General features: G+C 39.8%; 3 protein-coding genes across 9 annotated transcripts; all 3 read right to left on the reverse strand.

The window, feature by feature from the left end:
* Nucleotides 1–11,803: 11,803 nt before the first annotated feature.
* Nucleotides 11,804–29,813, reverse strand: HADH (hydroxyacyl-CoA dehydrogenase). Its single transcript, XM_065690471.1, has 8 exons — nt 29,634–29,813; nt 25,747–25,875; nt 24,062–24,219; nt 21,265–21,391; nt 18,297–18,386; nt 16,906–16,978; nt 13,272–13,388; nt 11,804–12,282 (listed from the first exon to the last, which is right to left on the reverse strand). Exons 1-8 carry the CDS (start codon nt 29,760–29,762, stop codon nt 12,164–12,166), a joined length of 942 nt encoding a protein of 313 aa, XP_065546543.1. The 5' UTR covers nt 29,763–29,813; the 3' UTR covers nt 11,804–12,163.
* Nucleotides 29,814–31,116: 1,303 nt separating this feature from the next.
* Nucleotides 31,117–46,992, reverse strand: LOC136019882 (cytochrome P450 2U1). Of its 2 annotated transcripts, XM_065690484.1 has the most exons (5): nt 46,538–46,992; nt 39,946–40,578; nt 35,662–35,823; nt 34,503–34,670; nt 31,117–34,091 (listed from the first exon to the last, which is right to left on the reverse strand). In XM_065690484.1, exons 1-5 carry the CDS (start codon nt 46,974–46,976, stop codon nt 33,913–33,915), a joined length of 1,581 nt encoding a protein of 526 aa, XP_065546556.1. In that variant the 5' UTR covers nt 46,977–46,992; the 3' UTR covers nt 31,117–33,912. The 2 variants fall into 2 exon arrangements, with proteins under 2 accessions (XP_065546556.1, XP_065546566.1); XM_065690494.1 differs by lacking the exon at nt 35,662–35,823.
* Nucleotides 46,993–57,255: 10,263 nt separating this feature from the next.
* Nucleotides 57,256–91,796, reverse strand: SGMS2 (sphingomyelin synthase 2). 6 transcript variants are annotated; one of them, XM_065690524.1, is made up of 6 exons: nt 91,727–91,796; nt 66,022–66,676; nt 64,636–64,753; nt 63,186–63,339; nt 60,044–60,210; nt 57,256–59,221 (listed from the first exon to the last, which is right to left on the reverse strand). In XM_065690524.1, the coding sequence occupies exons 2-6, from the start codon at nt 66,474–66,476 to the stop codon at nt 59,018–59,020; spliced, it is 1,098 nt and encodes a 365-aa protein (XP_065546596.1). In that variant the 5' UTR covers nt 66,477–66,676; nt 91,727–91,796; the 3' UTR covers nt 57,256–59,017. The 6 variants fall into 6 exon arrangements, with proteins under 6 accessions (XP_065546596.1, XP_065546619.1, XP_065546587.1 ...); XM_065690547.1 differs by lacking the exon at nt 91,727–91,796 and adding an exon at nt 91,626–91,646; XM_065690515.1 differs by lacking the exon at nt 91,727–91,796 and adding an exon at nt 87,950–88,102.
* Nucleotides 91,797–120,764: the final 28,968 nt, after the last annotated feature.

Consider the following 120,764-nt stretch of genomic DNA (forward strand, 5'->3'; position numbering starts at 1 on the left):
CTGGCTGCAGTCCATTCCCACACAAGGGGTAGGAGCCTACAGTTGGTTGCAGAGGGCCTGGTTTCACAGTGTCAGATCCAGAGCTTGCATGGTCTGCCCCACTGCCGGCGGTGCCTGTGAGACATTCCTGCAATAGCAAGCAGCTCCTCTGCACGCTTCAAAACTGAAAACGCAGGCTTTTGAGTCTTTCAAGCCCCAAATGCTACCAGCAACCTTTCTGACATCTTTCCTGTTTTGTTCAGGGACTGGAATTCCACAGCTCTGAAACCAGACACAGGTGCCTGATCCCTACTAAAAAGAGTTAAAAAAAAACAGTGCAGCCATAGATAAGTTCCTCCAATGGTTTGTGAGCACCACTGCAAAATAAACACTGTGAACTGCACACTGAATCAGCATACTTTGTATTCTAGCTCCTGAATCTTGTTAGGTGTGAGAGTGGAGTCAAGCTTGAGCTACAAGAAATGACATAGGTGAGTTACAGCACAGGGAAGCTGTGTGATTAGATTGTTTATACCTGACCCTTAAATTCTTGTTGCATAAGAAACATCATAATTAAAAATGTTATAAAACAGCTTCCTCTCAAAACAGCGTGCACTGCACACAACCCCAGCTGTAAGAATGTAACCAGCATATTAGTTCTTGCAGTATTTATTTCTAGCAACTAGTGATTATGTTAAAAAAAAAAGCAAAACAAGTGACCAGGCAAGGGAATGCACTCAGATGGCAGGAGAAAAGGCCTCTGAGAGAACAGCAATTGCATACTGAAGTTTTGCAAGACTTGGCTACATTTCCATTCCAGTCATTTACCCCAGCCTTTGCTGGAAACCTGTTTGGTTTTTGGTTTGGGGTTTGGTTTTGTTTTTAAAAGGAAAAACAGCAAGTACTTGAGCGCAGTAATTGTTCTAAATCAAGGATTACTGCAGTGTGTTCTCTAAATTATATGTTCCAAAGATACCAGTTCTTTTTAAAACTTAAACACGACTACTTCATTTAGGCTTTTTAATGGCAATTTAAAAAGTCACCCATTTTGCAAAAAAAATACTGTTCCTAATAGAGGTGTCAGCATTATGTAGCACATCGTCCCAAACACACTATGTAGTGAACAGCTGCCTGTCTTAAGGACGAAAGGTCTTTCAGCTCTAATAGTCAAGGAGAAAAAGAGTTCAGGAGCCAAAAATAACATCTCTGCTGTTAACATACAGTGAGCAAGCACCATGTGTTGGGCTCATTCATAGATCAAAGACCTTTCACATACAGCAACTGTGGGAAAGGGTAATATGCAAGGCTTAGGATGCTCCCATGAGAGCACCTGAAAGAGTGACCATGCTATCCTGGAATACCCTCTGTGACTTGGGCTGGTGTCCGCTTCTGCCCCCCACTGTTAACTGGCATTTGTTCCTGCAGGACCAAAAGAGCAAATTGACCTGGGCCCTCAATTGTAGCACACCAGCTTGTCAGTGGAGACGGATGAGCTGGTAAAAATGGCCTAGTGATGATGGTGTTACCCTGGCAGGAAGACTGGGTTTAAATCCTTGTGATACGGAATAAATTATTCCAGGTCAGACTCAAAAATGACACCTCAATTCCTGATGTGCAATTCAGGTAGAAGTCAGCATCAAACCACGTCTCTCTTGCGTGCCTGTATTTCCCACAGAAAATGTCTTTAAGGATTTAAATGCTCCTACCTAATAGCTGAGTTAATTATCCAGACGCTTCTGTACAAGCATTCATAAACCCACTCTCCATGCTTCATTCCGTGCATGCACCAGAACCAGTTCACAATACAGGTAGTCCCATTCATAAACACAGGATCTCCTATCCTTGTAGCTAGAAAACCTACCCCTTCCCCTCACTGAACCACCAGCAAAGGGCAAAGACACAGAGCAGGGCAGTTGAGCCTGGATTATTTACAGCTAATCAGGCCAACATCACAGGATGGTCTGGCTCCTCAGGCTTCTGGATCACCTGGACCAGAGCCATTTCCCCTCTGTTACATAAAAGAACAATGCTTCAGGATAACTTTGGCTTCTTTACACAGCAAGTGATGACAGATTCACAAGTTGTGCTTATAGGGACTCACCAGCTCTAGAGAATTATCTTCTGTTGTAGTTTCCACTTTGGCTTATCCAGTAGAAAAGGCAGTAAGTTAGTTGTACAAGTCATAGCTCAGTGGTTAGGTCAATTTGCAGCAAATGTGGGACCTTAAAGACCCAATCCTTGCTCCAGGCTGTAGGACAGCAAGAATCTGGAGCATCAGTTGTCTGCACTCCTTTGAAACTGCTACAGTGCACAAGGCTTTGAAGAAACCATTCCATTTCCTGATGGCTTCCTGCTCCAACTGATCTACATGGTGGCTAATTAGGCTAAAGAAAGACAGCAGAAAATTAAGGACACTGCAGAGACTAAGAAATGCCCACTAACCTCTCCAGTAACGCAACTGCAGTTTGTTCCCTTGCATTCACAAGGGGGCTAAAAGCCAGGAAGCCTCTTCTCCAGCATAAGGACCTAATACAAAGTAGGAAAGAAGGGGGGAAAGAAGTGACACCACAAATAGCCATAAGCCTGTCAGCTATAAACACGTTTCTCTTAAGTCAGGTCAGTAACAAAACTACTGGGCTAAGAAGTTAGCCAAAAGGAGAGCAGCACTAGCAGGGAAATGGCCTGCTGCAAACACAGAAGTTTGAGATAAAGCCAAAATGATGCTTCCAGGACGAAGCTAGACAGTGTGCCCCAGCACATTCGTTTTTTCTGCATAACAGGCTAGGGAGAGAACCTCTGGATTAATGCATTAAATTTACCCTGTGAAACTCCTCACAGATACACAGATCAGCTTTAGAAAGCAAGCAAGCAAGCAAACAAGCATCTGCTGCCCCAGGAAAAGGGACATGTCCGCCAGAAATATGCAAAGTGAACCTCTTAACCACCAGCTTTCAGCCAGGTCAAAGCAAGGACTAAAAGTCTGGTCCCCATCCTTCCAGATACTCCCACCTTCAGGCCATGTGCTTTTAATGATGTGTTCTCTCTGGGTGGCACACTCCTCCTGCAACGACTTCACTGAGCCACAGAAGCAACATGTGCTTGGCTGGGGTAACAGTCACTTGCTTACCTGGTCTGGGATACACATGAACCAGCAGAGCTAGGAGTAAAACTTCCATCTGCCTCAAACCACAAGAGCAATTCACCCAAGAACTGGTCTGTCCTGTTCACTGCTGAGAAAGGTAGCTGCAACAAAATAAAATCTTCAGCAGAACAGAATAAGATACTCCACAATTTAATGGTGGTCAAGACATTTGGAGAGGCAACTCTATGAATTTCCTACAGCTAAGATAAGTGGCTCAAAAATCCTGCAGGATATTGATTAGGCCGAGGCAGGACCATCTCCGTGTCTTCTTTTAAGACCACAAAAAAATGGGCTCGGATCTCAACAAAGTAAATGCTATGTAAGAGTTAGTTCTTCTCAGCACCTGCCTGTGACAGTGTAGTGCTGGGTAACAGAAGAGACAACACACACTAGAAATGGCAGTGGCTACACCCCTTGACTGAGATGAAGTTTCAAAGCCTAAGATGGACAAGATTCTTAATATCTAGCTGCTGTTTATGCTACCCTGAAACACGTTTCCATCTTACTCTTATGTGAAATGTTTTGTCATGACTAACATCACCAGCAACAATTTCTTCCTCTCCACTCAATCCTAAATTAGATAGGCACTAATCATACTTGCAAACATAATGCCACTGTTTTTTTCCCGTTGAAACCTGCTAGCTCAAACTCTTCTCTTCATACAATGTCCTGAAACAGCTCAGAAGCAGAACACCTTAATCTAAAGTCCCTCAACAAATTTAACAGAGTGGTTTTAATCACTGTTTGAAAATTGAGATTTTATAAGGAAGATTTTGGCTATGGTCTAAAGCCTGCAAAGGTCTTCAGAGTATACACTAACCGGGGTTGAAGGATTCTTGCTAACTCCTATCTTGAAATCAGTTCTATTCAAAGGTATCTAACATATGCTGGATTTCCAGCTGCCATGTACAATACCAAATTTTATTACTTCTCTCTCTAGTCCTCAGCAGATGCAGCAGCTTCTCCAAAGGGTTCTCCATGCAGAAGGCAGAGAAAGCGGCTCTCTTTCCCTACCAGTAGCCAAAAACATACATGGAACATTAGTTAAAAGAAAGCAAGCTTTGTGGGCAAGCAAGCATTAGCAAACTGCTATACTTAAATCTGAATAACCTGCTGTAAGGGCACTGCTTTTGTTTAGACTGATTAATCCATTTAGATTGCTTTTTAGATTTTAATTCCCAATTTCAATATAAATAAGTTGTAACTTGAGCTAGGTGCCTGTGGGTTTGCACTACTCTCATAACAGGAATTAAAATGACATTCTAAGTCAAACTGATACGAGCCATAGCTAAGCCCAGTCTTATCTGACACTCAAACTGTTCATTCCCTAAAAGCATAATAAAAGCCATTTTTCAAGAATCACAGCCTTTATTGGAAACTTTCCTCTTTGTAACGTTAGCTGCTATCGTAGAAAAGCTCTGCCTTTTGCCAAAAAACAGCCTTTGGGTGAAGACAGTGCCTACTGTACGATCATTTGACACATTCATCACCATTTGCTATTATTCTTCCATCAACTTGCTACTTTAAATGTCACGTGTCAATAACCTAAGCAACATTTTCAGCTCTAAGCCTATGCAAATAATCTTTAGAGGATAACTCTGCCCTTGAGGTAAACTTATATGCTCATCTTTTATTCTAAAACAACCAAATGTCCTTACAAATTTAGATCCACGTAACAATACTGGCTTCAGTTCATAGATTTGCCAGTTTAGCATCAAGTTAGGCAACAATAGCTTTCAGTCCTAGCCAAAAATAAAATGCCAAGTCTTTAAGAAAGGCTTCTTCCTTAGTTCCAATTGATGCTTTTGTTTAAAGAAATAAAAAAGATTGTATCAGGAAAACCACTTATGTGAAATTAACAGCATCTTTCCCTCCCCCTCCCATATTCTCTCTCCTTTTTAAAATAAAAATTTACCACTTTAAAAAACCTCATACTCTAATACTGAAGAAATTAATTTCACCAAGTATCTTCTGTCTCCTACTCTAATAAAGCAAGCTATTAAAATGCTTATCATAGATCTCGCTCTTCACAGACACTGCCGTTTCCTAAAAGCGCCCTGAATGGGTTTAGAATCCACAGCCTCATTCAAATCAGCTCTTTCAATGAAGTATTTCCCTGTAGCCTACTTCACCCACACTCCTTCCTTAGAGGACTCAAGTTTTTCAGGCACATAAGACATTATTTGGGTGCTTAACTTTCACTGCTGGTTCTTTGACACTAATGTCATCATAGCACCCAGAAATCAATCTACAAACGGTTGTGATAACCCTTTGGCTCAAACGGAAGTGAAGCAGGAGTGTGAAGAATCAGGCGGCAGTATTTTTTCCTGACAGAAGCATAGTCTGAGTGCTACTGTCTGAAATTACTAATTAGCAGCATGAGCAAAGTTTTGTCTTGCAACTGATTCTGTTCAAGTAGATAAACAGCAAACATAAGAGGGAAAGGCTGAAAACTGCTGCTTGCTTTCACATTCTCTCAGGAACTGAAGGGGGGTGGGAGAATTTGTCACTAAAATCCACACCAGTTCTCTTCTAATATTCCCCATTCTTTTGCAAATTAAGTTCAAGATTTAATAAAACTAGGACCTTCAAAATCAGACTCTTCCATTAAGATTTCTTAAGTTGAAAGGCATTTTGGTGCCGAAAAGAAATCATTGGAAGATGAGATACCTCACCTGGTTAAGACATCCTGCAAAACATCAGCAGGCTTCCAACTGAAACAAAGGCTTTTAGAAATCTCAGCCTAAATTGCAAAGAAGAATTGCTACATCAGCTGTAAGGAACCCACTAGCCCTCTTGTAGTCTTCAGAGAAATAAGGACTTCAAGCAGTTGTCAGAAACATTTTACCTTTTACAACCTCTTTATAGAGAAAATCTACAGCTAAAAAGGCCTGTGAAATACAAATGCAGTATATCTCATACCTACTTATGCTTGCCAGCTTTGCAGGATTCAAACCAGCAGGTCTCAAAGCTAACGTGAAGTAGTTAAGATTCAGAATTGAAGTGAGGGCTTCCAGTGGCTGCAGTACTCCAATACAGCTCACGGCATCATGGCATGCTGAGGAGTCAGTGATTAGAGTGGTTCCTTCATCAGATCATAGACCATTATGTTAAGTACGTAGGCCCTGCCACCACCAGCGCAGAGCAATCTCGGTCTGTGCACAATCAAAAACCACGTGTTGTAAAAGTGTGGTTTTACCAATTCCTATTGCACAAACGATTAATAGATCTACTTGAGTATGCAAGGATAATTAAGAGAAAAAAAAAAAGACAGAAAAAAAAAGACGACTTTTATTTGGTGCTAATTCACCACATGTAAATTCCAGCTGTTTACTGCAGACCTACCACCAAGCATACGCTTCTTCCCACAGCTCATCAGAAAGCCTCTTGCTGGTGAAAGTGGTTAATCCACAAGATTTTTGTTGCTGAAGCCAAGACTCCAAATGGGGGCTTTAGGTTACTAATGACAAAAATTTTGCATTCTTTAACTAGCGAATACTGTAAGGGTTTGTCCATTTACAGAAAACCACCCTAGAAGTGGTTGCTGGCAGAAAAACAGGACCAGAATAGAAGAAGTAGTTACCAGGCAGGACTGAGATGCACCAAGCAAAGCAGCAGCGAACAGGCTAGGAAAAAATCCTGTTATCTGGCAGCATGAAACAGCCAAAGTAAGCGACAAGTTCCTTAGTGCCCGCCAAGAAAAAGCCTTGTGCTAAAATATCCTCCTATGCCCTGGCCAACTTACAGCATCTGACCCAAGGCTGGGAACAAAACTTGGCCTTATGCCTCATTTTGATGCCTCATGACACCACATGACAAAAGAAACAGCTCCTTTAATAACTAGGTTTAGTGCTTTGTATTATTCCCACCCCAGAAGCAACCAAAACATCCAGGCAGCATTCGAGCTTTATGGTGCTAGTTTCTCTGCAAAGAATGCATTGCTGCAAGTTATTTGCAATTTACAGAAAATCAAATAGAAAACCTCTAAGGGAATAGAAGAGTGAACAAGTGCAAAGCTGCTCCATGGGCATACAAACCTAAATCTGATTAATACATTATCAGTAACAACCCCAGACCTCATTACATGCAGTTCTGTGATCATATACATTTAACTTAGGACTCTGCATAGCACTGCATTTATAAATGGAAAAGTATATTGGATAGCAAATGGTACATAAAAAGGGATTCCAGTTTTCATGTGAACTTTTGAGAAGATCATAAAATTCAAGACAGGTCATTCTACAAATCATCTTTACAATTACCAGATTGCGCCTCTGCTTAACCCCTCTCTAACAGAATTCAGCAGAAGCACTTCCCTTTGGCTGTGAACAATAGGAAAAGCTGCTGAAGGAAGATATAACATGAAAAGATCTAGCTCTGAAAATAATCACAGCATCTGCTATTGCTCCTGGTCTCAGCTCTTCCAGAAAGCACAGGGAAATAGGCATCATTCAGGTCAGTTTTATAATTGCTTATGAGGTTGCATAACTGTAGTGAATAAAAAACCTGAGATATGGGTCACTGCTGTGGTGCTAGTCAGAAAAATAAGAACATAGCACTGTAGCTACAGGCGCAAGAAGACTCTTGCCTCTCTTGAAAAAATTAACTTCAAAACTGTCAGCAGTAAATCTTCAGGGAAAGTTGGGAACTACAAACTACAAAAGCAGCCACTTGGTACTGTAAAATGGCTTTCTCTAGATATAAGAATAAAAAACACGTGTCAATCTGCAGCAATTACGTGTTGACAACTTAAAAATTATTAGTCTGAACATTTGCAATAACCATCAGATATATATATATTAAAATGGACACAGGCTTGAAGAGCAATACTCTGAGATATGGAAAACATTTTGTGTCTTGTGATGCTACACACTGGATGCTTACAAAAAGAATTCACTAGAGAACAGCAAGCATCTGTACTTTCACAGAAGTTCTCCTATCTCTTGGCAAGGAAAAGAATTTTTCATGAAGTAAAAAAAGTCAGTATCAGCAGAAACAGCACGTTTCCTCATGTCCTCATGGCTGATATTCTTCCGCTTTTGGGGAGGCAATCTGGAAACACATCTTTTTCAGATGCCTTTCATTTTACCAATCACATTTCGCTACACTTGGAAAGTTTCTTGGTTTTTTCTTGTTTTCTTCTCCAGCCTGATAAACCTACACTAATTTACAGTAAGAGGATCTACAAAAGAGATCGACTGACAAGCCTCAAAAGTTTCAGAACTATCTGAAAGTGTGATAAAAGCCTTAACCACAGGACAAACATTAGGAGAAGAACCACCAAATATGGCATTAACAAAACAAAACCAAAAGTCTGAACCTCATTTTGAAGCCACTATGATGATTTTCAGAAGCCTCATTCACTGCTGGAGCACTGGGCTTGTAGCACTGGATCTTAGGGCTCTGAAGAGCCCATGCTAGATGTTGTCTTGTCAATAGCCTGCCATTTATATAACAATTGGGTTTAGAAGGACGTTTACATTGTCACTTCAAAACCCTTTGGTCAGAAGGCTTAGGGGGAAAATAAAACTTGTGTAGGACAGAAGAAACAAGTTGGTTTATGCAGTTGCTCACTCAACCCTTCCTTCCTGCTGTGTAAAACAAAGCATAGGTTCACAAAACTCCCATCTGGACAGAGCTGGATCATTCACCCCAAGGCAGCTACTCATTTACAGGGGCTAAATTTCATCAACGGACAATTGAAATACATTAAAATTCTTTGGCAATGCTGTTTTCCCAACAAATTCCTACCAAGGAGATATTCTGCAAGTCTCCACGAAGAAGGAAGGAGGAAGCAATAAACTGCATTTTCCATTCCAGATTCAAATCCATATTGCAAGTTGGTATCTATCTTCTAAAATTAATCTACAATAATATACTGAAAAAATTCAATGATTTGCAAACACAGATGCAGATTCAGAACTTCAGGACATCTGCACTCAATAAACAGGCAACTGTTACTAGTGACCCACATACAAGTATTCTTGTGCTCAGTGCCATTAATAGGAAATATTTCATTTGTTAGAGCAAAGCTGACTTTCAACTTCTACACAGTTCCTCTTCGGATCAAACTTTATTGCCACCTCTTACACTTCATACTCCATACGCCACTCATGCAGAGCATCCTCCTCCAGTCCAGTTAAGATTCTGCTTTCATCTCCCTCTAGTAGAGTTTGCCGTGCTCCCATCTTCTCCCCAGCCACATCAGCAGCAAGGAAGACCATAAATGGAGCACGTTTGGCAGATGAAATGACCCAGATGCTGAATCTGGAGCCATCTTCCCAGCTGCAGTAGCTGGGCTCACATCCGATGCCTCAGCTGCTGGCTGTCAAGCTCCCCTCAAGCTGTGCCAAGCATACAGCTCAAAGCTTTGACTGAAGTGGGGCAAATGCTCTAAATCTGTGAGGCCTGCTGACAAAAAGGAAAACAAAGGCTGAGGGTTTTAAAAGTAGGTAGTGAGGGAAATCAAACACCGTTCTTCCTTTCTCTTCTATTCCTTTTTTTTTTTCTTTTACCTCCACAATCTTTTCCCGTTAACAACAATTCAGGAGGAGCTGACTGGTGACAGCAGGTCTAACATACCATGTCACAGTCTCAGGTACTAACTAGCAGAAGATTCCCCTTCACTCATCAACACTACATGAAGTGGAAGGTGGCTCATGTACCTCCACATCAAGTCACAGGCATAGCAAGGGCTGGGAAATACTGTTTACTGAGGGAAAGGTGGAGACCGACAATTCTGTTATTTCATTACTTAAAGTCTCCTCGAAATCTTTAAACTATCAGAGCTGCAGAAGTTCTTACACAAATCAGGAGCAACTATTTAATACCCTGCTTCTGACCAATTGCATCATGATCTTGAACCCAAGAAAGGACTTCTACATCCTCCATGCTTCCTCACTGAGGAGCAAAAGAAAAGGCTTACCTTGATTCAACGACCTTAGTCATTCAACTGCCATTGTGTGTTCTCATCTAGATTTAAGGGAGTATCTGAAGTTTTGGCCCTTTGCCTCACCTGCGCTTATCCTCATACAGCACCACATATGGGAATAAAATAAACCATCCCCACCCACCAGTAAAGTACCTCCACATGGCCTATTTGCTACTGAGGAAAGTAAGCCTCTTCTAAACCAGCAAGCCAAACTTACAAATGCCTCTTTCAGGTTTCCTGTATGTATTACGTATATACATACTGTACCTGTTAGAGAACCTGAAAGGAAAACACTGCTTCAGAGAAAGTTTCTTTTTCTAAAATACCACATTCAGGAGTGAAAAATATTTTGCACATTTAATATTACATAGCCTATGCCTGGCTATAAACCTAAGTGTTTCCACATTAAAAATAAAGATGATCTTCTGAGTAAATGGAGCAGCATCGATTTAATTCTGCCTAAATGTTTTTGTAAAAAATAAGGGTTTTTTAAGTCACAGGAGCAAAAAATGTTCCCATTTTTAATTACTACTTAAAACAGGCGTTTTGAAGGTAACTTCACCCTACAGCACTTAAAAGTCACTAATCTGAATTACAGGCACCAAGAACCTTCAAGTGAAACAGACCTCCGATGCAGGAAGTGGACTGTATTTTAGGAAACCAACTCATTTTAACAATATCTTAGTAAAGGAAAGAGAATGTCTACAGGACCATTTAGTTCCTTTAATCTTCTTCTTTCAAGACAAGCAATTCGATCAGAAAATCTGTAATTAGGAACCAGGATCCAATAAACCAATAGTTTTTATTCTCTACTTAGGTATTTTTGTGTTGTTGTGTGCAAGGAAATTAACATCTGTCAGCCTCAGTTTTCTTATATGCAATCTGAATGAGATGTTGGGGAGGGAAGAAGAAGCAACTTAAGAGTTTAATATTCATAATTTCTTTACTTAAAAAATTATCTAAGCACTCAGTTTGCAGATCCAAAACACACAACGTAAAAGGCTACTCCTCAGCTGAACTGGAACCCCAACCCTCACACTTGCTCTGCAGTACTTGGAAAAAGGGCAGGATTTGCAGCACTCCTGCCATGAGCAAATCCAGGCTCTGCTAAACCCCAAGGAAATAAAGCTGCAAAACAGAAAGTGCCCCCACAGAGCCAGACACACCTATTTGTTTACACAGCACAGACTCCAGTTTCAATCCCCATAAGTACTGTACTATAGTAGTAGCGCAGTGAGTAAAAATGACACTTAAGATGAAGACCCAGTAAATAAAGCCAATTTACAGGACTCAAGAAAGCATACAGAAGCTTTCACCAGCTTCTTAGCTTAGTCAATAAAAAGCAAACCTATGTATTAGGCCCTTCAGAATAGAAACCTCTTCAGTATGTTTCTGTAGCACCAAGCAAAAAGGGGGCCCTCAATCGGTAATTGAATATTGCCAAAAATTCCAACACAAACGGTGAATTCTGCTTTAAAATGCCTTATGGGGAACCTTCTGACCAGGTGACAGCCTGGAGGATCCTTAAAAATCCATTGGAGGATATTTTTCTTTTTCTTTAAACAATATGACCTTCAAAAAAATTATTGTTCAAGGCACGGTGATGTATACCTGCAGATTAGCACTGCACTTAAGAAGAAGCCTAAGAGAACAACTTACTGTCTTTCCCTGGCTACATTTGCCAGAGTGAAAAGAGACTGCCACCCAGTGGACTGCAACCGAGTACATCAACTGCAAGCCATGACATTCAATACAGAACTCTTGAAAATTTTATTTTTAAGAAAGTGCGGTTATTTTCAGGATTTTCCCATCAACATAATAATGTTTCAAATACATAAACTTGCTTTGCATTCTGTCCTGCACCTGGAAAATCAGCATTTGCATGAAGGCACTGTACATATAAGGCTTTTCAGAATTACAAGAAAAAAATGATCTACCAAATTATGCTTTTACCATAGAAATAGCTAGTGCAATCACTCAGTTCAGAGGTGGGTTATATGCTCTAAATGCAGCTTGTGCCATCCTTGGGAAGGTTTAAACACAATTCACCTGTGATATAGCAATGCTGAATAGCATACACAGATCGTTTAACACCTCTCAAGGTTTGAAGTTCATTTATATTTGTAAAATCCTTCTCCAGTCTTCTTACCCAGCTTCTTTTCTTGTACCAGTTTATTCAGGAGCGGGCTGGGTGCAAAAAGAGGGTTGTTGGGTTCTAATGAATGCCATCCTGGTGGAAGAGAAGTGGATGAATTAGTAACAGTTCTGTTTACATGAAAAGATAATAGAGATCTGCATCTCTCTAGAAAAGTATCACGAGGACAGCAAACTGAAGGCCTGGAACTTATTCTAGACAATCTGAGATCTTTCAACACAGCTTCATAAAGCACAGATCAGTATTGATGATAATGAGCAAATCTGAACACATTATAATCTCCAAGACTTAGGATTTTTAATACTTGGAAAAAAATGGAGAATTTTTAAAATATAGTTCAGTACAGGAAATAAAACAAAGACTATGCTGAAAAGAAATTCAAGTGCAAAGAAATTCCAAGTCGAATTTCTAACCATGAAAGACATGGTCCGCCAGAATAACATAACACTACTCCACAGTGCTGGATAAAAGCAGAGGTTTCACTGAAGATGCCATTTTTAAAGTCTCATTCTGCCTTGGAGAATATTTAAACTGCACATTCAAAATAATACAACCATCAAGTTATCCCCAATTATGTTGGGGTTTTTCTGTTATTGTGCTAACATTCATCCACTTAACTGAAGTGAAAGGGAGATGGCATACTTGCATCTTTTAAGGCATTTACCAGGTTTCATATTAATTGAGAATGAAAACCTGGCTGGCAGAAAAAGGAGGAGTCTAAATATTTATTCTTTTTCATCAAATTTCTTACCTCCAGTATGTGTCTCTCTTCCCACTGGTTCTTTTCAGTTATATAAAGTTCCACTACTATTATTATTTCCCACTGGAACTTGACAAAACTAGCAAAAACACCTCTGTTCTGTCCCCACGTACATAGGGTGCAGGCGTACAGTACAAATGCTATACTCCTACAACATTCTGAGCTAAATTCTCATTCCTTTCTCCCCAAGAGTTAATGGGCTATGGCATACACATTCAGTTTAAACTACTTCAGATTTTCATTAGAACATTAGTTCTAATTTAGCTAAAAAGGAGAAAAACAGAAGAAAACAAGCATGCAGTACCATCTATAATGTATTTACTGGTATCCAACCCAACATAGTCCAGCAGTTCAAATGGACCCATGGGATAGCCAGCCCCAAGCTTCATAGCAACATCAATATCTTCCTTTGATGCATCTCCTAGAGAAAAGATTGACAGTTTGATGAACAGAGAAGACTCCGCATCTACTTGGCACCACTTATAAATAATGAAGAGGGTGTTATTTCACCCTGGTGCAGCTCTTCACAGAAATCTCTGCACGTTTCAGAACCACAAAAACTGGAGTCAGCATACACTTGCTGCAGTATAAAGCTGAATCTCTCACAAAAAAGTAAAAGCCCTGCAGGCCCACTTTCTATTTTTCAAGCTTCCTCTTGCCTTTCAATACGGATCACTATGCTGTTGATGGAGTCACAGTTACTGCACTCAACTTATCAGAAAGACCAAAGGAAGAATTGGTCCACTATGAAGATTCAAAAGTTTCTTTTAGAGGCAGCTGAACAGTGTAAATAAGATCTAAATTTCAGCTTCATAGCAGCTTTTGAATGATGCACAGGACAGCACTTCCCTTTCTCTAAACCAACCAGAAGGCAAGTGATACCCAGCTGATGGACAAAGCAAGCATGGGGAGGGGAGCAGTAGCAGCTGAGTAACATGCTTAGCAGCTTTCCCCTGAGGATATTCATCCGCATCTGAGATGGCAGATAAGAGTGATGTATGAAGATAAGCTGAGAAAGTTGGGGGTGGTCAGCCTGGAGAAGAGAAGGCTGTGTGGAGACCTCATAGGAGCCTTTCAGTATCTGAAGGGGGCCTGTAAGGATGCTGGGGAGGGACTCTTCATCAGGGACTGTAGTGATAGGACAATGGGTTAAAACTTAAAGGGGGGAAGTTTAGGCTGGATATAAGGGAGGAGCTCTTTACTGTGAGGGTGGTGAGGCACTGGAATGGGTTGCCCAAAGAAGCCGTGAATGCTCCATCCCTGGCGGTGTTCAAGGCCAGGTTGGACAAAGCCTTGGGTGGCATGGTTTAGCATGAGATGTTCCTGCCCATGGCAGGGGGGTTGAAACTAGGTGATCTTAAGGTCCTTTCCAACCCTAACTATTCTATGATTCTATGACCTGAAGAGATTGTGCAAGTGCAGTTAAATTTGTGAAATCCAAAATTATATATATGTGTATATATATATATACATAAATCAAAATATATATAAATCAAAATTATCAGAAATTCGTTACTTATACTTCAGTCTATGCCTACAAAAATACAAATCTTGCATTGCCACATTATCACAGTTAATATTCACCTCATCCGTTTGCTGGAAATGCATATTTTATACTGTCAGGAAAGCAGATGCACCTCTACTGCTTATTTTTAATACCCATTTTGATAAAAGCACTGTACTTCCTTGTAGATTCTACAAGAAGGATGAAGTTAAACAAACCCCATAGGTACTTGTTAAGTAACTTCCATGCTTGATGCGTACAGGCATTCAGGGTGTCCAAAAGCTTGGCTGACATAGCTTATGAAATTTATACACCTAAGATCAGAGAATCTCAGAAACTAATTTTCAAAATTTCTTGAAAGGCAACAGCTTCAGTGACAGTTCTGTACGAAGCAGCAATTTTTATGTATCTCCTTTTACTCTTTAGAGCTGACATTTTTCCCTTTTTTTAACCACATTTTATTTCTGAAAAAAAAATGGGAAAATGAGCCTTACTTAATTCTAACCATTTAAAATCTCCAAATTCAGACACACGTACATTGTCAACTCATCTGAAGGTGATGCAGAAGTACATACTTCTTATATCAACAGATTTGTCCCATTTTGTTTGTCAAACTTGGGACTCGGCCACTTGACAGTATACAGCTGTGTTACAATACAATTAAAAACAGTAAAAGGGCAAACCAGGGTAGTACCCCTAGGTCATACTAGTATCCCAGTATAAAAGAGACTTCCATAGGAACTTGACTGTCTGCTTAGTTTTCCACTCTTAAAAGGGCAGTACATTACACCATACATTAATATTTATAGTATGTCACCTGTTTAAATCACTGTTAATATATTAAAGGTATTTTGCCTATGCAAAGTGCACATTTAACTCTCTTAAGGAGAGTCTGTAGAAATAAAGACTCAAGGACTGACCCAATAAAACTGTATTTCAGTGCTTGGTGTTGCCAGGAAAGAGATCCTATATCATACTAATGTGGATGACAATCTGGCTCATGTGTCTACTCTGAGAATTAACACAAAGGATGTGATAAAAATTTAACCTGATTCAATGGAAAGTAAGAATTAGAAGACAGACATCAGGCTTATGAAAACATTATCCAGCTTTTTAAATAGATTCCATTTGAGTTAAAAATTCATAAATGAACTTTTAACAAGTCTGGAAATATCATACCAGTGAACAAAATACAAACAGAATAAAGATTAAATCAAAATATTGTTTTGCTACTGCAGAAAAGTCAATTTTAAACATACAGTCCCAGTGACTTTTTTCTTCTACATTTAATTAAAAGTTCTACTGTCTCCTGAAATATGCACAATGATACATGTCACTTAGCAAAAGCACCTCTTCTACACACACTGGAACACCTATACAATTTACTTAAAATTGTGACTTTTTCTAAGAGAATAACGGCTCCTCAAATCCATGCCTTTCAAGTCACTAAATTTGCTCTTTTCTCCTTTTGACATGTAATTAGGTATATCTGTTGATGGATAAACAAGTAGTGTTGATTTATACTTTTTTCCCTGGAGATCAAACCATCCCTTCCATGTGCTATAAGAGATTTTTAATACTTAATATTTAAAGCGTATTTTGGGGAATCCTCATAATGGAGTGCTTTCATCTGTAAAAAAAAGCAGACTTCAAAACCAAAATGTTTCAAATGCCATTCTTAGTAGCATACAACTACGAACAGAGCACTTTAAATAAAAGTAATTATACTCTGTAATTTTCTCTTTATCCACTAAATTACTGGCTTGATTCTTTTTCAAAACAACTATAAATGCTTTAAAAAATTTAGTAGTTATTTGAGGATTTTTGATTATTTCTACCTACCCTCAGTATCAAAGTAAAAGAGACCAAGAGTGAGATAGGAGTTCCTAAAGAACCTACGTCTAAACAAAGACACAGAAGAGAAACAGGAAGTTTTATGTGGCAATAGATTAACCCAAACATTTGCATACCAGTACCAGTGTGACACTACTTACCTCACCTACAAATAGGTGTTTTATTTCACAAGCCAATGTAAGTGAATTCAGGAAAACTTTTCTAATTGTCCAATGGGATTTTCAATCATTTTCATTAACATCTTTAAGGACGGCGAGACGGAGGTTCTGATTAGTTGGCAAAGGATATTTTTGCAATGGTACTACACTCACCTTGTTATCTCCAAACCAGAAACATTTTCCACCACCAGAAATTTCCCACACAAGTAACTAGGACCTTCTGACTCCGCACACATTGATATTTCAAAGTGCAGAGAAGGTCTTTCTAGTGACACATATGGGCTCGTATTTGATGTTCACTGTTCACTTCCAGCCTTTAAGGTCTGAGAGGTTTGAGGGAATCCCAAGGCTTTTCTGAAGGGATGTAACATTTCACAGTGCTGTATATCAACATTCCCTGAAGTCAATATCCCAGCAAGTACCTCTCTCAAAAAGTCGAACAGCTTCCATCATATATGGCACCAACAGACGGTTCACAATAAACCCTGGAGTATCCTACGGAAAGAAAAAGAAAGGATTCTAAATAAACATTCTTTACCAGTACTACACTCAAAAGCTACATAACAAGTCAAAAAAGTAGATGAAGAGACTTACTGAATCATCAACTTGTGGTACTCTCTAAATTGTATTTTTCATCCAATTTATCTGCTCAGTATTATAGACAAAAGATGAACTTTAAAAACAAGGAATGGCACATAAACATTCATCATGACTGAGCACAATAAGACTACTACAAGCCCAACTCAATTAATCTTAATTTATGTGGCCATTTGGCAAATGCCTTTTCTTTAGCAAAATTCTGCTGATACAATTTCCTGAAGGATACAAGAAGAGCCATTCTCCTTTAACACTTGTGTGTTCATTACCAGAAACACTTCTGGCTAAAAAGTCTACTTCTCCCCCACTGCTCACTTGCAAACAATGCTTTTGGATCATTTTGGATCAAAAACAACGCTTTTTTATGATCATTTCAATAGCAAACACCAGTGGTATCAATGAAAAGATAAGATACATGCTGTCAGAAGATAACAAACTGATACAGAACTTTTACACAAACTTTAATAAAAATCAAAAATACAAAGAAGAGAGAAAGTGTTTTGCAAATTCATAACAATAATTCACCATATATCCTGCACATCACATACTGCAAAGGTGTGACAGAAACAGGAAAAAAAGTCAACTAAGGCCACAGAGCAATTCAGCAGTAGAGCCTGAATTAGAATCCAGCATCCAGATGCTGAATCTGGTAACTACCAGATTGCAGGCCCTTCTTTTTATGGCCAAATGTCTCCTGGGGGCTGTAAAATGCAAGGCATTAGCTTGCATAAAGCTACCCAGACCACACTTAATGGATCTGGAAGAAGAAAGCTGCAAAACAGTGAAGATTAATATGGGTCTAGTTACTGCAGTCTTAAGAAAAACTTGCAGTGAGCAGCACACACCATGGAAGATTCATCCAGCTGCTTTATAGTACAAGAGGTAGCAGTTTTATCTCTAGCACGGCTAAAGATGAACTCATCCGTAAGCTCCCCAGCCCAGGCTTCTGCAGGACTGGAAAAGAAAAAAACAAAAACCGTAGCCCTGATACTTGTGAGTTTTGCTACTCAAGACAGGATGTCAAGAGTCACTCTGCTTTGAGAAATATGTAGTAAATGTGGCTGCTTGGCCATAATCCTTTTAATAATGAAGAGAAACTGGACAAAAAGCAGCCTGGAAAATCTTACCAAATGCTCTTATATTTAACTAAGACCTACCACTTTAGCGGTTTTTAAGAACAGACCTTCTGAACATTATACAATTAAAATGTACTCACCTTACAACTGACAGGACTCTTTCCTACTGCTTTACTGAAATCCACAAGCGACTCAAAAGTTTTTTGGCTGGTCATTGGAGTCTTAATGACCTGGGCAGAGGGAAGGTAAGGAGGGCATAAGCACATCTATGAGCAGAATCTCTCCCATTTCCCAGTACAGCAATGATAAACTGTAATTCAGAATACTATTCCAGAAATTCAAAAAACATTTGTTTTGCCAAAAAAAAAACAATTTCAGTGGACATATATGTGTGATAGACACAGAAATCTATCCTAAAGACAGAGACAACATTTTGCACATTTTGAAATTATGTATTTATTTAAGACACTTTCCTACAACGGATGGTAAAAGGAACAATCCTTACATACAACAAGTATGATAAAATAACTTTAAAAGCTACATAGTCTGCTGTCTTGGGAAACACAATGGCACCACTCTAGAGAACCACATTAACAGACATAGCTCCTGATATAAAGGGTTGTAACATCTACGCTGTGCCCAATGTAAACATGATGCAGATATTTAATTCTAGAGAAAATTTTAAATCTATTTTCAAATTTATGACAGCCTCTTAGCTTCGAGTAATATGTTTCCACGTTGATCTTCTTCACAACTGAGTCTGCCGTCACATGCAAGTATTTTCTAAACTTCACTGGAGTTGGGATGCCTTAAATAATTTATTAGAGACCTACCCTCCACTCCCCTCACCCTTCACCCCAAAAAAAGAAAAAGACTTGCACACGCTGAAATGGTTGTGGTATTTCTGTTGAAACTGAACTCCATGTGCAGCAACTGAGAACTGCTACACACGAGCAGTTAAGGCTGACCTCCATGTTCATACCCTTAAGTCACACAGAGATTTTGTCCCTCTTGCTGAAGCAAGGCCAAGACAAAAACAGGCCGTTTGAACTGAGGAAAAGGCTTGTTTCTCATCAGAAAAAAAACCAACAGTGTTCTTTTACTTTGATATTAGATTAAAATATCTGAGATTCTTACATGAGACTGCAACAGTTTCAAGAGTGATTTTTTAATATGCACTTTAGAATTTTGAATCCTTAGTGTTAGCTTTTTGGATTATTAGAAAAAGAAATCCTCTCAAAGCTGTGTGCTTCTAAGCAGGAGACCAATAATCTGTGAAAAGAGCAGATAAGACTCAAACACACTGCACATTTGTCACCCATGAAGGATGGATTCCATGACAGATGACTGGCAATTTCAGTAATGTCTTTTGTAGTTTTGGTGATTCTCTTGATTTCCCCCTAGTTATTTCAAACCAAAACATCTGTTTTACATAGCAAATGTTGTTCTGCAGTGTCTGTCAGTGTCAATCGTGATGTACAGCAGCAGATAGGAAACAAAAGCAAAGCTTTAAAAAATGTATTTACCTACTAATACTGAAACCTTTCAAGATCAATAGAAGCAGAGCTTCTGTGTTTTAAAGCTCTTAAATACTACTCATTAACTGGAGTCATACTGCGGTAGAATGTTCACAAGTCAGGTGAAAAAAAATACAAATTATAAAGACTGACCACAGCCGTCTCTGTTTCGGTATTTTACAAACAATGATAGATAGCTTCAGTATTTTTCAAACATCACAGAGACTTAGTTTATATTTCTAAAGACTATGATTTGGTTTAGGCTTGGTACAGGGCACAGAACATTTTCTCCACAGAAATAAATTACTAACAAGTAGATCTTAGCACAGAAATCAATAAAGCCTATGTTAGCCTAAGGAATTTCTGGTAAAGACTTCTGTTATCTCTGACACACCTATATAATACTCTTCTCTTTCCTTCTTACACCATTTCCCCAGAGCATTTAGTCACAATATACAGGATGCAATATTAAATTTAAAAAAGTATCCACATGGGTACAGAGTCAGTGAGAGAGAATTTGCAAAAGTGTCTGAGCCTTCACTGGAGGGCAATACTCTGAATCAAATTTGTTCACTTCAGCCGAAAGATTCAGACATTTCAAAAGGGGAAAGAAGAGAATTAGACATTCAAAGACACAGAGCAAGCAGCTGTGTAATATGTATTTTGATGGGAAACAAGCAAAAAATATAATAAAGTGCATCTCAGGAGTTCAAAAAGCAGGCACAACATATTTGAAGCTCTTGTCACCAAAGCAATACTAGAACTAACCACTCATGAGACAGAGGAAAAAGTTCTACAGCATTTAATAGTATGAAATAAGTGAAACTTTGGGGCAGAGTAGCCAAAATGAGAAGTTTATTTTCACTTACTCAAGAGCTTAAGTTCTAGCTGATCAAAGTCAGGGGTCACAGGGGAAGGTAAGAAAAAGGAGATGAGAGACCTGTCATTTTTTTTGCATTGCGAACTTTACTTTGAAGATTCAGATAAACTCTTCTATCAGATTATTTCTTCTTCTGCTCAGCACTGCTATATTATTAGAAATTGCATAATGTAGCCAAAGAGAGTATGCTTAGAAAAGACATCTGGAGAATTACATAAAAACTTCTTTTTACACTTCCTTAAAGGTTGGGAAATACCGTAATACTTTCGGACTAATCATCTGGAGCATTGAAACAAACATGACTGACTGTTTCATAAGCCACAAGGCAGTAAGATTTCATCTTATTTTGTATCAATGTCTACACTGGTAGCAATCAAATTCCTGTGTCAGTCATCGGACGATTTTGTTTAAGCTTTCAGTAGTTCTTATTAATCAGCTTGCCTGCATGCTTGAAATGATCACTATAAATAGCACCTGTCTTGGCAGGTCAGTGGAGAACTTTAGAGCCTCAAGACCAAAAGAGTTTCCTCTGTCTCTTTAACCCGCCCCTCAACAGAGAATGCACCATCCCCTTATCAATAACAGCAGCTCGTTCCATTTTCAGAAGAGCTGCAAACTGATATCTGCTCTTTCATCCAACTGAATTCTCAGTGGTGACAATTGCATTGCTGTGCTACAGTGATTGTTACGATTACGTTACAAGATGGCTACCTCCACGAGCTTCATCATAGGCACAGGATTGAAGAAATGGAGACCACCAAATCGGTCCTGCCTCGTGGTTGAGTTAGCCAACTGTGTGATTTGCAAAGATGAAGTGTTGCTTGCAAATATTGTATGCCTGGAAAAAAAGAAACATATGGATTGTGTGAAAGACGACTATTTTCCTGTCAGCAGGAGACCGGTGCACTAAACATAAGTAGACATCCATTGGCCAACCATCCACAGTATTCTCAGAAATATCCCTGCAGATTATCACCATTCTATTTCTGAGATATAAATAACAGCCATGATGAAATAACCACTGGAAGGGGTGAGTAAGTTTCTGACTTCTGAGTAAGCATGTTGAATATTGATATTAGGTGACGGGGAAAAAAAAAAAAAAGACTCCGGGTAGAAAATTTTTAGCTTCCCAGATCTATTCCACTTAATTCCTAAGCAAACTTGGAAACCTAATGGTATTTTTTTATTGTGGATCATTTACACGTCTATGGAAGCCCAATGATTTGCCATGTCAAAAATGCACTTGGAGCTTTAAGAAAAATTTTGATTCTTTTTTTTTCTATAATGATCACTGGCAGATGCGATAAGCAAACCCACCACCAGAGCAAAGAGCTGATGGAAAACAAAAAAGAGAAAAGGTAAAACCTGCCATGCATAGGTCACTGCAAAGGATACACTAAATCACAAGAATTTTAAGACATATGAGGTCCTTTTACAGATTAAAAGAATCCAAACAGATTTCCATTTCTTATTACATTTTCTCAGTTTCTGAGCATGTATTACAGAGAAGGAAATAAAAAAAAGTCCTGAAAATTCCTGTTTACACTTCTTACAGATATTCTTTTGTTATTGTTCCACCACAAATTGAGCCTTACATTGTTCTGACTTGGGGTACTAAAAAGAGTATTATACACCTCATAGTTTCGGCCTCTGAAGATCAGTGCATCCAAAAGACACTTATCTTCACTAAAAACCTGTGACTTGTACATGAAGAATTGAAATATTCATGTAAAAATTCAGCACGTTGATTTGTTTATATCTGGGTTCACTTAAAATAATTGTCTCAGCATCACTTCTGCGGGTGAATACTGTAGCCTCACATAACAAAAAGCAGTGGGGAAAAAAAAGCACTAGATTTGTACTGTGTCCAAGGACGTTTTATTTACACTTTCTGCTTTGACCAACCAATTGATTCAAATTGAGTTTAAAATAGAATTTACATGCCTCTGTGACTTAGAATCACACAATCCATGCTTCAGGTCACAGCAGAGCTGGAATGCATTTGAAAGCAATGGCACTACTGAAGCCCCAGTGATGCTTTCCCAGGCACCAGTATGCTTTCTCTTGGTGACATCTAGTGGGTCAGGGGATAGCATTAAAAACAGAATCACACACAAGAGAAATGCACCATTTCAATAAAACCTACCCTTACAGCCCAGCTGTTACACAGTTGTAGCGGGAACACTGAACACTTCTTTTGCAACACTTACAGAACACTGATTTTTAACACAATGAACAGTTGAAAACCACTGTCAGTACCTAGCTGAGTTTCTATGTCTACAAATAAATCCTAGACTGAGAGATGTTGATGGGTATTCCCACCACTCAGAAAGCAGGTAGAGAAGAGCTCTTAAAGTGGATACCCCAAAAGTCTTTTGCCATGTTCATTATGATCCTGTTTGGAAAAGGGCTGTAGTATTTAAATGCCTAAAGGCATTAGACACTCTGATTCGCTCGTTAGCTTTCGCTGCTGAATATGAAGAGACTGTGGTCGGTTTTCTCAAAATAAGCACAATCTATCTTGACAAGGTACCAAGATAACTGCTGAAGGCAGCTACTTACGTCTGTCCGCCAGACCAAGGGTAATGGCAAGTTACCCTGTGCTCAGAAGTAGCAGGTCATTTAGATAACTAACAATATAAGACAGCCTAAAAATCTCCCCAGGCTGATGTCAACTTAATGGTAACATATTTAAGGTGCGACCTGCCTAGTTCTTTAGTTAGACAGTCTAAAATACCTCTAGCCTATACCCCCAGATTTAGCTGTACTGGTTAAAACCTCCATCTGTGAGCAGTCAAGGTCTTGTGACCCTGGGTCATCCGTTACAAGGATCAGCTTTTGCATGCTCAGCTTAACAGCATTTTGGGTTTGGAAACAATTCAACAGTAACTTCCAGCAGTTATCAAATACAGTTCAAAGAAAGTTCCAGAGACTGTAAGTAACGGAACAAGTGCATGCTAAGAAGTTATTCACACTTTTACCTCAAACACAAGAGCAATGAGCTATTTCCAAACTCTTGTAATACAGAATAAACTTAAGCCACTGCTGAGCTGACTGTATGGGTAAGAGGCTGAGATTTCTTGAAACTTGCTCATGCCAGGCATACTGAAAGCAAGTACCTTATCATCCCAACTTCCTATTTAAATATGGGATTTAACCTTACCCCATATGTACCAGAACAAGCTTATTCTACTGTTGTGTACTTGTGTTTGGATTTAGATTTGAACTTGTGAGTTAGATGGACAAGCTTTATGACTAAACATACCTGAAACCACATCAAAGGAAGAAATGCAACAAGTAAATGAACTGAAAGCAGCTGAAAGCATTTGTAACATATGCACCTGGCACAACTGTTCCATATCACATGACAGTCTGAAGTTAGTCTATGGGAGAAAAACTCCTGTTATAAAAAAAAGCATCTAAGAAAATGAAGAACTAACAGTGTAAGATTAAAAATAGGAGATACAAAGGTCTAAGTTTCAAAATGTAACAGGAAAAATACACATACTCTGGAGCAAACTTATCCAGCTGCTTGAAGAGTTCATTTTTAATTTCCTGGTTCTCGACAATAGCTTCTATCACCAAATCCGTGCTGTGGACCACTGCTACTGCATCTGTGCTTGTTGTGAGGTTCTTTAAGGTCTTCTCAATGAACTCAGCACCAGCCTGAAACATTTCCAAGAAGTTGGAACGTTTGGTTACAATTATTTCACTTATTTTCACATGAAAACCCCCTTATATGCTCTGAAGGTTTTTTGAGCCCTGAAAAATTGAGGCAGTCTGCCACATTTCCAAGTCAGTGACAAAGTTCTGTACAGATTCGATGCTTTCACTGACAAAATTTTCCTAGCCAATCAAATTTCCTAGCAAATCAAATTGCTTTGAAGCAAATAAGAGACCTCTGAATTCACTCTTCTAGGAAGACTATTTGCTGCAGTCCAGCCTTCAGCATAAGAGTCTGAATTAACAACTGGTTGGTCAATCAGTAGTTTCTAAGACAACCTGGACTTACCCTCCATAAAGAGGAGTTCTTCCAGTTTCAAACTTTTGCACTGTTTTCATTCAGTGATTATCTGGTTTCACTCCTATGAACAGATTATGCGCTAGTTCATGAACACTCCAGGAAAAGACCTACATTCACTACAGTTTCAGTGCAAATGTGGGGAAAAATAATCTGTTTTCTGACTAGTAAATATGCCGATCATTGATATGCTTGTGAGGACAGAAATAAAAAAACCCTGCAATTTATGCAGTTAAGCATATACCATTACAAGGAGTTTCAAGACTTTGAGCAAAGAGTAAATGGAGACACAGTGCAATTAAAAAACACACCTGCACTCTAGAATATAATGTCATATATAAAATGCAAGAATTATGTGGACAATTTTATTTTGGATTAGAAGACTCCTCATAATTATGTATGTATGCTCTGGTTGTCCTGATATTACTGTAATTTTTCTTCTGTAGTTCCTCTTGCAAACAAGCCCTTTTAAAGTTTCTTTATCTGCTGCATCATTCATGCTGGTAATCATCAATGCCAGTATATAATACATATGTTAATATGTATCAAAGGAAAAATTGAATATGTTGTGGAATTTAGAGAAGCAAGCACAGCAACAAATAACCTTTACGATATAGACGCACCAACTGCTCCACAGTAACTTACAGTATGTAAATCTTACTCAGTAATGTGCATGCAACGTATCTAATTCATGTTACTCCAGAGCAGTTAAACTTGCACTATCATTTACTTTGTAGTAATTCTCTATCCAAGTCTTGGGGCACAGGAGAAAGTCTCCTTACTAACATAATGAAACACTTTTGTTACTATTCACTGTTGGACAAATTGCTACATCCCCTAGGTAAATACTCAAAGGTATCTTGCTGTTAAATTAGGATTAATAATTTGGCACCATTTCCCATTTGGCATCTGTTACAAAAGTCACCAAGTTGTTTTAAGTCTTGATCTCAAGGCTGAAGTCTACAAGGGAAAGAAAGTAAGGTAAGACATCTTTCCATCTCCTTGAATCAGAAAGAAAACCCAAGTTCTTCAGCACACTGGAAACAGCTTTCTTTTTAAGCCAGTATGTTAACATGCTCTATAATGCGTAACTGCAAAAAATCTCAGAACTTCAGTATGGTAGCTTTTATTCTTCTAAGTCTTCCCAGAGGAATAAAGAAGATAATGTCAACCTCAGGCTTATCCGCAAACTTCTTCTTTGTCACTCTCTTCAAACTCTCTTCAATTCCTTTTGTAGACTTCTTAAGGATTTCCTCTGACTGGTCTACTAACACGACAGTGTGACCACTGGCTGCCGCAACCTGAAAGACAAAAGTATCAGTATCATAAAACCGCCAACCATACTGATTTGTGTTTGGGCAGGCAACACGTTAGGCAATTATTTAGGTAAAACAGAGCTAAAGAACATTGAATTAAGACTTAACGCAATTTACAAAAAAAAAATAAATAATATCACAAAACCCCACACACAGTTGGAGCAGAAGGGAAGAGAGAAAGGTCTCAGCTTAGGAAAAAAGCAATCCAAAAGGAAAAAGAAATTCATTTTTCCCCTGCACTGTCTACAGAACAGTACCTGTACCTGGAGGCAGATGAATTCTGCCACTATGGATAGCAGACAAACAGCTGTCTTGAAAAGAGCAAGTAGCTTAGCTGTGATCCTTGGATTTTGGAAGGAAAAAGGGCTGAGAAGAGTAGAACCTGAAGGCTGGCAGAGTGAGCAAGAGGCATAAGGGATGGCTAACGCTTTGTTCCTGGGTCGGAGTGTAACAACTCTGCTGAATGGCCATGAGCGTGTCTCAACAACAGGAAGGCGACAGTGGAGCTGTGAGTAGCAGTGAAACGTTTGCTACTCCAGGACTCAGCACAGATCCAAGTGGCCTGCAAACACTCCTTACTATGTATTTGGCACAAACACTGGCTCAGCTACAGCACTACTGCATTGCATTTTGGGTTGTTATTCAATTAATTTCAAACACACAATGTCACTTTCTCAGAGTGCTACAGCCTATTAAAAATCAGCTGTTCATTAGCTGCTACTTCACTGTTCATTAATTTCTGTTTCTCTTGTTAGTTAGCAGCAGCCTATTTTTGTCTTCAGAATCCTTGAACTAACAAGTTGTAATACAGCAATTGCAAAAAATAGATTAAAACGTGGTTTCACTGGCTGTTTCTAAAATCACATAACTTAGGTGCTTCCCTCCCGCGACCATTTACTTTACAGCTAACCCTACACCTGGAGGCTAAAGATTCTGCTGTGCCCACAAGACCTATTCTAACAAGCCTAGCTGAATGAAAAATACAGAGATATCTCCTGAAGAAAAGCATGGTGCTTTTCTCATCCAAGTTGCCTCAGTAATCCATCAAATAAAGAAATGCCAGACTGCTTCTGGACAGCAGCATTATAGCTTTAACAACGTATCAGCCTGCAGCTGGACATGTCTTTATCCATCTGTATTTTACTTTTTTTTTTTTTTTTTGTTATTTTCACTATAGGCATTTCATCGAAACAACTGAATCGTAAAAAAACCCAACATTTAAACCAAGCTTGCGCTTGCACTCCTAACACTTCATCTGCTGCTGATTATTTGCAATGGTAAAGCAAGACCCTCCACCCTTCAGGAAAAAAATCAATACCAAGCACATTTATAACAGATCCTGCACTGATTATCCACCTACAACTACACCACCACTGACCAGCTAAAGAAAAATCCTAGAAAAATTAACATCTCCCTTTTCCCATCTCATTCTTACCATATTTACATGGATAAGAAGAAGAAAAATGGCAAAGGGTCATATCATCTCCTTGTAATTCACACATGCTCACTCCCTCTACTATGAAATGATCTGAAGAATACTAAAGTAACAAAAGAGTGCTGGGGAGTCAATTAATGCTTTTCTCATACAGAAGTGCTTCCGTATCAGAACTTGTAAGCCCCTGGCTTTCAGCCATACATTTTAGCAGAGGTTAGCTTTTCCTGACATTATGAGAAAGAAAGTAAAGAGGAGGGACAATTCCTTACATGTTCTAAAAAGGAGGAAAAGCTTTATTAACAGCATACGGAGGAGACCCCACTCAGTGTTTTAATCATCTCTGCTTTGAGATAATTTCAGATTGATAAATCAGAGGCAGATGGTCAGCAAAATCATGCCTGGTCCTTAACAGTGGTAGAAGATTGTGAGCTCTGTTAGAGGCAAATAGCAGACATGCTTCCCTGGACAAGCCACTCTCTGAAAATGTGCAGATTATGCCCATGAGTTTACTTTTCCTGCAGAATTATAACCTTTGCATAGCATGCATCTGCCTCAAATCTTTAATCTTTTTCCACAAAATCTTTCTCCAAAGTTGTTCTTTGATTCTTCCTTCAGTGGAAACCTCATGTTCCAGTATCAAGATACAGAGCAGAGGTTTCACCAGACAAGTTAATAAACAACTAGCTAATTCCTTAGCAAAAAAAAGAAATAGCCCCTGCATTCCTACTGCCAGGAATGTGAGCAATCTTCAGTCCTGAGAAGGAAAACCATTTATTCATTAAAATGGAGAACTACTATCTATGAACTCCAGCCTCACTATCTGATTCCACTTGTGGATGCCTTCATCCTGCAGTCATTCTTTGCGAAGTTTGTGAGCTACCCTGGTATCTTGGGCAGCAACGTCTTTCTGTGAAGTAGACAAATATCTAAATCTTAAATCACTGACAGGACCATTCAGTCTTCTGCCCCAAGCTATCAAGTTAAAGATGAGCTTGAAAGCCAAAGGCCTGAGATTAAACACTGGGAAAGCAAGTCCTATGTAAATATTAACCACTTCATAACTCTGCGGATGACTGACAGCCAGATGTCCATTTTAGTTGCTGTATCCTACTTTAGTAACTTGTAAAATGTCACTTGATCTGTTCCCTTGGCAAGTCAGAAGCTTCCCGGACCAGTATTTTCCAAATGTTATTACACACTGCCTGGTTCATAAGTACTCTTGAGAAATATAAATTGTCTTAAGAACCACCTTAAACAATTTATAGCATTGACCTTGGTTCTTCTTGCCCACCTGTTTGACCTGAAGACATGCGGATTAGCAAGAGGACAGACAGCTTGAAGGTTGAGCAACCGGCCAGCAGGGGGGCAGCAGTACTTTCCACTCCCCCGCAGCAGCAGTAAACCCCGAACTCACACAGGTCTGCCAGCAGGGCAGCCTGGGCACGTCCCTCCACACACACCCTCAGCAGCCCTCATGCCCGTGGTGTGATGAGCACACGCTGCCCACGCTGGCTCCCCAATATGCCTTGCAAAAGGCAGGCTGATGGGGCGAGACCCACCGCACACTTCAGCTGGTTCGTGGGCCAAGGTCACGGTCAGGTCTTGCTGCTCACACGTACAGCTCTCTAGTGCAAGAGCAGCCACCACTTCTCACACAAACACAGCACAGCATCACAGAATGGGCTGGGTTGGAAGAGACCTCGAGAGCACCGAGTTCCACCCCCCTGCCACGGGCAGGGACACCTTCCCCTAGAGCAGGCTGCTCAAAGCCCCTTCCAGCCTGGCCTTGAGCACTGCCAGGGCCGGAAGCAGGAACTGTAACAAACGCGGGGACGCGCTGTTTTGGTGTCGGTGGTTCATTCTGAACACCGCTCCCTCCTCACAACCCGGCTCGGCCCGTGTAGGTCGCCGGCAAGGCCGGGCCTGCAGCTGGCCCCGGCACGTGACGCCCCGCGGCCTCGAGCTGCCGCTCTGCCGGGCACCCCGCTCCCGCCCCGGGCCGGCTACAGCCATACAGCCCGCTCCGCTCGGCTCGGCTCGCTCGCCCGCCAGACACCCAGAAGCGAAGCGGACGCGCGAGCAGGAGCGCCGGGAGCTGGAGCCGGAGCTCCCCCTGCCCGGGAGGAGGTGCCCGCCGAGCGCGTCCTTCGGGTGAGCGCAGCGCCAGCGCCGTCCCCGCCTCACGCGGCCACCCCCCGGCGAAGCGCGAGGGTCCCCCCCGCTGCACGCGCCGAGTAACGGCCGCCCTGCCGCCGCCATGGCGCCGCCGCCTCACCCCTGTCCCGCCGCCGGGCCGGGCCGCACTCACCTGGGCGATGCCGGCGCCCATGAGGCCGCCGCCGATGACCGTCACATGCTTGACGATCAGCTTCTTGGCGGCCGCCGTGGCGGCGGCGGAGGAAGCGGCGCGCACGAAGTGGCGGGTGGCGAAGGCCATGGCGACGGCGAGCAGCGGCGATCACTGGGCGAGAGGCGGCCGCGGGGCCGCGGCGGGCGGGGCGAGCGGGGCGCTCCGCCCCGGGCCCGGGGTGAGCCCTTCGCCTCCGCGGCTCGTGGCTGCGGAAGAGGAGCCGAGGAGCAGCGCGGAGGGGAGCACCGCAGTGAAGTCCCTGCGAGTCCCGAGCTGGCGCTTGGGCAGCGGCACGGCTGGGGGAGCCTGCTCCAATGTCTGTCCTTGCAGCAGAGGTCACCGCCCGGCCTGCAGACGGTAACGTTCTGTCGTACTGCTCGTTTTCTCAGAAGTGCTCCATAAAATGAGTGTTGCCAGACTAGGAGGAGATTTTATTTTCAGGCTAGCACAAACTATGCAGTAAAATGAAAAATTACAATCCTTCCTTTATAAACACCAACGGCTGAAGCACACTAGGTGCAGACCACCACCGTCATTTTCCATCTGATTACCAGGACCAGCACTTCCAGTCAGCAGCAGGGGCACTTGATAATCCAGCAATCGCAGCATATTCTACTTGAGTCAGCATCGGGGTAAACATTAAGCAACTTGCTTTCTTCAGACAAACGAAGTGAAGTCTCCTTGAATCTCTACACTTTGTACCAAGAGTGCGATGCAAAAAATCTCCCCTTTCCTTGCTCGCTCTCATTTGAGAGCACATTACTCGGGAGCAGCAATTGGCCTCTGGAACCACTTTTACCCAAGGACTCAGAGTTACCTTTCCCTGTGTATAAATGACAGCTAAGTGGCTAATTAACATAATTACCTAAAAGAAATATATAGTACTGTGCCAAGTTACCTGCAACCTACTCCAGGGTGTAAGACAGGATTTCCACACACAGCTGTGGCTCCAAGCACTCAGTTCTTGCTACACACCAGCACTTCAGTCACCTCCAGCTCTCTGCCCTCCCTCCCTCTCTGGGCTCCCTCGAGGCCAGAGGCAATCTGCTCCCCACCCCAAGCTCTCCCTGAGCATCCCCTTCCTCCTCTGACCCGCTCTACACCAGGAATCCAACAAAATCACACTTAAACTCCTTCCCACATCGTTCCTCAGACGGTGCATCTCCTCCTGGTGACAGCCCATTTGCCCTTCTATCTTCCTCACCTCTACTCTTCCCTCTCCTTTTATTCTGAGTAGCAGTGGTTTTGAAACATACTCTTTCTAGCACTTGAACATAACATGCCTGGCATTGTATTATCCCATTTCCACTTTATTCTCCCACTCTTTCCACTCCTCATCCAAAACATTTCATAACATCCTCTTACTCAAAAGCTTTCTTTGTAAGACGCAAAACACCAAACATCACAAGCTCAAACAACAAGCGGAATTCATAAAAACAGCTTACTTGGAAATTACTTTATTAAAAATAAAATTACACTGAAGTAAAGTCTGAAGTCACTTTTAAAAATAAAGACATTTTCAGCATTCAGAAATAGCCATTCGCTTATATAAACATACATTTTTTTCAACAAGGCATTTGAGATGCTTCCTCCGCCAAAAAAAGGGAGGGGAAGGATACATTTACAAACACAACCCAAATCTGCTACCACTTTTACTTACAGCTTACCAAAGATGGTATCACACTTTCACAACAACAAACATTTCACTGCTTTTATGCTGTTGTTTAGCTACTCTCATGACATCCTGTGAAAGTTTCAGTGCATCTGGAAGGCATGAAAGGCTGGTCTTTATTGTCACTCCCAACAGCATCCTGCATTCTGGCAGAGATCGACATGGTTGCTCCTTCACATCAGTAGTTTCAGCTCGTCGCACTGTGCAGCATTTTGATGATAGGTATCACCAAAATCCACATTCTCAAAGTAGTACTTGTAGAAGGGTAATTTTGAAAGGATAGTTTTCAAAGATGACATTTTAAACTAAATCCAGCAGGCAGAACAAGCACAATCATATACAGTTCCACAACTAGGGGGTTATGGGCATTGTGCCTTCTTTGGAATCTGTAAAAATAAAGTGCTTTTCAAATGCGTCCTCATTGATTAAAAGGACACGTATTTTACATAAGCGATCAGTTGCACACATCATCTTGTTGCTGCAAGAGGCATTTCAACAGAAAGATTATTAGCACTTACTTTTAGCTTCGCAATTAAGCATACACCATTTCAAGGAGTTCCAGACAAAAATCCCAACTGTACAAAATCTATTTATTCATTGAAAAATAGAAAGGTAAAGAAATAAGTGCTTATTACTCCAATACTGTCAGTGCTTAGTGCAAGTTTACTAGCATTGGCACAAACCTCAACTTTTACCATGCTACGTATGACATTTTTGAAAACCCCAAAGGAAAAGTTTTAACATGAGCAAGGGCTAACCTCTAAAGTCAAAAGTTAGCCTATATATGAACTGGAAGTAGTCAAACAAACAGTGGGGTACCCAACCAACCAAACACATCATCCAGAAATTAAGACAATGTTATTCAAAACACATAACGGAAAACCTTAATTTAAATCCAAAATAACTACGTTACAGTTTTTGCTAGGCACTACCTGGCTTTTAAAACTTCCAAGTTAAAAAGTGACAAAACCAGAGGTTAATTTAAAGCTGAAGAGTCGATTCTTCCTTTACAATTTAGGCTTAATTTCTGCTATGCAATTCCCAATTCCACTTTACATTCCAGTCTTGTAAACTTGACATTAGGAGGCCTGCAGATTTTTTCTAGATCTTCAATGAGGGGTGGAAAAAATATGTATCTCCTTAAAAGAATACTTACACACTCACTTCATGTCATATGAAGTACCGCTAAATCAAAAGGTATATATAAAGTGATTTAAAGATAATTAAGAACAATTATTTAAAGGTTATTTGTCATATGTCCCCCAAAAGATCGCTTTCAATGTTTGAAAGATCTTTCGAATAAAAGACTGAGTGCCCCCTTGTGAAACACCTAACAATAGGTTTCCTTGGTAATTGGTTTGACAGTGGTGAACAGAACTAGAATTTTGCATGTGAAAAGAGTAAGGTGCTGATACAGTAATACTGTATGAACTACAGATCTTTCTACTCCATACGAAAGATAAAGTCTTTATGCTCAAATGTCAAGTTTGTCAGATTCCTCCTGTTCCATGCCTAAAAGTGCAAGAACCACATGTGCAGTGCCATACTAATGCCACATTTGAAGTAAAACTCCAGTTCCCAAAGCCAAACAGGTTGTGACAGTACTGTCCACACTGCCTATAAGTGAAAAAACCAAGTGCAAGCCCCAGCCTCAGGATTATGCATGTAGAGTTTTCCCCAATGAGCGGGCTGTTGGTCTCATCCACACTGCAACCACTGCTGACGTGGGGAAAACCACAAATGTGAAGTGGCAGCACAGATGTCTGGAATACCTGCTTGGCACCAGAGAATACAGACTTCTGCTGTTTCGTGTTAGAGAAATCTGCTCTCATTTATATTCTGAGAGAGAACGACTGCATCCAGATGCTGCACACTGCTTTCATGTTAAGAACACAGTATATTCAAGGATTTGTTAGTCCTCCAAGCCTGAGTTTTCAGAGTTGGTACCTGCTTGTTTATAGTAAGCACTGATAGCCAAGAATGTTTGGATCCAGGAATCCACACTGATTAGATCCAATCTAAACCTGTGACTTACTTGCAAGAAGTGACCTCCAAAGTTAAATGAAGTGTCATTTAGTAATTTCCAAAAACAATTTGCTATTAGTTAAGCTCAGTTACAATGTTTCTTTACACAGAAAATGCTAATACCCACTCACTTGTTAATCCTTTTGGTATCAGATCATGTCCTTCACTCATTTGGTAAAATAAATGTTTACGTACTGTTTTTACCAAAATAAAAATTCTATTTGCTAAAACATCAACATGTGTTTTGGACCATTCTCCCATAATTAACATTTGACAAACTGTCAGGAAGAGCTTATAGAGAGAGGGGTTAAGCCCAGCTAGTTTTAATATCAAATTGCAAATGATGCCGTTGTTTGTTTGTGGAATGCAAAAGCAGCCAAAAAAAAAAATTCTCTTTCCAGAAGTGCAAATGGATCATTCTCACCGACTATGAAAGCCTATGCAGTTGGTGGTTTCCTGGGAAGAAAGTAACAAAACAAGCTGGAAACAAAGCTGGATTTTAAAAGTGCAGTATTTCTTTGTGTCATCTTTTTTGATGTATCATTTCTTCAAAGCTATTATGTTGAATGGGCATGGAGCTAAAGTTAGACCAAACCTTCCATCCATAGATGGCTTTGCAGCATTTTCAGGGTACAAAAATGTAAAGCTTTGCATTAGACTTGCAAAAATTAAGAACAGCTCCATTTTTGCCAACTGCTCTCCCATGCACACACGTTTACCTAAAGAACAGTTAGAAGAGACATATTACTGGTCTTATACTGTTGATCCATTTGTTAACATGCATGCAATTCCTATGCTAGCATAGTCCAAACACAAAAAAGCTCAAGCAACTATCAAGCTATGAACTCTGAAGCTTTGGTCTCCCGTATTTGAATATAAGCCTTGCTCAGCTGTACTGCTTCATATTAGCAGCAAAAGTATTATCAAGGGAGAACTCATCATTTCTCATTTCTGCCTGGCAACTGGAGACTAGAGGAACCCAACCCATCCTGCAAGCCACTAACTGTAATAGTAAAACAAGTTCTGCAACTGGTCCTATGCACAACTTTTACATCTCACGCCTCCAAGGCCCTACACTTGAAACACCACCACCTCCCCAAACAGCTACTGACTGGATGTGGATATCTTACCCATTCCAAAAGGAATGAAAGCCTCTTTCTTAATTAGTTGGCCATTTTCATCCAGAAATCTTGACGGTTGAAATTCATCTGGTTTCTCCCAAATGTTAGGATCTCTGTGTACTGACCACAAGTTGGGCACGATCACACTGCCCTTAGGAATAGTATATCCCTGCAGCACTTTAAACAAAAGCACAGAGACAGAGGATCTGACAAGATGCTAGAAGTAAACATGGGAGACTTATACTGGCAAAAAGATGACTTAAAGGTGTCACAAAACCCAATACTGATCCCCAGCTGTGGGCTGCAGATGTAGCAGGAGCTTAAAGCAAAGTTGACCTATGCTAGCCCGCTTGAGTCAAAATCATGCAGGCCAGAGCAGCTGGAAAGATATTTTGTTACAGGAGCACCTCCCTGTGGGGAAAAGGGGGAAAAGGCGAAACTAGCTGCTGCATCAAAGTACTGTGAAGCAGTTTCCTCCTACTCCTGTGCTGTCACAGAACCCTACCACAGCACAGGTAAGAAGTAAAGAAGAAGAACGGGTTTTGAACTCTTATTGCAAAAGGGTTTTGAAGTGACTCATCTCATTTCAGCTTGTTGCACCTCACTGTCCTGCAAGACAAAACATTTTAAAAGCAGATCAATGCAGTAGTGGGTTTGAAAGCCAAGTGTTGCTACCTCTCACTTGCTTAAGCCTGTGAGTTATTTAATGAAAACATATTGCCAACAAGATGACCTGGAAAAGGATATTTATTATTGTTTCCTGTAGATGTGGAGCTCAATGGTATAATCCTTTCAAGCTTTAGCAAATCAACTGCTCCGAATTGATGTTTTCAGACCTTGACGCATCAGATGGCCAAAACCAACTCTGCTGTTTCAGGTACAGATGTGAAGTCTCGGCTGTCAACGACCACTAAGCACAACAGTCAACACAAACTGACCCCCAGAAAAGAAACTGCTCTGAATTAGAATGCTTCTGGACGTTAGATCAGACATGCTGCTTAAATAGAGGAGTATCTCAAGCCCCCCTGCTCTCTATAAATGGCATTTTACATACATGGGTTACACGTCTAATACATAAATGAGGTCTTTGTAAATTCTCACTAGAGGTCCCATCAGACCAAAGACCACCAAGGAAACACAGCATTAGTAAGTCTCTAGAAACGCTTACCAGCGGTTTCTGAGGCCATTCGAGGAATAGAAAGGGGAACAACAGCAGTCATCCTCTGCACCTCCATAATGGTTGCCTCTGTGAAGGGCATTTGAGCCTTGTGGGTAAGAGAGGGAACTTTGTCACGTCCTAGAACTGCTTCAATTTCTGCATGAACCTTCTCTATTCAAAGGGAGCGAGAAAATAAAAAAAAAGCGTAAAAAATACAACATGTGAGAAGACATCATCTCAATTTCATTTGCCTATGACTATAAGACACGTAATCCCTGGCTGAAATAACTACACCTACATAAGCCTTAAGAACAGAGTCAGCTAAAAACAAAACAACCAAGCGCAATCTTGACAACTGTCAAGAGTAAAGCCACTGAGATGACAGACACTGCTAGCACCTCTGTATTGGATAAGTACAGGAGAAGTTCTGTTCTAGTTCCAAATGTATTAATAATCTTAGTTCAACTACACAGTAGTTTGAATGGTGAAAACATCAAGCTTCTGGCCTGCATTGAAAAAATGAACAAAACCAGACTGCGTGCAGTGCATGCGTGGGCTGCCCATGGGGAGATCCAGTTCTTAGAACCTGGAAAGGTGGAAGAGATGGGAAAGCTTTCCTTGCAGCTGCTTTGGATACTTCATTCTGAAGCAGGAATTCTGACGCTGTTATTGCAAGCATTGAAGCTTACACTAACATTTGACTTGTTCTTGCTGTTTCCTACTTTCTATTCACAGAACCTAAACTCTAAACTCACAGAACAGCCATTTCCTAGTTCCCCCCAAATGATGCTCTTTTCCCCACACAGCCCTTCTGCAGAGGAAAAACAGAAGTTAACGAGCTTATCTCCCCTCTCATTCATGTGAGGCACAAAGTGTCAGAAGATGTGTTTGTCCCTTTCATCTCACCTAAGGCTCAGCATACAAGCAATTTTCTTCACAGAAGCTTCCAAGATGCAACATTTGCTTCACCCATGATGCGCCTTTTCTTCCAGGTAACTTGGAATCTGGCTACACAGCAAGACAATTTTGAAAGAGGAGACCTCAAAATTGACCTTTTGTCAAAAGTTTTCATTTTTGACCCTTGATATTGTGAGTATTTTGTGGTTGTCCTGTTTGCCTTTTCCAAGATCCAGGCTGCTGATACTCTGGGTTTGTTGCTATTTTCTCTCCTTAGCACCGATTCAAGACTAAATAAGAGCTCAACGCAAAGAAAGAAGTGTCTGTTTCAGAGAAACATTCAGAAATACTCTCAAGTCCAGGCTGCATGTGGTTTTGGGCAACCTGATCTAGTTGAAGATGTCCCTGCTCATTGCAGGGGGGCTGGACTAGATGACCTTTGAAGGTCCCTTCCAACAACTATTCTGTGATTCTGTATTGTACAAACTGTGTTCAATGAGCAGTTGCTGCCACCTGCTGGGTTTGCTAAGAAAACAGGTCTTCACACGAGGAACAGAGAGTAAAAAAAGTACTTTGCCAGTGGGGTGGCTCTTGAGGACCTTCTCTGTGGGATTTCGATACTTTTTAAAAGGACACATTATGGCCCTGTTTTCAAGTACGCATGTCCACAGTAAATTAAATGAGTAAAGCTTTCAGTGTTAAAAAAAAAAAAATAAAAATAAAGGAGACTGTCTCACGCCAAATGTCACACCAGCACTTTATCCTGAACAACATTTCTTTGGAGTTTCTAAAGATAGGTGGAACTATACAGAAAGCAGTCAAACCGCTGCTCACATTACCAACTGCAGAAACGCAGACTTCAAGAGTTCTCTGCTAACAGTGTGCTAATTGAACTGCTCCACTGCCTTTCGTGTATTTAAGAATCACACTGATCTTCAGAAGTCACAGACCAAAATGAAGTCAGAGAACAGACCAAACCAAATACTCCCCGCTGCCTCCCTATATGCATGTGCACATACACCCCTTCTCTTTTTCCATGTAAAATGCAAAACTGGCTTCCACAGACAAATACATCCTTTCCATTTTTCCCCCTCATAGCCCTTCATTTGCACTTCCATGTCCGCAACATTTGCTATGCTAAGAGCTATGCAATTCAGGCATTTCCTTTACAGGATAAAAGAAACATGCTACCAGGGGGGGAAAATAAAAAATAGAAAAAGAGGCCCATACATGACTCCCAGGCAATCAGGATACATACAGAATGGGATACGAGATGTAAGAGAATCACACTACGTAGCTAAGTGATATACTCTGGACTACTGAGCCTATTTTTATGTTGCTCAACAATAGCCACAGCATAAGGAAAAGTGAAATCAGAGAGAAGCAATAAAACCTAGAGATCAGCACAAGAGCAAAAACTGATGAACACATACATGTACAGTACCAGGCAGCAGAGAAAAGGGTTAAACCCTCCCAGGCCAAAAATCTTCTAATCTCATTTGCGTCATTCAGAATGTATCTAATTCATGTATCTCCATATCAAGTCAAGCAGTGATAACACGCAACCATTAAAAATAGAATAAGCCTATGCAATAAAACTTCATTTTACATTTGTCCCCAGTGGACACTCTCTCCCACGTACTGAACTGATGCCCTATTTTGCAACCTTTGCTCAACAATTTGGTTGGCTTTGTGCAATAAACTATGATCTTGACCTATTTAAAGAGATTATTCCAGACAGATAGGTAAACAAGTATTTATTTGCTTATTTGCAAAGCAGCCACAGCACATGAAAACCTCAAAATGTGAAATACTTGATAGAAGTATTCCAGGTTTATAGTGTTCTTGGGTAACTTGAGGATTACCCTTCTCCACTCCAGGTTAGCAACAAGCCTGGGCAAAGCGGTGGTCTCTTGGGGAAATGTTTCCCTACTGTGAACTGAGGTAGAATTGCCTAAGTAGAATCTGCTCAAGGCTTATAGTCAGCATATACCCAACACTCTTTCTAGTGGAAATCAGTTGCTATGTAGCACTTCAGGAAAAGCTAATAATAAATGAATAAATCAAATTGCTTTATTTTTCTTAAATGCAACTATCTAAATTTGCTAAACAGTACTAAAAAAAACCCACAAACACACAACAGTGGCTTTGCAACCACAGGTACTGTAACAAGACTCAATATAGAAAAATATTTAACCAAAATGAATTTTAAGTCTTTGGCAATGGAAATTTATCCTAAGAAGTCTCGAACACAACGCTAGCAGCTACTATTTTAATATTGCAACATCTCCAACACTACTGGTATTTATTTTTTTTATCCACAAAAATCTAAAATTAATTTTCTAGAACTCTGTTACGAACAGTAACCAGATCATAGCACCATCAAATATCTGTTTTTTCAAGGAACCTCTGGAGGTCATCTGATCTAAACTACTACTCAAAACACAGTCATCTTCCAAATTAGATTCAACTCTGAGGGTAGCTCAAGACTACTTGGGGTCATACCCCACTGAGTTTTGAACACTTCCAAAGCTGGGGATTCTGTTAAGAATCAGGGCAACTTGTTGTACTCCTGGCCCTCTTCACAGGGCAGAGTTGGTTTTTTTTTCCTAGTACCTGGTCAGAATTTGCTTATTCTAGACTGTCTCTGCTGCTTCTCTTCCCTCCACTTCACACCTCAGAGGAGATTGACACCATCTTCCTAGCATCTTCCGATCGGGTAGTTGTAGGCAGCATAAGGTCTCCCCTCAGTCATCTTGCCCTCACACTGAACAAGCCCAGATCCCTCTGCTTCTCCTCTGGGGCCACGTGCTCCATGTGTCTTCCCCTGCTGTCATGCGCATCCTACCCAAATACCAAGACTGTGCAAGACTGATGGGGAGAGACCTTGCAATGACATGGACCAGCTGTCACCATGGACTTGTGTTAGTCCAATTTACTTAAGCTGTCTCTAATTTGATCTTCCTTTACAGTGGGTCGTGTTTCACTTCTCCAGACTCTGTCACTAAGCTCAAGAACCTCCCTGATCACAGAGGCATAAAAGCAGACCTTAACAACTATATATCTCTCATATATCACTATTATAGGCCTGGAATGCTGCAACTGACAAAGCTTTTGAAATATGCTAAGGCTCCCTGGAATTGCTTGGGAAAAATTGTCCCAAACCAGAAGAAATGAATAGACTAAAGTGACATCTGGATAGTTAATATATAGCACTACACTAATCACAGCAGAGCAGGACAGAAGATGTCTTACTACATACCAACCTTTCACATTACACATATACTATTTGCACTCCAAATGACTTCTCTGCTGCTGCTGTTTGCTTCTGTTTCTGAACATGCATCTAGAGCTTTACAGTCTGGAATAAAACACCCAGAATACAAATAGTCTTACCTTGTACTTCTGGGTAGAGAGACATGTAGAGCAGGCACCACAATAATGTGTTGGAAGTAGTGTCTGTGCCTGCGATGAAGAGGTCACCAATGATAAAAAACAGGTAGTCTTCATTAAAACTGCTCTCCTTGTTGTTCTTTTCTTCTTCTGCGTGGATGAAGTACATATCAATGAAGTCCCTGGGATTTGCTGCATCCAGTGTATCCCTGTGCTGTGCAATTATTTTCTTTAGGAAAGCAGTAATATCTAATTCTGTTTTCCTAAGTTCCCAGAAAGGCCCAAAGGGAAGGTAGTACAGCCAAGGGCAGATATTGACCAGGATCATATAGCGGTTCACACTTAGCTCTAGGGCACGGGCCATGTTCTTTAGCATTGTCTTGAACTCGGTATCTTCATAGTTAAAACGCCTGCCAAAGGCCATGGAACAGATAACATTGGATACTGCATTACGAATTATTGGAAAGGGATTAAATGAATCCTTTCCATGCTTCAGCATTTCCTCCTTTATAAACTTCAGCTCCTCAATGATTTTTGGCTCTAAGCTGAGTCTTCCTACTCCAAAATGACGGAGTGTTGAAAGAGAGAATTTCCTCTGTTGCTTCCAGACAGGGCCATAAGGTGCAAAAATAACACCTGGAAGACAAAGGGAGAGTCTGAAACCAAAATGTTCTATTTTCAAGAATTAGTTAGACAAGCATGCAGCCCAATCACCAGAGCAGAGGGAAACAATACACAGCAAATCTATCCCAAGCTAGGAGCTAAAGGAAGACCACAAGGTTCTTTATAATAGCTTTGGGAAATCCTGCCTCTCTTTTTCCCAACAAATGAAACTAATGTAACACATCAATATTTTTACTCGTCTTTGCAAGACACTAATAGACAGAGAAAAGCCACTGTAGATGCTTTATTACAAATTTATCACAATTTACTAATTATTGCAAATGATGGCAATTTTGTACGAACTGGCACTCTGGGACATATGCTAGCTACAGCCTTTTCCCCCTCAATGTCCTGAAACACAAATTCGTTCAGCAAGGCAGAACAGATGATACTAAAACAGAAACTGGTTTTCATTTAATTTCCCCTTCATGTTATGCAAAATTCTCAATACTTTCTGCCTATGTAGCTATTTCTATTACAAGCAAGGTTTTTCTTTAGCTTACGATGTGTTCAAATGTTCAAGAGCAGGTTGGATGGGGCTTTGAGCAACCCGATCTAGTGGAAGGTGTCCCTGCCCATGGCAGGGAGGTTGGAACTGAATAATCTTTAAGGCCCCTTCCAATCCAAACCATTCTGTGATCTTGTGATAAACAAAATATAGGATATGCATGCTGCAGACAAACTAGGAAGATGAAGACAGATTTAGAGCCGCTCGGCAAAAACCTGCTTGATTTGCATCTTGACATTTTTGATGCCTCTAGGCACCTGTTCTGCATGACTGTGTTATTATGAAACACCATTAAAATTAAATCCCTTAGCTTCAAGTATAAACATTGCTCTTTTGTTGAATTAACAGACAACACCAAAGATACCACAGCATAACAAAATACACAACTTGTTAGAAATAACTGGCTGGAAATAGTTGTGGTTTAAGTTGGTTTAAGCCCAGCCGGTAACTCAGAACCACACAGCCGCTCTCTCACTCCCCGCCCTTCCCCTTCCTCCCCCCACTCCCGGGGGGATGGGGAGGAGAGTCGAAAGAACGTAACTCCCACGGGTTGAGCTAAGAACAGTCCAGTAACTACGGTAAAACACAAAACCACTACTGCTACCACCAATAATAACAATGATAAGGGAAATAACAAGGGAAGAGAATACAACCGCTAACCACCCGCAGGCCGATACCCAGCCCGACCTAAGCAGTGATCTAGCCCTTCCGGGTAACCGCCCCCAGTTTTACATCCTGGGCACGATGTGCTGTATGGAATACCTCTTTGGCTAGCTTGGGTCAGGTGTCCTGTCTCTGCTTCCTCCCAGATTCCCCTCCTCCCTGGCAGAGCGTGAGACTCAGAAAGTCCTTGCTCAGAGTAAACATTACTGAGCAACAATTAAAAACATCAGTGCTATGAGCGCTGTTCCCAGGCTTCATGATTAACCTGAGGAAGTTTAGTCATCAGACTACAGGGTAGTTCTGATCTTACTTCTTCTGGTAAAGCGATGCCATGTATGGGTTTTTTTGGAAATAAGAAGTTACTTTATAAAAGCAGCATCAATTCTTCTGTCAACTGCAAATCTTACTGTTAAATTCAAAAGAAAGAAATTAGCAACAGAAAGATTAACCATGTTTCGATACTTAACATCATCTACATTTCTATTACAACTTAATGTTCATAGCCCCCAATGCAAAAAACAGAATAAACAAATAAGATATCTATGGCTAGCAACACAAATCTACAGATATGTAAATGAGATAACTATACTCACAAAGGTCTGCAATCCCCAAAGTATAAACAGTTCATCATAACATAAATCTGGTAAACTTTCCAGCTAGATTTCCCGATTACATTAACTACTCATAGTAGCAACAACAGACCGAAGAATACAAACACATGACCTAGGTTCAAAAGTCCTAAACAAAATAAGCAGAACAGTATGAGTCAGAACAAGCTGAGAATCAGCTGAACTTCATCTTCCCTGCTGAAGACAATCTTTGGGAAACCTACTGAAATGCCTACTCCCTGGCACTTTAAAAAACAGAACTAAAATCTTTTCAGATTCTCTTTCTCAAGTGATGCTTCCTGATAGCACTGGCGTCCTCAAGTAGGGTAAGTGAAAAAACAGGGTCATTTAGGGCTGAATTTGGCCAAGAACCAAATTTGGGTTTTCAGGGTTTGCGGCTGGGGTAGAGAAGTTGAGGATTTATTGAAACAACGTTATCACCATTTCTATCCCACAACAAGTATCTACAGAACAGACTATACATCCACAATCTCTTCCCCTTTTTCTAATATGGAAAACTAATTTTAGGATCCAAACAGAGCATCCTGTTGTCTTGACTGTAAAGAAGACACTTGCAGCCACCCAGGAAGGCTGACAACAACAAACCTCCCCGCAAACAGTCTCTCCAGCAGTCCTGCATGGGGCACGGCTGAATGGCATGATGCCTTTTGAAGCCCAGAACCCCCAGACTGCAGAATACTAATAACCGATTTGCAAACTAGGAAAGAATAAACAGGAGACACATTAAGGAGGAAGAAGAGCATAAAGTTAGATTAACAAGAGATGAGATAAGAGAGAAAACTGCTAACTGGATCACTGCAGGCAGTAGTAACGAAATAGTAGTTCACTGTTTTTGAAGAAAATCTCTGAAAAGTCAACATGCTCAACAAAGGCAACTGTATTCTTAAAAAAACCCAACATCAACAAACAACAAGGAAAAACTCCAAAACAACAATAACAAAAACCCAACCTGAAAATAATACAATAATAAATTCTGAAGCACCATGAACTCAGAACAACCAGGATTTCATGCCTATTACACAGGGCTAATTCTATGAACTGGTAATGAAAACCTGTCAGTACAACCAACAGAGCAACACACAGAGAGAAAAATAGAAAACTTGTTTTATTCCCCCTCTTTTCCTCCCCCCAAATTTCTTTCTGCTAGCTTTAGTGTTGCTGCAATACTGGAAACATGTACAAACACAGAATTCATGACATTTAATAACATTTAACTTCTGTATTGTCTGATGTCCACATCTGGATGTACACAGGGCAGGACCATAAAGGCAGACAACCACTCAAGCACCATCCACTCTACCATTGAGTCTTTGCCACCTCTCACAGACATAAAATATAAAAATGCTTTACTAAAACAAAAATACAAAAACCTACTTCCCCCCATGTAGTATTTCTCTTTCTGCAGGCATATATGCAGAATCCTTCAATCAATAATTGACTTCTACCTTCTCCTTAAAGCTTTCACCACACTTTCTATTCAGCTAAGTCAGCTATTCAGTTGTTGAAATGCAGTATTTGCCATTCCTGATACTCCTACTTGCTCTCCCCTGGGCACAATATTTTATCTGCATCTTGCACACAACACAGCCACACACAGCTGAGATAAGCCCTTCTTTCTTCTGCAACATACCTAGCATGTCAGCTCAGGGTAAAGACAAAACTACAACAGAAAATGTAGCTTAGAAGAAAACAGCCCCCTAAGTTTACACCAGGCAGTTTGTTTACAGAATGAAGATGCGGGAATCCAAAATGGACACTTACTGAATCCCAGCATTGTAGTAGCCAAGTCGTGAGGGGCAGATCTAAAGTTATACAATTATTTCTTTTCTCTGTTGTTTTTTCTTCCTAGTACAAACACAACTGTCACTGCCCTGATCTATAGCAAAGTCTCACCCATGAACTCCTGAAACTAAGCACAGGAGGTTCACAGACCAAACATAAGAGGCCTCCAGTTTCAGTGCTGTAACCCATCCACCTCCTCCACAATGAACCACACACAAGAAAGACTCGTTAGCACATAGCTCTTATGGCCAACATGTGAAAACTGAAGTATATTGTACCTCTACCACAGAAAAAGGAAGAAAATACAAAGCTTTCAGAAAACTATTGCTCACCCCACTGGTTCTGCAGCAACTGTCTTCCCAGTAGTACAAATGCAGCACTGCAGAGGTTCAGTCCTCTCCTACACACTACCACTAAATCCAAGCCAGGCTACTGAGAACAGCTGTGACTTCCAGTGGCTTTTAGAGAACCTCAATGCGCAGAGGCCAGGCAGGCCCACACTGCCCATATTCACTGACCTGTCCCTTTGTGTAGTCAGAATATGCAAATGGAATTTGTGGTTAATTCTACAATAGCCTCACACCCGCAGCAATTCATCTGGATGCACCAGCTAACATAAGCAATACATAACAGCTCAGCAGGTTTTATAGACAACTGGGCAATGTAACAGTCCTCATTCCTATGGTGACCCCCCAGATAAAACTAAATGTAAGGCAATATAATGTCCCTGCCACCACACAGTGCAATGCAGACAGGTATAGCCCCAGCACTTGGCTGTAGAACGCTCCAGACAACAGGCTCCTGACACTTTCAACTCTCCTGGAGCATCCACCAACTGCAGAAGCTGCTAAATGCCCTGTCGCCTCTTGTGTCACTGTGCTCAGAAAAGCCTGAGACCTGTCTGCACAAAACAAGAAACATACAAAATTCACAGCTTTCCAGGAGAAAGAAATACACCACAAGCCTTAACATGTGGTTTTACAGCACTGCTAAAAGTGATCTAACATGAAACTGCTCACAGAATCAAAGACTGGTTTGGGTTGAAGGGGACCTTAAGCTCATCCAGTTCCAACCACCATGCCACAGGCAGAGACACCTTCCACTAGATCATGTTGCTCCAAGCCCTGTCCAGCCTGGCTTTGAACACTGCCAGGGATGGGACAGCCACAGATTCCCTGGGCAACCTGTGCCAGTGTCTCATCACCTTCACAGTAAAGAATTTCTTCCTTACATCTAACCTAAATCTACCCCTTTTAAGTCTGAACTCCAAATTTAAGTTTCCTCCCAGTCCTTGCTGAGTGTACTGCAACCTAAAAATATTCACACACTATTACAACATACCAGTAAGATGTCCCCGACCGATATAATTAAACCAATACCATTAATAATTTATTTTTTATCCTTTAAACCAATTACAGCAATGGTTCGTGACTGCTGTTTAATAAACACAGCCTAGGTCCCTCCCTTTCCTTTTATCCTTACGGGGGTAACCCTGGTACAGTAAAAACTTGAAGATAAAAGTTTCAGGCACTTAACCAGTAGATTCGCCAGTTTCACAACACAGTGCAGCACATTAACACGCCTCCTGGGCTGTATCTCCTAAACGGACAGTGGAAGGCACTTTTCCACAAACACTGAAACCCTGCAATGACCCTAAAGGCCAAACACGCGGAAGTGCTAACCGTGCATTTGCCATCATGTGTCTGAACTCCTCATGCCCTTTATTTGCGAAACCTGGTGAACTCTCCTTCGACCTATTAAAAACCCCAACAAAACAAATATGCTCAGTAAGATCTGGCAAGCAGAATAACACACCTGTAAACATCTCGGCAGCCTGCACGCAGGCAGTGCAGACTGCACAGCTACAGGACTCCGAGAAGCCCAGTCTTAGCCACCGTTACCTTGGCGAGCACTGGGGAACCGCACAGTTTCATACAGCTGCCAAAGCATTCGAAATGCCTCCTCCTGACACAGCGACAATCGGAAAGCCCCAAGGTGACAGACTAGCTCTCCCCTGAGTGCCCGCACAAACGCCATCCCCTCCCCAGCAACCAGAGGCAAAGGGGTCAGGCGTTTGTGCCGCGCTGCCGCCTGCGGTGCGCACCACAGCGCAGCGCGGCGAAGCTCGCTCGGATGCTGCACGTTCACCTAAAGGCAGGGAGGGCGCGTTCCTCCCCGCTGGCTGCCACCAGCAGGGCAAGGCACACGCACCATTAGTGGAAAGGAAGCGAACGGTAGAGAAGCCACAAAACCGAACAGGTCCCGCTCCGGGCTCTTGACAAGTACGGCCCTGGCAGTCCATTACCCTTCCCCGGGCAGCGCCCCACAGCAGCCCGCCGGCCCCGCTTACCCTTCTTGCGGGTGATCATGAGGACGATGGGGACGGAGGGCCGGTCGCTGAACACCTCCGCCTTCTGCACCAGCGCCTCCCGCACCGCCCCGAAGGTATTGAGGACGATGAAGGGCCGGCTGCCCACGAACAGCCGGAAGACGCCGCCGTACAGCTTCGTGAGGCCGGTGAGGAAGACGTGGGGGGAGAAGGCGGGGCAGCCCCGGCCGCCGCCCCTCACCTCCACTGCCCACCTCCGCAGCAGCGGCGGAGGCAGCAGCGCGAAGGCGAAGTTGCCCACCAGCGGCCAGGGCTCCGGGCCCGGCGGCAGTCCCGGCGGCGCCCGGGGCCGCCGCAGCAGCCAGTAGCAGCTCAGCCAGCATAGAGCCGCCAGCAGCAGCTCGGTGGCGGTGGGGGCCCGCAGGAGCCACGTCCAAGCCGCCATGCCCGCCGCCGCCATCCCCTCAGGCGGCGAGGCGCCGGCCCGCCGCCCCCTCCCGCTGCTCAGCGGCCTAAGATGGCGGGGGCGGGCGGCGCGACCTGTCAGCGCCCTGACCCCGTCCCCGCCGGGGCTGTGGGCGGGTAACGGTCCGCCCCGGGGCCGGGCTCCGCTCCCTTCGCGCCCGTTAGATAGCGGCGGCACCTCAAGGCGAGAGGGGGAGCAGCGGCGGGGGGTGGCGGGGCGCTTCCACACGCCGCCCCCAGCCCCGGGCAGGGGCAGCAGCAGCAGCCGGCCATGGACAGGTTTAAGTGGAAGGGGGCTGTGTCAGGCACGGTGAAATGCAGGATTAGTGCTTGCAGGGGGGGGTGTTCGTGTTTATTTGGGGGGGTTGGGTTTTATGTTTGACTTGAACTTGGACTAAGCCCGAGGGCAAAGATTTCATTGAACATAAACACGCATGTCCAGCTAGCAAGGTAAAAAGTGAGTGCTCCTCAGAGCCTCATAGGGCTTCACTTCACAATCCACCTTAGCCAAACACCTACTTTATTGGGGTGTAGAAGGAAAGGAAGTACACGTAAATGCTTCTTCCCCTTCCCAAATACAAAAGCTGGCACTGCACGAAAAGTTTCTGTTTTCATAATCAAGGGCTAACCTGGAACACTATCCCAACTCTAGGTTAAGTAACTGCTTAACGAGTGCAGAACAGTACAGAGGGGCCTGAGGGGAACCTAAACGTTAGAGGAAAGAGGGGTTTAGTTCTTATCTCTCCATGCCCGGGGCACCTCGCACTCTTCATCCTCCCCTCACTAAAAGAGAAGAGCATTGTGAGTTCAGTGACAAGTACACACGTTTAAAGTGACCCCCCAGAATTGGAAAGAACAGGTGGCGTTTACCCATTAAAAAAAGGTGGTGTTTCTTTCTTTGTTTTTAAATATTTGACCATTCAAATAAAGATAGTGACAAGTGGTTCTCGAAACAGTGGCTGGTCTGTATTAAAAAGGTTTTATTGCAGTTATACAGAAGTTAGAGCAATTTTAGAAATACATAAAGCTTTAAATGGTTAAGGTCAGTTTTCCTCCAAGCAATTAAGGCAACTGGGTGCAACATCTCTTTAGTCTAACATGAACAGAAAATGGCCATTTTACTAGCCATGGATTAAACAAGTAGGAAAAACTAGATCACAGATTTAAATTGGCAGAACAGAATGCAGCTTTTTCTGCAGTTAATTACAATGGACACCAATAAAACGTATCTGTTAGAAAAATACAGAAATAACAGGTGAAAATTTATCTGAGCCGAAGACATTTTAAATCTGAGTCTCAAAGTTTAAGTGCTGCAGTCTGAAAGGAAGAAGCTAAGCTATTCAGCACAACTGAAATACATAAAGAAAATAGGCAACCCAGTAACATAAGAGCAATCTAGCCTCCTTCCTTCTCAGTCTAGCTGAGAAGTAGGACTAGATTAAGGAAACTGTGTCTTTGCCTCCATATGCAGCTGAAAGATTGGTTTCAGTGGCATGTGGCCAGTCCTGGGTTGCCCAGAGATTAAATTTCACATTAGGTTTGATAAAAAAAAAAAAATGAAACTACTTTCATAGTTTTAAGTGAATTTACTGATCAGCTGTAAAGGTTGCTGTTTCTACTTAAAAATAGTAAGCTGTTGAAACATTAAAGTCAGCTTTTCCAATTAAAACTAGAACTAAATAGACTCTTTTTAAAGCATAAAATTAATGGCAAAAATATAACCAAGTACTTTATTAATATTCTGCATACCACAAATAACTACATATACAAGTTTTAGCACTATAATGTTTTCCTTGGAAATTATTACTCCTCAGTCTTCCTATCAGTATAATACATACCACCCCCATTTAATTCTGCACTTAAGGAAAATCTATTCTTCAAATTGTTTTACTGTAAACTGAGTAATCAAAGCACTTGGTGGCCACTTTTAACAGGTAAAAAAAGAGAACAAACCCAAAACAATCCTCCATGTAACAAGCAAAGGAAAAAACCCCACCAATGACTGTCATTAAAATGTTTTAAAAAATACAATAGTTCAAATTAACTAATTTTCCTTTAAAGTTAACCATTAACTCATTTTTCTTAGTTACAAAGCTAAGGCCCAAGCAGAAACATTGGAAGTTTAATACATACAGTAAATTCTCAAAAGCAACATAATACTCCTTTCTCAAAATTTATCTCTGTCTTTGAATCCTCTCAACCCTTCTGAGTATTGACTAGTTATTCTGTACAGTTGTTGAGTTTGCATCCATTCTCTTCAAGTATGGACTGTGATTTTTTTAAGCTTTATTTAAGCTTGCAGGCAACATTTAGATTTTTATTTCCACAGGCACTTTTGTCACAAAAATCTCTCCTTGTCAAAAGAACACTGGAATTACTGTAAAGTTCTGAGTTAGAGCAGTGCAGTGACAAACATGTTTCTGCTATTTACATCAGATGCTAATGCTAAAAATTTGCTTTCAGCCAAGTACGTCTCATGTGCTTGCAAACATTTTGTTTGTTCAGAGCATTTAAACATATAGCATCTATCTCAATAATTCTGTAAGGACAGCACTTTGGTAAATAAAAGAAAAGACAGCCATTTGTTTCTAAAGCATCTAGTAATGAAAAAACAGTAGAACTTGTATTTCAGTGTGGCTTAGAACTGTTATGGATGACCTTGTTCTATCTTTGGCTCTGCCAAGTGTCCTACTGTTAAAGCAAGCATTGAGACAAGTAGCAAGACCCAATATAAGCTACCACTACTAGATGATCTATCTTCACTCAACAAAAACCCAGCCATCCCTGCTTTTATCTGGACAGTGCGATTTTTTCTGCTTTAGTTACTTTAGACGTGGATATTCTTTGCACAGTCACAGAATTACGATAAAATAGATCCTGGAGAAACCCATTTATTTCTTAAAGTACTAGGTGCAAGTGATTTAACAGAACTTATTCCAGTATATGAAAGATAACAGTTTAGCGACCAGAACCTCAAGGTGTAACTACTTCAAAGCAGGGAGTGCTGCAGTGTTCCAGGGTGCACCCTTGTACGTGCACCTCGCTTGCTCACCAGTGCATACCTGGACATGGCACCTGCTCTGCATGTTCGTATGTCCCCATCAATTGAAAGCATCATACTTAGAGCTGACTATAGTAGCACTTCAAAATGTGCAGATCATTACAAGCAGATACTTTTACAACTGCAAGCTGAGATAAGGGGCTTAGAAGGTAGAACAACTAAAGGCTTTGTATTCTCTATGGAGGGAAAGTGTAGATAGATACTGCTGCCCAAAGATGCCTTTTGAAAAGATTTGGAAATGCATTGTTCTTCACTATAGACAATTTAAATCGTAACCAAATGGAGGGTTGAGGGAAGGCCACAACAGTATCTTCTGCACCAGAATGCATAAGGTAGTTTTCCATCTTAAGAGGAGGTTGCTTGTAAACAAAGTTAGAAAATTATTTTGCCGTTTCACAGTGTAAATAATCCTAGTTTAACATTCTTTCATGTGTTTTTATGTCCTGCTGTGAGCAGCCTTAGTAATTATGTCAAGTTTCACTTCTGTTCCCTAGGTATGGTTATCTGGTCATGTTCTGTCACAAGTTTGGGGATTTTTTAGGAAGTTTCAGCAAATCATGGATCTACATCGCAGAATCAGTGTTCTCCTAATACGGTGTTTTCCATTTCACACCCTCCGTCTCTCCAAGGCTCCAAATGATGCTGAAGTCTGAGAACTGGTTTTTTGTTTTGTTTTTTGTTTGGGTTTGTTTTTTTTTTTTTAAGAAAACCAAACCCAAAACAACCCAAAAAACAAACAAAAAACCACCACAAAACCCACACACCAAACAAAACTATTAGCCTATGCCTTGATCCTATCCAATACAATTCTTGGATTTTCTGAGTTTCAGAAGATTAGCTATCCTAAGCGTGTATGAAGATTTTATCTTGCATGTGTAATCTAAAGCCATACACTCTTAACACTCTCCTGCACTAGAAATCTGAAATGTTTTGCAGTTTTTATATAAAGCAGAAATGGGTCTTAATTATATAAAAAGCATTTGGAACAGGCTTAAGATGTACAGAAATTTTGCTTTATTGTCACAACAGCTTCCTTTAATGTTCATGGGCAAGAAGAGAAGATCAACTCTTGCTAATTTTTTAGATAACTTTAGCACCATAAATGGAAACAGGGCTTTAAGATGTGTGTGGTCATGTAATTAGTCCAACAAAGTATTGCATATTTTAGTACACAGGCTGACCGTGGGAAGTTTCTTGTATGTGCTGAGTAAATTACATAGGACAGTTTCTTTAACACGTTTTTACCAAATTCACGGTCAACAGTGCAAGTGTTCGTGACAGATAGCACCTTTGGAGAGAAAAGCTACAAGCTGCTCACATTATTGCCTTTTTTTTTTTTTTTTTGAAAGTACAACTAGTGCAGTAGAGCTTAACACAGTTAACAGATTGGTATACAGCAAACCACAACACTCAGCAGTCATCCACTTCACCAAAATAGCTGACATGCTAGAAAGTGTCGTCCTGAATGTTTTGCAACAGAAAAGCCAACTCTTACTAATTATGAACAGTTTACATAAACAAGGCCATTTGAAACATTAGTAGGAATTGGAACTACAGCACAAAAGATCTTTAAGTAGTATAATTTGATATTGTAGTATTATGCTGTAAAGCATCTGCATAACTGCACCCTAAAGCTATAAAAAAAGGCCGTATGTTAACTCCTTACCACACAAGCATTACAGCATTCCTGCATTACCATCTAGGATTCCTCAGCAGCCAACAGCTTTTCTTGCCTGTTCCCCCCCCCCCCCCCCCCAGCTTGGATACATAGCTCCAATTAATGTACAGAACTATGGATTCTACCTAGGAGAAATCATGCAAGAAAACTGATCAGCCAGTGAGGATGAAACCATGTTACAGTTAAAAGTGATACCCTGTACTGTTTTTACAGAAGTCTTACAGCTCTCCTCAAAGTTATGTGAGAAGCAGGAGAACCACAAAACACTATTTCCTCTTTCACTTTCTGATTCCCTAGTGTGATCGTGACCTCACAAAACCACTAGAATTCATCTTTTTCACATCCCACGCCTGCTCTCCTACATCAGGAAAATAAACACAAACTAATGTACTAAACATTTAAAAAGCAAGGATTCCTGAGATTAAAAGTATGCCCTAGGATATTAGATTTTTGTACTTGAAAATAATCTCAAGTTTCAAATTGTGCAAATGTGTCTGACAAGAATACCTTTTGGCTTTAGTGTCAATTTTGGGGGCTACTCTTCTGTATTGAGCCACTTAGAAAAGGCAGTCAACAGAGGCAGGTGAACTAAGACAGGAGCCCAAAGCAGCCTAGGCTAAAGTATAAACAGCATTTTCAGTAGAAACAAACTGAAAAAAGTGGAATGCAAACCCAGTTTTTATAGAAGTAACAAAGCACAGAGAACTTGTTACTTAAAAAAGGGAAGAGGGGCTGGAATTTAGCAATACTGTTTAAGGTCCGTATGCAAACACTTAACTCGTAAACGTACAAGTAATCAGGGAGATAGATTTCCTCGATGTTTTCAGCGCTCCTGCTGCTATTTGAACTATAATAATAATTAAAAAAAAACCATACAGAACCACTAATTTTAAATACAACTCACATGCTTGAAGTAACATCAGACTATATGTTCTGTTGAACTAGAATGCAGCTCTCTGATGGCTGGTTTTACACTGGTCTGCCTTTTCAGCCCCTTTCAGGTTTCCAGTTTGTATGTCATCTTCACTACACTTTTTAGCTATTGCCTCGTTTGGTACTGTGCCCAAAGGCTGAAAAGAACTCAAAAGGACAAGCAAGGATTGTTCACAGCCTACTATGGAAGTACAGCCTAGTGCATCTTCCCAGAGAAGCCTCTGTGTACTGCATCCTGTACTGTGTACACCAGAGAGCGCCCTCCCCATGCATACGTATTTGCATTGGGCCTGGGTCCCCAACTACTCCAAATGCCTTTACTTCACACTGGTTTCTGACCACTTGTCCTTTAACAATGTTAATTAAAAATAAAAAAAAAAGGGGGGGGGGAGTCACCTTCAGACACAATTCAGCAGTTATTTTGTGAAAAATAATCTCAAGTGGCACAAAGGAGATTGTGTCATGCCTTTGCAGTCTCACAAATACTAACCTCCTAAAGACCGTATTATGCCGACAAATAAAATTATTATATAGACATAGCTTGAAAGAAGAGTATTCCTGCTAGAAAAAACCCATGCATAGAGATTTTTAAAAACACTATAGGCACTGTATACAACTGATCTACATTTTTTTTCCATTGACATTTACTAGAACTAAAACCAGTTATGACTAAACTATCCATCAAGAAAACAACAAACACACTCGCTCCCCTTATAGGGAAATGACTGGGCCAACACAGAATCATTTGAAAAAGAGTGAACACTAAATAGAATAGTGTAATGTAGCATTTTATTTCTATGGTATGCATAAGACGGCCAGTATCATGCAGCCAGTATAATCTGAACTCAGATAGTCACCCTCTCCTCCTACCTGGCTTGCATCTTTAAGATTAGCCCACAGCAAAGAGTCACAGAAAACTAACTTCTCATAGTATGTGCTAAATTCCAAGTCCTTAGGAACTGAAATATTTCAAGTGAAAACAAGTCAAGTCTTCTTGAGTTTTTAAGAACTAGTATTCACCAGAAAAGAATCCTCAACATTAGTACTTCAGATAAATACTAGAGACAGCACTATATCATTACTTCAGCTCAGAACATCATTGAGGCATTCTAAGTGTTTTGTTAGGAAAGATTATCTACCAAAAGGTAAGATTAGTCCAGAACAAGAACTTTTTCTTACAATATTTAAGTTACCTGTAGCTAGCCTGAAATTCTTTGGTGCTGCTTTCTAGGTTAGGAAGTTTTAATCAAATGGTTAAATCCGTGGAAACTTGAGCCAGCTAGAAAAAGCTTCAGTATGTTTTAAGCACTGCAGCACTTCGTTCTTGTTTTAGAAACGAACAGTGACAGCTTGGAACGAGAGCTTATGAAAGTTTGCTGATCATATTTAAATATTTTAAGGTCTTTAAGCATCTCCCACTAGATTTTTATATTTTAAGTTATAGATGAGAACCAGCATTATCCACAGGACAGACATAGGATAGAATCGTAGAAGTTAGGATTGGAAAGGACCTTAACATCATCAAGTTCCAACCCCCCTGCCATGGGCAGGGACACCTCACACTAAACCATGTCACCCAAGGCTCTGTCCAACCTGGCCTTGAACACTGCCAGAGATGGAGCATTCACATCTTCCCTGGGCAACCCATTCCAGTGCCTCACCACCTTTACAGTAAAGAACTTCTTCCTTACATCCAATCTAAACTTCCCCTGTTTAAGTTTTAACCCACTACCCCTTGTCCTATTACTATGGTCCCTAGTGAAGAGTCCCTCTCCACCATCCTTGTAGCCCCCCTGTACATCTGTACAGTAGAGTACAACTGTACTGTGGAATGCTTAATACTGCCCATTTCCTTATAGGTTTTTTTCAGCACTATTACACATAAACAATTTTAATTACATGTTACTTGGAATTTGTGTATAGTTTTAGCTCTATTTTGAGTAAAAAGCAATACATGATCATCATCTACTTCAATGTTTCCATCTTCCTTTTTCTTGTAAATAGCAGAACAAAACCCTTTGTCTTCATTCTCAGTTTCTCAGCACAACTGGGTTGGGTTTTTTTGGATACTGGGAAGCATCATAAAGTAGCACATGAAGGCCGACTTTACAAACAAAGTTACTCCAGTGGCAAGCTAGGATATTTTTCTCAAGTGCTCTTAAGCAGCAACACTTATTTTAGTGGTGTCCAACAAAAGTTTTTAAGACCCCTTTCTTCAGAAACTGAATTTAAGACATGGTTTGTACAATGCCTGGTATGGAACACCTAAGTTCATAAGTGTTCAATCTTACAGTATCATTCTAGTTTTGTGTGCCTATAAAAGAATTCTAAGTTAAGTCCAAAACACGTATGTTGTAAAAATATTAAGATGACCATGGAGATTTACAGTTAAGTCTATCAATAATGGAAATTATAAAAATGTACATCTGATAGATTTGAATTGTTTTCAGAATTACCCCATGGATCTTTAAGACAGCTTTTTGTAAGTTAAAGAGCTGTGGGAAAGTTCACTTAAAGGAAAGACTTCACCTTGCCCTGAAGTTAATAGATCTGGTCTCTCAAACTGTAAATCATACTTTGTATCTACTGAAATTAAAAAATTAATTTGGGTTAGTACCAAACAACTTAGGATAAACTGTCTAGCCAGATACTAATGATGGGAGAAAGCTAGAGTTTGAACAGATTGTGACTTAAGATACAGATAAGCGGATTGCACTAATCTAATTAAGATAATTCTCTCCTGTATCTCTAAAAATACTTACCCATTCTGTCTCTGCTACTGAGCTTTATTTCTCTAGTACGTAAATGTAGTGTATCTTAACACAGAGTCTTGGTATTTTTTTTCCTTCCTTCTCTTACCCCCTCCCCCACAGTTCCCCCCCCCCCCCCTTAAGGAGGGAGGCAAATTCAGTACTAGAGTTCACAGCAAAATTTAGCACAGTTCTTTTTGCTCCCACTCCACCTGTACCTATCTTTCCAAGCAAACCGCAGTGAAGAATGATTAACGTTTAGTACCATTTACGTCCACATGGGAGTGCTAAGCGCATACCATAAAAATGACAATTCACAATGGTTTCAAATATATGTTAATCTTTTAGGCACTGGAATTACACATCTAGATCATAACCACGGAGCACCACATTTCTTTAAATGATCAAGTTAAGCTTTAAATCCAGCTTTAAGTTTAGGTTAGGCATTTAAGAAAGCTTGTTTCATAAATGCAAAGCACCCGACAGCATGTAAGTCCTACTGATATGCCAGATGTACAAATGTAGTGCCTTTGTTTTCAAGTATTTGGGAAGTTCAACATGTAAATGCTGTACAGTAGACAGAAGGAGCATTTTATTTAGAGTCACAGTACCAGGTGCCTCTGGTACGACATCTGTAAGAAAGATTATTATTGTAACTCTAGGAAAAATAAATACAGGGACATGCTGCAGAACATTGAGCATAAATAGCCCAAATCAGCCTACAATCAAGTGATCACCACATTAAGTGAAGTCTACTTCCCTCCTTTTCTTTCTATCCACTGCAATCCTTTTTCCTTATGAGAAACCATGTTTTCAGCTTCATAGTATGATCATCAAATTATTAAAATTATTTTTTATGTACCATCTGTAATTTGGATTGGATAAACTACTATAGCAGTAAGCACCAGCATATAGTTACTTACCCCATTTCATCACCTTGCATGTAGCCCTAAAGAGTCTTCAGATACATCTGTACCGTCTAAGTTTGCAGAAGCACTTTAAAGCTATTGAGAGAATAGAGAATTGGGGTGTCCTGCTAATTAAACACACACACCCTTTTGAGGACGTTGATACAATGGAGAAAATTTAAACAGCTGAGGGACTGCTGAGCCAGAAAAGGAAAATAGTTTTGAGCTCAGGCTGCCATTTAAACTTTAGTTTTGTATTACAACAGAAGTTTCTATCAAAATCAGCAGTAGAATGAAAGCTCCCACTGCCCAACAACAGCATAATTTTTACTTTGTTCTATTTCATCACTTTTGTATTTTTTCCTTTCCAAATAGGAATAAAGAAAACAAACATCTTGCATGATTATATTATTCTATAGAATATTAGAGAAATCACACAGACATGGTGGGGGTTATGCAGACAATTAGCTATCTAGACTATCAAAATATTTATTATTCAGCCACCAGAGTAAAAAAAAAAAAAAAAAAGAATCACTGTTCAAGCTCCTTACTGGAATGCCTTTCATCATGTTATTTTCAACACATGGTTACTACTAATGAAATTCACTCATGATTTCTAAAAGATAGTATTACTACAAGTGGCTTAACATGATGCTATTTAAGATACCACAAAGTTTGGAATTCAGCTTCAGAAAACAGTATTATGCTCTATGAAGCAGTAGTGACAGGAATAGGCTGGCAGATTGACATTGAACAGGTTCATTTATATGATATGTAAAAAGGATTTTTATATAAATGTTCTGCTACTGGCTTTTTAGCTGCTCAAGGTGTGCCAGGAGTAAGCAAATGAGTACACGGGTATGCCCCTGCACACACACAACTTCCAGAGGCATGTTGTATGATTCTAAGAAGCCGATTTAAAGTAACAAAACCAAACATCAGCAGAATTTCTCTTAGCTAAGTGTTAACAAAGACTTATTGTAAGGAACATTGTTTATTGTATTACTTTGATAATGCACAAAAATATTTGAAATGCACATTAATATTCTCATGTACAACTCACAGCAATTGATCCCCTTAACTGAAAAAAAGATATCTGAATACTCTGTATTGCATTTTATAACTTTAACTGGACTTTTAAAAAACAAGTTTTCACATTCACACTTGTCACTCAGTTCTAGACATTCTTAAAATAAACAGCATTTCCCTTGTATCAGTACCACCTCAACACTTAACACAGTTATATATTTTCTATCAGGTTTTACTGAAAATTTAAAATTGAGGTAACTGCAGAAATTAATATAGAACATAAAGGGTTAAACGTGGCATTCTAATTTTCTACCTTGTTTTCCCAACAATACAAACCAACAAAACCCAACAAGAACCAGGCAGCTGTTAATTTGTGGTTTTGTTACATGTTTACGCCATGGTAGTCTCCCACATTCTCACCCAACTTGTTTAAACAGCCATTTTAACTGGACCAAAACCCTGGGGGGGAGAAGGGAATCTGCATGCGAGTTCTACCACAGTGTCATTTAATATGAAATGGTTTTAGGTAATACTTGAAGAAATGCTACTGTTGTAGGTATTCACCTTGGCACTTCTTTGGGTTTTTTTTTCTTCAAGGTAAGTTACAGAAACATGTGCCAACAGGTAAAAAAAAACTATGGCTCCCAAGCAAACCTGCTACATACTTTCAGCAAGAGATAGCTACTAAAATTTAAAAGTTTATTTTAACTATAGCCCCATTTTGGACCTGGCCTTGCATTCCTCAAGGTGAGATCTATAGGACTTTTGCCTGAATGAAGAACTGTATGATCACTCTTTCCAGTAAGCAGTTTTGTTTAATAGGTGTTTAACTACACAGCAGTGTGTGCTTTTGTGTGTATATGCATATACATACACTGATAGGCACTGTATAGCTATATAGACAAGGCCAGCTGCAATTTAAGATTTAACTTTGTGTCCTTTTTTAAAAATAAAACTTTAGGCTCCTTGAGCTCTAATGTTAGCAGCTATTCCTAATTTGCAAAGTCATCAGGTAGCACAACAGTTTAGATATAAAATTACTCATAAAAATGTAAAAATCTGTATATAGTAGAATATATGGGAGATAATGGTGGTAAGTAGATTTCAGGGTCACAAGATAGTCATACCCAGAGTGCAAAAAAAGTCAAGACTCGCTTCCAGCTGTACCAGTCACACAAAGGCCTTACCTTCATTAGCAAGAATAATGCAACAAACCACTTCCCATTACTGTGTTATCTTTTTATATACCTCAATATGCCGATACCACACCTTTACATTTTGGCATGGTTTTTGCCCTTATGCACTCCAGACTCTGAAGATGAGATTTTTGGGTGCTTCTGTGGATGAGTGATAGTAATAAAAGTGTTAATGTGGACTTTGGCACCTCTATCTCATTAGTAAAGCAAAGTCCTGCTCCATTTTTTCTTTAATAATAAAAAAAAGTCCCAAGAGTGGTGCATTCTATTAGCACTGAAGAGCAGAATAGGTCTGTACAGCGTGATGATAGGAGAACATATGAAATGGCAATGTGTGTCTACAATTGTCTTTCCAACCAATTGCACAGAAACTTGGTCCACTTCTTCAGTTACAGTGTAGTCCTCTTAAGAACTTTGGTTACAGCATTAATGTTTTGGTAAGAAAGCAAACAAAAAAACAGAGCAGATGCTTTCCTTTTCTTCAGGTAGATTTTTCATTGTCCTCTCCGGTCTTCTGAACCCGTGAATACTTTTTGCATGAAGATTTGAAGCAGCTGGGAGGCCAAGATATTGGCCAAGAAAAGCTGCAAGGAACAGAGCCTTGCACATTCTTCTCAAAGAAATAGAATATTGGATACCACCAGGCTCGAGAGAGAAAATTCGTCTGTGAAGAGACCTTTAAAGTCTGTATTGGCACAAGAAGGTAAAGAAGAAAAGGAAACAGACAATCAGTTTAAAGCATTACAATCAATTACATTGAGTCAGAACAACCACAAAAATTCAATATATTTGCATGCATTTCTGGAAAGACAAGGTGCATTTAGCCTAGAAAAAACAAAGTACTGAAGAAGCGTATACATCATAGTCCAAATGTACACTACAAACTAAGCATCTTTAACAGAAAAAGATGTTTCATTGCTGTACAATGTTCAGGGAGACCAAGCACATCTTTGAATGTGAGTCCTTTCAGACATGTCACTTTTCCATTGATGACTAATAGTTGAAAACTAGATTGAAATGGCTTGAGATCTATGCTCCTACTTGAAGGTGTACTTAAAACAACTGCAACAGGTACCTTCTGAACAATGTACTTTTAGTGACAGTTACAGAAGAACTACCACTAGATTTTTAGGATGGTCTAAGTAACTTAGGTTGGTTATAAGTTACTAAACTACTGTTTATTCATAAGCTTAGACAAACAAGGGCTATTCTATACATCAACTACAGCAATAAAACCTTGAAGCTCAAGAAGTGTTTATAAGGAATTTCAAAAATTAGCTTTGTAAAAATAATTTTTGCAGTAACTTATTAACAGCCACAGATCAAAAAAGAACATCTTAATTCATTAAATTCATTAAATTCACTTTACCACAGTAAAGTGAAACTTCTTGCCCAATTTCTTTAAACTGCAATATGGAATTCCTATTTTTATTTCAAAATTAAGAACCTGTGAGCAGTATTAACAAATGCAGGCTATACATTGACTCTGAAAATAATTGCTACTCACCTTTTCATTAGCCATTGAGTGGTACCACCAGAAAAGCCGTGTGGTGATATAGTAAGCAATGATGACATCTACGGTGTAGTGTTCATGAGCGACAAGGATACAAATTATGCCAGCAGCACTCATTAGCCAGCAGATTAAGTGATACCACCAGAAATGACGTGGTGAATCTGTGACATAGGAAAGTGATGGAAAAAAAAAACCACACACAAAAAGATGTTATGTTGTTACAGCAACCCACAAAGGGAAGGGGAAAACATGAAAGGTGAAATAGGTGAGAATTAGGTTGGATATAAGTAAAAAATTCTTCACTGTGAGTGTGGTGAGACACTGGAACAGGTTGCCCAGAGAAGTTGTAGATGCCCATCTCCGGCAGTGTTCAAGGCCAAGTTGTACAGGGCTCTGAGCAACCTGATCTAGTGTGAGGCATCCCTGCCCATGGTAAAGAGGTTGGAACTAGATGATCTTAAGATCCTTTCCAACCTAAATCAGTCTATAATGCTACAATTATTTAATTCAGGCTACTAAATTTTAAAGCATAACTCATTTATACCACACTAGTATGAGAACTTTGTTTTGACACAGAAAACAAGGCTAAAGAATTACACAAACTTACTGAGGTTTTCTTACTTTGTAAAATGAATCCAAAAAGAGCTCAGAGAGATAGACAACACTATCACACATATTCTAATCAGATTAAGTTTTCCAGTTAAATCACTTCTAGGGCATGGGGTGCAGAGCAAGAGACAGAATTGAGGCAAAACATACACTTTATTTTACTTGGGTGTTATTGAGACTCTGCTCTTTTTACAGTCTATGCTCAAGTAAACTTACGCTCTAGTAAAATATCTAGAATTGATGTAACTTGAGCAGAATCACAGATAAAACGGGAAAAGATACTTGTCTTTTAATTCCTAGCTTTTACCTGCTTTGCATGAAACCTCTGTTCTGTGCAGAATACACTGTACAGCGAAGTACAGTATGTGAATTTATACCCTTTCATTAAAGATTAACAAATGGGAGTGAAGCTATTCTTCAAAACACATTTAAGCCACTTCAGTGGAAAGTTTCCCCTGCCCTTCTGTCCCCATTGAAAAAGGCCTTGGGTGTCACAATGACCATTCATAACTTCTGACAGGCTAACAGGCTTCATTTCACTCTCTGTGGGAGGTTTTGGCACCCCTTGCCTTGTAGGGCAATGGTCAGCCTTTACTTTCACACAATACCAGCAGAAAAGTTACTGCTCTCAACAAGCTTACACAGTAGAAGTTTGAGAGGCCTGTGCAAAACAGTTACTGTGGGACAACTTAAATTTTGGTGCAAGTGTCAAGACAGTAAAGTCTCTTAGCTCCCCCCAAAACACTGCAGATGAATCTGTATCAACTGATTTAAAAAAAAAAAAAATATACAGAGCCAAGTCATCTAAAGCAGCTGATGAAAAAAGCCCAAAGGAAGACAGACAAACTAAAGCTAAAAATGTAAATAACTACTCTGGGGGGAAAAAAGCTGGAATGTGGGGCAATAAGTGAAGCAGCAAAGGATGAAAGAAAGAGCAGAGAAAAAAAATCCACTAAGCCAGAAATAACAACCTCAGAATGCATCTTGCACTGTAGACGTGTCATCAAAAGAGCAGAAAAAGTACCATAAGCAACCTCTAATTCAGAGCAATTATAGGGCTTAACTCCTTGCTCAGATAGTATTTTGCTAATTATATGGGAGTCAGAGAAAGGAAAGCTATTCATTTCTCATTTATAAAGCACAAGTTCTCTGAAACATATGCCAAACAATTAGGCAGCAAAGGGCTTATTACAAGTATTTGTACATTGTAATTCCTCAAACCTCTTAGAAGTACAGGAGTTACACAAGCCCCAGACATATTGGGTTATCTGCACGTTTCTGGTACTAAAGATACTAAAAGGGTATGTGACCAGCATTAAGCTGCAGTAACATACACAAAACAAGGCAAACAACAAATGTATTAGGCTGTTTTAATAACACTGATGAGTTACGCATGCCATTCCCTCAGGAATGTTCACTTTACAAGAAAGACCTGGGCCTAAGAATCAGCAGACTATGAACAGCATCTTATATCCCTGTTTGATGAAGAGTATCTTGCATCCAAAGACTTCAAGTTTGTCATGTGAAACTGGCATTTCTATATCATGGGCTTTGTGTAAGGCAAAACACAGTACTGCAACACCTTCTTCCCTCAATGTTTTTGTAAGAGGAAGGCACTCAACTAATGCTGGCTAGTCTTATTTTTGTTTCAGTCAGCACATTCCCGTGAGCCAATCTAGCATTTGCATAGTTTGGGACACAACAGTAGGAGAGAAGATTCCAATTCCAAATATGTGAACTGAAAAGGGAACTCCCCGCTATGCATTCATGAGTGGCCAAGTTCCCAGGGTACCAGCACTGCTTACAATATATCAGATTCAGAAATTGGTGCTCTACTCTCTAAAGCTTCAATCGATGCTGTATGTACAGCACAGACTGATTCCCCTCCATGTACCACTGCAATGTAAAGCAAACGGTGAAACCATAACCTTAACTATATTTTTTGTGTGCTTGCCAAATTTTTATCAACTTCCAAGAGGAAAAAGTAGGAGACCCTAGCAGAAGACATCCAAAGAGCATGAATCAACTTTTCATTGTTTGCAGTAACTAACATATAGCACACTTTGCAAAAAATAGCTTTGTGTCTGCATGCAGTTTAGGTGCAATGGTGCTATGCTCACACCACAAAATAAATCCTTTAAAACCTAAGGTATGTCAGCCAACCTGCACAGAGCTAATTTTACCTAATTATCTACAGTATGTTTTACCCCAGATTAGAGTAACTTGTTAATGAATAATGAAAAGCTAGCTTGCTTCAATCAACTAGTACACACTATACATGTCTAGTCACATTAAGCCTTCAATTAAAGCCTACACCACTTCCACTACACCCATGTTCCATTTCCACTTAGAGTCATGATATATATTTCAAACCTATACACGTACAGTCTGCGTACGACTGACCACTGAGGGCTGTAGTTTTATATTTTGGTGCAAAAATATAAAACACATACTAAAACTTTCAGCCTGTGTTTTCCCAGTACAATGGATTTGAACAAGAAAAGGCCATTGAAATACCATCACTTACACTCTTTGATGAACAGGTAGACCAGAGTTAATACCACAGTATGACCACTAAACAGGAAGTCTCCGCACAGGATGTGAGATCCAGTTATGGATAGACCACCACCAGAAATCAGTCTCAGGATCCTCTGAAGCTTTGCCTGCGCATCTCCGTTCAACTACAACACCCGAAAAGAGTACCAAAAAAATAAAAAAAAAAAAAAAAAGTTTAAGGTACACCATAAGCAACTTGAGTAAACTTCTTGCCCAAACACATGTGGAGTCAGCAGACAGGGAGAAAAGCACACATCTTCCATTTCTTTGACTTTGTTTCCCATATTCTTAAACAAATGGGCATGCACAAAGCTGTCACAGGTGCTAACAATCAGCTTGGTAACACTAGCATTCTGACTATGCTTTCCAAGGCTATTTTAAAATATGCGCTGTATAAGAATGAGATACAGAGTATACTGGAAAGGTAAACATTAAGAATTCATAAGGTGAGGTATCTCATAACAGCAATTGATGGAATGGGTAAAACCCATTCAAAACTAGTTTCAGTACTGTACAACCTTGCATACTGCTTGTCATTCTGTTCAGAGCTGAGCAGTTTTTCCACAGAGCAGAAAAACCCCTCGAACTAAATTTTAGATTTGGTTACAAGCTCAGTCAAGACTTGCTCAGATTTAGAGGATTTTTTTTTTTAACATACATGAGGATCAGCTTTTGACTTCTCATAGACACTAGGCAAGCACTCAGTTTCACCTAGCATTTAAAGATTAACTCTGGAGGGGAAAAAAAACCAAACACAGCAAGTTAAAACGATAACCCAGTTTTACATAATCAGAGAGATATTCACATAGGAAAAAAACAAATCCAGAAGAGCTATCATGTCTTTCCAGAGTTCAAGTAATTAATCCTGGTTTAATCCTAGCAATACGTACTTCTGGCAGAGACAGTTAAGTTTTCCTTTGCTTACCTCTTCCTACTTCTCAATCTACAACACACAAAGTCATTCCCCAAGCTATTAAAACAAAACAGTTGAGTCTTTACAACAGTGGTATGCAAATAAAGATTTTTTTAAATAGATCCCAGTTCGTAAGTAGTTCATCCACTATGTTCCTAAGTTGTCCCAATGTGAAAGAACAAGACTGAACAAACAGGTACCCCACCATCTATGTAATAAGATGTATAAGAGTGGCTCAAGTCTCAGGAACAAGTTTACTAACTTGGTAGCAGCCCTATTTTGACACAGATACTCTCCTTTAAAGCAGCTTAACTGCAGCAACAACTTGAGGCTCTTTGCATATCTCACAATTTTTGGTTTACCGCAATCTGTGTTTCTGAAGACATCAGCTGAAAGTAAGTTGTGTTATTTAACAACATCTGGAACATTAGCTTCTATTTGCTCTTATGGCCTCAGCCATAAGGACTCAGGTATATTAAAGCGAGAACTGGGGAGCAAAGACTCTTACCTTTGGCGCACACTGAAAATGCATTCCAGGCACAGGTAAGGTGGTAACATACATAGTAATACAGCGGTACAGATACAAAGTTCCCATTATAAAAAAGAACCTGCGTCCCACTATTGATCTGAAAGCAGAAGAAGGGTGGAGGGGAAGAATGAGTATAGAGTACACAAGCAGGATACACATACAACCATTATGGAGCTCTAGCTTTATTAGACCTCTAAAACCCTAGAATTAATGGGTAGCTCCGTCCCCAGCTCTTCACCACACACTTCTTTAAATCAAAGGTTTCTTCAGTGCCGGCTCATAAGAGTATAGAGCTACCACAAAGCTTGCACCAATATTAACATGGCCTCAGTCTAACTTGGGTATGCAGTCAGGTGCAGTTTTCCTTTGACTCTGTGTCCTTCTCTTTTTAGTCCCATATCATAAGCACATACTTGACTTAAATATGTCGTGAGACCTCACTTGGAGTACTGTGTACAGTTCTGGTGTCCTCAACATAAAGAGGAAACGGAACTGTTGGAACAAGTCCAGAGGAGGGCCACAAGGATGATCAGGGGACTGGAGCACATCCCGTATGAAGACAGGCTGAGAAAGTTGGGGCTGTTCAGCTTGAAGACCTCATAGCAGCCTTCCAGTATCTGAAGGGGGCCTATAGGGATGCTGGGGAGGGACTCTTCATTAGGGACTGTAGTGACAGGACAAGGGGTAACAGGTTCAAACTTAAACAAGAGAAGTTTAGATGGGATATAAGGAAGAAGTTCTTTACTGTGAGGGTGGTGAGGCACTGGAATGGGTTGCCCAAGAAAGTCATGAATGCTCCGTCCCGGCAGTGTTCAAGGCCAGGCTGGACAGAGCCTTGGGTGGCATAGTTTAGTGTGAGGTGTCCCTGCCCATGGCAGGGGGGTTGGAACTTGATGATCTTGAGGTCCTTTCCAACCCTAACTATTCTATTATTCTATGATTCTATGCATAGTTTAAGTTAAAGACAAAGGAAAAAGCTTCCAATCTAGCTGTAGAGGACAGTAGGTTCTTCATCAAATTCAGAAGCCATTTTTTACATCAGCATGATTTCCTGCTTAAACATTGTCTCGTCAGTAAACACATGCTGAAAAGCCCAATCCCAGAATAAATTTGACTACTACAACATGGGTGTCAAATTCAGATTTTAGAAACATTATGCAATAATCAGGAGAAACCTGTGTTTCTGTACCCAACCTAGACAATGGAACAGTTTCTAAAGCAGTCATCCCTTTGGCATTTTCCTGCCAGCCCCACTCTACAATATTGCTACAGATTCTACCATAAAATTTATTGTACCCAAAGCTAAAACTGGAAACAAGTGTTCTGAAAACATACAGCAGAGGAAAAAAAAATATAGCTTCTTACTTGTATCTAAGAAACAACCACTGGAATATCCATAATCCAAGTAGTATCATTCCATTTATTTCTGATACAGAAAAAGCCCACTGCACACGATCAATGTAATCGAAAAATTTGTCAGGCAAGGGAGGGCTTAACTCCTTTGGAGGTACTCTCTCATGGACCACAGTGATCATGACAGTTGTTAGAATCAAGTTGAAGAGAGCATAGACAAAGGCAATGCCCGTTTTCCACCATTCCAGAGGAAATTTGTTCCTAGACTCAGCAGGCATAGCAATCTGGATGTAATCAGGATATTTCTTTGTTGTTTTTCGCAAGCCATTAGACAAGCCCTTTGGTTTGCTAGTGCCATTTTTGCTCTCTTCAGTGACTGAGAGAGTAGGTCGTGAGTAGCCATTAGAAGTGTCACTGTTTTGACTCTCCATATGCTCTTCAAGCTTTGCTGTCTCAATAGTATTCATTCCCACGCTGTATTCCCAAAAAGGGTTTATCAGTGAACAACTTCTGAGCTCCGAAGTATTATTTCTTCAAGTCCAATGCTCTTGTTCCTGGATGAACTTTTATTTCTGTTAAACTCTAGAAGGTGTCTATTGTGCTTTCACTACTCAGATCCTGTCAAGCAAGTCATGAAGGTCAGTCTTTTCCTCTAGAGCTGTATCATCTGCAAAAAATAAAATCCAAACAGATTCTGAGTAACTTCAGAACTAGTCGTGTGACACAACAAAATGCTGTTCTAAGTTCCAACCAAATCTACTTACCTATGGAAGTCAAAAGGCAAACCTAGAGACATGTGGTTACAGAGAAACTTAATCTCTGATCAGTTTAGGAACTAGTGCCAATTTTTAACTTTTTTTTAAACTATTTTAAGGACAAGGTCCATAGACTTTAATGACGCTGACAGCACTTGTTTTATCAGTTGTCAGAATTAAGACTAATCCATGTTTGCAGCAATACTGAAGTTTATTGCATACAAAATATCTCCTTTTTGACCCTAGGGTTGCTACAGATATTGCTACAGATATTAACATAGTTTGTCCATATAGATCAGACAATCGTGTTAGTTCTGATGATAGAAAACAAAATGGCACCGCAGGATTTGATTTTGTAAGGCATAAAGTAATTTAGATTCACCTAGAAGAAAAATCTATTCCATGGGTAGATAGGTCTAATACATTTTCTTGGATCCGAATGAGTCTTTCAACACTAAAAAACCCACAACCCACCCACAAGACAAAAACCCCACACCACCACCAAAAAACAACAACAACCCCAAACACAAAAGAAACTCGCACACCAAAAAATCTAGATAGCTACTGTAGTACCCACTAAATAATGTCTGAAATTTCAGAGAACTGAGAAGTACACTTCTGGATTAGATTCTTTCTTATGGCAACCTCTATGTAGAACAGACCAAAAATGGATCTGTGTTTGTCCTTTAGTTACTTTAAAACACATCTACATGGATATATTCTTTTTAAACAGGAACAAATAGCAAGATTCATTATCACACAGGATTTATTTCAGGTTGCATTTGCCAATTCAGTAAAATCACATTAGATTAAAAAAAAAAAAAAATCAGATAAGCACACTTTTTATAACAGCATTTTCTACAAAGACCTGAATGCAGTTCACCTCCACAGAACTGACATTGCTCCCTACTAGAAACAAAGGCTATTCCCCACCTCCACTGTCTTTAAAAGTTCTGTGAAACCACTTATGATATACCTATTTTTATTACTCTGTTAGCTCCTATGGCAAAAGTAGTATTACTGTATAAAAGTGTTCATTATCTACCAGCAATTTTAGTTTTTCTTTTATTGTTTCTCTAGGAGAAGTTCAATACTACCACCACCTCAAGTCTCAACACGCCAACACAGGCTGCCACAGTTTGCCACGCTATATGTACCATGAAGTCACCATGATGGAAACTAGAGTTTCTCTATAAAAGTACATCACAAAACCTGGCTTAGGAAAAAAAACCATCTTGCTTAGTAAAAGCCTGTCCAGTAACTGATCTCTTGATAGCAAGGACAACCTAAAACTGAAAGAGCCTGGAAAGTCAGGTGTTTGTGTTTTGGTCCTCTTCCCTCATCCCCCCCCAACCAGAGAAGATATTTAACATGGTCAGCATGTAAATCCCACTGATTTCCTAGCTGCTGCTCTTACTGCTGAAAGGGAGAAAGAGTAAAGGTTCAGATCCCAAACATGACTATTTCAGTATTACCTGTATAAATCTCTCAAGAAGAATTTCTAAATTAACTCTCAGCAGTGTTTCTGAAATCCACTATCACTGGTTGACCTTTCCTAATCCCTGATCAACAAGTTTATGTAAACTACAGACACATGCCCTGAACAACTCTCCACCACCCAAAGAAAAAACACTACCCAAGAAAACAAGTGGTGATTTCAGACGCTTTCTCTCCCTTTTACTAGTCATACCGTAAACTCTGCTACCCTAGAAGGGGATGTTTAATCCACGAGGCAGGCAATGACCTCTCAGATGCTTTCTACAAAGAATATTCTTTTAGAGCAGCTGCAAAAGCAACAGCTTACTTGATAGTGTAGTAGAACAACACTTCAACTTTCACAAGTCCTTTTTTAAACACAGACATTCTGTTCCCCATCTACTAAAGATAAACATGTGACAGAATGCTTAAGTAACAATATAGAAAAAAATCTTAAACCACGACACCTGTCCAATTGCTTAAGTTTTGGAACACCAATCTACCCAGCATTCACCAAAGTCAAGACAAAGTCTCAACAATGTTACACACAGCAGTCACTGATGGAGGGATCAGCAAAACAGTATATTTTACATCCTGCAGAGTGAAACATTTTTAGAACTATGCATTTTCTGAAAAACAGCAGCAAAGTTAATAGTAGCCTTTGTTATTTCCTTCTCTTCCCCCAAAATACCTCAAACCTAGTAACGTAACTAAAAGGAAGATTTTCAGATACTTAATGACATGTAAGTAAGCCTTGAAGATCAAAGAGCATCTGAACTACAGATGAATAACCTCACAACCTAAAAGTACAGTGGCAGTCAAATTTTTACATTAACCTATTAAAGCAATTATACCTACAGCTTGCAGGAAAAAGCTGTGTTCCTTCTTGGTCCTTTTAAATGGATCGTAAGGCATATTGATCTACTGTTTCTGATGGCTCATCAAGATTATTCCAAGCAGAGTGCCTACTGTGGTCAAAACTTTGTTTACATTGATAGTTCAAGGTGCTATATATTATCTGATCAGTGATCTGCAAGAACATAAGGGCTTACCTCTACAGCACCTTTCCAACCTGTTTCTCCCATACTCTAAAGGAAAGCAGAAACTATTGATGAAAGACAGAAACACCCTGCTTGAAGCTTTCAGTCCCTTGCTGCCAATCTGACTGGCTGGCCATGCAACAGATAAAAAGCACAAACAGTCTAATCATTCTCTGCTACAGGCTGTAGCATGTTAATTTCAGTTAAACATCCTATTGCTTCTTTTGTCAAACCTGGAATGCCCCCATATCCAAACCACTAGATGCCCATAAACTGTCTAGTAGTAGGCCTTAAGACTTCTTCAGTAACCAGGCAGCAATGCTCAGGCCTGGTCATCTTGCCAACATCCAGGGTCTGAAAATCAAACCCAATTGCTCTAAACTATGGAACACCCACTGGGTGAGTCTCAAAGACTCACACAAAATAAGCAAAGCAACCCAAAAGGATAAATACAGTTCCTGTAACGGATACACCCAGGTTTTAGGAACCAGTATTCTTTTCGGAGAAAACTTCAATACCATCTAAAAATAGATAGCCTCTTCAAGCAGCAGAGCTTCTTAACCAGCAGTATTACAATAGAAGTTGTAACTGCCACAAGGAACAACATATTTAAAGGAAAAATCTTAGCAGTGAAAAAGATGAAAGAGCAGCAGAGATCCTAACTGTTTATCCTGAATTTCTACTTGCTCCCATGCAAGTAGCTCCTTTATTTCTTCACATCTCCATTTGGCTGTCATTCTAAAGAAAACAGTTGACTGGGGGTACAGCTTTGAGACGAGTGTTAAGAAAGCACATCTACATTTGGCTGTTTATGCTAGAACTGAAGAATAACAAACAGCTTTATTTAGCTTGTTAGTCATCCGATTTTCACATAAAGGTCATTTTCACATAAAGTCAGCTCACAACAGGTGTTTCTTGTGCCATAATTGGAATTTCTGTAACATTTATCAAACTATTTTAACTTTCATAATTTATTATGGACTGAATAGTCACACTTTAGACAGGTTTTTCAAATAAGCAGGTCTTAACCTGCTGTGCCATATACGAACAATATTACTGGAACAAGAACATCTGTAACAGTAGGACTGATCGGGTCTGACATTAAGGAAAGCTACATATTCATACACAAGGTGGAAAAGGTTTCTAAGCAGTAATATTTTTAAACCTCATTTATTTTTGTTAAGGTCGGCTCAAATATTTGAGGCAGCTGTAACATATTCCTGTATATGATAGTTGCAGAAAAAGGGTCTGTAAATAAAGCACTAAAGAAAAATATGACACAGATAACATGAGGGACAGTTATAGTACCATATTGCTGTTCTCTGTATCACAATTAGCAGGAAACAACTGCTGGCTAGTTTATGTTTTCTTCAGTCACATTTTTAGGACTATGTATGGGACCAGAACCAGAAAAGAAGCTGGGTAGCTTCTACTACCTTGAGAGCAATGAATAAAAACTAAGGTTTTGGGTTTTATTTTTTTATTTCCTAAGGCTTTGAGGTCTCTGTTTTAATAGCATCCCTTCTTCCATGCTATATGTATGTCCCACAGCAAAAAAAAAAAAAAAACCACAAAAAAAAAAAAAACCCCAAAACACAACTGCTAAGCAAGATCTGGGCAAAGTACATTCAGGCATGCAGAAACAGGACTGAGTTTAACAGGTCTACTTATTGTTTCTATTTCCCTATAGTATAATTATTTTCAGAGTTGTGTTCATCATTCAGCTATACAGTGTTTATGTTTACAATATACAAATTGAACTGCAGTTTATCTAAAAGTTATTAATAAAATTATTTTCAGTAGTAGAAATAAAGCAGATATTCCCTGTACTTCTAGAGAGAGGGATTTTGCAATTCTCTCATTTAGGATTACTAATGTACCAAGAGAAGCTGTCTCAAGGACAAAATCCCTACACTTATCCAGATAGAGAGGAAAAGTTTCAAGGTTACTGGTTAACTATTTGTACAATCAAAGTTTCACCAGTATTGTGGAATTCTGTTTCTTTACATCTCTTACTATTACAAAGGATATTAGTTTCCATTTTCCTGTAATTTAACATTCAGTGTGTTCCATAGCAGTGTCAAGTTTTTTAAACAGTAATTCCCAAAAAGCACAAAAAATATTAATAGAATCAGAGAGCTGTTTGGGTTGAAAGGGACCTTAAAGATCATCTGGCTCCAACCCCCTGCCATGGACAGGGACACCTTCCACTAGACCAGGCTGCTTAAAGTCCTGTCCAACCTGGCCCCACTGACTACCTAAGCAATGGGAAGGGGGTGGATATCATTCTGAACACTGATGAATAGGTTTGCCTTAACTGTGTGAAGGCATCTTCAAACTCTTTAAGCCGTTTGGTCCCCAAACTCCAAAGGATCATATGTGGTAACTAAAGAGTCTGACACCTTTAAGGCACTTCATATCTGACATTAATTTCCCTCTCCATTATTTACCCTTATCTTTTAAGGACCAAAGTCACAGTATCTGTTACATGGCAATTATTTGTTATCTTTTGGTGCTAAAAGTAACCCATTCTGGCAATAATCCACATGTATAGGCAGAAACAAAGACTTCATATTTACAGGTTAACAGTCTCTCCTAAAGCAAGGATTTTGAGAATGGTCAGAGTCATATCGGAATCTGAAGCACAGAGTAATTGAGGCTAGAAGAAACTTCAGGAGATGTCTAGGCCTCTGGCCAGGATCAGCTATGACATCTGATTAGACTGCTCAGTGCTTCATCCAGTGGCAGCTGTAACACCTCCGAAGGTGTGCATCCTCTCCTGTTCCACTGCATGGTGCTTCCCACAGTGAAGATGTTTTAGGACTTTCATTGTTGGTGGTGGGTTTTTCTGTTCTGTTTTTTTTTGTTTGTTTGTTGTGTGAGGAGGGTTTTGTGTGGGGGTTTTGGTGGTTTGTTAGTTTGGGCTGGGTTTTTTTTCCTTTGTCTTATTTACTTTTTTTGTACCTACTTCTCATTACAAATGATACCCCTTGTGTCTCATCCACCACTGCAAAGAGCCTGGCCCTGATGTTCCTGACGACCTCCTCGCAGGTATTAAGGAGCTGCTGTTAGGTCCCCCTGAGCCTCTTCCTCAGGATTAAGCAATCCAACTGTTCCCACCTCCCTTCACAGGACCTGTGCTCCTGACCACTCTGGGGTCCCTCTGCTGGGCTTGCTTCCAGCATATGTTTTTCCTGGATCAAGGACCCAAAACGAGACACACTATTCTAGAGACAGCTAAGTGCTGCACAGGGAGGAATAACCGCTTCCCTATGAATCCTGGCTATGTTCCTGCTAAATACTGCTCAGGACAGTGTTGGCTGCCTTCACTGCCAATCCACATTGCTAAATCCTTTTCAACAGAGGTGAAAGAAATACTGACATTTTTCCAATAGGATAAAGACTCCCTCACAACTTCTTCACTCCAGAAAGGTGATATTAAGTCTTCACCTTACTTAATCCATTCACTCCAAAATGAGTCCGTTTCAGTATCTCAGATCTGGGCAAAACAGCCTGCTAACCGGAACTGATAGTTAAGCACTGCATCAGCTGCTTTTGAACGACAGCTAAAAAAAGCTCCTTTCTCACTACATATTTTCTAACATTGCAAAGAAATGTTGGTCTTACGACCTTTTTTCCATTCAAGAGTGACTGTTAAAAACACTCCATAAAGAGTGGAAGTCAGTAAGGTGAGGTAGTAACCTTAGTCTCATCAGACAAAATAATTCTGGAAGAGCGCCAAAAGAAACCTTTGGATCATCAGGCTTTTATATAGTTTGCTGTGTGAGCATCTCAGGCTTCCCACTGCCAATTGCTTTCATTCTGCTATAGCATTGCTGATGCTGTTGAACCACAGTCCAAAGCAAGGTGGTTCTCAAGGAGGCAGCAACGTTGGAAGATTTCTTAAGAGCCTAACAACACATCTGATGCCCCACATACCCTTCCTAGTTCACACAAATGCTGCAGATCACTGGCTGCAGGGTGAGGGGGCCAGCACAGAAGGCAGGAATGTTTTAGACTGTTTTGTGAAATCTCCACCTAGTTACTGAGGGTAAAGGTTGCACTTCATAATGGAAAGTCAGACCCAAAGATTAGTCATCACTTTCAGTACAGGGTGGTGAGGAATCACAGTGACTAATGTGTACTTTAAAGTGACTCTACTGCAGCTTATCAGCCATCAGAAGAGGAAATCACACAGAGTAAATTTATCAGTGATACACCCTAAAAATATTTGGATGATTAAGAATATAACATCTATCAGTTATTTTTTCCTGCACTACTTCTAAAAAGCAGCAGTGCCAACTCAAAAATAAGGGGTCACATTTATGACATTATTGAATTTTTCCCACAGTAAATTTTTCCCCCCTCCTGAAAGTTTAATGCGAGCTTAAAGCTGCAGAGTATTTTATAACATTAGCAGGTAGTAAGGAATACATGCACAAGCTGCACAACCCAGATAAAAGCCATCTTAGCACTGAAGTATGCACTGAAGTCCGTACCCTCATAACTCACATTTAAAGTCTAATACAGACATTAGTCCTTGCAAGGCATGTGACATTACAGAGACAACCATTAACTGTAATCACCTAGTGAGAGCAGAAAGACACCAAGTGAATTCTTACGACAGGGCATATTTAAAACTGATTAGTATCATACTATAAGCTAGTATGGCATATCCCACAGTTTGATTAGCACATTACAAATTATGGATCTCCACAGAGGAGCTACCAGCCATGTTCAAAGGCTCAAGCAATGAAAACATCCCTTTTCAGAAACACTAGTATGTCTCCCCACCCCTTATCTTAGAGTATCCTGATCAATGTTTTACCCCCTATGCCAACACCAAAAATCTAGTGCACAACACACTGCCAAACAAATCCAGAAAGAATCACTGAATACTTTCTCCTCTCTTTCCCCCTAAACACTCCCAGATAGCTTTCAGCTTGCTCATCTCTGATGTAGCTGCCTGGAAAGCTTCATGAATACTAGTTAAGAGGGATGATACAGGCGTAACACATCCTCTGCCATTGACAGTAAACACACAGATTGGCTGGAACCGATCCCGAAACATAATCCGCTCCTTACTTTGAGCCGCCACTCTACCTTTCTTCACAAGCACCAGTTCCTAACCCCACCTACCACCAAGCAGCAACACTGTGTAAGGCTCTACTATCACAACCAACACCACCACTAACAGAGATGGGAATACACAGCTCTCTCAAGCCCTGCGTTCACAGGCTCCCACATCTAAATCCAGCTCACACACTGAAGGTTTGTTTCCCTCCCGCATTTATCCCCATACCCCCAACTTTTCATGCCACACTTTCAGAAGCAAAACCAGGTGAACTCTAACACCAGGAAGTTAAGACTGAGGCAATTTCAGCAACTACCACGATCAACACAAAGATGTTTATGTAGGGGATTAGGATGGCAGTAAAGAATCCTTCCATAATATATTAGAGTTTCTAGTTTGCAATAACCAAAATGGTATCAAGTTTCCTGCATGTTAACTGGGTTTTTCGCTGAAATTTTACCCATCAACTTTAAGCACTACATAGTTAAAACAGTTAAAAAGAAGTCATCACAACCTAAGCTTCCAGTGCAGTCCCAAGGTCTTCCTCAAACTTGTTCAAGTGTCCCATTAGCTCAAGATTTTTCTATTAATAGAAGAAAATACTTTCCACATTATGCTGACAAGAAAAAACATTTCCTTTTTTATTATTTAACTAGTCAGGTTAAATGGCATTGTTTAGCTTTAAATTGTAAGCATTTAAGTACTATGCACTTCAACACTTCCTTCTTCATTTTTGTTTCTGCCACAAACTGACAAACAGAATGCATTTCCTTAGTATTATCTCCTCACAACACTGGGTATCATTGTTAAAGAAAATTTCAAGAGGACGGTAACCATGGGACAGCAGTAGAAAATTATAAATATCATCCAGATTCCTTCTGTAAAAATCTTTCCCAGACATTTTGCAGTTTCTATTTGAGCCTTACCCTACAGGTCAGAGGAGGCTGAGAACACTATTAATGTGTTTCTACTGCCCCTCACAAAGCTACCGTTTACCTCTGTACCTAAGCATCCCCAAAATAATTCAAAGAGCAGCCTCTGGTAAGGATTTCCAATCCTTTAACAACCCTGCACTGAACACCACCACAATAACAAAATCTTTATGCCTAGCCTCTTGTGAGGCTTTTACCATTCACAACAACCCTTTCATTTATTCTCCTCCTCACCTAATAGCTTGAGAAGTGTATTGCTTTTTAAAAGCTTTTAAAAAGGATTTAAAGAACTAAGTTAGTCAGAAAGGACTTGAAGAACAAAGTTAGTGATGCTCATCCCAAATTCATATCCACTAAAAAAGAAAGAATAAAACTATTCCTGCAAGCCAACAGCCAAGTACCATCTTCAGCCTTGCTCGTAGAAAAGCCATCATTAGCATCTCTTACTGGAGCATTAGACAACTGCTTTGGAACATCTACACCTAGTCCATGCACACATAGCTTAACTAAAAAGGTATAAATGAAATTAACAACCTAATCACTAGAGTTATATTGATCTTATCCTACCAGTTGGTAAAATCTGGTGTGAAAGTACTGAGGTTACTCTGAATCTATATAGAATGCTTTTATAATACACTGTATCACATACCTCAGGTAGCAACTTCCACTCTGTAAGCTACCTGTTCTGCCCAAGGAAGGCTTCTAGACATCATTGTACTTGTTAGCTTTAGATGTATAGGAAAGCAAACAATCACTCAAACTAATCGAGCATAAATGTGAAGTGGAAATGCAAACCAACACAAGCAGGCCAAACTGCCTGCTAAACAGTATTCTTACCAGTTGCAGTGTGCCGCAGCTGAATTATTATTTTCCATTTCTTTGTTTAAAGACCTTAACAGCAACATTAAAATCACTTTAAATTTTGAGTTTTAAATTTTTTGAGCAAAAAATAAAAAAATACAAGATGGAACCCAAGTCCAGTTCTGCCATTTGTCTTGCTGCCCATGAGAAAAATCTATGAGAAATCAGGGAGGGGAAAAAAAAGCATGTGATCAAACATTTCAGAAAGGACATTGGGAAAAAAGCTATTTCCAAATATATTTCATAGATCTTGGTCACATTTTCATGAGAAGTCCTAGAGCTCTAATACTGCTTTCTAAATAAAACATTTTATAGAAATGATTCAGAAAGCATTTGAAAGCATTCTTAGCCCATGTCCAGCCAGACATCTATATATACACTGATTTGGGAAAGGAAAGGGAGGATATAGAGGTGTTACACAGAGTAACTGAAATGTGGAAAGACTGTGGGGTGAGAAACAGATTCCATAAACTGTTCCCCCAAAACACACTGCAGCAGCCAAAACTGCAGCCAACAAAACTGCTTAAGAGAATCAAGTCACTCATTTCTAGACTCACCAAGCTCAGCAATGTTGTGAACATGTGCTAAGTAACCATGGCATACAGTAAATAAGTGGTGAATCAACTCATTCCATGCGATCAGTTACCAAGGTCCTAAGGAAAGAACTAAGTGTTCGACTGGAAATAGCGTAATCAGTTATAAAAGAACTCAGAACTCAGCAAAATTAGGGCACAGTAAAAACCACTATTCCAGTGTACCAACTGGTGTCTTCTCATGAAGGAGATCTGATTACATTTTCCTGTTTCTGCTGTAATAGAATTATTGTCCAGAGCAGAACTTGGAAGCTATACACTGTAGTGGCTTAGGCTTCAAGAGCTTTCATTAACACCACACTACAACAATCCAGCCCACTTGTTAAGGTACCTACAGTGCTAAACACAGGTCAGCACAAGGGCTTGCAGAATCTTATCTCTGCCAAAATCAGCTCTTCCAGGAACTGCTGTGGCACGGCCATTTCACAGCTAGAGCTGTTGCACATGCCTCTGCTCTTAACTACCCTACCTCAGGAAAAGTATCTTGCCAGGAGCAGGACAGTCCATCCAAGTATCAGTGGCTCCAATACCACCCAAAGATCACATCTATTCTAGAGAAAAAGCAAAGGGCATGAAGGAAAGTCTCACAGGGACTTAATCTAGAAGGCCAACCATGCCAGTTTCACTTGATAGTCACTACTTTAACCATACCTTGCATGACAGACATTGTAGAATAAAAAACACCGCCACAGCAGCAATTTCAGGACTGCATAAACACACAAAGGCCACTAGACTAATGTAAACCCATTAGGAAGAAAACGGAAGATGTGTGTACGTTAGACCACAACCCTAACATCTGAGCCATGCTAAAATGCTGACGACAGCTGGGACAGCCCAAGAAGATGGCCCAAAACATTTGTCACTAATCCCAGCTCATGACATTTCTTCAAACTGATTAATCAAGACAAGATACAAAGATGGGGCTGGTTTAGGACTTGCCATACAAGTTGCCACCCAGAGGAGCATCTTGTATTCAGCTGGAAGCAGAAGTCACAAGCTGGGACACTAGCAAATTCCACCCTGTGTTAAGCTCCTTTCTCCCTTCACTGCAGCAGTAGTTAGTTCACGCAAACAGTCCAGGCCATGCAATTTTACCTCATATTACAGGTTAATATAAATTGAGTTAGAATTTCATAGTTTGTTTCAGAAAGCAGGATCGTTTCCCTACAGCAGATATATTATCCCTTCCTAAGACTTCCCATCATTCAAAATCTCACTTAAGACAACAAACGAAACAGGTTTTCTACATAGTAGCAGTGTTGGCATTTCAGCAGAGACTGTGAAACAAGTAAGCCCCAAAATCATGTCCAGCCTCTGAGCAAATCCAATTTCCTTTTGTTTAAGATAATGTACATGATAAACTGCCTTAAACATTGAATACTCAAATATATGGGTCATAAGCCAGCGCCACATCTTTTAAGTAAAGACATCTTCCAAAGCCAAAAATGTTTCTTCGTACATTACTATGACAGCTATACTAAAGCATATACTTAAGAAAGTTGTATCATTTTCAACTTTGAAATAGTTCAATTCCACCAGAGTAATTAACTACCCCAGTCTTAAAAGGACTATTCAGAGAAAGCTCTCAGCTTCCCAAAGCTTCCACCAGTCTGACAGCAAGATTTATGAAACTTACTCGAACGAGCTGAAACCTATTAAACTCTACTTCTACAGGGCACCAGGACAAGACCTGTGATGGCACAAGGTGTGATCTCTTCCTCTGCAAGGAAACAGTGAGGGCAGTCATCTGACACGGCCAGGATTAGAATTTGTCACAAAATTTCTTAAGCATGCTCTGACACCAGAACACTGAATATTCCCACACACAGAGACACTTTCCAGAAAGTTTCCACTAACTCTCAGCATTTGAGCTGAAATCCGGACTTCGCAGCAGGCAAAGTACAAAAATACACCCAACCACAAAGCAAAACAAAAAAATAAATGCCAAAGTCGTCCCCCCCCCAAAAAAAAAAACAAAAAAAAAAAAAAAACCCACCAAAAACCACAACAAAACAAGCAAAAAAAAAAAAACCAAACCAAACTAAACCAAAACACAAAAAAATCCTAGGTAACAGTTACTATTCAGTTTAACTATATGAGCCACTTTTACCACACATACAGGAGGCAGAAAAACACCAGGCAAAAGGTGCTCACATACCTACACACTTTCTCTGAAGTAGTAACTGTTAGCTAAGAGGCTGCATATTGTCTGAGGTACCAGTGTGAAGATCTATGTGCAATGCCACTTAACTGGGGTAACATGCCTCAAGGGCATTCACTCTGTATGTGCTGCCTGGCTAAGAGGTAAACCCAGACAAAAAGGTCTTCTTAGACAAGGCTAGACTTAAGATTATATCAGGCTGTACATTAAGCATTAGGCCAAAACTGATTAACCAATCACAGTGCTTCCTAAGATGTCCTCAGGAATAAGTCCCTGTTGAGCTAAGGTATAGGTCAATTCTTGAGTACTTCTGGCCTACATGCCTTCAACACCCCAAAAAGACTTGCTTCAGGTGAAGCATTTCAATCTGTTCCCTCAGAGTAAGTCTCACTTTTGTTTGCTCTTAATGAGTTCATGTCAAAGATGGCAAGATTTAGCAGAGAAACAAGCAGCAGCCACTTCATAATTCAAATAATGCCCAGGAAATTCTAAACTAAGAAAGTGAAGACATTTTCTAGATGTACGCATACTTCCAATTCACATATCTGGAATTATGAAGTGACACAGCACTGAGAAGGGGAAGTAGAAAGGAAGCAGAGGCTGTCTTTGCTCTTTAACTCAATCTATGAAGTGGTCTAGACCTAGAGGACTAATGAAAAGAGGGTAGAAGAGGTATAGAAACACTTTTCTTAAATAGTCACAATAACAAGTCAATAAAGTAATCCCAAGTAACAACACATTTTCTATGCACTAAGAATGTTTTTTCACTCCATTGAATCACACTATTACAAGTATGCAACAACAAAAATACAGTGTCCTGCAGTAAACAGCCTTTTGAAGAAAGACTTGTAACCAGTTTCTGATTGAAAAAACACTAAAATATTGCTAAAAATGTATGTGTAAGTAGATTTTTTCATGTTCCATTATCAGCTATGGGTGACCATATCATAAGGTATGTAATACCAGTCTAACACCTGCTGAGTAAAACAAAGCATTACAATTTGAGTAAGCATTTTCATAATAGTAGGTATTACAGAAGATTAACCAATATAGCAGCTCTTTGACCAAATTATATGACACCTAAGTACAATAAACCTCTTGTAGTTGTCCTTGTAAGTGCAACACAGACTTTGACAAACAACAACCACTTCTGCATATTACATGCATCACGGTCAAATCTGACTAAACTGTGCTGCCTTAAACACACATTCTAGAAAGGCTCGCAGTGCTAAGAAATTTTGTGGTTTGACTTTTGTGTTTGATTTTACTGCAACAGGATGCAAAGGGAGAACAGGAAGAAAGCACACATGCATGCACACTCTTAAGGTAGGTAAGGTAAAAGGACATAGTTCTAGGGCTCGCACTTTATGCATCATAGGAGGACAGATTCCTTCTGCTTCCTGCAACTCTTCCCTGCACTCCAGGCCTTTAAGTGGGAATGGTGTTCCATTATAGCTTCAGCACTGAGCTCCTAAAATGTAGGAGAGCTAGACAGTTGAGTCTGAACCCTATGATATTTAAGAGGTTATTTTAAGCTGTCTCGAAGTCCAAATAAAAAAAAAACCCAACTAAAAAATGCACACAAAAACACAAAGAGAAAATGCTTATGAGAACATTCATCCATTCGTCCTGCAGACTAAAACTAAGCCAGGCAGCTACTTACCTTGTTCAGATTGTCCAGGGACTAGAAAGCAGTGTACACAGGAAAGTGTAAACTGCCTGCAATCTGCAGAAATATGCTCTCCAAAAAAAAAAAGTTACATACAGATGAAAAATACTTTTCATTGATATGAATGAAAAGTAATGAAATTAAAATACTTTTAGAGCAAGAAGTGTAGTTATTCAGATTTTTGTTAGAGGTGAAAATTTCTTTAGCTCAACTACTTTGATATTTAACAGGCATTATGCCTTACCCCATGGTCAGTCAGCCCAGATGTATTTAATCCATCTTTCTAGCTTTTAAAAGTCACTACAAGCTACTGACTTCTACCACAGGCATACACATTATTACACCCTATTTTACATATAGTAGTTGTTCTAGACAGAAGAAATGACTCCTTACTGTAATACTCATGCTTGCTTGTGTATATTAAAATAGCTTAGCCAATTTTAAGAACTGCACAGAGGAAGCCGATAACCATGGTTACCACAGAAGAGAAAAATCACCTAAACTATCCTCAGTGGAAGGGTGGAGTGAGCTTATCATTTAGCTATACAGCACACGTAGATTGTTTCATGGTGGTAAATACTGCTAAAACGAAGCGTTTTAAATAGTGTCTGCAAATGCAGGACACAGTCACTGCAGCAGACAGAAGTTTAAATCTGTAATACTCAAATCCTCAGAAAATTGTCTTCATATTAACTTCCAAATTTGCTATGGCACCTTAGAAGGAGCTAAGCATTTAATACTTCTCGCTTCAGAGCCGAACAGGATATCACAGTCCTTCCTCCCAAGCCTAAGTCCATCGTGGAAGTTAACATATTTCTAGGAAAACAAACCCACTGAAAATAGCTGTTTTTCTATTTTAGTGCATGATAATTTTTAATAGTCAATAGAGGATTTAAACTGTACGGCAATCCTCTTTTTCACAGAATGGAAAGAAACACAGCTTCACTTTGGAGGACCACCTTTAGCTTTCAGACAGGTTTTCCACATCAAGTAGTGTTGTTTTTCTCAAAAAATTTCAAAACAGTCCCCTATAGCTGTGTGCAAAATACACATATGCAGTGAAACAAAACAGTTACCCGAAAACAGCTGACTGAGCATCTGAATTTCAGTAACTGCAGATGAACAAGCGTCTAAAGTTGTCCTTGTTACTTACTAAGTAGAGCCAAGTGTTGTGCTCATGGGCATCTACAAGACCAAGGTAGAATGCCAGAAGAAAGGAATGAACTCTTGTCAAGTGACACAATCAAAATGGTACATAAAATCAGAATGAAACCAGATGAAGACAAGATCATGCTTCTGAGAATTGCACTGTGAGGAATTCTTAAGTAACATCCTCATAGATTAGTGCAGTATTATGAAAACAGGGAAAACCACAAGCTTTATCAGGAACTTTGTCAGGCTCCTAATGCACAGGAACTTAAGTTAACTTTTTAAGCTACAATATATTGATAGCTATTTCAGGAGTGCACAGAAACCAAGTCACCACAGAAACTATTAAGTACTAACTAATCCAAAGTAGATTCATAAAGCAATTCATTTCTCCCAATATTAAGCAAACAAACAAGAAATTAAAACTTGCCTTCAAAATTTCAGGATAAATGCTTTTGGTTTTATATTGAAATTGTAATACATAAATTTGATGAAGAATAACTGGCAGAGGATGAAACAACAGAATTCTATACTAAATGTGTTTTTAGCACTATTAAGACAGTAACACAGCATTGCAGTTTTTATAATGTCTTCCTGGGACCAGTCTGCTCCAATACAGCCTGTATTCAGTTTCAAACCAAGACCTGGGCAGTGGTATTTGGCATCCTTATGAAGTTTCTACAAATAGAAAGTGCCATTGCCCATTTACAAGGTTGATGTGGGGAAGTAAAAAAAATAAGAATAAAAAAAGGGAGATGAGCCGTGTTTACTGTAGAAATGTATTAGAGCTCTCAAGCTACAGGATTACATCATGCCTTCCATACGAAAGACAGAATTAACAACTATGAGGAATGACTTTCTCTACTGCTGTTTCCCTTCAAAAATTATGTCACCTAAATAAGGAGACTGTCTCTGTATTTTGGTCTGCTCCACTAACCAACTGTCTAGCACTAGAGCAAACATAAGCAGGAACTTTGGTGTGTGCATAAGTATTTAGTCACTGTTACATACATTTCACATAAACTAATTGTGAGAAGTCATTCATCACTCAACAGTTTAAAAATCTTAGGAGGTGACACAGAATAAAAGCTCTAAAAAACCGGAAAAATTAAGAAATGCAAACATTTCATCAGGAAAAAAAAAAAAATCTGTGAGAGCAGGTGACTTCTTAATAAAGGGCTTTGACAGATGCAAGTGTTCTATTAGAGATATACTGGGGAGGTAACATATGCCAAAACACTTGCAATAACACTTCAAGAACGAAAAACCTTTATCTCTTCCTTAAGGCTTTAACCTAGGTCTTAAAGGATCCAGATTCTAGACAGGTGCTGCCAGAGGTATGTTCTTTGAGGATGGACAGATTCCTGTACTCCGATAGAGTTACAAACTCTCACTTATTTTACAGTTAACCAAGATTTTAAAAAGAAAAAAACAACCAACCAAATTAAAGTTCCAGTATTAGAAGCATGAACACCAGAGATCTATGATTAAACAAGCACTAAAACCTCCCACAAGTTGCACTTTCAGAAATGCAAACTCCAGTAACTTTTGCTAGTTCAGTGACACTCTGCCATAAGAGCTTGCATGAAGATAAAAAAATGAATACTAGTATGATTTAACCCATATTAGTACTTAAAAATTCATCTGTGAACATTTGACTTCAGGGTAGTAGCAAGACTGACGAGGGCCTAAGATAACAGAGACACATAACTTTATATGGGACATACCAATTTATGATGAAAAAACAGGTAAACCTGCCTCTGAAACATCATATTTCACCAAGAACATTACTAACTGCCTGGAGAGCTTCTGAAAATCAGTGATTAAAAAAAACTGCAAGCAGTTTGTAAACTCTCAGGTGGGGGATTAGAATGAACATGTTAAATACATTTAGCTGCTTTGTTTTGTTTTGTTCAGTCTATTCAATTTCTTTCAGGATGTCCATCTCTTTCACCATCAAAGTAACATTACTATAACTGTAGACAGACAATCAATCATTATTTGTACTCCAAACTATTAAGTTTCAGCCATGACATGCCTACATCTTATCTAAGAAACTGAATTCAACTCTACACATTTAAGATTTCAGATTACTGCTATATCAAAAATAGCCTTGAATTAACTTTTTAAAGTTAGCCATTCTTAAGCAAAAAGTGTCCATAAATGCTCTCCACCAGTTCAGCTTAAATCACCCAGATTAACCTGATGCAACTTTTCAAAACATTCAGCGCTGCACCCAAAAGACTCAGCATCTTTCCTGAAGAAAAAGCAGGTGTACAACCCTAGTCTGCTTTTCATCAGTAACCACAGGTGCACAAAACCACTGCAAATCTTAGTGTGAAGCTTACAGCACTGCACAGGATTCTAGTAAGATTCAGCCTAAGGAAATCTGAATATACAAAGAAACAGAGGACTACAGAAGGGAGCAGCAATAAATTAGCTCTAAAAACCTAGTATAGTAAGATACTGCTTTGTGCAGCAGCAAAGCCCAATCTTTTGAGAGCCTCACAGTGCCACTGATAGCAGCAAGTTAGTTTTGGTTTATGAAGCTTATAAAAACAAAACAAAATAAAAAAAACCCAAACCACAAATGTGATGTCCTTGAAACTTAAATATGGCAGCTGCAAGTTAACCTACATAAACTGAAGAAGGTAAGTGAAAGCAGATACCTGCTGTTTTGGTCAGGTACCTTCAAGGGAACAAGATGTTCTCCTTTTCTAGGATTACAAATCTGAGCGAAAAGTATTCTATCTGGAAGATTAAAGCTGAATTGAATACATGCTTTGTTACTGTAAAACTGTCTTGTCAGAGTGAATGCAGTGAAGTTTTCCTGAGTAATTAAGTTCAAGAATTATTTTCTTCAAGGATTTAGACCTGAAAACTGTTTTGTTAAGGACCATTCTATTTCCAATGATTAACTCAACAGCTTCAGATTCTCTGACAAACTATTTTAGTTTCTCCACTCGTTCAACAGACTAGACTTCAATATTTTCCAATGGAACAAGACCCTCCCATACTTGACACTGCACATTTTGAAAAGGACTTAACACACTCTAAGGCAGAAGTTGTACTCGGCAGCCACAAGCATGACTTCAAGGCACAGCAGGCCCCTTCTATTACAGATACTACATATACGTTAGCTAAAGGGTAAGTAACAGGTCTTCCTGAAGCATAGTTCTAGTACAGTTTCCTTTTAATAACTAATTATATTGTAAGAAGTACTTTATTCTGCCTACATACACGCATCTCCATGCAAGAGCTATTCTGAGGTAGACAGTGATAAGCAAGTCTCCTCATACGGAAGACACTTGCAGCTATTAAAGCTCTACAGCCACACTAGCACAATCAGATTCAGTATAGTTAAGAAATATCTTTCAAACTGGTGCAGAATGGACAAGACAGAGCTAACTCTGTTCCATAAAACTTCCCCCATCAGCAGCTCTTAAAGTCTTCAGCATCTGCTGGGACAGTGGTGCCTGAATGCCTGACATTCTTAGTGCCCGCAGCATCTTTGGGGACAGTGGTGTCCATGGTACAAACAATTTTCCCAGCAGACAGACAGATCTCTGAAGACAGTGGACCTAGTGTTACATTAGTCTTCCCAGCATCTGTTCGGACTACTGCAATACCATAGCCATACTAAATAAAACATCACAGCATCTGTATTGTCCACTCCCCACAAATAGTATCAAAGAACACTGCAGGCCAACAGCCCATCAAAATTAGAAAAAATTTCAAACAGAAGATGATGTATGCTATTTTGTTACAAATATCTGCATCTTCAAAGTCCGCTTTTATACTAAGAAACTTACGTGTGATGAGACATTTCCTCAAAAACCTTCTTTCACATTCCTTGATCCTCAAGAAAAACTACTCTTTTTTTAAATCCATCACTTGTTTTGATATGATTTTTTAATTTTGTTAATCCTTAAAACTCAATACACCATTTTCTAGACTTCGTACTTGTATTTGGTACACTAGTACACTGTAAATAAAGAATTCTCTGATTTTCAGAATAACAAATTATTTAAGTCTCTTATTCAGCTTTCCCAGAGACACGGAGATATATGGAAGTGGGGGCTTGTTTTTACCTTTTTATTGAAAAGGAAACATGAAGTTTTTCACAATACTGCTTCCATGATATAATAATTTTGATGACTACATGGAACATTAAGTTTTGAGTTCAGAAAAAAACTTCATGAAACAAGGCTGTTAAGCCCTACCATTTGTGTGTCTTACAGTATTAGAATCGAAAGATGCTTTTATGATCCAGGAAAACAGATGCTCATCAATATGTCAACCATGGCTCAGTATTTAAAATTTAGGGGCACATACAAGTCATTCTAGATTCAGATAACCAACTTAACAGTAGAGTAATAAATAAATCAATAAAATTCCACCTTTGCTCTCTTCAAGTTCTCATTTCTCCATTATGTAAGTTCACTTCAAGGCCAGCTCTGAAATCAATCTTATTTTGGGCCTTCATCAACATAATATTGTCATCATCTTACGATTTCATCTGAACTTTCCCCAGTGCCACCATTTTGATTTGTCCAAATACCCCTTGCAACTGCACTTATTACACAGGGTACACTTGAATATTTTCCTGAAGGACAAAAGGGTATGCTTCTCTAAAATCAGTTTTTACTGAAAAGCACTGTAAATTCTACCCAAAAGGAAGAAGAAAAATAAGAATGGAAGCAAGCACATTGACCTTTCTAGTAAGTTAAGCCCTAGGTCATTCAAGTTAGGTTAAAATAAGGAAGTTATTGCTTTCACAGGGAAGAAGTATATAAGGTTATACAGTCTCCAAAAACCTGCCCTGTCAAATAAAGTTACATATAAGCAACTACGTTAAATGTAATTTGAAAGCAGTTTGGCTTTAGACAAATGCAACTTGAAGCTTGCCAAAACTCTTGTAAGGCCCACTGTCTCAGAAAATACCATGCAACTGCTCAAGTTCAGCTAATACCGCTATGGAACCATTCACCTATATAACTGAGTCTAAATTAACAGCTGTTAAGTGGTTAGAGGATAGACAGGTGTTTGATTTTCTAAGGCCTTAAGAAAAAATAAATCAAATAAAAATATTAGAAATATACTAAACAACAAATAGTCTACACTATATTCCAGGAGTTTCATTATCTTACCAGGAAATTAATCATTAACTACTTTTCACAAGGATTTTGAGCTAAAATTATACCAGAAACCATGCAATGTTAATAGAAAAACACTCTGTCACTAAGTCAATAAGTTTAGTTCAGCTGCACTTCAGGAAGTTTAAGAGTTGCTTCAACACAGCAGCCATACAGCAACAAAATAAACCCCAAACAAACCGTATAGCAACACACCTTTACAACACCATTATGACCCTTACAGTAACCCCTTAACTTCCTAAGCTAAAACTCAGGCATTTTGAAGTCCCCTCCTGTTCAGCTAAGCACGCTGTACTGCTCTAAGTGCTATCTATGCACACACTGCCCACCTCAAGAACATACAGTATCACAAGGCGGCTATGTATGTTCCATGCATTACGTATTTGCAAGGGAAAGTGAAACAGCAGGTGCCCTCCTTAAAGGGGGCTCTTTAGGAGTAGAATTAAGAGTATTTTACAGGTAAAACATACACACTTCAGAAACGGAAGAGAACGCAAATGTAGGGCTGCTCTTCCCAGTCTCTGTCCGGTTCTCACGTAGAGGTCTTCTGTGAAGGAGGTTCTGAAGGTGCGCACCTGTGGTACGCCGTGCCGTTTAATCCACCTGTGCCGTTCCCAACTTACCTTCTCAGCTGTACACACACAAGCTCGCACTGCTGGCAGTTCCTCCTCTAAAGGTAGCTGGAAATCGTTTCTGGAGCCTCGGGGCTCTTAGGTTTGGGCTCTGCAGTTCCTTATGGCCAGACACTCCCACCGCTAAGGTAGCAGCACGCAGAAGCAGCTAGAAAGTTTGCCACAATCTCTACCTTCCCCTGCCCTGTGCTGGCTCCTCTCTGACTCCTCTTCCTGGCGAGGGGGACTGGCGTTAAGGGCGTCAGCGGCGGCGACGCTCCCCGCAGAGGTCTCTCTCAACAGCGGCGCCCCGGGGCGGGGAGCGGGGGGCGCGGGGGCCCCCGCTCGCTCGGCACTGCCGTGTTTACCGCCTCATGCCGGCCGCGCGAGCCGCGCTCCGCCCCGACATCATTCATTCTCCTGCACGCGCACCCGCCCACTCCATTTCCAAGCCGTGACTCACCCCGGCGCTGCTGCCAGTCACGGCCAGGGCTAGAAAAACCGGCGGCACCGGGGCCGGGGGCCCGCACCGGGACCCGGGCCCCGCCCGCCCGACGGGAGAGGTGCCGGCTGCCAACGAGGCGCGGGCCCGCCCGCTCCCCGCTCTGCGCGCGCGCCCTGCCCGCCGCCAGCCTCCTCCCAGCGCGGCCGAGCCGCCTTAACCGCGCCGGGAACGGCACCGCCTCCGGGGAACGCGAGGTCTTGGCAGATGCGGAGATGCTGGTGCCCCTTCACGGCCTCCCCTCCCTGCCCGCATCCCCTCTGCCGTGCCTACAGCCGCCGCCGCAGCCACAGATGTGTGTCCCCTGGGGGGCGGCTGGTCCCCTCTGCCGCGGGGAAAGGGTTAAGCCAGCTCGCCGAACGGGATACCGACACGAGTACTGCGCCCGTAAAGCGCTGGTGAAGAGATAACAGCTGCCCTCCTGGGGCCAGCTCGGCGTCAGAAGCGCGGCTCCTGCAGCGGAGGAGGTGCCCGGGGCCCAGCCAGCCCCGAGCGGGGGAAGACCTTGTCCTCAAATGCAGGATTAGCCACCGAAACCTCTGCTGTTTGCATCGGGCTTTGGGGGTACAAGGGCAGGGATTTCCTCCCTCTCGAGTGACAATTTCCCCATCATCACGTAGCAACCAGATTGCGTTGGGAGACTGCCAGCGTAACTAGCACGTGATCGGCGGGGGAGGGGGGCAATGAGGTGTCGGCTCCCGCACACAGGCGGAAGGCTCGGAGCTGGCCCTGCCGGCCCGCACCTGTGCCCCGGCACGGGCAGCGCCTGACCGGTGTTTGTCACGTCCCCGGAAACCCCCTTCGCCCCGCTATTGGCTATTCTGCTGCGGTTGCTCACACTTTGTTTCTGCCCACAAAAGCTTGGGGGAAGGGAAGGGTAAATCTGCTCTGTTCCAGCACAGGGTGGAAACATTTTCTGCACTCTCAGAGGTCTGTGGGACGGGGAAGTTCTGCCTGATCCAACACTGGACGGGCAGACAGCCGGTATACACAGGATGCCAGGTTTTCCCTCCTGCAGGCTTAACACCAACAGCGTTTTATAACCAGATATGAAACTCAGCCAGAGCACTGCTGCTTCTGCCCCTTTGTGAGCAGCAGCAGCTCCTCACACACCTGTAGTGCTGAATCAAAGGAGTCTGCTGGAACCTCACAGCACTCCTTGCCACCTGCCCCCCAATTCCTATAACCGGGTAATCCTTTAAAAATAATGGGGAAAAAAAAAAAAACCCCACCCAAACAAAACCAAACACCACCAAACCCATAAAAGCCGGAGGGTCCATGGGCAGGGTGTTTGCTTTTAACTGGTTACGGAGACCCGTGCACATACTCAATTGCATACACTTAGTTACGTGAAAGTTATGTGGGATTTACTTGAGGATGCTATACAAAGAAGATAATGGCTGACACAGTGACAATTCAAGGGTAGAAATAGTGAAGAGAGTGGAAAAAAATCACAACAAAACAAACGTATCTACATGCAAACACATATAGCAAATGCAAAATAGAGACGCTCCCTTTTTAATAAAGAAAAAAATTGAAGTTAAAATGAAAGAAGGGAAAATTTGCTGTCCTTCTCCTAAATTAGATTCAACAGTCACCTTAAACACTGTTTTTAAATATTATTCTTTGAAGCCACTGCATTTGAAGGAGCAAAGAATAACAGTCCATTAGCTCACTCTGTTCGAGGCTAGACTTGACATCCAACCCCACAAGCCCATCCTCACAGGTGACCTGCTGAAGTGTAGAACTTGGGCACAGAGCTCCAGTTGATCTCAGAGGTGCATCTGTGAAAAGCAGCTTGTGGGAGATGGTCTGTAACCAATTCAGTAACTAATGTTTGCAAGTCTTGCATAGCAACAAACTTTTGAGATCAAGTGGCATATTTGTGAAGTCACATAATTAGCAGCACCTATCTTGAGCATTAAACTAGATTAACTTCACAGGGTCCTTTTCAGACACCAATTATGAAAGAACTTAAGACTTGCAGAATGATTACTTACTTTATGAGAAAAAAAGAAAACTCTCACACACATACAGAATTCCATGGTGAGACTAGCACACAAATCCCATTCTCACCTCCCAGTGAGGTGGACAGAAGTGAGGGAGGAGAAAAGTTTTGAGAGCAAAAAAAGCTGTTCCTTTCAGCTGGAATAAACCCAGCATCTTTTCCATTACTGTTTATTTTTTTCCCCTTTTCGTGAGATCAGCTGGGATATTACTGGAAACTGTAATTCTATAAATGCACACAGCCAGCCTGTGCATTACAATTCTGACTATTTCTAAAGAGACACCCAAGCAGCTTTCAAAGGCAGCTACCACCAGAATCCTGCTCAATTCTGCCATGGGACAAAACTGAAGCTGCAAGATGAGGTTTGGCAGGGGTAGGAGAGAAAGCAAGAACCATATGGGAGTTTCTAGTTCAGGCTGACTTTACAGTTTATACACAGAGTAAACAGTAGTACAAAAAAAGCCCACTTGTGCTTTTATGGCTTGTCAAGCCATAGCAGACATCTATGCAAAAATCTGATAGGGAAGAACCATGTATCTGTGCTCAGCTTAAGTAGTTTCAGAACTAATGAACTGTATGATCACACATGTTCTAATGAGCTCACAGATCTTTGTACCCCTATTAAGGTGTGTTAAGGATAGATGAAAACATACATTGGTATTTTATACTTAAGTGTCCCATACTTCCCCACAAGTATAACCCTGCATAATTCTTCGCTGCTTTTTCTTGAAGTAGGGTATCAATCAGGGTAATCCTGCAAACTACCTCTATACAGGCCTAACACTACATTCTGTATACTGGTTCTCACAGCAGCCCTATTATATCTAAGAAGGTGCTAGTTGATACTCTTACCTTGAAACTAATGGAGTAACTCCAGGATGATTTATTATTTCCATCCTATTATGAAAGAATAAATTCTTTCAAAGGGGAAACAGGAGATCAGCCAAATGTACACAGAGTATCAATTGACAGGAGATTCTTCATCAGTGTACACTTACTAAATGCTTACCACCACCCAACAAAAATAAGTTTCACCATTTTGAAATTAGATGCATTTCAGTGATTACATAAATGTGTCTCCAGCTAATCATTTTAACACCATCAATGTCACTGGTTTTTTGCAACTGATCAAGTAGATCAAAAGGCAGTAAAAAAAAAAAAAATCTAAGACAAGTTTTCCCATTACTACTTCATAAGCATCACAGTTCAAAAGCACTGCCCTACCTATTGCATCACAGAATCATGGAACACCAGGGTGGAAGGGACCTCAAGGATCATATGGTCCAAAGTATGATAAAGCATCACCTAGACTAGCACCCTAGCAGCACCCTGTCTGGTGTTCATCTCAAAAAGTGCCCAGTGTTGGGGAATCCACCACCGTGTATTGTAGAAGTTAATGCCGTAAGAAACCCATCTGTAAATCATCACTGCTGGTACAACCGCAAGCTCAGCTACTTGGATAGCAAGCCTACCTTAACAAGTCAGTTGAAGCTGAAACCAAATAAATATGCAAAGAACACTACTTATTACAAAGCACTAAGCTGCCAAAGCAAGCACTGCTATGATGACTGTACAAACTTAGGAGACTCATGAATGCTACCACTCTGGAAGACCCGTGAGGAAACAGACCCCGGTGAAGCTCACGAAAGCCATCCGAACCCGCCCTCGATCCTCCTGAGGGACATCTCCGAGTGAGGCACGCCGCCGCCCCCCGGCTGCCCGGGGATTACCTGCGGCCTCCTGCTCCGGCCCGGCGCTCCGCTCCCGTCCTGCCCCGTCCCGACCCGCCCCCGCCGCCCGACTGCCGAGGTGCTGGGGCCGCCCGCCCTCCCCAGGCTTTCAAAGGAGGCGGGAAGCGGCGGCAGGCCAATGGCCGGTCCGGGACACACAGACAGACCGCCCCGCACGTGCCCGGCCCTACTCGGCTGCTGCCGCGGCCGGGTGGCTCGGCTGCCTCCTCAACGGCGGCGGCCGGGGGAGCCCTCGCGGTTGCGGGCTGCCGTTAGCTGCGCTCGCTGCCTAGTCAGCGAGGCTGCGCTTCCCCGTGTCCAGCCTGGGGCTGCTTGAAGCACCTCTGAAGGGCAGAGGCTACTCTCTGCTAATTCCCGAGATTTACAAATGCGGTGATTGTTGTTTCCCATTTGCCTAATCTTAGTAGCTCATACAGTTTACATTCCTCAAAACGCTGTATTAGCTGTTTTCATAATCAAAAGCTGAGCAGAGGATACTAAGTTTTCCAAACTGTTTTCTTCCAAAGGCTTACATGTTCTTGAGAACATCCTTGGATAATTTTAGTAAAATAATGCTGAAACTCTGTAGAATTCATACTCCCTACTAAAGCTCATGGGAAAGAGAAAAACTCATTTAGACTACACTTTATTTTTTTTAACAAAGCAGCAACTGAAAACAAACCTTGCCTTTTCTGCTCAATATTTCACTTAAATAAGCAGAAAAAAACCCTATCACAAACTTATCCTACTTTTTTCCTTTGGATACTATTACGGGGTAGGGTTCAGAGGGGACGACTGCTTGTTTGGTTTTGGTAATGCTTTTAGTATTCAAACTGTATGAAATCAGCCATGCTTCAGAAGCTATGAAATAAGAGAACTGGTTCAGATTCTTTAAACCAGTTTCCCTTAAGACTGAAGCCAAAAATTGATTTTCTATCTAAAAATATCCAAAATCACTGCCTCCAGGTTCAGAGTTTTCTATACACAACAGCAGCATTTGAAGAAATGCTTTTCTTGAAGGAAACAAGGCTTCAGAATAAATTCTAAGAGCACAGCTTCTTACTTGACAGAGGGTGTAGGGGGAAATGGGAAGTCAGGGAACAATAAAAATAAATTCTATTTGCTTGTCTCTATCTCCAAGTCTGAATCTCAAGGTGATTCTAGGAAACTGCATTGAGCAGAAGTACAGGAAATATTCTTAACCTCTTTAGGAAAACAGGTAACATTTCTGGAGTAGATCAGAAGAATGATGCTAGGCAGCTGAAAAGGCTTATTAAAGCTTTTCTGTAACATTGTAAGAATTTCTGGATATGACATTAAATGCATGAAAATGAAAAGAAGACTGCTTAGCTGTAACAACCATCACAAAGTCAACTGACAGCTGAATTAGCCCATTACAATTCTTTGCTATTCAGCCTTATCTACTTTATTGTTTCTCCATGTTTCTGAATGGGTTTCTTCTCAACTTATCATCATCCCTGTGTAGCTTCCTTTTCATTTCTCAGCCTTAGGGTTTTTTGCAGTAGGCCCATCTGAAGCAGAATAGTTGTGCTAAACCTCTGACTTACAGCAAGCATTCTCTCCAACAAAAGTTTACAGGGCTTTTCCTCAGTAATGCAGAACAAAAAACTCCTAAATTTTAACACAAACTGACAGTAGCTGAATAGGAGTTGCTAGATGATCTCTTTGTGTGCTTTTTTTCTATGAAGGAGAATTTTATCTTACTCAGGTGGGAAAGGAGATAAAAAATAAGAGGGAAAAGACTGGAACGTGAATGAGCAATCCAAACCTGGTAAGATTTACCCTCTCCCCATTCAAGTTTATAAGCAATATAATTTTTATCTCATTATTGTATATTTTAGGATTCTATTAGTATGAAGCCTTTTTTTTTTTTTTTTTTTTTTTAGCAGAAACTATTTTTAAACCTAAGCAGCTGACAAACTGCACGAGGGACAGGTGGCCTACTTTTTTTTTCCTTTAAAAAAAGTGACTGCTGTTATCATCTGAATGTAAATTCAGTATGGAACATTTGGAGACATCTGTCATACTGGGATAACCTCCCATCTAACCTGTTGCCCTGGCTGTGGTAGCTAGCAGTGCAAGAAGCTAAACAAGAGGCACAATGGCAGCATCAATAAAAGCTGGGAAAAGGACAGAAATGAGAAAAGATCCTTCTATTCTAGCTGTTTATCTACTTACCTTTCTAAAGTACTCACTTTTTGTTTTCTTTCTGGCTAGCATAACAGGAGATGCTTTTCTTCCTTTTAAATAAAAGGACCAGCAACTAGCCTTAATTAATTAATGCACTGAATACCAAAAGAAGGCTGCTTTTGGTGCCTTTTCTTTTTTTTAGGGGTGTGTGTGTTGGTTGTGATGCTCCTCAAATACAGAAGATATTAGTACAATCCCATGCCTATTTCTCCAAGAGCTTAAAAGGGTTTGAGCAAAAATACCAGAAGGCATACAAAATAGTCTCAAATGAAATCTCACTTTGTGCCAGACTAAAAAATAACAGTTAAAAACATTCTGACAGACATCATTCAAGTACATGAATGAGTCATGAACCTCAGAGATACGAAGAAGCAAAAGACAGGGCTGACTCATCAGTTCTGAATTTTAAATATGACATGCTTCTTTTGATATTCTGTGTATTAACAGGGCTTCAACATGTCTTCTGCTTCAGAGGAATCAAAAGGTAAATGAGTTTGGTGAAAAGATGCATGTGAACCTTTGTTCCACTGTATTTGAAATGTATCCAGAAGTAATTTCGGGCTTATTCTTACATGGAAGCAAAATGCCCTGGTTCTACTCATGGAAAGTCATGACCAAGAGATTTGGCGCAAAGGCCCCAGTTGGGAAAATGTTGGTTAATGGATGAATTTTCAGACTGAAAAGCACTTCCCAATAAGTCTTTGTGCCAGTTTGCATGTATCGTCACACAAATGTGACTAGATGGCTTCTGATGGCATAAAGCCAAAGTAAAAGGTTCTGGGTAGTGTTATGTCCTGCCAAATGTACATTTACTGTTGTAAAAATGTGTTATCTGACGTGTCTTTTCCTTTGATTCATATTTTTTAATTGATTTGGAGGAGGATGCAGAAAGGATGAGTCTTAATACAGGGAGAAGGGTTCTTCCTAAAATCCAATGAGAAAAAAGATGGAAGAGTCTTCTCAAGTCTCTAGTGTGAGAAGAGGGGCAAATCTCAGCAGATCTCAGGTGAGGAGGCTGACAGTTTTCCATGAAATGTCTCGATGGAAAACGCCATAGCGTCATCTTGCCTTTAGGCATCACACATTTATACGTAGGCAGACCTTTGAGATGTCTTCGTTGTTAAGAGTGGAGATTCTTATTCTGCTCTTATAAATAAATCAGAATGAGTTGTAAATATAGATGTCTCCAAGGTTGCACACACTAGGAAAGGCAATAGAAAGTAAGAAGGCATTGGAAGAGTATTCTGCAACCTGAAGCTGATGGGCATCTAGTATGAATATAATTGATGCTGATTAATTATGCACTGAGCTGAAGTGTGCCAGTTCAGGGATAGCCATAAAAAGTATGGAAGTATGACAGGAACTATACTGGAACCAGAAATACACGGATCCTTAGCTTCCTTTCGGAGTTTGAAGAAAGGCAAAGCATATTATACTTCTGACTCAGAAATAACTGAGTGACTTGTGGAAACACTGCTGATCATATAACTGCTATGAGAAAGCGCTGGCATCCACAGCCCTGACAACAGTATCTCTAGTGAGTTACTGACCAAATGTAATTAATGAAAAGAAGCAGCTTTTTAACATATTTCTCTGAAACAAAAGCAGCCTTTGTTATCACCTCCCAGAAATAACTCCAGAGAAACATTTTTGTAGCCTGTCTGGAAACCTGCAGTACCTGTGGGTGTCTCTAAAAACAAACCACCAACAATCCCATAACCACCCATTATGCACTGTCACTCAGATTCTTCTCTGCTTCATACTTGTATTTTCTAAACATTATTTTATAACTTTGTTAATTTCATCACAGAAATGTTGAGGAAAAGGCTAACAACAGGAAAATATTGCAAAAACAGAGAATTAAGCCACAGAAGGCAATCTGCCTACATCTTCTCTACTCAGCTAAATTTTCCTTGAGAGGATCAGAGTTACGTCTTGTTTCCTGTCCTAAACTCTTAGGTACTGCTGCATGCTGCCTGTTAAAAAGTTGTCACATTCAGTGCCAGGGTTAGCTGCAAATCAAATCAGACACTCAAACAGGCAGGAACGGACCTCTGGAGGTCACCGATTTCATCCCCTCCTCAAACCCTTGTCAACACTAAATTCAGGCCAGGCTGCCCACAGCTTTGTCCAGTTGGGTCTCAGCCTCTCAGACCTCACAGTCTCCCTGGGGAACCCATTCCAATGCTTAAATATCATCATACTGAAATATATTTTCTTTATATCTAGATGGAACTCTCTCTCTCAATTTCTGATTGCTGTTTCTCATTCTCTTTCCTTGCTCCTCTGTAGAGAGCCTGACATCAGACTCTTGGTTGGTAATTTTCTCTTACGCATTGGAAGGCTGCTGCTGGGTACTCAGTAAAGTTTTTCTTCTGACAAATTCATTCTCTGCTCTAACTGATCATCTACTAAATCTGTAAAGTATTTGAAGAGGAACTGGATTACACATTTGTATTAATGTAAATCCATAAAGTTCTGCAGGTAATTCAACTAGATTTCTATATCATAAAATATCCAGAAATATTTTTGTGGACTTAATATTTTTAAGAGAAATCCAGAACTAGATATTATTTCAGTCCTTATCAACCAAGTAGATGATGGGTGACAATCACAAGCTCTTTCTTTATATTGATCTAGGAGGGAGTTTCCAAAACAATGAAAGAAAGCCCTACATCCTTTTTTTCTGTAATTTGGGATAACAAGAAAAAGGTTGACAACAACAGAATCTGTGCTGCAAGATTCAAAATGGCGACTTAAATCTTCTTTTCATGAATAGAAGCCGTAGTATAGGAATAATGTATTTGTCAAGAGTAGGTATCATTAGAAATCTTTGATTTTCACACTAACTATTCAGTTGTAAAACACTTTAAAGCTTTCTGATGGTAAACTTCAAGCCAGTCATGAATCACCAAACTCAAAAGTCAGGAGGCATATATACTATGACTGCTTCTCTTCTGCCTAATTTTACATTATAATAAATTCATTATTATTTTCATCATTCTCCTCTGCTACTTCTTAGCTGTGCTCCACAAATTTTCTGGTGGCTGCACTCTATATTCTTGTTTTCATTCAAAGTTCGTATGACCTGTCTTCTTTTCTTTACAAGGTTCTACAGGTTACAAAAAAGGTTGAAGAAAAAGAACTTAAACAGTAGGAAAATAAATATATGGTTATTTTTTACATACTGTAGGAGTGTTTTCTTAATGCTTTTTCTATCATTATTAAGGAAAGTTTTACATAATTTTGATGTTTTCAATACATGAAGGATTAATTATAGATGTAATTATAAGATGTAATTATATTAATTTGATTTTTCTAAGCATTCATTATTAGTAATATAATATTCAGTACTTTTTACCCATATGCCTCCAGGCTTTTTTAGAAAGTAAGGGTTGTACGATTTTACCAGCGATTGAGTAAAAATAAGTTTGTACAGTGGTAGCTTCTCCAACTATTCTATGATTATATGATTCATCTGCACATCAGAAACAGGATGAAGATTCCCGACATCAGCTTACTGATGTATATATAGAGTAAGCCAGCATCACAGTATTTTTTATCAGCGGGAAATCTGATGTGGCTAGAATAAATATATCTTGGAAATTTGAAATAAGCCCAGACTTCAAACATACTAGTAACAGGGATAGTGGCCGTGCACATGCTTGCACAGATGTGAGACAGATTAGACTTCTGGTATATGAAGTATGAGAAGCAATTTCAGAATCAGAAAGTGCTGGAAAAATCCTTTTAGCATCCATCATCCTGTTATAACATTGTTCCAAGAATGCTACAGAGGGAAAGAAGGCCACATAAGCCCACAGTACTATGCTAAGCTTTGTTAGCCTGCCAAGAAAAAAAAAGAAATCCCCAAATGTGCAGAAGATAGGGAACACTGTAAATCTAGTCTTTGTCTTAGGATTTTTAAATAGAAGATTGGAATTCTGTTTCCAGCTCTGCATTGTGATGTTGGGCAAATTGTGTCTAATTATTTATTATATATGTATTTTCACTGTTTTTTGACAGCCCAGTTACAAGGGACCTGGGACCAGCCTCCTTTATCAAAGATTTTGATGGGTTGGGACTGTATTTTGAAACACTCAAATAAGTTTATACATATATATTTTGAGGAAAGAAAAAAAAAAACCCCTTAATTTCTCTTATCTCTCCATTTTTAAAAATATTTTTGAGATCCTCACCTAAAAGTGAAAACCTAGAAAACTGACCGTACTTCTGCACTTGTATTACTGAGTATGGGGTGAAAAATTAAGTTCGTCCATATTATATATTCGTGGACTTCTCAGGGGTTTGCACGATTATATTCAAAATAGGTTGGACTTTTGTTTGTTTGTTTAGGTTTTATACGGGTATATTGCCTGTATTATTTAAGTACTGCTAATCTTAGCTCAGCTAAGATACCTAATGGATGTACACTTTTATTAATTGCAAGCACTTCAGCTTTTACAAAACCCCTTCTTAGTCTACAGAAGTTAACTGTGTAAGAGAAACTGCAGGTACCTCTCTGTGTTTCACCAATATATCCCATACGGTTTCTAGGAAAGAAAAACAAATTCTTGACATCCCTCATACCAAATACAAACAACATCAATAACCATAATGGGACTAAAATACTGCTTCTGTAACTATTTGTATATTTCACAGGTTTTCATCCGAAAACTTGTACAGCAGCTGTGTTTATTTCCTAAAATTATATTTACAGCAGTACTGAAAAAACAGAGATTCACCTTGCTAATGACCTCTTTTTTTGGCAAGATAATAAGTACAACGAGAAGACCTGTTCTTACCATAAACAGGAAAATAGGCTTTGTAACAGCAGCATTTGCTATCACCTCTAAAATTAACTCTGGCTCATGCTTTCCATGATAAATGCCCTTTTTTTAGAGTTAATACAGAGCAGCTCAGCTTATAAACACATTAAAAAATGTATTTCAAACAAGTCAGTCTGGAAACTAAGTTTTAAAATAGTACAAGTGGAAACAAAAACATAAATTTATACTGAATATCCATTTTGTTTTATAAATTATCTGGCCTACAGTACTTCCATCTTTTCCTGTGACTGAAACATAAGGTAAATTAGGGCACACACAGTTGACTGTAAATCACAGCTGAGTTAAGGTTAGAAGGCATCTAAGGAGATCATGCTGTAGGGCTAAATGTAAAGCTCTGTCAAATTACTTAGGACTGTCCAGTCAAGTTTTGAGTATCTCCAAGTATGTAGATTCCATAGTGGTTTGTCAAGAAATTCCAGTGCTTAACCTCTTAACTGGGGCATTTTTCTCCTTCTATTTGGCATTTACCTCTTATACTTCTAACAATCCCTACTTGTAATCACCAGATAATTACAGTATGAAGGAAAAACTGTTTTGCACCACCTTCCATAGTGTTTTACACAAACACATTTTACTAAACATTGCAGCAAGCCAAGAATGCATGTTTGCTGAGTAAGCAGTAACCACTCAGACCATCTAAACTTATGTCAGATCTCTAGTAACCATCTGATTAAAACATTAATCACTTTTGATTTTTTATACAGAAATACTGTCAGGTAGTTAAAGCTAAAAAAGAGCTCTGAAAAACAATTTTGACATTTAATAACTGATACGCTTTCTTATTAAGATTGAAAATACTTGTTTGGATTCTGAAGTGGGTGTACACCAACCACCAGGATAAAATGTTAATGAATAAACAAATAAAAAAAATAAATACTAAAAGCACAGCTAAGTGTGTGCACTTCGTGAATATTTTGCATGAAACATCAAGTGCAGGTAACACAGTACAGGTAGGGAAAGGCAATTTAACTTCTTAAATGTTCAGTTTTAACAGTGATTATGACCTCATATATATGACCACTAAGGAGGTTTGCTGGGTTGTGCCAATTTTTCTCAAGTTCTGCCAGTTGCTGAAGACATTCTCATCTTTAAAAACTGGATGCAAGGTAAGGGTAAAAATGCTTTTATTCTGAAGAACTAGCATTTTATACCATCAACTAAGTTTCACATTACAGTTTCCTTGAGAGGCAAAGCCAATTAAAGGGGTTCTTGACACCCTTAGCCCCAAACCCCTCCTCCCCTGGAACTCAATACTATGTAAGTGCTACAATTTACTGTTTCCTTTGCTATGAAAAAAAAAGCTGTTTGTGTCTGTACTTTAAATCAGCTCAGTGAAATTATCAGCTTAAAAAAACTTTTTAAACTGGATTAAATTCTTAGGAAAAATGCTATGGCTAGGGAGTGCTGAGTCATTCCAATATTATATAGAAATATGTGCCCCATAGGGCAGCTGGGTAAGAGTAGTTTCAATCCAGAATATAAAATACATTATGGGAATCCCTTAGGAGCAGAGGCAGTAGAGGAATGTGGTTTAAAACACTGGTAACAGCCAAGGTCAAATGAAAGTGTAGGTGCATATTACTTTGTTATTTAAATGTTAACAATTATAACCAGACCTGGGGAAGTCTACATACACATCTATATACTCCACATAGACACACATTTGACATTATACAAACTGTTTACCCCAACAGTAAATATTGTGTTGGTTCATCACTGAAACTTAAGAACTAGTAAAACCTGTCAGATTTAGGAGTTTGACAAAACTTACATTTTGACTATAAACTAAGAGTTACTTCTAAATATTTATTTTCTCCAAACTTAAAGAAGTTGAAAAAATACCTAATTGAAGCTATTTTTAGAACCAGGCAAATCTTGACTATGATGATACATTGTATTGGTGGGTGGTAAACTCTGCACATACATATTCTAGAAAAAAGTTTGAGGTTTTGCAGTAAAAACCATGAATGCTGGGTGTGTGGTAAACGTAATGTATCTTAAAAGGTTGCTTTTTACAGCAACTAACCACTTACGCTGGTTTTTGTTCACTTTTTGAGATTAACCAACTAGATTCCAGTTAGAAATCAACATCAAATAAATTTTCAGGTTACATATTAGGGCATCACTGTATTCTAGATTCTCCTGAATTCTCCTTACGTGAATTGCCTTAGTTACAAACCTTATGTCTCAAATGCAGAACTTTCAAATCAGATCCAAATCATTCTAGACAGAGCCAGCTATCATTTTCACATCAATATTAATTTTTGAAGGCTAATTATAACAGTATAAAACTGATCTATTTACTTTTTAGAACTTAGATGTTCAGAAAGGCATTTCTGTGCATTTTCCTGGCTATTTTTAACTGCAGAGTCAAATAACTATAGGCCATCTAAATAACCGCATTTCCTGATGTCCAATTTTCTTTTGTGTGTAAGTACATAGAAGCATAAATATGAAAAAAAAAATAAGTCTCAAACACCTTGCGACCCCCTTATGGAAACACAGGTTCTAACCATTAGCATATGTACACAGATAGAAAATAGACTAAATAGGAATAAACCCTGAGAAATGAACAGTCATTATTGTTCCCTAAGCTGAGCACTGAAAAGCAACTTCTTTTTTTTTTTTTTTGGTATCTGACTTTATAATTAGAAAAAAAATGAAATAACTAAAAATCACTTTTAGCTGCTCAATTAATGGACAGCTTGTATGATTTAAAGAAAATAATCTGTATTGAACTGGTGCATGTGTTTGCAATTTGTTCTGTGAAAAGAACAGCATGGCATTTTGCAATAGCTGGCATATACAGTACTGGGTATGTTTTATATCTGTATTGATCCTTTGTGGTGTCTCATAAAAGAAGCCTGTAAATTATTCATGTCTAAACCACATTAGATTCTGGAAAAAAACCTTTACAGAAATCCATTTTAAGGGCACCAGAATTGTGAAGTCAGCTGGCTTAGCTATAGTGATTTCTAACAATCATTCGGTTGCTAATAATACCTCCATCTTCATGTAAAACACACCCTCAGACACTGAATATAAAAGCAATGGTGCAAAGTAAGTTTAGATAACAGGCCTCAGAAGGCAACTTAACGGGGTATCTCTTTGCCTCAGAAGTGCTAGCATGCTTTTGTTGTTTCAGGGCAGGAAACAAAACCCTGTGGATATTAAATATCAGTCATAGAGGCTTGGGGCTAACACTGTTCAACAAGTTGAATATTGTCCTACTGCATGTATATTCCCCTGAGTAGAGGCTGCACTATAAAACAACTCAATAAAATGATCCAGGGTTGCTCTTTCCAAGAGGAAAGGAATCAGGCCTTCAGTGGGTACTCTGAAACAGTACTGGCCAAAATCGCTAGTCTTCTCAGACTTTTCAGATTAACAGTGCAGAAACAAAATTAAGTTTGTAAAGTGATCATTTGAGTAACTACATGAACATGTAACCTCAGTGTTTATAGAAAACATATACATACAAGAACCGGTAATATTAATTGGAAGATATTTATGATAATTATTATCACTTCCTCTACAATGTGAGTGGGATACTTGAGTACTGAGAGGGTGGAAGGTACTGACAGCTCAAGGAATAAGCATCTGTTACCACGTCACATTTTTTGACTGAAAGATTACTACACAGATACTTATAGAGAACTAGTATAGTTTTTCAGTTCTTTTTCTTTTCATGAGCACTTCCAAACCTGTTGTGCCAGACATTAAGCAGCCAAAAAGTACAGCTGTTCTATCTTCTTAGGCTGAGGTCACCCTGAGCAGCATATAAAATAGTGAAGTAGTGTAACTGTTGTAGCAGAAGAACCCTGTGCCAACAAGTTGTCCAAATATTTACTTACCTTTACAGGCAGATTTTAGAGCTGACACTGAACCCCTTGCTGCCATGGCTACACTGCTTCCCATAGCTGAGCTAGTTCATTTGAATCTACCTTGAGTTTCTCTTCAAGACTCTGCAGACATAACTCTACAGCTCGACAATGTATATGACTTCAGTTCCAATATACAAATTTTTGTGTTCACTTTCTATAGCATATAAAATACTGGAGGATTAGGTTAAGTATATCAATGAGAAAAAAAAATCTTACATATAAAGCACTATTATTGCATGATGACTTTAAAGGGATCACGTAGTACAGCATGTAAAACCAGCTGAATTTAAAGGTGTTTCTCAAGATGCCTTAACACCGTTAACTTCTCAGGAAACACTCAAGGCATTCCAGGATTTTAGTTTGTGCTATGAAATCTTTTGGAGTTCAAAGTCTGGAAGTTAAACCTGCACTGTTTTTTGGTTTTGTGTTGTTTTTCGGTTTTTTTACTTTCTTGTTATGTATTGCTCCAGATCTAGCATAGCCTTTCCTAGTACTTTAGCATGTTACAATAATGTTACTATAGTTAAAGCTGTACTGTTGAGTTGGTAAGTGGATTAGAAGCTGGAAAATGGGAGTTCGGTTTAGACTGTTTGATTTCAGTTTTACTACTCTGTACCAAATCCAGATATATTTACTCACCCTCCATTTTAGCGAAGCATGTCTGGAAAGACCTGTGAAGAGGGAGGAGATCAATAAAATCTATGTTAATAATTACAATACAAAGCCCACTACTTTTCAGTTGCCCCATAAACTCCCATGTAACTTGTCTTTAGGTAGATCACATTTATAAATATAAAAATAGATCAATGTTACTCAAATAGTTATGGTGTACCATTTGGCGTAAGTGTCCTATTGCAACCTTCTCTTGGATTGTCTGATTCCACATATTTACATATTAAACATTCATTATTCATTATTAAGTAATTATATAGGGGTGTTGGAACTAGATGATCTTAAGGTCCTTTCCAAACCTAACTATTCTATGATTCTAGGATATTTACAAACATTCACACAGCTAACTCTTCAAGGAGTCAAGCTGTGCTCCAATAATAAGACATTGACATAAGTGAACAGTAACAAACAGTATCTCATGTCATACTCAGTCTTACTGTTTTCCTCACAGTGTGTATCACCAATTCAATTTTTTGTATTGGAAGGAGATCCATGATCTGGATTGCCATCAGTGGTAGTCTCTTAAGAACCAACAAGAAGCATTCCCTTGACTGTTCCTAAAGTGGTGCAGCCTGCACATACACACTACTTAATGTCTTGGCTGCAATGATTCAGTCAAGAAGCTTTTAGACATTATCACTATTTGGGGGAGTATTACATCTCAAAAAACCTACCTTCCTCAGGTGTCTAATATGGAACACTGAAAGCTATATGGACAGTATTGTTCCTAAAGCTTTTCTTTTCACTTCATGGAAGGTCTTAGTTTCATCTTCATTGCTACCATTATAAAAGTTTGAATATTCCACAATAATTTTAGGCAAATTAATTGATGTGCAGCATTAGTAGCATGCCATAATTCCATTAAGCCCCTGTTGAACCTAATACATACATGGTATAGGGAAAGCAACCCTATTGGAAAATTTCCTTTGCTCACTGGAAACTGAGAGCTGATGTGAGAGCTCTTTTGGGGTGTGATAAATCCTACGGCACACTCACAAGTACCCACACTTATGCTCTTGAGTAATCTCAGTAAATTACTTGTGTAATTGCTGTTGGCTTAGTGGTTTTAACTAGTTTAGTATTACTCCCTTCTTGTCTAAAATTATAGAAGACATAATTGTGTGCTCTTTGCTAGCTGCAAATTTCCACTGCAGAAACACTAGATTTCAGGTTAGTTTGTCTATAAATACCTCCTTTTTAAAAATGGTCATAGGAAGTTCACAAAACTTAACCTTTACAACTTCAGTTATTACACTGTGTACAGGGATGACTGAAGCATGCATCTATCGATGCTGCTATGCACCTATGCACACAGCAGTAGGATTTTAATAATTTTTAGATGCACAGTACAAATTTTAGATGCATAGACAATAAACAAGGCAACATAGCTTCTATTAATATTAGAAAGAACTTATTATATAATACCTAGTGCAGATATATATATAATTATTTGCACTAAGAATCCTGTCCAATGCAAAACTTGGTATTTACTGTCAATGCATTTCTGTAGACATAAGGGTTCAAGCAGGCATCACAAATTCAGTGTGGTTTCTCCTGTAATTAAAAATATTTTCATTTAATGGCAAAATATTTTTGTTCTTGTTCCAAGAACACACCACTGGAATCCAGTGTTTAAACCAAATATTTTCTTTTAGCTTTCCTCAAATCCTTAGCAGCCAAACTACACATGACTTCAATGGATTCTAGTCAAGCTTTCCCATATAAACCAAATGGCTTTCTTGTAAATGCAGCAAAAAAGAGAAGCTGCATTACACAGTAAATATCAAGTCCACTCTTGCTGGTAAAGTTTACCATTTGTTCCTGAGAAATAAACATCCTGATCCTTCAGCCAGCACCTGGCCAAGGTAATTCAGATTCATTAAGGTGTGTCCATAAACTTCAGCAGACCAAACTACACTAGAAGAGATCTGAGATTTAACTCATACTAAAGATGCTGACAGTGCTGTGAAGTGGTATCACAATGTAGGATGTCTATCTGAAGCAAGAGTACAATTTTGCTTAGGTTGGGAACATCACAGAGAACTGCAAATGAGATACACTTTGCAAAAAATAAACCAGATTAAAACACAAAGTAGTCAGTGCAACCTGACAAATTCCTAAAAATAAAAGAAAAAAATTATTTGGTCTTCAGATATAATTCCATCGGCTGCAGTAATAGAAACTGATTTTGGAAGGCATGAGGCACTATAATCCAGGTGACAGAGAATTTAAATAGGGAAAGGAAATCTTTCTAATCCTCCATATTGCTTTATTACATGATTTGGTTGAATTATATCATCTGTATAAACTGCTGCCTTCAATGCGCTCCCAAAAGAGCACAAACACAACTACTAACCTGTCTTTCTGTGTTTTGTTTTGTTTATTTAACAGGACGCAACGTCAAAATTACTTTTCAAAAGGTTTCTTGCTAGAATCAAAGGGAAAACATCCAGTGGGGGGAAAATAATTAAGGAGAAATTAGGTGTATCAGATCAAAGGCTTCCTCCCCCTCAAAAAAAAAAACTGGATTAAAAAAGCAGATCTTGATTTTATCATGCAAGTACAAGAGACATTGTTAGCATGAATCTGCTTTCAGTTACTGTTTGTGTAACACAAATAACTTGAAAATACAACTCCCCTTAATATTGTGTTTTTCTATATAGCAAACAAATGGATTTTAAAACTTGGTCAGGGAGTGGTAGGTGGCTAAATAAATACATAGAAACACCAGTGTTTTGACATACAACAAACTATAACAGCACTTCAAAGTTTTGGACAGGTTTCCTTATATTATTGGTTTAGGGTGTAGCTGTGTGGAAAATTGTAAATGTTGTCTTTTGGTATTTACTTTACGATCCTTTGTAATCTTCAGCTATATTTATAGTTTAAAGTGGGAAGAAATCAAAATTAAAGACGCCTGTTTGCGCATCCTTTGTAATCAAATGTTCTTCCCATTTCTCCTTAAAATAAAAGCACAGCTTGCATGTTTGGCTGCCTGAGGAGACCACCCGAAGAGTTTACGAGTCATGACCTTACAGTGAAGTATCTGTGGAAAAGCGTAACTTGTAGAACACACGGAGAGGAGTCACAGATAAACTAGCCAGTTTCTGCGGGGAGAAGGGGGCTGCTGTGTTTTGAATTTGAGGGTTTAACTAGAAATAAAAGGAAAAGAGCGAGGTTTTCTTGCCTGGGTGCAGCACAGGAGTGACGAGTTACTTAGGAGGCGATGGGTTGCCACTCGTCTTAATGCACCGAAACCCCGCGGCCCTCTCCCGCCCGGACACTTCAGGCTCTCGTAAAGGCCGTGGCGGCCCGTCCGCGCCCGGCTGCCTCTCTCTCCGCCCGGCCGCCTCTCTCTCCGCCCAGCCTGCCGCGGCCGAGGGGCTCGGCGGCGCCGACTGCCGCCCCACCGGGGGCTGCCCCAACGGTCAGCCCCAACGGCCGCCCCAGGGGGCCTCGCCCGTCCCCCGCGCGCCGCCCAACGGCTGCCGGGGCCTCAGCGCGTCGGAGCCCTGGGCTGCGGCTCTGCTCCGTTACGCTAAGGGACTCGGCCGGTGGCCTCTGCCCTAGGGCGGGGGCGAGCCCTGGCTGGTAGGCCCCAGAGCCGCAGGTTGAGGGCTGCCCCGTCAGAGTTGCTGCGGATAGCTGTGCCCTGAGGCAGGTACTGACCCAAATGAGAGCTGGGGAGATGAGAGAAAACTCCCTCTTGCTCCAGTGCGGGCATGGCCATTGCAAGGGAATGAATCCAGCTGGCAGCAGGGATGGGAGGTTGTGGCAGCTGTGGCAGTCGGATATAGCCAGAGATAAGTATCCCGCCAAACAAGGGCACCAAAATGCAGACCCCAAGACTGGGGGTGAAAAACTGTTACTTTATTTAGGCTTTTGAAAATTGTTTCCATTGTAAATAAGGTGGTCCAAGAGCTGCTTTTAGGTTTTCGCTTTCCCGTGGTGTATACAAGATGCTCAAGGCGAGGTTTATGAAGGGATTTGCTTTTTTATTGGACTAACTGCGCTTTGTGGCAAAACCAGCTAAGCTTTAAGGCAAACAAAACCTTCAGGTTTGTGCAGCTGTAGGAAGGTGTCAAGGGTACGTAAGTTACAGAAACCCCTTTCCATGCTGCCAGACGCTCTTGGGCTAAGACTTCAAAGCTGTTGCTACATAGGGAATATCCCGCAGGAGCAAAGTGGGTTTTTTTTGGAGTGGGGGAGGGAGGTAATATACAGGAGCCTTACCAAAAGAGATTCTGGCTCTGGACTAACAGTACAGCGAAAACAGGCCCTCATTTGCTATAACTGAAACAAAGGTAGAACTAACTGCTCAGAGAGGACACAAATCTTTCTCCCGTAGCAGCTTTGGAAATGTCCCAGAACTCTAGTTGTAAGAGCAGCTGGGTATGCTGTAAAAGAAACAGGATAGTAATGTTTTCCAAAATTTATAGAGTTTGCCTTATTGCCAGCTAACCTAGGTCCAGATGATCAGATCACAGCTGCAGTTCACTTAAATTTTGTTCCTTTGTGTTTGGACTGAAATGTTCTTACTGCCTTTTGCTTCCTTCATTGCTGAAGCCTTCCCAGCTGAGTTTTTCTAAATAGAACACAGGATCAAGAACGATTTCATGGACTATGGAGTCTAGTTCCTTCCTGCAGCAGTTAAACAGGTCATATAATCCCGTTTGTAAATTTATCAAGCTTTCATCTTAAAACAGGTTTGGGTTTTTTTGCCTCCGTGGCCCTATTGGGAAGCTGTTGCAGTACTTTATGTCCCTGACAGCTGGAAACTTTTCTAATCTCCACGGTAAATTTTCATGGCAATTTTCTCAGGTGATCTTACACTGATACAGAGTTCCAATTCAAGTATCTTCCCTTTCAGTGTTTCTCTTATCCTCCTTTGTTCCCACTGTACTTGGAAAGCAATAATAAAGCTTTTCTCAGATTTTCTTCGAACAGGAAAATAAGTTAATAAGCTAAGTAAGGTAAATCCTTTCAGCTGTACGCTTGCCTGCCTATAGGAAAACTGCGAGGAAGGTTTCATCATGCTGGTAGTACATAGTTCTGCTGCAACAGATTAATATACTAGTTGTTTTACCTGAAGGTCTTTATAAAGTATCATCTGGTGATAGAAAATTCCTGTTACTAATTCCAAAGTGTGCAACCTTGCACTTTGTAGATTTTAACGTCATCCCTTTACAGTAAGTGAAGTTCAGTGACCTTTATGATATTCCAAGCCTTTTCTAGTTTGACACTGCTTCCAGACTTTGTCATCAGAAAATGTCATAAGCACACACTTATGCTGTACCAAAATTAGCTATGACACTACCCACTATTTTTAGCCTCCAAACTAATCCTAAAGAATTCTGCTGGTAACTTTCCTCCAAACGTACGCTTTCCCTTTCAACGCAACAGGTTCAGTGTTTGTATTTTTGCCCTGGTAGTGAACATAGTACAGTCTCTCCAATACCAAGGAATTTGTGTTTTTCTCTGTAATTTTGATTTGATTCCAGTTCATTTTCTACCTCTGAATTCTTATTTTCTCATGGTGAAGCCTTTTTCCCATTGTGGGCTAATTTTTGATGGGCTAATGTGCAAATGGTTTAATAAGCTACATCAAAACTAGGCTTATTTGGCTTATTTTAACTAGAAAAAGAAGTTGCTTTCCTCTGAAAAAGGCAACTAGGTAGATCTCATATAATCTGCCTCACATAAAATGATTTTTTACTCTTCAACTGTTTCAAGTTTCCATTTACCTTGATGTGTTAATTTTTCTATCCAATGCTGTGTGTTCTAAAACCTTGCATACTATTAAAGTCAGTTTAATAGGGTTGTAGTTCACTTGGTTACTTTCTCATCTCTCCCCATACTCCATTTACTAATCTTTCATAATACGATACAATATTTGCCTCAATCACATAATTAATTAACCCTCTGCTTTTCAGTTCATCATTTCAGGCAAAGCAACAGATTTTTAGAGAGTCTGTCATTCCAAAAAATAAGCTTGGTAAGGAGTACTGTCCTATTAGAAGTGCAACTGAAGTGCCTAAAGGCACAACTGTGCCTGAGTCATTTGGCTGTCTGCCTAATGGTCAGCAAATCCACAGGGGTTGTATCTAAACTAGGGAATAAAAGAGAAGTCTTGTGGTATCTCATTTAAGTTAATTGCCTGTTTTTCCTTGTCTTTATTACTAGAAGTTATTGTGATTCACCACTATTACTAATCAGTTTATTCAGAATTATTGTTCTCTATCATATGCTATGTTCTTCAAAAGTGATACTTTTTCTGGTTGCTCATATTATCCTGACCTTCTCAGATATATTTCCTAATTAACATGTAATGTTTTTTTTTCCTGTGTCTACAACAGAACAGGAGAGATACATAAACTGCACAGTATTCTGACTGACCAGCATTCTGGAGAATAGTGTCAGAGTGCACAAGAGAAAACAAAGATCAGGGTATTCCCATCAGGAATAGTACAAATCCTACTGCGTACCAGATATTTAAAATTTAATTTTTCTGTGTTGGCAGAGTATTGAAGAGCTGAAATCTCTTAAGGCATCTGAAACTGTCATCCTTATATCCTTTATTTTAATGTGAAGAATAAAACTTGTCAGTTAGATCCTTAAAACATCTATCTCAAACTTATTTTAAAAATACCATTTCAGGATGAAACAGTAATTGCATTGTTTGCCCTACGCTGTAGAAAGGAATTATGAAGGAGAATTGAAAAAAAATTCAAGAAGGAATCTAAACTCCCGCTCCTTGCGTAGGGAACTGGATTTTTCTTTCCAGTATCCACTGTAAGTGAAGCCATTTAGCATCCCCAGTAACAATGCTAGAGAAATCTGGTTTTTGTTTAGTACAGTAAGTGCTTCAAGTTAGAATTTCTGAAAGCATGGGTTTAAAGATTGACCATTTACCTACAAATATGGAAGGTCTTAATATTTCCCACTATGTTCTCACTCTCTCCTATTTCTCCTACTTTTTCAGTACTCATAGTACAAAGCCTTGGCCACAGATACTTCAGAGCCGTTTCTCCTGAAGCCAGAACATAGAAAAGAAAGCTCTCCTGGTCTGATGCCTTCCCTTTTTAACAGTGGTGTTCAAGGAGATGCAGTAGCTTATTCTACATCTTTGAAAACAATGTCTGTTGGTCGTTATTTTTTTTGTTACTGCCCTCCTGAAATGTAAATAGGTGGTCAATGTGTACCATATCTGCTATTTCAGGGACATGCTTATTAGGATGGAGGAAGGCCTCTACTTTCCTAGGCATCAGACAGATTGATCAAAAGCGCCAGAAGCCTGTGGGTTTCTTAGTTGCCAAAGAGTGCATTTTGCTTCAAAGTTTTTTTTAAACCACAATGAATCAAGGGCTTCAAAAATGAGCTCTGAAGTGAGAGATTACAGATTCTGAAGAGAAGGTCTGTCTTGTCTAGATAAACCACAAGGGTTGCTATAAATGTTAGGTATATAACAGAGCCTTTCAAGCCAGTGGCCTGAAAATGTGGTCCCTAGATGGAAAGGGTGAGGCTGAAGTGGGGAGCAAAAGAAATTATCCAAACCTGCCAAACTCTAGATTCTGACAAGCAGTGAGTGTGGAGGAGTGTGCTTGAGTTACTTTGTGTGGGGACTGTTGATCCCACGTTTTCCTTCAGTCACAATATGTATCATTCTGCCATCTCAGAACAAGGTGGTTGCTCTTTTTGTTCTTTGATTTGTGAATCTTAGGCAGTGTTAAGTTGTGGAAAACCACCTGCTGGATCTCAATTACTTTTCTTTTTTGCCTAAATAACATGAAAAGCTTACATTGTTTAAAGAGCAGAGGAAAGTTTGTGAGGCGTTTGTTTGTGTTCTACATGTTGAACAAATTGTTCTTCTGTATTAAAGATTTGGCAGCCGACATTGTGCCTTGAGCCCTCTCATGACACAGTATTTGTAGAGAAGAAATGGCTGGTTTTATGGTTTGGTTTAATACAAAGCACCTATGCTTACCCAATAAACAATTTCTGTGTCTGTGTATAAAAGACAAGTCTGTAAGTTGCTTATCTTGGCTTTCTCTTTCTTCTCTTACTCTGTTTTTGACAGGTTAGCCCGTCCCTCCTTAGTTAGATCTCTCAGAAATTTCCAAAAAACCCCACAAAATTCTCTGAGAAGAATGTGTTTTCTGAGCTAAAAAAGATACATTAAACTGTACTTGTACAATTTCAAATTGCACAGGAAGATTATGAAGGACATACTCATGTCAGATCAGAATAAAATTTTATAGGTTGCTGTGTAAATATACACAGAGTGTATATTTACCTGATGTGGTTTCCCACAACGGTTGCTCTAGGCTTTCATCTGATGCAATTTTCACTGAGTGCTGTAATGACGGGTTCCACAAAGTCCCACTCATTCATTTTTAGCTCTACCAAACCAAAACAGAAAAAAAATCAGAAGAGAACAGCCAATAGCTAAAATCAGACTCAGGAACAAGAACTTCTGCTAGTAAATTCTGTCTGTACACACTGAGGAGTGGTCACTGTAACTCTGCTGAAAAACTGTATGTACAGGCAAATACCTAGAATGCAAGTACATGGAGATGGTTCCAGGCACACGAGTCAAGGTGAATGTGAGTGGCAGCAAGAAATGAAGTGATTTTATGGTACAGGTCAGTTTAACTGGGTCAAATGGAGTAAGCACAAAGGTGCTGGATCACATGGAGCTACCCCCACAGCAGGTAGTCAGCTGTTCTATGCAGCATTGAAACCATGTTCTGGATGAAGTCAAGCAACAGCTTTACCACGCTGAGGGACTAAAATCAGTGTGAGTCAAAACAAAAGTCTAATGAGTTTGCTGTGAAGGAATTATCCCTAAATGAAATAATTCTAATAAAGCAGTAAAAATGTTCTAGAGCATAAAGAAAAAATTATTAAGGAAAATTCAAATTATTCAGTTAAAAGAAACTTCATTTCTGTTCTCTCTGAGCTGTATTTTTGGTTCATTTGAAGAGTTTTAAATCATAAATAGTAACCAAACCAGAAATAAGTGCATTTCTTGTCATGATCAGTGTAGGTTACCTTTCTATGACAAAAATCTACACAACCTTCCCCTACACCTCCCCCCCCCCAAAAAAAAAACAAACTTTGAAATATGGATGAACTACTCCTTCGGCTGTATTCCACCTTAAGCTAGTAACAAGACCATGCTCTTAACTCTGCTCCACTCCCCAGCTCCTACCGAGAGGGATTTGAAACTGCCTTACTTCAACATACCCAGCGTAATTATTTAGGTAAATTACTGAAGTGAAAGTTACATGTAGAAACATTTTGGCTTAGAACCTAACCAACTAATCCTTGTGCTTCTTCCCCTGTGTGCTGTAGACTGAATTTAGGTAGCACTGCGTTGATTGACTAACGATTGATATGTATAGATTGTGTTTACCTGGGGTAAGCTAAACCTAGCTGTAACCATTTTTTTTAAAGTCAAAACAGCCATGGTGTTTATTACTCTAAATCATCAGTGAATGTGTAAACAGTGGAAGTGTTGCAGTGGTGTTTATGGAGCACTGATGTTTGTCTCTAAAATTTACTCAGGAAGAACAGTTTTCTTGAAGGGATGACTCTGTATGTCTGCATTTCAAGTAATTTCATCTTGATCATCTGCTTTGATTTCCAGACCAACAGAGGATTGAGATGGGAGGCCTTGTATAACAGAAAATTTTCATATGAATACAGTGATGATTCTGCCATAAGTACACCTTGCTTTACAAAATCAAAGCTTTCTTTCTTTTCTGTCTTATTTAACTTCTTTAGTTCTGCTTCTTTGTCCTTCCTATTCAAATGTTCTCTTTTTTTCAAATGACTGTGAGTTTTATTTTCATTCTCTCAACATCTTGCAAGATGACTCTGCAGCACACGTTTCTAGAGAACAAAAGCACGTTGTTGAAACATTCCTTTTCCTGCATGGCTGTATTTTATATCATTACGATCCAACTCTGAGTAATGATGTTAATTTGAAAAAATACTCAGCATGATAATAAATCTCCTAAGATTTCTCCAATTACTGCTAGGCATTCTGTTGAATGTTTCTTTGGTCCTTTGTGTGAATTAACATGTAAATGAATACATATTAAACCATGGATTTTAAAAGCTATATACAGACATAACCTTTATAGAGATTCAGAAATGCCAAACAAACTTCAGAACATATGTCATGACCAAGTGGAACACAATGTAATAAGTGAGCTAATGCTGCCACAAACCAGGTCAGTCTGCCCCTGGACACATAGCAAGTTGTGCTGTTTTCTCCCAGGCCACTGGGCCTGGTATATGTTAGGCTTCTGGAGTCTGAAGAGGCTCCAGGTGCTTCACTTGTGTTTGTATTGTAAGGTGCAAACCTCAATGTACCCTTCTGACACTGAACATACAGTTCAGCAAACTGACTTCTGTGCCCACTGTTGACTCTTGAGGCTCACTGTTAAGCATACTTTCAAGAAGAATTCAGTTTGCACGGGCTGTGTTTAGTTCTTTGGGCACACATAGATGTGAAGGCAAAGACTTACTAGGCAGCAAAAGAACTAAAATATGATCTGTCTTTACTTACAAGATAGCGCATTTATTGATTATAGTTTCTAAATGCAATGCACTTTTTTCTTTCCAATTATTAGAAGACTGTCTGTTCAATGTGACAGGACTTCTTCCTGCATTTGCTTTACCTACTTTGGGTAAAATCTTATTTTAGTTCTTACTTTTTGTTATCAGCCCCTCTTCCATAAGACTGCTTTATCTTTGTCATCATCTTACTCAAGCAGGTGATTTGTAGCTTAAATGCTCCATCCTTTTCGTTTGCTACAGACCAGAAAGAGTGGGTTGTAATACAAGCATCTCCTTGTCCAGAAGATAATAGACAAAATGTTATGATCTTATGTCAACTTCACTTGGAATTCTGCTTCAAAGTGCAGGTAAAGTAGTGACATATGGGCTTACAGTCAATGTTTTGGGTCCGAGGTAAACACGGTTCATAATCAGATTACTCAAATCCTTGTAATAGGTACATGACTACAACTATGTTCCATACAGACACAGTATATTCATAACAATGTTTAGCCGTCATCCAGTTTATCTGATTGGATTCTGTATTAAATGAACCATATGACACTGGGAAGGAAACCTGATACACTTAGAACTGTTTATGGCAGATACGATTACAAAGTTTGTGATAAAGACACATATTTATAGTGTTCATGAAATAATGGTTCATTCCTACTGAGAGATTTTACAGGCTGATGTTTCAGAAAAAGTTTCCCCCCTTTTTAAAATATAATAATATAAAAATATTATTTTTACATATATACACATACAGCTTCTCTCCTAGTTTCCTTGCTTCCTTTTCTCTCTCCATTCTTCACAGGATGATAAAAGAAGCTCTTTTTATTCATTCTCCACCTCAGTATGTTCTGTTCTGAATGCCTCCATGGCATCATTCTTGGGGCTGGTTTTTACTCAGGCTTGCTTTCCCCCAGTTCAAAATTGAAGCTTTGCTGAACAGACAGCTACCAGCCTGGAAGCATTACCTGCTGTTGTTGAATGGAATGTCAGATTCTGGATGCAGTCCCATCTGGTCTGCTCACTAAAAAGTTTGCCCAAGAGATTCCACAGTCTTTTTCAGAAAGTAACAATAATTCCAGACCTTTTTCCAGGGGTGCCCCTTGTGATCTCCATGGTTAGGGACCTCTAGCGACTAAAAAGATCACTTCAATGAGTTTACAAAGTTGAAAAGGTTTGAAAGGTGTATGTTTCAGAGACCTTTATAAAACCCTCCCTCCCATATTTTTACATTGTTTGTTGTCATAAGAGAGACTTTTGAGAAGACAGAGAGGAGTCAAAGTGACTGTGTAAATGAGTCTGACCAAAACTGACTGTACCCACGGGAAAGAACAGTTAAACTGCCAGCAGTTGTTTTTGTTGCTTTTCTCATCTTTCAGTTTTGCTGCTGTGTTTATCAGCATAGTGAAGAGTATTGTTCTCACACATCAAAAGAAATAAAAGGAAATAAATTACTACTCTAGCATTTAGAGATTGATCCTGTTAGCTACTGGGCTGAAAGCCTCTTAAAAAGGGCTAAAACCTTCAGCTCCTTTTGATTTGATTAAGCACACTAATCATCTGTTCCAACTTAAGTCCCTGAGAGATCTGGATACAAACACTTCACAGGCTGTTCTCTGTATTGCTCTGACCAAAGACACAGGAAAGTCAGGCTGAGATGAGCATCTGTCTGAGGCACAGAGGTGAGAAATTGGTATGTGGGAATCGAGTTAGCTGTTCGTTACCTAACCAGTTAATCAACTTGTGCTGCTACCACCTTCAGTAAGAAGAGGGGATGCAGGAAGTGACCAGCTCTGGGTCTGAGGTATCGCCAAGACAGCTTTGCTTTTAACTCTGGTTGGTAATTCATCCCACTGGGGATTGAAACAGTTATTCTAGGAAAACATGAATTCTAAGTTCCTTAGAGATGTCTTGAAGAAAGTCTTTCAGTTAAAGCTGCTTCAAACTTTAACATCTGGCAAATAATTACAGATTTTTAACCTTTAGGAAAATGTCTGTCATTTGAATAAATATTTCAGATTAGAGGAGAGTTTTCCCTGGTCTTGAGTTGCTGGATTTAAGCACCTTATGAACTGAACTATAAATGTGTTTTGAGTCTCTGCTAGCTTTGGCCCTTGGGTGTTCTCCACCAAAAACCATTTTATAATTCTGTACTAGTAAATGCCACCATGGTAGAATAACTTTATTTAAAGCAATTAAGCTCCTCAAATTAAATAGCTCCAGTAAAAAGAATGATTATTCATATCTTACAGAATGGGAAATTAAACCACAGAATGATCAGCCAAAAATCTTTAGAGTCAAGTAGTGATTTTGCAGACTTATTTGAAGTACCCATTTTTCAAGGATGGTTAGCATCTACATGGTTTTAGGGCTTTAGTAGTTTTGGGTAGTCCTCCAAAACTTACGTCAAAAGGTCTGATATTGAACAAAAAATAATGGAGGTATAATGTATACCTCCATTCCCCTTCCAGTATGCATTTCATGATCTTTGTCCTGTTTTTGAACAAGCACACCATACTCTTCTGGAAACCGTTAATATACTTTTTCAAAGGTGATTCTTATGAAGCTGCCTTCATAAGAGTTTAGTAATTCTGTGAAAACTCACCAATCTATCTTCTGGTATCCATGTATACAACACTTGCAGCACTTTCATACAGAATATGTTTTTCCATCTTAGAAAAATGAGCAACATTCTATTTCTGAATTATCTTGGAACTTGCTAGTTCCATTTAGAAAAAAAAAAAAAAAACAGATCGAAATTACGTGTATTTGCCGAAACTGCTGAAAAACCCTAAAATAACTTTTCCAAAATTTTCTTTAGAAGAAGTAATTCCTGGGGTTAACATTAGTGAGAGTTTCAAAATTTGCCACGGTTGCATTGGCAAACAGGTAAGTCAGGCTACTACAGTTGTTTCTAACAGGCGGGCATGCTTATGATACAGTCCTCTATTTAGCAGTCCAAAAACCTTTTCAAGAGGAGGTAGATATTTTTCTCCTAAATGTGTTGTACTCAGGAGGTGGGACTGCATGTTGAGAGAAATAAATTATTGAAAAGCACTCTAATAGCTCACTTTCCATTTGCAACAAATCAAATGACAGAAGAAGAAAATGTATTTCAAGTATTCCTGAAAAAGAGCTTTCCTCATTAAAGAAAAATTGTTTGTATTCTAATGACAAGAACTATTATTAAGCTAAATGATGTATGTAGTGCTTAGCAAACTAAGTGGTAAAATACTTGTAGCTGGTGAGAAAGCAATTCAATAGCACAGTGACATTAGAAATTACTTTGCAAATCTTTATATATGGTATATTTACTTCAGTTGAAAACCATATGCTCTTGGAAGGAACTTCCTTTTCAACAGTTGTGATTTGACAAAAACAGCCCTAGGGACATTATGTCCTGGGATTGTTGACAAGTGTGAAAGTCCCCTGTGTGTCCTCATCCCTAAGAAAACAATCTGTTAGTTCACATTCACTTTTTTTCTCAGCTCATCTCTCCTACTAGGAACACAGCTAAGAAGAGCTGGTTCTTCTCTAGCTTTATGGTAAAAACTGTTGCATCTCTCTTCTTCATCTCTTGCTCACCTGAGAGAAGCTGTAACTGCTCCTCTTTGTTCTAGTTTTCTTCTGTGAGCATCTTCCTATCTTCCTGCCTGATAACCTTCTTCTGTTCCATTCATGATCCCAGAGACCCACCAGGTTTGCCACAAGATTTTTTTTTTTTCACATATCACATCCTGAGATGTGGAAAAAGAAAGGAAAAAAGGTAGTTTTCTTCAAATGTTGAACAAAGACTTTAATAGGAATAGAGAAAACACCGATAAAATTATCCTGTCTTTCATTTTGCTTCACTATAGATCCCTCTGTCTAAAGATTCTCATTCTTGCTCCTTATGTTTGAATAAACAATGCACTGTACTTCCTTGTATCTGCCAAAGACCAGGTGAAATTATATAGTACCTAAATTTAAAATAGACAAATTTAAATCTAAAATAGACATCTGTCATATAGATAAATAGTTTTGAAGTTTTAAACACTGGAATTAGGACCAGATTTTTTAAGGGTGTTAGTAACCTAAAGACACAGAGAACCACACAGCAAAGTATTCAGGTTTCTAGGTGTATGTCTAGTTCCCAAACAAATTAACTAGCACTCCTGAAAATGTCAGCAGTCACCTTGGACTACCTACAGTCACTGCGTGCCTATAGACTACACGGATAGTCGATTATCTTCAGATATCTAGTACTTAGCTCTCCTGCAAAGTTAACCGTTTTTGTTAATGACAAAGTAAGACAAACTCCAAATCAGAAAATCACCTAACTGAAAGCCTGCGTTATTTCTTATTCATTGACTGACCTCTAGTGTTAACCACAGCTTTTGCAGCAGTTGAAATGCCAGCAGTCAGAACATTCTAAGAGGTGTGCATTGCAAAATGTGGAGCGTAAGGATAAGCTTTTTCAAAATTGCACATTATGTGCTTTTGCTCTACCCCTCTCACTTTGCAAAGTGAGCACCCCGTGAACTCAGCAGGAATTTTAAGTCAAAGTTCTAGTATCGCCACTGCCCCTTGCTGTCTCCCTTTGCTAGCCAGTACCTTCCTCAATCTACCTCTCTTGTACTTCGTCAAAGACAGCCTTCCATCAGCCAACACAGCGTGGTTGGGTATCCTGCTACCTGTAGGATATCTGTTCAGCTTCTCGTAACATCAATGTATTACCTGGAACTAGCCACCATCAACTTTCACTGCTGGCCAAAATAGATCATTCTGAACATTAACGGCACATGGAGTGAGTTTATATGTCTAAAGAGCACACTCAGCAGATGTAATAATTGCAACATAATTGGGAAGAGTGCTTTAACCCTCAGTATTGTGGGACATGAAATCTGAGTTGAACATTCAGCAGTATGTCAGAAAACAAATGGTATTCTCATCACCTAAGGCTTTTATTAGCATTTCTGCTGATCTTTCTGTGGCTTCTTTGAGCACCTGGGCCAGATTGTTCTGCTGGACATACATCCAAATATTAAATAATTTAATAAAAGCTTTTGCGAAAGACAGAGAATGGGTTCCCTGAAATGCCTCTTCTATTCCCATCTTTCTCAAATATGGGAGTTATACAGGTCTTCCTGCATTTGCATATTTTGTGTGTAGATGAGCATATCTTGTCTGCAACCCAAGGTGTATTACAAGTGAAGTATCCACACATTAATTTTGTTAATCTCAAGTAGCTTTTGGTGGTCATCTTTTCCACTACACAAACCTGGTGACCGAAGAAAAATAGCACTTCCAACAGTAGACCACTGAATAAGGAATGTACGGTTAAGAGCCATTCGGGATTGCTTCATGGTTCTACTTCCAGTGTCAAAAAATACTTGAGAAGAGCTTGAACAAAATGCTTAATCTCTTTAAAAGGTGTTTTGAAGTTCTCACCAGAATGGCATCAAAAGAAGAATTATTTATGTGAGAAATAAAGTTTGGAAACAATGCTGACAGAACAGTGATAAGTCTTTTCTGTGTAGGCAACAGGATCTATATTGAAGATGATATCTCTCAAAAAAACCTCAAACCAACAAAACCAAGAAAACTGGAGCCAACCTGCATGACTACCTGAGTTACACTGCTGGGGGTACAGATGCATCTTTCCATGACGTGATATCCTTCAAACTTGACCAGAATGTTTACCAGAGCAGCAATTCCAGTATTAAAGGCATTTCTACTCTAATTTCTCGTTGAAAGTGACTACAGAAGGTGGACTCTAGAGAATGCTTCATTAATATTGTTTCTCTTCCTAGAAATAAAATAACATGGATCTTAAAGATAGTATTTATAGGTAAGGCATTTCTACATTTCCGTATGCATCACATACGAGTAGGTGGTCGGTCTTGAACAACAGAATACTTTGTCTTCAGTCTGTGGTCAAGTCTAATTCAGACATTCCTTTTATGTTATAGTTGATGTCTGGAAGCTACTCAAAATAATCTTGTCTATTTTTTAACAAACTTAAGTTTGATTTAGATCTGTTGTTTCAATTGACATATTCAGACTTATTTTCTATGGCATTACCCCTACGTAGAATTGAAGGGATTTCCCTGGTCAGCATGTCCATATGTAGAATTTGCTCTAGGCTGTCAGTCCTTCTTCGGTGGTATTACGTGGCTGCAGGCCATTTTGTCTAAAAGTTATCTGTGTTCAAAGCCTGTTTTTACCAATCTTCCAATCAGAATCTAACACAGTTCTTTAATGAGTTCCTATGCTCTCTATGAAGATTCTAGCAATTTCTTTTTAACAAGTACCTCCGTTTTTATGCAATTTGCCTTTTTGAAGTTAAACACAACAGTAGTGGATGCTTTGTTTTTGTTGCTCCTGCAAGAACATTAAATGCAAATTTATCATGGTCATTTTACAGAGTAGATGTTTGGCAGAAGTATTCAACATCACAATCAACCCAAGAATACTACATCCTAGTTGGTCTTCTAAAGTAGAGTGGTACTTCTGTAGGGCTCAGACTAGCCAAAGATTTAGCTCATGACAGAATTTTTGCTAACATTCTCTTACCAGACTTTAATAGAGCACAGGCATGTAGCACATCAACTCCATAGATAAGGGTTGCAAGAGCACCTGCTGTCATGAGAATGTTTTTTTAACTCGGGAAGCCGATTAAGAAATAACAGCAATTCGTAAGAGATTGTTTATTGATTTGAATTTCACTAAGGGCTCCCACAGAAATTTTCTTTTGAAGTTCAGAAAACACCTGGCTTGGATAGTGTAATCAATCCACCATGAAAGATTTCAGGAAAGTAGAATTGGCACTTACACCTTAATAGCCACGCAAAACTTACGCAT

Source organism: Lathamus discolor, chromosome 1 (assembly GCF_037157495.1).
Source record: "Lathamus discolor isolate bLatDis1 chromosome 1, bLatDis1.hap1, whole genome shotgun sequence".
In the NCBI taxonomy this organism is placed as follows: Eukaryota; Metazoa; Chordata; class Aves; order Psittaciformes; family Psittacidae; genus Lathamus; species Lathamus discolor.

Bases quoted from the DNA above. Each gene is read 5' to 3' on its own strand.
- SGMS2 (XM_065690524.1), bottom strand. From the start codon at position 66,476: ATGAATACTATTGAGACAGCAAAGCTTGAAGAGCATATGGAGAGTCAA. The intron at 63,340-64,635 runs GTAAGAGTCTTT...CGGGTGTTGTAG, and splicing joins ATTTTCAGTGTGCGCCAAAG to TTGAACGGAGATGCGCAGGC. The intron at 59,222-60,043 runs GTGAGTAGCAAT...GTGCCAATACAG, and splicing joins ACTCAATGGCTAATGAAAAG to ACTTTAAAGGTCTCTTCACA.
- LOC136019882 (XM_065690484.1), bottom strand. From the start codon at position 46,976: ATGGCGGCGGCGGGCATGGCGGCTTGGACGTGGCTCCTGCGGGCCCCC. The intron at 34,671-35,661 runs GTAAGCGTTTCT...TTTTGTTTAAAG, and splicing joins AATGGCCTCAGAAACCGCTG to TGCTGCAGGGATATACTATT. The intron at 34,092-34,502 runs GTAAGATATCCA...ACTGTTCTTTAG, and splicing joins TTTCATTCCTTTTGGAATGG to GTAAACGTGTGTGCATGGGA.
- HADH (XM_065690471.1), bottom strand. From the start codon at position 29,762: ATGGCCTTCGCCACCCGCCACTTCGTGCGCGCCGCTTCCTCCGCCGCC. The intron at 24,220-25,746 runs GTTGACATTATC...GAAATGTTTCAG, and splicing joins AGTTTGCGGATAAGCCTGAG to GCTGGTGCTGAGTTCATTGA. The intron at 13,389-16,905 runs GTACTTGCTGGG...TCTTTTCTCTAG, and splicing joins TGTTCGACTTTTTGAGAGAG to GAGATGCATCAAAGGAAGAT.